At 46.4% G+C, this 144,179-nt stretch overlaps 3 protein-coding genes across 5 annotated transcripts in view; 2 read left to right on the top strand and 1 right to left on the bottom strand.

Annotated features, from left to right (window-relative positions):
* Window positions 1-30,247: 30,247 nt before the first annotated feature.
* slmo (PRELI domain containing slowmo) lies at window positions 30,248-90,497 on the top strand. Of its 3 annotated transcripts, none has more exons than XM_065433324.2 (6): window positions 30,248-30,524; window positions 35,932-36,097; window positions 37,374-37,460; window positions 52,209-52,279; window positions 78,565-78,667; window positions 87,897-90,497. In XM_065433324.2, the coding sequence occupies exons 1-6, from the start codon at window positions 30,502-30,504 to the stop codon at window positions 88,065-88,067; spliced, it is 621 nt and encodes a 206-aa protein (XP_065289396.1). In that variant the 5' UTR covers window positions 30,248-30,501; the 3' UTR covers window positions 88,068-90,497. The 3 variants fall into 3 exon arrangements, with proteins under 3 accessions (XP_065289396.1, XP_070383558.1, XP_065289395.1); XM_065433323.2 differs by having other exon boundaries at window positions 30,249-30,467; XM_070527457.1 differs by lacking the exon at window positions 52,209-52,279 and having other exon boundaries at window positions 30,248-30,467.
* LOC135903015 (uncharacterized) lies at window positions 57,622-65,455 on the bottom strand. Its single transcript, XM_070532661.1, has 2 exons — window positions 62,755-65,455; window positions 57,622-57,735 (listed from the first exon to the last, which is right to left on the bottom strand). Exons 1-2 carry the CDS (start codon window positions 64,960-64,962, stop codon window positions 57,622-57,624), a joined length of 2,322 nt encoding a protein of 773 aa, XP_070388762.1. The 5' UTR covers window positions 64,963-65,455.
* Window positions 90,498-124,534: 34,037 nt separating the features above from the next.
* Window positions 124,535-144,179, top strand: part of LOC135902997 (clotting factor C-like) — a 57,850-nt gene continuing 38,205 nt past the window's right edge. The window contains exons 1-3 of the mRNA XM_065433325.2: window positions 124,535-124,994; window positions 139,843-139,969; window positions 141,849-142,009. Coding sequence (XP_065289397.1) covers window positions 124,976-124,994; window positions 139,843-139,969; window positions 141,849-142,009 — 307 coding nt within the window. The 5' untranslated portion in view covers window positions 124,535-124,975. The remainder of the gene's footprint in view (window positions 124,995-139,842; window positions 139,970-141,848; window positions 142,010-144,179) is intronic.

Here is a 144,179-nt window from a genome sequence, read left to right as displayed (position 1 = left end):
TCGCCCAGGGAGAGCATAATTCTCGTCATTGAGCTGGATTACTCGAAGATGCGGACATTACTTGCACGATAAATCGAAATGTGTAATAGACTAATTAACAAGAAATGTTTAATTCATTCATAATTAATTGTTTACCGAACATATTGTAAATTACCAATTGTAGTGGGTAAGTGTGCGAGGTGTATCCACTTGGAACAGATTCTGTGCATGCCACCAGTTTCGATATATCTAATCCCAAAGTCTGCGACGAAATCCATGGTCTTCCTAGTTACTTTTTGTGTGCTTGAATGCACAAAACATCGGTAGATAAAAAAAGTAAGTTTAACAATAATGTGTTTCCGCACTACTATGCACGTTGAACAACGGCGCATATTTCGAAACCAGTGCCATTCTTGTGATTCGTTCCGAAAGGATATGCCTTGCAAACTCACCCGCTAAATTTGTAAATTGCTACTGTGCCGTAATGTAATTGATGAAAGAAGTGAAATGGTGAATGTATGTTAATTAGTCTATTATGCGTTTGAATTGCATTGCGAGTGACTTTGCCGCTTCGAGTTACCCAGCCCAAGGACAACAAACTCGCTGTCTGCCACAGGCGATATTTAAAAAATCTTTATGATCTTAAAAAAACACCCCCTATATCCGCGTATACTGTACAAGCGGTGCGTAAGAAAAGAAGAGTGCCGGGGACGCCTGCGCTCTGCTTCGTCGTTCTTTTTTATGGCTTATTTTGTATAAGTGGCATTCTTTAGAAGCATTTTTAAAAGACCCTTGCTGTCTGAGGGGTGGTGTTACGGTGTGTCTATGATCCAAGTGACTTCAAAACGGATTTTTTTTTTTTTTTTGATCATAGGCGGACTTCAGTGACCTTGTACTTATCCGTCTGCCAAAAAACATGGACCCTTCTCGAAGGCTGTGCAGTAAAACGGAGCGCGTCTCAAATCGCTGGCTGTCACGAGGGAATAATGCGAGAAACTGGCTCTTGACGCACGTGCCAGACGTTTCATAGGGCGGCTTTGGCACTAGAGGAGCATGCGTGCGATCGTGGGCTAATGGTTAAAAAATACGGGGTTTTACGTGCCAAAACCACTTTCTGATTATGAGGCATGCCGTTGTGGGGGGCTCCGGAAATTTCCATCGCCTGCGGCTCTTTAACGTGCACCTAAATCTAAGTACGCGGGTGTTTTCGCCCAACGAAATGCGGCCGCCGTGGCCGGGATTCGATCCCGCGACCATGTGCTCAGCAGCCCAACACCATAACCACTGAGTAACCACGGCGGGTGCAAGTGAGGTTTAAGGCTGCAGAAATATACACATCAAGCTATTAGAAGCAGTTAAACAACACATCAGATATTTCAAGATAACACGGGAATGGAGGGAGCAAGAAATATATAGTTTGTGGATTAGACAATCAATTACAATCAATTTACAGTAATTAGTAACATTATAGTTATATAAAAGCATGAGTACATCAAAACGCAGGAACTAATTACATAGGATGATTATACGTGAACAGTAATTTGCTAATAAGAGGGCAACAGAGACGCACAATTATTACTGTTTAAATGAGCTAACGTAAGTAGTTGGCAAAAACTGTTTTAGAAGCCGTCGGAAACAATATTGCGATGGGGATAATTTAATGTTCCATGGTAGAGAATTCCAAAGCGACATGACTGAGAAGGGGGCTGTCATTTTACCATATTTTGTGTTTATTTTTGGTAGTAAAACGTTGTTCTAGTGGCCTAATAATGGTTAGAGCCAGGACAGCAACCAGGCAGAGCTAGGGTTAGGGGCGGGGCTCTAACGCCCCAGAAATTATCGCTGCGGAGATAGTACTGTTTACCACTACTTACATATATGTCGAAATATATCATGTGCTCATACTATTAAATAAAAACTATAAATTATAGCCTGAGGTACGGCCCTCGTTAGAGCATTTGGCTGCTGTGCTGAAAGGGAGGTTCAATACCACCATCGGTCACGCATTCTTTATAACATTGTATTCAGATTTCACCCACTTTGGAGGTATCTAACAGGAAAGCGCGAGTTGTATTGAGCGTACGCGATCGGCGTTACAGTGTGCATGAAATCACAAAAGCGGCCCGAGGTATCGAAACATCACTGTGATAAATGAGTATGTGGCGAAACACAGGCGCCGAGACGCAAATACAATCATCACAATTCTTTAAACTGAGATGGCTCTTTCTTAGATTGCGATAATGCTGTCTTCATCGAAAAAAAGAAAACGTTCTTATGAATGAAGGTGAAAACCTGCCCGCTCACGAGACATTCATTACATTACTTGACGTTTTCATTCTAATGTTTTGTTACTTTCTATTACTTGTTTTCTACCCCCAAAAGTCGTGGGTTCGAGTGCCTTAATTAACGCTACATTAATTTACTTCGCCCTAATTAGCACAGAAGGTCGCGGGTTCCACTACCACCGAATGTCACGGTTTAGCGTGCTTTAATTAACTATATCTTAATTAACTGTGCCCCAACTAACTTCGCCTTAATTAATGCCATAGGTGGTGGGTTCAACTCCCACAAGAGGGAAAGGGTTGTCTCCCACCCAAGGTAATAGGCTCGAGTGCCTTAATTAACTCCATCTTAATTAACCGTGCCTTAATTAAATCTGCCTTACCAACAAAGGTATAGTGGGTTCGACACTCGTCTTCACGATGTCAACTGGAATCCAACTTGCAGATATGGCCGGTTCACCCATATCTCCATGTTGGGTCCTGGCTTCGAGTGCCTTAATAAACTTCATCTCAATTAAAACGAAAGAACGTGGCTTCGACCCCCAGCAAAGGTCATGGGTTCGACTCCTTACCTTCATGATGTCAATTGGAATCCAACTTGGAGATATCGCCGGTTCACCCATATTTCCAAGTGAGCTTCACTCCCACCAAAGGTCGTGGGTTCAAGTGCCTTAAAGGGAAGCTGAAGAGTCTGTCGAATTCAATAAGACGCTCATATACGGATGCGGGAACCTTATAAACCATGCAGGTAAAATTGTGGGTGGGATTTGTCACTTAGGAGCGATGAAATCGCCGGTTAAAATTGCGCTGTCGCTCCGCCCCACGTCGAGCGCCGCGCTCTGCTGCTGACGCTGACGAAGCGAGCGGAGACCGCAGTGTATAGTGACGTTAGCACTGGTGTTCCCGAGGGTTGCAATGTGGGCTTGCTGGTAATGCATCTTCAAGGGGAGTATGGTAGCGCGATTCAAAGACAGGACAAGAGAAGACACAAAGGGACACACACAGCGCTGTGTGTCCCAGCGCTGTGTGTGTCCTTTTGTGTCTTCTCTTGTCCCGTCTTTGAATCGCGCTACCATACTCCCCTTGAAACTGGTGTTCCATTCCTTCGTAGTCTCCGCGACCGTGCCTGACCGCGCTTGTTTCTGTGTGCGTGCGTGCCGTCATAATCTGCTTCGCTCGACCCTGTATTCCTTTGTTTGTATGTATGTAGAGTGGTAGTTGACGTGCGCACCATGAACTGAAGTGGTGGGCCGATCATGCCGGCGTTCTGCGCAGCCTACGGCTGCACGAACACAAGCGGCCGCGACGATGTTCCATTGCTTCCCGCAAGGCAAGAAGCTTGCAGCTAAGTTCGAGGCTGCTGTGAATCGAAAGAATTTCAGGCGCTCAAGAACAACACTGCTGTGCTCTAACCACTTCCGTGACGACGATTACTATACAGAGTTTATCAATAATGCGTGAATGAGTGCGAGTACGACTTGCTACTATAGCAGGCTTTCTAAACGCAGCGCGAAAAGGTCGGAGCAACAAACGCACAAAGGCGGGACGGGTGCGGGTGGATGGATAATAACTGGTCTTGGAAGATCTTATGAATACACGAACTCGTCCAAACCTGGATCTTGATTTGCTGCTTGCTCCTTCGTGTTAGCACGCTGAACGGAAGGTATATGTTTATCCCCTACCCTTGACGCAGGTTTCGTCACAAAGGACGTTATTTTTCTATTCGCACGTGCGTTGTGAAACAGCCTACATGCAGCTACCATAACGCAGTGCAAGTGTAAAGTTTGCATGAGTTTCAAAGCCGGCGCACGCCAGGACGCAGCGCTTCTCCTCGCGCACTGAGAGAAACCGGCTGCCTCACGTAGCCGACGGAATTCGCTGCCTTCACGGCTCCGGTTACGAGCAGCGTGCGGATGACGCGCTGATGACGGTCACTACACGTGCTTCAAGAGCCGGAAAACTTTTCCCGCATCTAAACCGTCTGTGTAGATTGCCGGCAGCTTTGGGGCAGCGCAAAAATGCCGACGATCGCATCGCTGCTTACGTTCCACGAGGAGGCATGCAGAAACATAACAGTACAGTTGTTTGCCCGGAAACGAACGGACTGGATCGCTGAATACAGCTTTGCAAAAAACATACTCGCCAAAGAAAATTTCTAACACGAGGAGATTCTAACACTTCGCTTTCGTTCGCGTCGAAAGCACTGCTTGCTGCCAGCATCTTTTGCTTCTTGGAGAGGCCGGCTACGTACATTTAGGGAGCAACGCCGAACTCCTTAGAGAAACGTAAGCTCTCGAAAGTTACAATTACCGTCTCACCAAACCACAGCGCCAAACCACCTTGCACCGTGCTTCATGTGTGGCGGTAGCGGCATAGAATAAAGAGTGGCAGTGATCGGTCCGGACGAACACCATTGTTGACGTCACGAAGCGCCCGACCAATCACAGGCGGAAACGAGGTGCGCGAGCTGCCCCGAGTCTGCTGCTGCACTTTTCGTCGAAATAAAATCAGTTTGCGCTTTCTTTCGCTCAATTTCGATGCGATATTCGAATTCGGAGGGTTGAAAACCATTACGTAGAGCTCTTCACTCATTTTTTCTGGAAAACTCTCCAGCTTCCCTTTAAAAATTAATAGACACGCGATGTGCTTCTGCTGAAAAGGTCTCATTTCGATGTCGTACGATTCTCTACAACTCCCTGACATCTTGACAATTATTGCAGTAATTAGGAAGTTAGTTAAATTCTTTGAATTCTAACTGAATATTGCGAGCAAAAATATTGCTGGCGGCTTGTCAACAAGAATTAAAGTATATATATACTTGGTCTTATTCACGTAGACTGATTCGTTTTTCTTTACAAGTTTCGGGCTTGATAGTTGGGAAACCCAGCACATGCAAAGGGAACTTGCTGCACACAAGCATAGAGATATGTGTTAGCATTTCTTATTCTTTCCAGAAGCTAGGCAAAATGCGTTATGTGCGTTCCTTCACAGTGTCGATGCCTACATTGCACTACCTTATAAGCGCTCCCATCTTGCCACCGCAAAAAATTGTCCCAGAAATAAATATCCATAGGAGATTTAGATGCATGGCAATATGCAAAAGCTGACTTTTAGATTTAGAACTTTCTGTGCGTATATTGTGTAGAGCGAGAAATTCGCAAAAACTGCAAACAGTGACTGATAAAAAATTAATATTCTGGATGTGAAAGACAATTTTTCACAATATGCACATTTTTATACACATTGGCAGATTTCTCTTGGACTAAATTTGCAAATTTTTGCACCGTAGTACTCCTATGTTCCATAAGCATTGAAGTATGAAATAGTGATAAAGAGCAAGTACTGTCATGAAATCATTTAAGCGCACCTACTGCAGCGTGAATGCTTTAGACCAGTGATTGCTTAATTAAACGTGTTTCTGATAGAGCAATTGCTAGTGAACTGGTATTTTTCATTTTCACTGACACACAAAAGCACAAGTGAGGGAGTGCAGTATATTGTGCATCGTGCATTATCAGTTATGGGAAGCCACACAACTTTCATTACTCTGACACTTACAGCAACACTGGAGCAAGAAGAAGCTGAGATGTATATTATGCAGAAGCATACTGACCAAAAGAATACCTCATTTTGACGAGACATGTGTTGTTCAAGCTTGCTACCGGGATGGGAGATTATATGTAAGGAAATCTAAAAAATTTCTCAAATTGATTTCTCGAACTTTTGCTTAATTCTCAAAGCTACAATGAAATTTCCACCTCTGAAATTTTTACCTTACTGGCATGATACTCATTGACTGGGTAATGCGTCGGAGTGACTGCACACTCTATATAGCAGCATCTCGCCCACCCACACGAGAGATGTGATGATGCTGCCAGAAACTGCTCTTCCTCGCAACAATAGAAGTGAAAAACTGAAGTGCTCCAGTGGAAGACAGTGAAAGTTATGAGGATGAAATTATGTTAATTTATTGAGATCAGCCCTTAATATGCAGCGTATGTGCTGATAAACTGTTGTCATTGGTACAAAATCCATATATTAACGCGATAGCGTTAAAGGCCCTATGTCGCAGAAAATCGAGCGATTGCGTCCAGCGTCAGACGTCGCTTCGGTAAAAATATTTTTGGACCACCCATATCCAGGCCCTCCATGTAGCGCAAGGAAGTTATTGAACTAATTATATTTCTCAAGCTACAATATGTAGAAAAATCGTAAAGTACGACTTGCACACAACCTACAGAAATGATAGCCAAATGATAGCGCTGGTGCTGTGAAGCCAGCGATCACACGCAACCCACAACCAAATTGCACAGCAAGGGTGAGAAACGGCAAAATCGGATTATTCTGCATGACGTAGGGTGCGATACATTAAACTCCAACGTGTCATATAGTGCTCTTGACAGCGGAAGACGGATTTCGCTTTTCTACGAAATCAACCATGCAAGCTGTTGTATATTTGTCGGTGTTTGGTTTGTCGCGTTCTCGTTTCATTTACTTATGATAGTACCTTTGGTTTAAAGGGCGCATGTTTGCTCCAGTAAGGCAGCTAAGAACTAGAACAGCATCATGTGGTCTTAGCGTTATGTACCAAATAGCCTAACAGCAAACACTACTAAGGGCAGGTATGTTGTAAGTTTCTTTGTTGCCCTCCCCTGTCCATATGTGTTGTGTTTCGGTTGGGAATTGGTTTGGATATTTTTGATGGGATTTAATGAATCAGCTTTGTCAAAGACATATATGTGGTGCTTTCATCACTCAACATCACTTTTAAAGAAACTTGGAAAGTTGGGCAATACCTAGGCTCATTGCAAAACCTAGGAAATTTGCTAGACATATGGCTTGAATTTACCACAAGAGCATGTATACATGCTGCATACATGAATATACTATGCAGCGTTACCATCTATCACAGACTGTGACTGACGAGAATGACAGGGACAGTGGGGCATAAAACACTCTGTAATGAAGAAAACGACTGAGTAAGACCAGAGCGCGAGCTTGGTGTCAGCGCTTGCGCCACTGCACCAAAAGTGTCACCCTATGAATAAACACCTTTAAACATGTTTATAATTAAGCAGCAAAGACACAATAATACAGAACATCCCTAGATAGCAAGCACTCCACATGCATTACTGGCACCCAAATAATACAAAATAACTATACAGTATATTCATTCTAGCGAAGGCGGGGATGCAAGATTACGCCTTGCGTGCACTTGTGCGCGGGTGTCCTGCTCGTGTGGTAATTCCTGATTGTTGGGACATCGCTGCTGACTTATCAGGGTAGCGCAAGACAGCCCCCCTAGCACACAATTTAGCCGCCTGAGTGGATGACTGCGTAGCGCAGGAGGGGCCAGGCAAATGATGATGCAAGTGTCAGACCCACGGTGTAAGATACTATGTTTAGGGGAGGACACCATGCATTTCGTGGCTGCAAGATTAAGCCCCCTATACAGTCAAGGCGCGAGCGATGACTCGTCAATCAAAGGCATGCGGCAAGCGCACTTTCTATGCTTCTCTATAGAAAAAACGTGCTGCGCTTTAAGGCGGTTTTCCGTGCGCTGTGTGTACTCAATAATTCCTCGTGTGTAGCAGCACGTTCTTTATGCATAGCGTCATTAAAAATTCTAATCTTGTGGAAACATTAGGTCGGGCCAGATTTTCGTATTCAAATATGAAGAAAATGCACAAATGCTTTGGTGAGACAACCACTGGGCCGAGTTAAATTAAATTTCTTGCATGCGAAAGAGAAAAATTAATTCTAGGAACTGTAGCAAACAGAATTCTAATTTATAACCTCTAATTTCTTACAATAGATTGCCAACACGCGCTAAGTTAAAAAAAAGAGGACGAAGTTAACAAACCCGGAACTACGCGCCAATGACAGATATGACAGTTCTGTAAACTGCATCTATTAGAGCATATCTAGCAGACAAGGATACTGTATAACTTTAAAGCATACGTGGAATAATTAAAATGTTTACAAGGGTTTCGCAAAGGTCTTACTCGCAAATTAGTGGTATATTTCAGTGCGCACAACAATTGTGTTCGCTTTAGAAGTATCAATAGGTGCAGTTTACAGAACTGTGATCTAAATTTTATTGCAAAGTTACTAACTTGATACGTAAGTTTTTCTAGCTATTCTGCAATTTCTACTTCAAGTGGCGCAAGGCGTGTGAAGAACAGCATTAAAAACGTCGGGAAAACGTTCGTTCAGCGCGATCACAAAGACGGAGTCTTGTGTCTCTGATTTTAGACGGCCCGAAAAGCAACTTGGCGTAGAGGTGCAGCGGTGCAGCGGTGGCGTAGAGGTAGAACATCCGCCTCGCATGCAAGAGGTCCGTGGTTCGAATCCCGGTGCCGCGCAATTTTCCACCGGATTAAAAAAAAATCCGCACGTTGATAAAATTGCATAAACAGGCCTGGAGTGTGCCCTGATCCCGGTGACCAGAACCGGTAACGCACCCCCTCACAGAGCAGGATTGGCCACCCTGGTGCAGTACTTCGCCACAACCTCCTATATGAACACAACAATCAAACCCCGACCCCTCAGTCCCCAGCAGCTGCGAAGCAACTCACCACGGCGGCGGTCAGACCTGCGACGCATAGAGGGTGCTAAGAATCCCTGGCTCCGCACAGGCCGCCATTGGAATATGAACCTGGCAACGTTTAACGCTAGAACATTATCTAGTGAGGCGAGTCTAGCAGTGCTATTGGAGGAATTAGAAGGCAGTAAATGGGATATAATAGAGCTCAGTGAAGTTAGGAGGACATAAGAATCATATACAGTGCTAAAAAGCGGGCACGTCTTGTGCTACCGGGGCTAAGCGGAGAGACGAGAACTAGGAGTCGGAATCCTGATTCCGAACACCATAGCCACTGAGCAACCACGGCGGGTTACGGCTAGAATAAAACTGGCAGAACTTTCAAAGTTAATCAACAAGCGTAAGACAGCTGAAATAAGGAAGTATAATATGGATAGAATTGAACATGCTCTCAGGAACGGAGGAAGCCTAAAAGCAGTGAAGAAGAAACTAGGAATTGGCAAGAATCAGATGTATGCGTTAAGAGACAAAGCCGGCAATATCATTACTAATATGGATGAGATAGTTCAAGTGGCTGAGGAGTTCTTTAGAGATTTATACAGTACCAGTGGCACCCACGACGATATTGGAAGAGAGAATAGTCTAGAGGAATTCGAAATCCCACAGGTAACGCCGGAAGAAGTAAAGAAAGCTTTGGGAGCTATGCTAAGGGGGAAGGCAGCTGAGGAGGATCAGGTAACAGCATATTCGTTCGGAATCAGGGTGTACACGAGCCGTATGTAAAAATACTGAAAGATACGATACCTAAAGCGGCTCCACAGCCACCGTAGTTCTCCATAAAGAAAGCAACAAAATCCCAATAAAGAAAGGCGTCAGGCAGGGAGATACGATCTCTCCAATGCTATTCACAGCGTGTTTACAGGAAGTATTCAGAGTCCTGGATTGGGAAGAATTGGGGAATTAAGTTAATGGAGAATACCTTCGTAACTTGCGATTCGCTGATGATATTGCCTTGCTTAGTAACTCAGGGGACCAACTGCAATGCATGCTCACTGACCTGGAGAGGCAAAGCAGAAGAGTGGGTCTAAAAATTAACCTGCAGAAAACTAAACTATTGTTTAACAGTCTCGGAAGAGAACAGCAATTTACAATAGGTAGCGAGGCACTGGAAGTGGTAAGGGAATACATCTACTTAGGGCAGGTATAGTGACGGCGGATCCGGATCATGAGACGGAAATAATCAGAAGAATAAGATTGAGCTGGGGTGCGTTTGGCAGGCATTTTCAGATCATGAACAGCAGGTTGCCATTATCCTTCAAGAGAAAAGTGTATAATAGGTGTGTCTTACCAGTACTCACCTACGGGGCAGAAACCTGGAGGCTTACGAAAAGGGTTCTACTTAAATTGAGGACGACGCAACGAGCTAAGGAAAGAATAACCATGGGTGTAACGTTAAGGGATAAAAAAAGAGCAGATTGGGTTAGGGAACAAACGCGAGGTAATGACATCCTAATTGAAATCAAGAAAAAGAAATGGGCATGGGCAGGACATGTAATGAGGAGGGAAGATAACCGATGGTCATTAAGGGTTACGGACTGGATTCCAAGGGAAGGGAAGCGTAGCAGGGGGCGGCAGAAAGTTAGGTGCGGATGAGATTAAGAAGTTTGCAAGGACGATATGGCCACAATTAGTACATGACTGGGGTTGTTGGAGAAGTATGGGAGAGGCCTTTGCCCTGCAGTGGGCGTAACCAGGCTGATGATGAAAAGCAGCTTTTGCTACAACAACGAGATATTTGGTCATGAAGTTGCGCCGCTCTGCGATATATTACAGCTGTCAGCGGAGGGCTCTCGGACGCTCGCCGATGATACATTATCTGGTCGATCGCACCTCGCTGCTGGCCGGGTGGTGTCATCACCTAAACATTATTACTGGCCCCCCAAGGCATTCATGCAATTTTGTTTTGATTTTTGTTCTTTGTTTTTATTGCGATAGCAATTATATGCATACTACAGGCGCACTTATGCCGTCGCCGTCAACATCGCGTGATGTTCCGTATAAAGTCCAAGACGATAACATCGTCGCCGCGCGCCATATGGTGTGTGTGCGAGTGAAAACGTGCGGAGGTGAGGCGACGATGCCGACTCAATCTTGTCCGCGCAAGGGATAGGAAGCACGCCGTCTTCCGTCGCGCGCAAGGCACCGGGAAGAGGAGAGGGAGGGGTGGGGGGAGTTTTACTCCGGCGGCTGGTGCGTATGGCGCGGCCGCGCGCGCCCTATTGGCGGCGAGGAGTTACGGAGTCGCCATCTATCGGAAGCGCCTCGCTGGCGTAGTATGAGGGATCACGTGGCGCGCTCCTCATTGGTTTTGCTGTCAGCGCTCACTGAAAACACCACGCGCGAGCTCTCCCGGACATTTCTGTAAGTACTTTCGAAACAAGAGAAGTTTCTTACTGTCTAAATAATAATCTTGGGCAAACTGAAAGCACACAATCGTTTACAGACGCTACCTCTTTACCGAATACGTAGTACATTGAACGCCACTGCGCGCGGCCGCAGCGATGGAGTCTCCCGAACCGGCTTCTTGCGTGAAAGGTAGATAAACGCTGAGAGCAAACTATGTGAAATATGTTCTTATAGCGTTTGTATAACTAAATGGAGCGTAAAAAAGCCTAAAGCTGCCTAAAAATTTGTTATCACAGTCGATGCTTCGCCTTTCGGCTGAAACTGACTTTTCTTTTTGCTTTAATGGCTAATGGGCAACTCAGATATTGTCACGTGGTAGTTACGGTAAAGAAAGCAAAACTGTGAATCGCGAAACAAGCGTTTTATTGAACGAATTTGTGCCCACAAAAGCAAGTTACACTCAAAGGACACCAATAGCGGCGAACATGGTCGGCGGTCGTCGAAATTTGATCTGCCGGTCAAGCGCGTCGGCGAGCTATCACGAGCACGAACACGAGCCGTCGAACGTTCCGGAGTAATCGCTGGTGCCCGTGTGTCTTCCAGAAAGTTCTACACCATTCGCGTAGCGCATACATGCAATCAGATAACACTACGTTCCCGACAACGCACCTGACAACAGACAGAACCATCGATAACATATTCCAGAAACTTCCGATACATGCAGGCGCGTCCCGCGCTGAGCCATAACCTTTGTTAGAACGACAGAAAGCTGAGCTAGTTGGTAAGGATTCATTATGCAAAATAGAAGTGAGGCGTGCAGACAGGACACAAGAGTAGAGAAGTGGATAGTCGGCGTTCGTGTTGTCCACTTCTCTACTCTTGTGTCCTGTCTGCACGCCTCACTTCTATTTTGCATAATGAACCTTTGTTAGACGGTCAAAAGCGCTCACCCGAAAAATGATAAACAAGTCCACGGGTCAATGCCCCCCTCTCAAAAAGCATCGTCCCGATGCTACAAACATAACAGAAGAGCGAAACACAAAAGGACAATTATCAGAGAAACAAAGTTCAAAGCAACACAGTCCAAGAAAGAAAACCCAAAGCTCAGCTATGCAAAGTCAAAAAAGTGCATTAGCGCCAGTGGAACGGCTTAAGTCACACAACGTAAACTATTCAGGTCGTGAGCGGTGCCGCTGTGATAGCGAAATGCCCTTTCGTACAACCTCATAGTCGAGTGCGCCAATGCATCGGATAATCTTGTAGGGTCCGAAATAGCGGCGTAAAAGCTTCTCGTTAAGTCCTCGTCGGCGTATTGGGGTCCAAACCCAAACACGGTCGCCGTACTGGTACTGGACGTATGGCGTCGTCGAAGGTTGTAGTGTCGGCTGCCGGTTTTCTGCTGCACTCTAAGTGCCCCTTCTGCCACACAACGATAATCGTCATCTGCCTTGATGCGTTTCCTTTCTTTAACGCTGCGAGCCCGGTACTTTCCAGTAACGAAAGGCACGCGCGTTGTCAACATGATAGCATTGCCGACAGGAAATGCTGTAGCTTTGTAGCTTTACGTTCTCGCGTCGAAACTTGGTAAGGGCTCTTGCGGAGTAGTCGAGTTATTATGCGATGCTTTGCGACTGGCGTTTGTCGAAACCTCGATGGCGTCGAAAAGCAGTCTTTGTATCGTCGGAGAAGACTTCTGTGCTGTCGCTGCTTATTCATGGGGTGACTTGGATTTATGTCGAAGTCTGGTTCGGGAACTATGGTCGTCGGGGTACATGCGGCAGAATCCTAGAGGGCAAACGCATTGCTGGTTTCCACAATTTCCTCGATGTACGCGATTGTCGAGCGCTTGTTGATGTGCTTGAACTACTGGCTGAAGTTTGTTAGCATCACTTCCGCTTTCCCTCCGTGCAGTCGAGCCATCCCTCTTGCGACGCAAATTTCACGGTCGAACAGTAGGCGTTGGTCGCCCTCGATGACGCCTTCTACGTCTGCGGGTGTTTCGGTGCCCACGGAAATAACAATGCTGGGGCGAGGCGGAATGCTCATTTGATCTTCGAGCACACTCAAGGCGCGGGGACTACGAGGTCTCGCCAAACGTCTGTCTTCCTCGGGTAGCTGCGCTGGGCGACGGGTGGGCGTGCTGGCGGCGGCGGCGGCGGTGGTCGACGGAATTGCGGCGTTACCCTGGCGCAGTCGCGGAGGGGGACCTTCACGGCGGGCGACGGCGGCGTAGGTCATCGCTTCCGGAGGGGGCTGCGGTGATTGTGGTTGCACCTCAGGAACTCCAAGCCATCGCTGAACCTCTTCTTTGACGATGTCGGCAATCGAGGCCACTTGAGGCTGCGACGAAGGCAAGATCTTGCACAGTTGTTCGCGCACAATCGATCTGATGGTCTTTTGAAGGTCGTTGGAACCCAGTCCTTGGATGGCGTACTGCGGCGTGAGCACCTGGCGGTTATATAAACAGTTCCCAGAGTTTTCTCAATCGTCGATGCCTCTGTAGAAAACTCAGCTATGGTCTTCGGCGGGTTGCGGATCAGTCAGGCGAAATGTTCTTGCTTGAAGCCCCGCATCAGGAAGCCCACTTTTTTTTCCTCCGAGATTTCCGGGTCGGCGTGCCGGAAAAGACAGGCCATCTCCTCCGTGAAGCTCGCGATGGTCTCGTTGGGCAGCTGCACTCGGGTTTCTAGTAGACCTAGGGCGCGCTCTTTGTGCACGACGCTTGTGAATGTCTGCAGGAAGCCGCTTCGGAACCGGTCCCACGTCGTTAAGGTGGCTTCTCGATTCTCGAACCACGTCCTGGCGGCGTCTTCCAATGCGAAATAGACATGTCGCAGCTTGTCGTCACTGTTGCATGATGATAAACGTAGCGACCCTCTCATACGTCTCCAGCCAGCTTTCCGGGTCCTCGAATGTTGAAGCGCGGAACGTCGGTGGCTCCCTTGGCTGCTGCACCAGGATCGGTGTTGGCGACAATGGGGCGGTCATTGTAGTTGCTGCCGTGGCCGTGCACTTCCTGGTCTTCTCAGACAAAAGTCAGTGCTCCGGGCGTAGTCCTTGCAGCAAGCGGCTAGCTCGCTGGTCTGTGGCGACGTCGGTATTGTTTTCGTGGCTCGGGCGTGGATCACGGCATTGCGGGGGAGTTCGGTACATGAATGTACCCAGCACCTCCACCAGATGTCACGTGGTAGTGACGGTGAAGAAAGCAAATCTGTGAAGGGCGAAAGCGTTTTATTGGGCGAACTTGTGCCCACAAAAGCAAGTTACACTCAAAGCACAGAAATAGCGGCGAACACGGTCGGCGGTCGTCGAAATCTGATCTGCCGGTCAAGCGCGTCGGCGAGCCATCACGAGCACGAACACGAACACGAGCCATCAAACGTTCCAGAATAGTCGCTGGTGCCCGCGTGTCTTCCAGAAAGTTCTACACCATTCGCGTAACGCATACATGCAATCAGATTACACAAGGTTCGGTGACAACAGACAGCGGACAGAACCATCGATAACGTATTCCAGAAACTTCCAATACATGCAGGTGCGTCCCGCGTTGAGCGATAACATTTGTTAGACGGTGAAAAGCGCTCACCCGAAAAAAGATAAACAAGTTCACGTGTCAATATCACATTAAAAAACCGCACCAGTTTGCAACAAAAGTTATCCGCTAATAATGAATGCTTAGACTTTATTGAAAAAGAACGTGAGAGAGGCAGGTAAACGGGACAGGCGCAGACCAACAACTTAATTTGAAAGTGAGGGTACATGTATTCACACGGTATATTTGCGGCTTATATGAAGCGCACAGGCAGGATAGATGGAGGAAAGCCCGTGCGGGGAAGAAGGTCGTCTTCATCGTCCTGACGTCCACCTTCTTTGTCCTTTCGCTCCGTAACAATATATTCAGAATTGTGTGCAAACGCAACATGCCGACAGCCGAATCATTCTTGATTATGTGTGTATACTTCCATAAACAAAGTCTACGCTCTAAACATGTCGACACCCTTCGGGGCGTATCTTTGTCCCACAGTAATTGTCATATGTCTTGCTTGTTTCATTTCTAGAAAACGCTGTACTCGCTACTTTCCTGTCAAGAATGCTAGGCGACGCTGATAGCGTGTGTACCGCTCGTGACCTCGAAGTACTAAATATGCACCATCAAAGAACGGGAAGGCACACATATAGATCACAATTATTGTTGTGAGACAAAGATTCACCCCAAAGGTGGTAAAATGTTTTTAGAGTGTATATATTGCATTTCACTTCCATTGAGTGATACTAACATATCACTAATGCATATTTATCATTTCGCTTGCTGAAGGAGGCTTCCAGTATCTCACATATGCTACAAAATTTTTGTCCTTTAATAAAATTTGCACTTCTCTAAACCACGATTCACATCCACACTCAGATACTTGTGCGCTTAAAGGACCACTATCCTTATTCTTCGCGGGATCGAATCCCGGCCACGGCGGCCGCATTTCGATGGGGGCGAATTGCGAAAACACCCGTGTACTTAGATTTAGGTGCACGTTAAAGAACCCCAGGTGGTCAAAATTTCCAGAGTCCTCCACTACGGCATGCCTCATAATCAGAAAGTGGTTTTGGCACGTAAAACCCCATAGTTAATTAAATCCTTATTTTTAACATTGAGGTCATGTTGCCTGGCTTGATCATACACACAGCGCCCAGTTTGTCCTAAATAGCTCTTGCCGCATGCAAAGGGGCACCTTATATTTGCTTTGGCATGCTTTTTCTGTTAGCCTAGCTGTTATGGGCTGCTCGCCACTCTTTGAAATGCCAGCACACAATGTTTCAACGGTATGTTCAGTGCAGAACATGCCATGAACACCCGTTGTTTTCTTGTGATCTTTTTTGGCTTGTGAGTTACTTTATGTAAATCAGGCTCAACTTCAGGTCACGAGTATTTACATTGACTTTCCATCTTTCTTTGTGTTGCACCCTAATTACCTTATGAAGAAAGCTTTCTGCCACTGTACTGAAGAGCGAGCAAGAAAAATGTGCCACCCTTAAATGCAGTTGCAGACTGTCAGAACTGCTCTGCATAAGATGAGAGTTAAGGGCTGACTACAAGCGAAAATGTTGTAGCGCATGCAATACTAGAAGTTTTCATTAAACACTAAGGGGAAAAGTGCATTAGCCATGCAGCAGCATCCCTGTGCAGGAGTAAAATACAGCGTTCAGGAGGCTGGACTAATGGAAGTACACATAATCGAGAATGACTTCATTGTGAGCGTGTTGCAATCGCATGCAAATATATATATATATATATATATATATATATATATATATATATATATATATATATATATATATATATATATATATATATATATATATATGTATGTATATATATCAAGGACAGCACCGGGACAATGGTTTCTAGCTCTTGATTTAATTAAAGAAATTTTAAATAAATGGAAATTAAGATGGATTGAAAAACTCCCAGGGTTACTTCTAGTAGACAGACATAAATACCCCAGGGCGTAAATGGAAAAACGGTGCCGCGGTAGCTCAATTGGTAAGAGCATCGCACGAACAAATCGAAGATGTGGTTCCGTATCCCACCTGCGGTCAGTTGTTTTTTCCAGTGAAAATTATTTTCACAACTTCGCGGCAATTTTTATTTTATTGTTCAACAATTTTTGTCGGTGGACAGACCTTCGTCAGGTGTTTGTAGAAGGCCAGTCCGCCGACCGAAACTGTCGGGTAATAACGCAGATTATCGTGAAGTTGTGAAAATGATTGTCAATTATATGTATATGAACGAGACGAAAGGGGACTGCTGGGCTCGATTTTCAATAATCATATCATAACAAGCCAACAGCCAAAGACGTCAGGGACGACATAGAGGAAAGTACTTGTACTTACTAACTGAACTGAAGAAATTATAAATTAACGGAAATGAAAGTGCATTACGCATTGCACTACGCATGCGATGCTCTTACCAACTAAGCTACCGCGGCGCCGTTTTCCCATCAACTTATTGTGGTATTTATGTTTTTACTACTATAGTACTTACCCTGGGAGTGTTAGCCAGCGCTACCACTCACAAACCCAGTAGTAAAAACATAAATACCCCAGTGGTGAAACATTTCCGAGACGTTTTTCGCTTGCAGACGAGCCAGCGCCGCGTTTGAAGACGACGCCGACGACATGCCGAAGGTCCGCTGGTTTGCTGCCCGCATTCCGCCGATCGAGACGAGGCCAGCGTGCAAGCGTCCCGCTCCGTAAACACGCTGGCCGCCCCAAGCGTTCCACACATGCGCAGTGGCGTCTCCGCTCACCCGCTGGCCCGTAAACCCGCTGAGCCATAACTCTCTATTAAGAGCTGCGCTCAAAAAGGTAAGAACGGAGATTGAGCGCTGGACAAAGAATGCATCAATTCCAACTCGATCTGCTTTCCACCTTAATGGAAAATACACAAACATGAGTCCTGACACATCTCAAACCCTCATCCTGGCCAGTTTTGCATAAAAGCTTTTCACTGTGGCAGGACATGCTAGGCACTTCCCAGGAACGTGCCTTCTAGGTATCTATATAGAAGTATTTTACAGAAATGGGGCATGTAGCCAGGGAATTATGACAGAGTTCCGCTTCGTTGCATACATGTGATAACACACTGCAGACATCGTGAATATAGTCTGATGGGTTGAGCTTGTGCAACAGTTGAGAATGTCCTCATGTCCAATTTTATGTAGCCAATGTCATGTATATGTAACTCCGAATCTATATAACACCAAACCAAATCGTCCCTTGGCCTCGTCGAATCAGAAGGGAAAGTTGGAACCCTAAATTCATGTCCAGTCTGTGCCAGGAGTCATGTCCATGGATTTGTAACTGTCCAAATGCCCCCTCCCCCCCCTGTTCTGAGAAAATTTGCAAGAATGGTGGCAACACCAAGATCGTCAAAACATACTATTCCTATATATTGTCGATGAAGGACGATTGCCTTTCTTCAAACCTGCCGATTCTGTGCTCCCTCCCGGCCACGAGCGACTTATTGCCTGCTTGTTCCCCGCCATCACCGATGGCGATGTGTTCCTCACTCCATACGGCCGTTGTCTTTCCCGTGAGATTGTCTTCGCTTCAAGACTGGTGCGTTTCAAAGATGGTAGTGCGTCCATCACCGCTGTGAATAAAACCCAAGCGACTATTCTTCTGCCTCGGGGCACCACTGTCACTTGCTGCGTGGATACTCAACCACACTCCGTTTTCCCCCTTGATGCTTCTCAAGCTCCGCCTCGGCCAGACAAATCTGCCACTCCAGCAGCCCTTGATTCCGCAATAAGCCTTGAACCTACCTCTTCGCAGACTCAGGCATTGCTAGATTTGGGGTGCTATAACCTAAAGCTATTCCAAACTTTTCTATACCAATTCTGCAATCAGCCCTCTGCGATTGGTCAAAAGCTTTTTTGAGCCACCACCACTCCGCCTGTCTGTCACGCGACGTCACGAAAACTGTGACAGCTCCACATCTGATATGACGTGTACACACTGATTATGCATGATTAGACCGAACAACAACAAAAACCATTATTTTTGATTCGACGCCATTTCGCCATTAGCCCTCTGCTATTGGTCAAAAGTTATCGGGCTGCGCCAACTTCGCCTGTCTATCACGCGACGTCACATAACCGCGAAAACTCACCGCGTCGAAGTGACGTGTACGTGTTAAAAATGTATTAATATGCCAAACAAAACCGAATTTCTATCTGAATAAGCGGAGGCTGCGCCTTTCCGAAAGGAATAGGAGATGGCTGCCCACCTGCTCAGGCACTGGCTGCTTGCACCTGCCGGGGAGCATGAGTTTATTTGCGTATAATAAAACTTTTTGTGTAGCCGTGTAACGTTATCGAGCCCTTTCGGTACGTTTACGACGTCACTCTGCCAACTCTTCTTTGCTGCCGCGATTTTCTACCAGTCACCGCAAGCTAGTCTGATCGCTGGTAGATTCATTAGCGGGTGGCGGCCATTTGGCCATGCAATGTAAGCGATGCGGGTGCGTGCCTGCGTTTGACACCACGTGTGTGCTTGGTAGGGGAGGCACAAGGTGGGGGCGCGAGATTTGTGAGGCATATCACATTGACAGGGAAGGTGATAACTGTGTCAGCACGGCTTCACTTGCCTTGTCCAAAAAAAATAAATGTACTTACAGAACAGTCTGCCACATTTTGATTAGAATGTGATTGTAGTATCAGCGCCAAATGAAAGTTGAACAGCGGAGCGCGTGGCCCAAGCATAAGTGAATATATGGTGCGCGCCGTCCAGTCATCACCATTGACAGGCGCGCGCATCCGCTTTTGGCCTCACTGCGCGATCCCCCTCTAGTGAGATAATTTCGCTTCTGTTCTGGTTCTTACATTTGAAAGGGAGAACGGCGCAAACAGGGGTGCGCGTGGTGCAGTTTGCACCATCATCGCACTGTCCCGCACGGGCGAATCTACCTTACGATGACGGTGCAAACTGCACCATGCGCACCGCTGTTCGCGCCAACAGCACTTGCATAGAGAAAGAAATTGCACTTGTGGTTTCGGCGATCTGTGCGACAAGACTCATCGTAAGCTGCAGTGTTTTAGCTTCATTTTTATTGTTCACTTTCTCCCTTTCAAATGTAAGAACCAGAACAGAAGCAAAATTATCTCACTAGAGGGGGATCGCGCAGTGCGGCCAAAAGCGGATGTGTGCGCCTGTCAATGGTGATAACTGGACGGCGCGCACTACATCTTCACTTATGCTTGGGCCACGCGCTCCGCTGTTCAACTTTCATTTGACGCTGATAGTACTGCTTTAACACTGTGTGCGCATGCACCAACGTAATGTATATATGTACCTTCGCTCGCAGTAAAAACCAGTTGATGTTTAGCGCTCGTCCTGTCGTCTTCTCTGTCTTTGTCCCTGCCATTTTGCGCTAGTCTTTTGAATAATGATGACACACCAACTAGCCCAGCTTTCTGCCTTGATCGAAAAGCGCCGTGGGAAGCGGACCAATCGCAGAGGCCGGCACCACCCTCTTTATCCGGTTATCTATTTTCAGTGCGCTGACTCGGCCCCATCGAAGTCCTGTCCACATGAGCATGCTCCTCGCCTTTTGTCAGCCAATGAGATAAGAAAAACCGCTCAATATGGGGAACCAGCGCTGGCCAGGAGGCGCTACGACATTTTTCATGCGTTACTAAAATATGCTGAAACCGTCCGATAGGGAGGCTACGAAGATGGCACGACATATTTAGCGATAAGAAACGTGCGCCTGTATCAATGTTTGTCTAGCCCGATGCGGCCAGCCAAGTTCTGTCCATGGCCATGCGCGCTGCGTAGAGCGCATGCGCTGCTACGTCCTAGCACGTCGGTTCCCTGCCGTTTGAGGAGCCGTGAAAAGTGTGACTCAAGACAATCGGTGAATTTGCTGACATGAAATCACTGCGTGTGCTACTGGAAACTGTGTCTACTGCTCGCTAGGCTGTGTGTTACGGCGCTGCTGTCGGCACGCGAAGCTTCAGCGCTGGTTGCCCATAGGCAATGTCATTTGTTTGGAAAGCGAACAAAAGCGACCTTCTTTAAACGAGGAGGAACAACGAGGGAAAGGAACCAAAAGTTGCGCAAGCTGTTCCATGTTGCTGTGCATATGATGAGGCAATGTAAGTGCTACAGGGCCATGTGTGCCACGTAGGTCGGAGATATCACTCCTGAGATAACTCAGACTCACTCTCTAAGTCACCCGTGAGTGAGCCAGGTTAAGGAGCCTGAGAGGTTGTGTTTTGATTCTGATCGAGTGAACCCAAGTAAGTCATGGAGGTGGGACTCAGAGTTTTAATCAAACGAAGTCTGTAGAGTGGGTATGAGCCCTCGTCTGAAGTGGGGAGGGAGGGTAGAGGGAGTGCAGCACAGTGTCAGAGCTTGCACAAGTCTGAGTGAGTTCAATTGCAAACCTAATTTCACATATCTGATTGCTTCAATATGTGGTACCAACTGATTGCAATTGGAATTCCCAATCGATTCCAAATAAGAATTTAGGTATTTCTCTATTTGTCTGAATACAGATGCTCCCACCAGTAGTAATAGCACTTCCAAAATTATACAGCTATAAATACTCGTAAGGTCGCTCGTGAGGTTATGTAAAATACTCATGCAGTGTATAGCTGGTTCGCTTACTGTGCAATGCATTTTTCAGTAGCCTTTGTTCCTTTATGTGCAGTGAGATCAGCTTGATTTTTCTGGCATGCCCACACATGACATTACATACAATTAGTCAAGTGAAGGTGTGTAGTGAATATGAGAGGAAAATGTGACCCTCGAATTAATTTTATTATGAAAGGACCACGAAACACATGAAAACAACGAAAGGACGAGACTGAAGCAAGTACATAAAAACAGGACACCGAGCGCAATATTGCGCTTTGTACGTGATTGTGTATTGCTCCTGTCTGGTTTTGTTGTTTTTCTAAGCAAACAATTAGCATGTACGACCAACCAGCCCATACTTGAATTTTCTTATTTCCTTTGCGTTCTTTTCCATGGATATACCTTCAAAATAACAGCTACGTAATAATAGTCGTGGAAGCAGAGTTCAGTGCTCATCATGATAATGCAGCCAGCACAGTAATTAGGTCACTACGTTTCATGTGCGTAAACATTTTTATGCTTACCCAACGAGAAAAACCGTCCGTTCGTCCCGCAGGACCATCGCGTTCGAGATAAGGACCGCAGCAGCGAGCGAATTCACCTTCGTTCTGACTCTCGCGTCTACGCGAACTCGAGAACAGAGCGCTCACGAAGTTACGAGCGCTCGCCGCACTCTCCGCCCCCATCGCAGATCGCTTTACACGTGGGGGCCCGCGCCATACGCAGCCGCTGCCGGAATACGGTTGCCCACGGTTCGTAATGGTTCGACGAGGACGCATAAGGCGCTAAAGAACGATAACGGCTTATAACGATCGGAACGTCATCAGTGCATCTGGCGCCACTACCTGCAGTAGTTTGCTTGCGTCGTTGATTCACCTTGCGCCGCCGTCCACAGCCGTTCGAGTCGCCGCAGCGCTGTCGTTTATACTGGTCGGATCAAGTTTCACAACATTCATAATGGCACCGGGCTACGTGGAGATGAACAAGGGGCACAATGCTTACTCATACTTAGACAACTTCCAAAGAAATTTTTGTCTGACTTTTTGTAGTACGTTTGTAAAAGCGAGCGTCATGCAATGGTATACTGTCTATAGTTAATAAACGTTATACTAAAGCTATCGATTGTAACCCCAGCTTCCCAAACGTTAACAGCATATGTGCCACAATATGTTCTTAATTTCTAATATATAACAATTTCTTTTACAATATAGCATAGTGTAGATGAATGGATGGCTGGCTGGCTGGCTGGATAGATGGAGGCTATGAGCGTCCCCTTTGAAATGAGGTGGTGGGTTGCATCAACAAGATCTTGTTCTTATTGTGCCTCATGTCCTACCTATCTTTTTAAAAATATACACACAAAGAATTCCCAGCATCAAACTTTCTGAACCACTATTGGGAACTTTGTTTTTGTACGCTTCCGTTGTTTGTGGTCTCCCTACATTTCTGCCACCCAATCCCCAATCGTCTTTCACTAAGCTCTATCGTGGACATGTTTACTTTCCTCCTGCTCTCGGTGAGCCTAAGAGCTTGAAGGAGGCCAGCGAAACCTGAACCGACAGCTGGGTAGGTATCTTCACATTCTAATAAAACATGTTCTATCGTTTCCCTATAGCATTACTGCAGCAAGCACTCACTTCTTCCTTGGTATACATCAATGTAGTCTAACCGCGCGTTCTAAGGCACGCTGATCTCGCCTCAAAGAGAGCTTCCCTTTGAGTTATCATAAATTCTTTATTTCCTGATTTCGTTTTTACTTATAGCAGGTTTCTTTTCCATTGCCGCAACTCAGGAGATTGTCTCAGTCTCTCTGACTTCGCGTTTGACGTTCTTTGTTGCTTACTATAGCCGTTGCATACTTGCTGGTAAGCTTTCTGGTTCTGCTCCTCCACTGCGAGTCAATGTTTTCCCGTGTTCGCGACACATTTATTTTCTTTCATATTCCTCGGTAGTCCTTCGAAATCAATTTTACTCTGAGCTTCCCTCACTTCAAAACTTGTCCAGCCTTTATCGACCAGTACGGCTTCATTTTTAGTCTTCCAGTCAGCGCCCAATGCGAGACGTCCCACTGACCTTTACTTGCCATCGAGTGCTGACTGTACCCTTCAAGCAAACAACGGCATTTCCAAGTGTAAGTCCCGGAACCATTAGACCTTTCAAGATACTCCGGAGCACCTCGTGCCTAATGTATCCCCATAGTGCCCTGTGTGTTATGGCCGCGCTTCTCTTCCCCTTTGCTATTGTTATTTTTTTCCTTTGTTTCCATATACCGGGTGTCTTCTTTAGGTTTTTCAAAATATTTATAAATTGCCTGTGGCAGATAGCACAATTTTAACCTTTATCTAAATTACTGGGTGAGGTGGCCATTAGTTCTACGAGAAATCAACATGTTTCATTAAATAAATAGCATAATTACTCTAATCAACCTTTTAATTTATTGCTTTACGGCACATATTTAAATCTACAAATTATAGCTCGTGAGTTTGCAAGGCGTATCTACTTGAAACGAATCCTCTGGACCACCAGCTTCGATATATTAATTTTCAATGTGCCCGACGAAATGCATTGGCGTTCCAGTTACTTCTTTTAAGAAAACGCTGTTTTATGCATTGAAGCACAAAAGTAACTGGAGCACCAATGCATTTTGTCGGACAATTTGAAATAAATATTTCGAAACTGCTGCAGGGTCCACAGAATTCGATCCAAGATTGCCTTGCGAACTCACCGGCTATAATTCGTAGATTTAAATATGCGCCGCAAAATAATTAAATAAGAACTTAGGTAGAGTGATTATGTTAATTATTTAAAGAGACATTTTGATTTCTCGTAGAAGTAATGGCCGCCTCATCAAGTAAAGGGTTAGAATTGGGCTGTCCTCCACAGGCAATTTTTAAAAAATGTGGCCCTCAAAAAGGCAGCTATAGTATTACCTCTGTTCATCCATACACCAAGGTATTTGTGTTCTTGTTGTGTTTCATCCAAGCCATTGGCCCTCTAATGACATGGCATGGCGACATTAGGCCAACTTGGGAAAGGTTGGCCAGCAGCATAGAGCAGGTGTTGCGCCAAACATTCTTGTCCATTTGGGGCTGATCGACATGGTCAACAGCCCTGTCATGAGTGGTACCTCCTGGGTTACACACTGTATTTAAATGTCCTAAGGGTGTCCCTAATTTGTAATCAACCGCATTAGCCATTAGCTATTATTCCGTTGGGTCACCATGCATTAGTCAGAAAATTATGTTTCGCTTGGAGTGCATGTGCGGGGCGTTTACATTAACCCGACAAATGCGAGTAGGGTTGGATTATGTAGGCTAAGAAGTAGGGCTAAGCCAGGCAAACTGCATGATTCTCCAGAGGACGTAAGCGCGTTCCAGCCTGCCTGGTTCGTGTAAATGAAGCTATACGATGACATTCCGGTGAAACAATAATTCAGAACAGCGCTCAGAAGACGAAATAATACCAGACTGTGCTGGTAAACCAACTAGCCCAACCAACTTCGCCATCGCACTCGTGAACGGTATCGCTGCATCCTTATTAAATGGCGCTCGTGCTGCTGAAAGCTTTCTTTCTTCTCCTTCTTACAAAAATATCTCATGAGACCTTTTCTGCTGTTCTGAACTGTCTGATATTCTTTTGGAAGAAATCGCACAGAAAGTGAAATAAACCAACAGCAAATTCACCAACAAAAACTTGGAGGACGCTTAAGCTTCGCCTTCAAGAGTGGAACGCGATATCGTTATCGCACCCCGTTCGCACCGCCCACTCGTTCGCTCGGCATGCTCTTGAGTCACGCAAAGACGAAATGTGCGCTTGAGCAAGCGGAACGAACCAAAGAACTCGGTGTCTCGGAGGGAGAAACGATCTACGCGAGCCAAACGTCGTTATCGGCACGGACACCTGGGCCGCGACGCGCCATGAAGGCGGACGCGATCATGGAGCTGACGCCTCGATGGGATCGTCTCTATCTCGCTTGGGAGCACCACGCAGACGCATGACTCCTCGCCAGCAGCACGGCACATATCGCAGGGGACGCTTTCCCACCAGACGCGCTACGGCGCAGCAGTCACGTCAGAGGAGTCCCGCATCGAACACTGCACCTAGAAATCGCGCTGTGAGCGCAAAGAGGATCCGCGTCGCCTAAACCAACGCCTCCTTTAAAAAGATGCCGGCCGCGTTCGCCCAAAACCTGCTGCCCTTACCTTTCCCTTTTTCCTCCTTTTTACTCGAGGCGGTAGCTAGCGATCGTTGCGGTGCTCACTTGCAACACATGCGCGCATGCGCAAATCACCGCATGGCAGTGCGGCCGGCGCGGCCGCCGCTACCGCCGCGACACCACACCGCCCTAGTCCCCTTGGCGGAGATGGGGACGTAAGTGGCGCCATCTCTTGACAACTGACCGCAACTCAAGGCGCGACGGCTACAATGGGTAAGGGAGCGACGCCGCAGGCATCTTTCTAGAGGAGGCGTTGCCTAAACACGAGGGTTCGAGTGACGCACGCTGGAAGTTGGAAGGGGAGAGAGCGAGAAAACTTATTAAACGCAAGGGTATTGGGGCATCCTCGCACCGGTTCCCGCACGGCCTCAATGCGCTCAAACGAGATGAAGGGGAAAGCGGGCAAGTGGCACGCCACCTGTCGGGGCAGCGCCGTACATTGCGAGAAAGGGGGTCTTCTGTGTTTGCCGCAAGATGGCTCTGCGTGTGCGTCAAGCGCAGAAGAAATGTAGCGGAAACGTACTTCGCTACGCGTTTAACTGCGACTTCTGTAATTTACATGCTCATAATTACCGATATACACAGCAGTATAACTTTCTGCGGCACGTTTCTAAGGCAACGCCGCATTTACTAGAGACGCTTTTGTCCCGCTTTGAAGCATCGAACCCAGCCCATCTCGCAATTTGTTTTTATTTATGAATTGCCTTCCGCCATTTTTCGCTCCCGGCCAACGCCGACGACACCGGTTTTTCTGCGAAACGAGCTCCTTAACGCTGTCGCGTTAAAACATACGCGGTGGCGCCAACATACGATGACTCATTCCATTTCCTGGTGACACGCATCCTAGCTAATGCAGTAGACGACGGCTTGTACGCAACAGACGACGGAAGCGAGAAGCGTCAACGGAATAATCATGCGCTTTGAGTTAGCTGCTTTATTTTTACTGCGGAGAAAAACTGTTTTGCTTTACCGAGAACCTTACGTTCAGTGCCTTCATTTCAGTTTCCTAAGCAAAACGTCATGTTGGCGTCACGTTACGAAAGCAAAATTGGGCCATCAGCGCCACTTTATTGGCATCGCGTCTATGGGCGCTATGCCGGACATTCCGCCATTTTCTTCGGTGCGTGACGTAGGCGCGACGCAAACAAAATGGCGCTGGTGGCCCAGTTTTGCTTACGTAACGTCACGCTAACTTGACGTTTCGCCTAAGAAACTGAAATGAAGGCACTGAATGTAGCGTTATCAGTAAAGCAAAACAGTTTTCCTCCACAGTAAAAATAAAGCAGCTATCTCAAAACATATGATTATTCGGTCGAAAACGCTTCTCGCTTCCGTCGTCTGCTGCGTACAAGACGTCGTCTGCTTCAATAGCTAGGATGCGTGTCCCTGGAAAATGGAATGAGTCATCGCATGTTGGCGCCAACTCACTTGTTTTCTTGCTTGAGACAACATACGCGACCTACCAGTGGTGATGCGCGCACATTCTAGGCCACGTTATCGCTATCTTGTGAAACGTAAGTGACTCAGCCCGACTCGGCTGGCTGAGAAACGGCTGAATTTCACCGATAGCGTTGCGCGTGCCAGCATAATTCGCGCGGCTCGTCGCAGCAAAAATTATGGCGGAAAATCTCAGCAATGGCGGCCCAGCGTAACGTCACGCATCGTCAAAATGACGCTTACGAAACAGCCTTTCCTGTGACGCACATCACGAGATATTCCTTCAGCCAATCAGCCAGCTGGCATGACGCATATCTTGAATCGCCACCACAATTTCGCGCAATTGCACATGCATTGCACTGGTTGTGCATGCTACCGCTCACATTCTTTTTGAAGCGCAAACATCGCAATATAGCTGCCAAGGACCAAAAAATGTATTAGTCCATAAAATTTGCAGCTCCACGTTACGTTTCGTCATCTTGATGAAAACTCAAAATTGCATTTTGCAATACTTCCGCTTCCCGGCACAAATTTTAAAGCACGTGACCTCTCGACAGCCAATCAGAGAGCAAACATGGCGAATAATGGCGGCCGTGCAGCCGCCATGCGTGTCCAGAATAGCACCCTATGTCACGCATCGAAAACAATATGTTGAAAACACCGCGCCCACTACTTTCCTGTCAGGAATGCTATGTCATGCTGATGACGCACATGCCGTTCGTTTTACTAGGAATTACCGGGCTCGCCGGGTTAAAGACATGAAATGCGGACAAGACGGATGACGATTATCGTTGTGTGGAAAAAGGGTGTAATTTTGCTTAAGAGTGTATTGCTTCTGCCGCTATAGACCTGTGCCTTTAAAAATATATATATATATATATATCGGGTTTCAAATGGCTGTTACTTTGATTTGTGAGCTCTTTGCTCACAAATCACAGGTGCACTTTGTGAGCTCTATGCTCACAAAGTGCACTTTCTCACGAAATGTGCACTTCGTAACTGTGCTGTGTAATGACAAATTAAATTAGAAACTTCTAGATCCCATGTATTCCTAAGGGCCGGGAAAAAGCTGGCAACGCCAATCTGCCATGGAAGGATGGATGTTATGAGCGTCCCCTTTGGAACGGGGCGGTGGGTTGCGCCACCAAACTCTTGCTGTTATACTGCTTAATGTCCTACCTAGGTTAAACAATGAAAAAAGAAAAAAAAACACTATGAACTAGCACGCCCAAATTTTCTGATCCCCTATTGCGAACTGTGCTTTTGTACGTCTCCGTCTTTTGTCGTTTCCCTACTTTTCTTCCACCAGTGCTCCAATCGCCTCTTACTAATGCATATTGCGGACATGTTTGCTTTACCACTGCTCCCGCTGAACCGAAGGGCTTCAAGGAGGCCAGTGGTGCCTAAATCGACCGCTGGGCAGACGTCTTCACTTTCTAATAAAACATGCTCCGTCGTTTCCCTAGCTTTACCGCAGCAAGCTCATGCATCTTCTTCCTTCTTATATCTCGCTTTATAGGTGCGTGTTCTAAGGTATTCCGATCTCGCTTCGAAAAGTAATGAGCTTCCCTTTAAGTTATCATAAATGGTTTCTTTCCTGATTTCGTTTTTTCCTCTTAAGTAGTTACTCATGGCAGGTTTCTTTTCCATTGCCGCCACCCATTAGATTAATTCAGCCTCTCTGACTTTCCGCTTGACCTTCTTTGTTTCTGTGTTGCCAACCCTACAGGCCACATACTTGCTGGTAAGCTTCCTAGTTCTTTTCCTCCACTGTGAATCAATGTTTTTCCTGTACAGATACTGAACACCCTCCCAGCCCATTTACTTTCTTCCATATTCCTCAGCCGTTCTTCATACTCAATTTTACTGCGAGCTTCCCTCACTTCAAAACTTGCCCAGCCCATATCACCCTGCACAGCTTCATTTGTAGTCTTCCTGTGAGCGCCCAATGCGAGGCGACCCACTGACCTTTGGTTCCCGTCGAGTCCTGATTGTACCCCTGATTTAAAGCATACAACCGCATTCCCAAAAGTAAGTCCTGGAACCATTACACCTTTCCACATACCTCGGAGGACCTCGTACCTATTGTATCCCCATAGCGCTCTGTTCTTCATTATATATGGCTGCATTTATGTTCCCCTTTACTGTTATGGTTTTTCCCTGTGTTTCCATATATCCATTGCCTTCGTTTATCTATATACCAAGGTATTTATATTCTGTTACCCGAGGTATTTCCTGGCCCTGTATCTCCACTGTCTGTTCACTGTTTTCATTGAATACCATAACACCTGATTTTCGAACAGTAAATTTCAAACCTAAATTGTTGCCTTCCTGTCCACAGATATTATACAGACGTTGCAAATCACTTTGCTTGTTAGCTAGCAACACAATGTCGTCCGCATAAAGTAAACCTGGGAGTTGCTGCTCTACTACTGTACCCGCCTGTTAGTATGTGAGATTAAATCCGATATTACTTCCTTCTAGCGCCCTCTCCATCCTCACCATGTACATCATAAACAGCAGCGGGGATAAAGGGCACCCCTGCCTCAATCCCTTGTTGATATGAACTTTCTCCTCGCTCCTCATCCCTTCCCATTCAACGCAAACGGTATTTTCTAGGTAAATCTCTCTCAAAAGGTGCAGACAATCGTTACCTAAGCCTTCCCCTTCCGGAATGTCCCACAGAATTTTGCGTTCTACGTTGTCGTAGGCTCCTGTAATGTCTAAAAAGGCCACATACTGAGCTTTCTGCTTTTGATATCTCAATACACTGAGTAAGAACAAGGAAGTTATCATCCAATAAACGCCTACCAATTCTGAAGCCATCGCTGCTGTCAACAGCGCCACCGCATGCCTACCTTTCATAACTGAGAAACGTTGGGTAGATTGCAATACTCAGTTTTAAATTTCAGCATGTCGTCGGACTGTGTTTTGTTCGTAAACTTTCATAACGTTATCGTTACGTTAGTTTTGTATTCAGCGCTACTTTCGCGAGACTGTCAGGATTTTTCTCACCGCAGTGAGAATCGGCTGTGAAGCAGAGTGGGCAGAGAAGCACACTGCAGTGTTGTGTTGACTTAAGGTCACTGCTACCTGCTACGTGATACACGTTAGCGCAACAGAATAACGCGAAATGTTCACATAGATACAGACAACGTTGTGTACAAACACAAAGAAAAAGAACGAAACCGAAACAGTTCGTAAAAACACCGGAAGTTCGTCATTGAACGTTAGCTGTTGTGACTTGGACACACTTCCTTTTTCCGCCAAGACTCGCCGGAGCCGCAAGCAGCAGACTAAAGCTGGCTACAGCTAGTCGCGATTCATTCAAAAACGACACTATTCTTGAATTTGGAGCATCTAAAAGACACCTTCGCACTTCAAAGCTTTTGTAACGGTTATTGAACGTCAGCTATTGGAAAGAAACGCTTAAAATGAAAATCTGGACGTCAGAACATACATTCAAGTAAGTGCGCGCCGTCTTCGACCTTGGGAATCTGATGCAAGTTGTTTTGCCTGACAGGTGCAGTGCTCGTTGTTCACTGTACTCTTCGCTAGTTGTGGATAACGCCGTGAACGTAAAGCAACGTTTGTAGTAATAAAACAAATGTTTACTGCTTCTGGCATGTAGTTGTCGGCACCAACCTAGCTCAAACTTGTGCAGCGACACTGTCGTTCAATCGACTTGCGGTACACTGTGTGACAGTGTGAAGACGAGTCGTTATGTAGTTAAGGTGACATTAAGTGTTGGAAAGTTTTGAGAAATACGTATGTTATTATAAAGCTAACTCGGCATCCCCGTTGTGTGGCGAAGTCACGACGATCATGCATGGCATGTAGGCCGTTGCGCTCCCCGGTCAGACAACTTCAGGGTAGCGTCGCCCAAGGGCGCCTTGTACGACGTCGTGCATTTCGTCATGCAGCAACTCTGATTTGTTATCTCAGTATTCTTTCAATATCCGACTTGTCGGAGAGCACCTCCGTAAAGTGCGGCGGGATTTCCGCCATAGCGTGACGTCACGGTCTTGTTGATAACACTGGAAATGTTCCGCTCGCTTGGTAGCGCGTCTTTGGTTAGAACTCAAAATTTAGCTCGCGTCGTGCGCATTGAGTACCATCAACAATTGTCTGAGCAACTTGAAACAGCTGTTTCCTTCGATAAAGTATTATTTTCCTTGCCTGATCCATTATCGAGAGACTTGTTCATTACTTTTGCAAAGTTACACCCGGCCCAGGAATATTTTCACGAATGAAACGCGAATTGTAAAGGAGAGTGTGGTTGATAAACAACAAACTGGTTTTTGTTTATTTTTCTTTGGTAGGGGGGAGGCGGCAAGCCATCTCTCTCTCTCTCTCTCTTTCTATATATATATATATATATATATATATATATATATATATATATATATATATATATATGTGTGTGTGTGTGTGTGTGTGTGTGTGCACACACACACCCAAAGAGAGAGAGAGAGAGTTTTGCAGATTGGATTGGATATGCAGCCTAGGATCGCTCTCCCACTGCTTTTCTGTCAACAACAGAAGTTGCACTACTGTGAACCTGTATATAGTTCCCCTTTGATTTCTGCAGTACATGCTTCTTTTTCATATGCTTTACGACAAAACCTGATACGGCTGGCTCCTGCCAAGGGGTCGGAGCGAGTTGGCGCACAACGCAGGTGTGAGCGGGGCTACGTAGATGCTGCATTAGCGGCCACAGGCTAATAAAGAATGACACATTCTTTTATTTAATTAGTTAATGGCATGTTGATTTATTGTGAGATATTCATTGGAGGTCATACAGAAGTTCATGTTCATGACTGACCGAAGCGTACGGAAGCAAGCTAGGTGGTGCGTGCTGTAAAGATCGCCATGTGGATAATTTGATTTCCATTGCAATAACAAAGACTGAAAATGCATCGGTGAAAATTATCTTTGTCATCTATAGATCTGGTTTTCACTTGAACGAGATGAACAATTAGTCTAGTGTTGCCAATATTTTCTGAAGTGTATCGCTGAAGTGAGACAAAAGATTTGGAGAATGCTTACGCCTTGTCTTTAAGATTGGAAAGTGATAGCATTCAAAGATCCCTGACTGCTTCTCGCGCTTCCTGGCAACTGCAGCTTATGTAACCGTAATGTTTACCGGGAAATTCTGGCGGTGAATGCTATGCGCGAAGGCGAGCTTTCTGGCAGAAACGCAGCCTTTCGCATGGGCCGATCTTCTGTTATTGTTTCACACTTTGAACATTTCAGTCTGAGAAGATTTAGCAGTAAAAGCCATGCGCTGTCGGTGTTTTGTTTCATGACATCTGTTTGTGGGTTGTCATTCTCAAAATTCCGAGGAATAACTTTGTAAAAAATGTAAAACAAGGTATGAGCAACTTTAGTGATAGAAGAACTTTAGTGCCGTATAGAATATATACGGCAATTTTTGCTCATGAGACGCCAAGGCTGGCTATGACACCGACGTTGGATTTTCTGTGACACGAGGCCCTTAACGGTGTCACGTTAACGCAAGCACCATAGTTTTCCTAGCATGAAAATGCACTTAATTGGCACATTATCCCTAAGTTTTTTGTTCTTCTCGACGTTCGTGACAGCAGAACTAGGTTCTGCGGAACATGCTTGGCGGCGTGTTTTTAACACGGCGATCACAATTATCCGAGCTTTTACAGGTTAAATACCACACTTTCGCTCTTGATCTACCTGAAAGCTGCCATGAAGTACTGATTGGTCCAAAAGCCGTGACAGTATGGACCCGATTTGTTGAGACACACGTGAACAAGCTCAGTCGTTCCAATATTTACGACTTTTTTTACGCAGTCGATATGTCTTATTCACCTGCTGTGCTCTAAATCTGAACACAGTTTATTCCACTTGGTTTTGGTAAATTAGCTCTCTGAAACTCTTGCGCATGTCTACCAGTCGAATGGATTTAGTGGCACCACTGATCCTGTAGCATATAAACACATTCAGATTGGTTTTATAAATAATAAACTTCATTTTTGTCAGCACTATGATGGCTATGACCACTGTGCTCTGAAGCACAATAACAATGTAGAGGCTACTAATGTGAAGGCAACCGTTCGTTCATCGTGGTCACGGAGCCTATGTGTCGTACAAAGAGTTTTGGCTGCTAACATGTACCTTTTGAATATTCAACTGTGTTCTAGAATGCCGTTTTTTCAAGCAATCTTCTAACTTAGAGTTGTTAAAATATTGCCAATAGTTCGTTCAAGTCACTAAAAAGTCGCTGATTGCTAAATAGAAAACTTTGTATAAGCAGACAAAAGAGTGACTAAACCTAGTGAGAAAGTCGTGTAAATGGCAACACTGATTAATTACTGATAATTTCTAAAAAGCAAATTTGATTTTGTGTTGTCAAAGATGGTTTCGTTAGTCAGCCCCATCAAATGCGGGATGATGCAAGGGATGGCAGATTAAACTTGTTTTGGACTGCCCAGCGACAGCTTTCTTAGCAATGCAGGCTTGCAAGGCAGGTCTCGCATTGCAATGTACGGTAACTCTTAATTGCATAGTGCGACCGGCCGAGCATCACCTGATACAGCACGTGGCGGCGATTCCCGAAACGCAATTCTAGCTGCCCAAGCAGGGGATACGTAATAAAATCTTGCTTGGCCGCAATTCTGAGAGAAAACTTGGCATCAGCTGTTGTTTTGTTGCATTTGTCACTGTGCAGCTGACAGTACCTGCTGTGTAAAAGGGGGGGGGGGGGAGGAGGTGCAAATGGCCTACTTTTCGCTTTCACTTCTAACTGTTGGGGGGAGGGGCATGCATTCTCCTTAACCGGTAGATACGCCTATGACAAGCATGGTGTCACAAACGTACAGGCAAATATAAACACATCTCACTTGATGACCATGGGCACTCAATGTGACAATGCTGGCGTGATGAAGACCGCCACAGCAAGAAGCGAGCGCTTTGGGCTATATCAGCTTCACCGTGAGAACACCTTTCACGACCAAATAAATGAAAGCAGTCTTGAAAGTACTGGGAACCTCAATAGAACTAATGAGGTTCACTTGCACTATTGACTGACCAAGTAGCCCAAATCGCCGCCTAGATCAAGACTAGAAAGACTACTGGCGATTTGCAGTGGCGGGAAATTTGCCAGCTATGACCGAGTAGACCCTGTGTGCTATATGAATACCAGTGATGATTGCTCTGAAAAACCAATGTGGCCAAGTCTCCGCATGCAGCTGGTGGAGAGGCCAGACCCCCATTATCAGGGCTTCATGTGGCTTCTGTAGGCTTGAGCAATTGTCGGGGCTCCAGGCACCAATGTTTGCTGGTATTACCGGCAATCGTGAGCTGGTATTACCAGCTCACAAAAGGGGGGGGGGGGGGCAAATGACCTACTCTCCAGGGTTGCCAGGTCCAAAATGTGAAAAGTAGCCAAGAAATACCGGAAAGTAGCCACAAAAGTAGCCAACTTTGGCCAGATACAGAAATGTAGCCAAAACATTAGCCACGTTATGGAAAAACCTTGCATTTTCATTTATTGTCGAACTCTGAAAACATTATCACAGCCAACACTTAAAGCTGCCTTTAGTAAATGTAGGAACGTACAAAAAATGTTATGAAACGTGTATAAATGACTACAGCTAACAGCGCTTTGATCAGCATGTAATATGACTAGAATATTATCACAGATCAGAGTCACAGCTGCAGTTCAGGTGTAAATGTTTGAGTTAATCTTGGCAATAATTTCTGGAGGAATGTAAAAGCTCGAGGCATCCTCGAGTGATCGCTCTCGCGATTATTTATGCGCGATTTTGTGTTTTGGCATCAGACGTGTCGCAGGCTGTTTGTTACGCTGTGCAAAGTGAGATGCCCAGTCGTGTCGCACAGAATCTCGCAAAAGTGATCGTATTCCCGAATACAGCTGTATATTTTCAAGCTCGCAACGCATAAACGTACCAACTACGTCGAGATCGCGCTGGCCACACTGGTCGCTGCCATGCTGGTAGCATGTTTACATTTATCCTGCTGCCAGCTGTCAGAGTGTTCGATTTTGCAAACTTCGGGCAGCTTCGGGTTGTCTTAAAATCCCAGCTCACGTGACTTCTTATCAGGACCGGAATTAGCTGGCTGCCGTTGGCTGCCAGAACTCCGAAAATCGAAGAAGCCCAATGTGTAGCAGGCCTGATGTGGAATGTCAATGTGAAGATGGAATACGCTGTGACGTCAGTAGTGCGGAATCCTTTGCATGAAATGGAAGCGCCCGAGTCAGATTCACGATGTGATGGACCAGCTTGAAAAGATTTGAAGTGCCGTGGTCGTGCGTTGGCCTAAATGTTTGCTAATTTTACTGCATAATATGAGCTACAGAAGTTTCTGTCCAATTTTTACAGTAGTCAAGCTGTTTCAAAAGTAGCCAAAAAAATAGCCAAGTAGCCAAGACATTTTTTTCCCACCAACAGGCTCAAAAAGTAGCCAATTTGGCACAAAGTAGCCAAATCTGGCAACCCTGCTATTCCCCCCCCCACCCCAGTTCTGAGAAGGGGGGGGGGGGCACTTGCCTCCCGGTAGATAAGCGTATGTTCACTGTAGTATCAAACAGTTGTGCTTACCATTTTGAAAGCCCTGTTTTAATGCCTTCCTATGTTATCTCGTGCACTGTCAAGCAAAAGCTAGGCAATTGATAAAGCTGCAACATGTGTCAGTGCTTCAGTGCTACTACTGTCGTTCTTTTGTTGTCATGTGGGCATTATCTCGATATTCTCAAAGTGTAGGAAGAGTCTGTAATTAACCCACTGTTACATTAGTGAGGTTACATTTTCTGTGCAGCTTTCATAAGAGGAATTTGACGCCTTTCTATGTATTGTCAGTGACTGCTTTATGAGAATGTTTGGGAAAGGCCTTGTTGTTCTGGCGCTTATTCTTTTTTCTGCCACTTTACACAGCCATCCATGGGAGACTGTTGCCCAGGCTGCATGGCGGAAATATCCCAATCCAATGAACCCTGCTGTGGTTGGCATTGATGTGGTAGACAGGCAGGTGCACAATGGTGTCCTCAAGAGTCACCGCCTTATCAGCACAGCGTGGGGATTTCCTACATGGGCACAGAGGGTAAGCTGCTTTGTTGTGTGTGTGCATTTGTTTTAGGTGTTTGTTGATGTGCGGGTATGAGGACTGTGACAAGATAGCACTGCTTGTGCATTCATGTGCTCTGTCAACGAGCTCAACTGAAACTATAATAAGAGTTCATTTTGCCCCCTTGATTTAGGCCACTATACAATCATCTTCTTTAGCCCTGTAAGGGGCTTTGGTTGCAGTTGTGTACATTTCCCGTTTGGTCCTTTTTGCACAACTAAGAACCACACATGTAAGGTAGGCAGTGTTTGGCATTTTCCTCAACCTTTGCATTGTACAACCTGTTTCAGTTTCATTGCTGTGCCTTTCATATGGTAAAATTAATGCAGTGAAAACAAGTTGTAATTGTGCAGAGAAAAGCTTGGAGCTTGAGCTGTTTTTGTTATATTTATAGACATAGAGGGGAGGGGGAGCGCAATGATAGCCTCATTTTAGCCGCCACGGGTAGCCCTGTGACATTACCCTTGACATGGAGCTGCAGTTCAGCTGCCCTACCAGTGTCGTGTGGCTCACATGATTGCGCAATACGCAGAAATCCCTCTAGCGTATGCCAGAACTGCACCAGAGTATCCTGAGCACCGCACAGAAAAAAAGAAGGAACTGAGTGCGCTATTGTATTTCAATGAAATATTTAAGGTTGTGTTCCGGCATCATACTTCTTTGATAAGCGGTAGGTAGAAATTTTGTGAAATAGCCTCACACCTTGATGTGTTTGAATATCTGCAGTTTTTGTCTATTTAAGTGTCTCCTAGCGCGACAGGACCCGAATTTAGGGAATTATGGTAGTTGAAATTATCAAGATTTCAATGTCTCTGGTGAAAGCTTGAAAGCTGAACACAGCTAGACGTTTTCTGCATGTTCTGAAGTCTATCTATGTCAGATGTAAGGCAATATTTAAACACTGAAGGTATGTTGCTTTGGTACTTAACGTTAAATACCACAGTCGAATTGTGTGTGTGTGTGTGTGTACGCGCATGTGCATGCGTACATGTGTGTAAGCCAATGGTGATCTCTGCTGGTAGTGGTTACATAGGGGAGAGTGAGATGTGTATGCGCAGCAGCGCACCTCTTGCAGTCACTATACTATCTTTTCAGCCGTTCACTGACATTGTGTTCAAGAACACTGAAAAAAAGTCACTTTCATTGCTGCATTCAATAGTACTTGAGAATATTTAGGAACAATGTAGTTTCAACTAATAGGTGTACTGAACTTGTGCAACCTAATTATAAGAAACTTATGGTATGTGTGCAGATTCTGGGAGCCGACCGAACCTGCTATGCTAGCGAACACTCTGTGGTCGATCCTGCACGGCGTACCATGACTATGCTGTCAAGAAATGTGAGTGCAGTATAATTGCTTTTTCTGTCTGAACATATGTAAATTATTGTCATTGGGTTAAGGTAAGTACAGCAGAACTCCGCTGTTACGTCCTTGACTGCTGCGTTTTCCCGGCTGTTACGTCGTTTTCATCCGGTTCCGGCATAGCTTCCATAGGATCCAATGTATAAGGAACCCCGCTGTTACGTAGTAGCTGTGAAAACGTTCCCGCATGATACGTCGCAACTTAACACCCCGAACCCACCTGGGCTAAAATAGGCAATGCGCTCCAGCCGCCATTTTGGCTTTTGACGAGTTTTGGCCGCGCTCGGCCAGGCTTGGCTATAGAACTGGCTGCAAGAAGCCGCACGCCAGTTCGAGAGGCCACCACTAAGTGTCCATTTGTGAAAAATGCTCTCACTATCATCACTGTGATTACGGTCACCACATGGTTTTTGGACGGGTCGACTCGCGGAGGAAGGAAACTCAGGAAAGGCTCTGACATCACTCTTATAGCGTCCTCGATCACCTTGCCCCGGGATTGCCCTGAAACCAAAAAGGTGCGCTTTGCACCGCGGTGGTGGCGCACTGCGGAGTGTCAACATCGAGGACAAAACTGCACCCCGTGCAGGGTGCTTGCATGCAGCGCCACTTTATTCCTGGCACGCAAAACGTGCGCGAACACATTATGTCGTTTGCAGGTGCTAAGCATTCGCGGCAAGCGCTCGAACCTTGTCAAACGGCGTGCTCTGACATACCTGGTTGCAAGCAAACACCAACGGATATTATAATTAATACTGACGACCCGTTCAACGAACCTGTCCACTTTCAGTCGCTCTTCACCACATTGTTTTTGGACGAGGTCGATCAGCATGTACGTCGTCTTCGCTGTCAGACAAACTTGAAGAAAGCTCATCCATTGCGGCAGCTACTAGCGCTTCCTTTTTCATTGCCGACCTCTCCACTAGCTAACTCCGCCAATTCCGTTGCAACCGCAGCAAGCTCTCGGGCCAGAGCGTCTGCGATTCTGCAGTAGGCAGTGCGCGCGCGCGTCGCACGTCCCACAGTGCTTGCTGGGATTGCACCCCGGCGCACCGCCGATTTTCTCGGTGCAAGACGGGGCAACGGAAAAGCGCTCCAACAGGGTGCGCTTCCGGTGATCGAGGATGGTCGGTGCGCACCGGTGCGGTTGATTGAGGATGAAAGTGCGCACCAAGGTGCCCCGGTGCGCTCCGGTGCAGGTGATCGAGGACGCTATTAGTGAAGCTAAAGTGAAGCCGGAAGTTGGCGTTGCTCATGGCGTTGCTCCGCCTATGGGGCCAGCTCTCCTCTCGTTTACCTCGCGAAGCCACGCCACGCCGCGCGCAACTGGGCTGCTCGGACACGCGCGCTCTGCAGCAATACTAAACAATCGTTAGCATGTTAGCATGATTATGCCAAAGAGGGCAAAATTTCCCGCGGATATTCCTTCGTTCGTTGCCATTGCCGTGGCACGGTGACGACGAGGAGCACGAGCCGCATGATGCCAGGGAGTTGCCAAATCCTAGCTTTGGAGAAGTCGTCGCGGCTCTGGACCTCCTCCGCAGGTACGTCGCACCTCACAGCGACGCTGACAGCAATGCGGCCTTCCAGGCTATTGAGAAACGTGATTTCTAGCGAGCGAAAGAAACGGCAAGCCACCATTCTGGACTTCTTGTAGGTCCTAAGCGCACTCCGTGGAAATAAATTGTCTATAGTTGAAGCTGCACTTTTTTCATTCATTTTCGGAGCTTTCCTCACTGTTGCGTTTTCCCGGCTGCTACGTTTTTTTTCCCCCGGTCCGGTGAAAAACGTATGAACGGGGTTCCACTGTACCAGAGCAGGCATTGATGCTTATTAGTAGAGTTGGTTGTAGCCTGTTCTGCAAGGATGACAGTAAAAAACAAAATTACAATTCGGAACGTTTAAAGGAGCAATATTTTTTGCAATGTAAGAAAAAATTCATTTATTTTTTTTATGTGTATAATGCATGGCAGTACAAATATTTGTAGATGTCTAGCTTATCTGTTCACGTCTTTATGATTGGATTTGCACTGATTCTTGCACTACCTGCCTTGATACTGTTTGAACCGCACCGATGGCACCGGCTGTTGGAATCTCAGCGCGGCCACCAGCTGTTGGAACCTCAGTGCTGACGCCCGTTATTGCAACTGGGCCGCAAGCCCCAAGGGTAGCGTTGGCCTGGCGGCCTGGGGCACACTGGAAGCATCCGAAGGTCCCAGCAAAGCATGAGGCGACTGCTAACAGAACAACTTGTTTATTCTAGCATCGCAAAGAGCGGGCGGTCAGGTCGACCGAAGTAGAGAGACGGGAGAGCACATTACTCAACAGCAGAAATCGGAGCCCCTCTCCTGGCGTCCGGGGGCAGCTGCTCTTATACTCTCGGACTTGAGAGCAAGAGGGAAGGTCACGGGACTACACCACGTGACAGCGGCGACGGACGGACTGAAAGACACGTTGGAACAAGGAGGTGACGCATCAGCCGGGCCGGCGCCGGACAGACCTCCTCGCTTCACACTGGGGGAGCTCCTCTCCCCGGCTGCCGCGCTTTGACAAGCGTGGGCACACACACACACACGCACACACAAAGACACGTGGCACTGATCATGCCGGGACGCGCTCGGCGGGGCGCGCTCGCGGCCGCTCCGAACGGGCCAAAATGTCCGCCGCTTGGAACGAAGCTCCGGCGTACGTTGCATCCGCGCTGGCTTTACCGCGCGTCGTAGGCGAAACGTAACAGACCGCCCCGCCGGGGGAGGGAGATCCCGATGGTCAGGGGACTGCATCCGCTGTCCGGAGGGATGTCGCTCGATGATGCTCATAACCGAAGTCGGTCGTCCCTCGGCGTTTCTTGAGCGCAGCGCACCGAGAAGGCCTCGTTCTCACGTTCAGGTTCACAGAGGACACTGCAAAGTGACTTCGGGAGAGTTCTCATTTTTCTCTCGTTCCCAGCAAGCGTTAGAACTACGCCGAAACTCAGCCGCTCAGTCAGCAAGCACGGCACAACCCTCACTAAGCCATGCCAGGCTCTTTCCCCTTTAATACTACTGCCTAGTTCCTTACAGTAGTCTAGCAGCACTCAGAACGCGTCCACAAATTGGAAAATTGCACTAGAAAGCACATCATCACTTTGAAACACTACACAAAAGCAATATGTTAAAAATCCTTCCTCAGGAAGAAAAACATCAATAACAAACAATTTTGAGGCTGATTCCCACGTTAGGGGCTTCGACTTAAGCCATCGGCGTTACCGTTGAGACTCCCCTTTTTGTAACGCACCTCAAAAGATTGTTGTTGCAAAGCAAGGCTCCAGTGCAGGAGGCGGCCATTTGTGAAAGAGATAGTCTGCAGCCATTGGAGAGGGCAGTGATCCGTCTCGAAGCATGCGAAGCGGAGATCGCAGCGAGCGACCGTACACTAGCTCAGCTGGCGAAAACCCCGTAGCCGTAGGCGGCGCAGTCCTCAATGCAATCACCACCCCAGGCAGAAACAGCTCCCAATCAGTTTGCTGTTCAAACCATAATGCTCTAAACACGCGCTTCATGACGGAGTGGAGCTTCTCAACGGAATTCGACTGGGGGTGGTGCACTGAGCTGTGTAGCAGCTTTACCCCGCACCTTTCGAGAAAGGCCGTCGTCAAAGCGCTAGTAAACACTGTGCCCTGATCTGATTGGATTTCCGCAGGAAAACCAACTCGCGCAAATATGGACAGTAGTGCATTGACTATCTCAACTGAGCTGAGTTCTTTAAGCGGCACTGCTTCAGGGAACTTTGTCGCTGGGCAGATCACAGTCAAAATGTGTCTGTACCCCGTGGCTGTTACCGGCAGAGGTCCCACTGTATCAATAACGAGCCGTCTAAAAGGCTCCGTAATGATAGGTACCAACTTCAACGGCGCCCTCGATTTGTCCCCTGGTTTGCCCACCCGCTGACAGGTGTCGCATGTCTTCACAAAGTGGTCTGCGTCCCGAAAACACCCTGGCCAATAGTACTCTTGCAAGAGACGGTCCTTAGTTTTCTTAACTCCTAGGTGTCCGGACCACGAACCCCCATGCGACAAGCGCAACAGATCCTGACGATAGCACTGAGGCACGATCAGCTGATTGAACTCCACTCCCCTGCGGTCTACATACTTCCGGTACAGGACCCCACCTCTTTCCACAAAGCGAGCATTTTTCTTGGCGATACCTTCCTTGACAATGCAGCGTATGTTTTCTAGGCTGCCATCCTTCTTTTGCTCGGCTATCAAAGCCGACCGGCTGACTTTTAGCAACCTATTAAGTCCGTCTGACGTAGGCGCGATGAGCAAATCTGCAGATAGCTCTTCTAACTTTCCCGCATCGGGAATTTCCTCTCCAGTATCTGGTGCCTTTAACGCTACAGGCTCAATTTTATTCAGTTCGGGCGTGCTCTGAATATCACCTTGCTGCGCCTCTGACCCTTTCTCATTGTTCGACAACGTCGGCCCCGCAACTACCGCCTTTGCAGCGAGCTCCCGAACCTTCGATCTGGTTAAGGCCTGAACGCTAGCCTCACCAAACAAAAGCCCCTTCTCGCGCAGGAGGTGATCGGACCTGTTCGAAAATAGGTACGGGTACTGGGGGGGCAGCATAGATGACACTGCCGCCTCCGTCTCAAGTGCTCCGAAAGGTCCTTCAATAAGCACTTTTGCTACGGGCAGACACACGCTGTGAGCTTCCACGGCTTGCTTGATCCATGCGCACTCGCCCGTGAACATATCGGGTTCTACGTAAGAGGGGTGAACTACATCCATCGTAGCTGCGGAATCGCGAAGCACTCGGCACTCTTTCCCGTTCACGAGGAGGTCTCGCATGTAAGGCTCTAGAAGCTTCATGTTCTCGTCAGTGCTGCATAACGACAAAAACACGACTTTTGTTTTTGTTTCTGGACACTGCGCCGAAAAATGACCCGGCTTCTGACACGTATAACAAACGCGCGCTTGCCTCGACTCGAACCGCTTTCTGCGTTCGGCTTCGGCTGCCGCCGTCTCCTTACGTTCGGTCGGAATGCTTTCACTCGCATCCGCACTACGTGTGTCCCCCTTTGCTCTCATGGGCGTGAACTTCGGCCTCTCAAACTTGGAGCCAAATTCACCCTTTTGACCGTCCTTAGCTCCGCGAGCCCGACGCGTCACAAACTCTTCGGCTAGCTCAGCGGCTCTAGCCACCGTACTAACGTCTGGCCTATCCAAGACCCAGTAGCGCACGTTCTCAGGTAACCGACTATAAAACTGTTCTAGCCCGAAACACTGCAGAACTTTCTCGTGGTCACCAAACGCTTTCTCTTCTTTGAGCCACTCCTGCATGTTTGACATTAGCCTGTAGGCAAACTCTGTATATGACTCACTTTTGCCTTTCTCATTTTCTCGAAACTTCCGACGGAACGCCTCCGCGGACAGCCTGTACTTTTTTAGCAGACTCGATTTCACTTTGTCGAAATCCTCTGCCTCCTCTCTCTCCAAGCGAGCGACTACGTCGGCCGCCTCGCCGGGTAACAAAGTGAGCAAGCGCTGTGGCCACGTTTCCCGAGAGAACCCCTGCTTCTCGCACGTTCGCTCAAAGTTAACCAGGAACAAACCAATGTCCTCTCCAAGCTTAAACGGCCGCATCAGGTCAGTCATTTTAAACAATACTCGTTCTCCTGCACCGTGTGCCTGACTTCCATTACGAGCGCGTTCCATCTCTACCTCGAGACGCTTCATTTCCAAAGCGTGGTCGCGCTGTTCTTTTTCTTTCTGCTCTTTTCGTTCGCGCTCATCTCTCTCTCTCTGTTCTTTACGTTCGCGCTCATCTCTCTCTCTCTGTTCTTTACGTTCAAGCTCATCTTTTTGCTCTTTAAGTTCGCGCTCCTGTCTTTTTGCAGTCTCCCTCTCCTCAATGGTCTCAAGGCATTCCGACAGCTCGTCATCCTCAGCTCCTAACTCAAGAATAACCCTTAGCAGTTCTGGTTTTCTGAGTTTGTCTGAGACATCCAGACCCAACTCTCTTGCAAGCTCCAACAATTTCGGTTTGCGCAACGACTTCAAATCCATGGCTGCTCTGAATGCTGCTTTCTCTACTGCCTACTATTGTCTTGCCGCAACTAACCCGGCAGCAACGACAACCACAATTACCAGCTCTGTTTCTGACACTAACAAAAGCCTGGCAAAACTCAGAAGAAGAAAGTCCCGCACTCACCAAACCTCGCAGCCAAGATTTCAGCGCAGTCGTTCCGCTGCAGGCAACCAGTCATCACACAGGGCTCGTTGCACTGCTCCCGGATGGTCGTTGTGCTGCTCAGCATACAGTCAACCGCATTTCTTCGCTGCTGGCCTCCGTTGTCGCGATCTCACCGCTGGCAACCAGATGTTTGAACCGCACCGATGGCACCGGCTGTTGGAATCTCAGCGCGGCCACCAGCTGTTGGAACCTCAGTGCTGACGCCCGTTATTGCAACTGGGCCGCAAGCCCCAAGGGTAGCGTTGGCCTGGCGGCCTGGGGCACACTGGAAGCATCCGAAGGTCCCAGCAAAGCATGAGGCGACTGCTAACAGAACAACTTGTTTATTCTAGCATCGCAAAGAGCGGGCGGTCAGGTCGACCGAAGTAGAGAGACGGGAGAGCACGTTACTCAACAGCAGAAATCGGAGCCCCTCTCCTGGCGTCCGGGGGCAGCTGCTCTTATACTCTCGGACTTGAGAGCAAGAGGGAAGGTCACGGGACTACACCACGTGACAGCGGCGACGGACGGACTGAAAGACACGTTGGAACAAGGAGGTGACGCATCAGCCGGGCCGGCGCCGGACAGACCTCCTCGCTTCACACTGGGGGAGCTCCTCTCCCCGGCTGCCGCGCTTTGACAAGCGTGGGCACACACACACACACGCACACACAAAGACACGTGGCACTGATCATGCCGGGACGCGCTCGGCGGGGCGCGCTCGCGGCCGCTCCGAACGGGCCAAAATGTCCACCGCTTGGAACGAAGCTCCGGCGTACGTTGCATCCGCGCTGGCTTTACCGCGCGTCGTAGGCGAAACGTAACAATACATATTTTGCTGGGGTGACAATGGATACAAAGTTCCAAATTTAGAAATTGCTTACCTTAACATGAGGTGCCTATAGTAGTATTCAGAGGCCTTTTTAGCTGGCTATCATTTGTTTCTGTGTATCTTTATGCTTATATTGTGTCCTTGCTTGTATTCTGGTTACAGGCTAGACTACTTCCTACTGAGCAACTTGGAACAGTTTCCTTTGATAAAGATTCACTTTCCTTACCTGTTCCATTATCAAGAGATTTATTTGTTTACTTCTGGAAAGTTGGGCAAAGATTAAACACTGTCCTTGTTTTTTAGTGTGACAGCATTTAATTGCTTGAAACCGGGTAAGCCTTGTTCGTCTGTCCATTTTTTAGCATTGACGACCATTGTTATCGTTGACATACTTTTCGCGTCGGGCCACCTTGTCATCCCCAGTTTCACCATTCTCACAGAGCGAAGAAAAATAAAACTTTGCCCTCAAACTGGGATTCGAGCCCGTGCCACTGCAGCATTGAGTATTTGGGAGTAGGACGTGCTAACTGCTGAGCTATTCAGAAACAACAGCGCTGGGCATTTACTGCAAGGTCTTGTGTTCCATACTGGCTTTCAGAGCAGTGACGTCTGTGCATGTACCGAACAAGGATGATGATAGGTGCATCACATAGAAATTTTTCTTGATGGCGGTTCGTTGGCATATAATTCTTCATTGTCATGCTTGTGAAGACAGCATTGACAGTGTGAAAGAGGTGACATAATGATGGTGATAAGCCCCAAACATGGCACACACTCAGAATAGAGGATGCTCCCAGAATCGGGCAGTTGGTGAAAAACAACAAAGAAAGCATTGATGACATCACTGCCAACAATGATGTCACAATGATTACAGTACACAGAATATTTGTTTTAGCTGCGCCAAATTTTTTAAAGATTGCCTATGGAGATAGCACAATTCTAACCCTTGATCTAAATTACTCAGTGAGGTGGCCATTACTTCTACGAGAAATCGAAATGTTTTGACTGGTGTTGCAGAAGTCGCGGGGCGCAGTAGTGCTGAACTTAGCATCACAAGTTGGCGGCTGGACGTAATTATATTTATTCAATCATGTTTTTTACTAATTGTAACAATGTGCCATTATCATTAATTGTAACGTGTCACTAGATCGGCTGTCCGCTATGGCAGACAGCCATTTCTTTATGCGAACACCCCCTGGCACGCTTCGGCCTCCGCAGCCCCAACCTACGGGCTGCCCTGCTTCCAGCTTTGATCCCCCCGCTACCCTTTGGGTGCCCTGGAGATCCTGCGCCGCCTGCTTTATTATAACCACAGGTGCTCTCCTGAGGCCTCCGTTTGCCAGTTACATGTGCCCTCCTGGAGCAGTGCTTGTAAAAAATGCAATCTGTCATCGCGACGAAAAAAAATGGCCAGGCTTAGCTTGGTTAAGCCAAGAATGCGTTGCATATTGCACGAGTTGGGGCCCAGCTTTTCCTCCGGCTGGCGTGACGTCACGTCACGTGGTTGCGCTAAAGGTCAATGGTGGCTGCCCGGCCGCACCCAAGGGCTGAACCTAGTGATTGCAATATGCAACGCATAAAAATAGAAGCAACTTAATAACAAACATAGCAAACTTAAAAGAGAATAGACCCACATATGCGACGCGCAGCAATGAACAATGGCTCATACCCTCAATGGTGGCTGCCCGGCTGCGCCCAAGGGCTGAACTGAGTGATTGCAATATGCAACGCATAAAAAGTGACCCGCGACTTATGCAACACCAATCAGAACCTTGCCACTTCAGACACAACCATCACCAGATGGGGCATCCGTGCCCACTGCCTCACCATGCGGGCACCCAGTGGCTGAGCGTAAACAAACTCGGCCGAACTCCGCAATGCCAGTACTTCTACGGGACAAGTGCCTACAATGCACGCTAAGGCACCTCCTCTGTAGTGCCTAGGCAGAGTCATATATTCAAGGAGCAAAAGCCCCAGATTTTCACTCTCGCGCCTGCTCTTACTCGCGCCTGCACACAAATGACTGGCGATACCTCAAATGAACGTCTCGTCGGGAGACGCTATCAGCCACGGAAGCGGAGTGCACACGAAAGTGTGGCTGGTTTCGTTTAATTCGTGCCACCAAGAAGATATCGTCGACGTACGTGGCATGAAACCGTATCATTTGTCGCTGCCTCCCAAATTGATCAATGAATTATTCTCTCATTGAAATTTGTTTTTTTTCGATTTCCTGATAATTTTGAAAATTCTGCGGCCCCTTTCCGTGTAAGAAAAATCGATCGGCAACGGTACTTATTTGCATAAAAGGTCGAGTTTCGGCTGAACGAAATTTCTATATAACGAAGCAAATTGCCGATTTTACCGACTTCGTTATATCAAAGTTTAACTTATTATGCATTTGTGTCTTGTGACTCCCTTCACACGCTGCTTTCCACACGGGTGCAGCTTGAACTGCTCTTGGCGTCGCCTAACTGCTCCTGTTGATCCTAACTGGATCACAGGGCTCCTGCTCCTGTTCGCCCATCAAAACATGGTTGCTCTTGAGAGAGCAGTTTGGGAACGTTTTTGAATCCTCCCGTTTGCCCTGTAGAATGCGCCACTAGTGAGGGCACTGTTTCAAGAAAACTGGGAAGTCTTGCCATCACAAGATTGTAAACTGTAGGCAACAAGATGGTACCCTGGGTCACACATGTTCGGTTAGGGCACTATGTAGTTCCATGCGGCTCTGTTCGTAACGTTCCCAAGGAAGCTTTGGATTGTGTTGAGAATGTGGACACATGCTCCTGGCAACCTGATGCTTTAAGTGATTGCTTCATGTGGAACTGAGAAAAGCTTTGTGTATGCCCACTGCCGTCATACCATGAGATGTGGGCCGAGAACTTTGTGGTGCAACTGAAGTACATCGTGTGTGCAATGATTACAGTGAGAACAAACTGGATGGGTGTGAAAAATTGTCGTGCTGTAGGTACTGTAATATTTTTCCAGTGCCGTTCTTCCCATGAGTTAGCAAAGGTTGCGTGTGAGAGAAATGGGGCAAAGGTTCCTTGCTTGGTCTGGTTTCCTAGTTTGCGTATAGGGATGACTACAGACTCAGTTTGAGGTAAAGGTGAGCGACGGCCCACCCATTATTCATTGATGAGGTGGAGCATTATCTGGAGGTGGTTTTAACAATGTTTTCCAGCTAGAAATTGAGATTCGGTAAAATATAAGGACACCTTTTACTCTTGGCCCTTGCAATTTCCAAGAATGCAGTTTGGGCTTCTTAGAATAGTTCCTGCTTGTTTCCTTCTGTGGTGCCTGAGATGTGGAGGGCTTTGGTGGTGCTTGGGAGGGGAGCAGATGTGCTGATCATTTCTTCAACCGAGTGTGTTTTCTGAGGGTGACACATGCAGTTGTGGGGAAAACACAGCATTCACTGCCTCTACTGCACCTGTAATCATTGCACGGAGGCACAGGAATCTACTGGCTCCTCCCTCAGCCTCCACTCTTCGCACCAATGGCCATCTTGTAGCTTTTATTTGAGGTTTCCATAGTCTGAGGTGCTAGTGAGTTGCATGAGCTTCGAGGAGCTGCTTTGTATTATGGCCATAGCTTTCACTGCCGACCTCAGTGTGGTTTATAACTTGTGAAAACAGTCCAATAGCTTTTTATGTCCCAAGTAGAGTGTGGCAAATTGAGGATTCCCATAATGAAGGCATTTTCCATCATTGGCCACCAGGTAAACTGCAGCATCTGAGATGAGCTGGATGCAAGGTTGGTCTTACTGTTGCTGTGGGCTGTTGTGTATGCTGACACTGTCACTTTGGTCCTATGGACTACCAGCTCGGGGTCGTGGCTACTGGTAGATCAGGGACGTTTGGCAACTCTCACAGAACACATTCATGCTGCTGGCACTGGCGTTGCTGCTCATGTGGGAAGGTTTACGTGTCCGTAATGTGCCTGCATTTTAAAGCTTGCTGTTTTAAGTGCTTTGGCGTTCTGTGGTTTCATTGCAGCGTGTTTGCCTCTCGTTTGTTTACAATGTCCCCTTCATTACCTTGAACCTTGGTGGTTGCTGTAGCTGTTTCCTTTGTTGCTAGTACTGATCAGAATTTGGGCTGAGGATGTTTATCACTTTGAAGGTAGTCATGTCTTGCAGCGTTGCTCTGGTCAGTGACCTGGTGACAACATAGGTTACCATGCTCCCACCTCCCTTGATGCTGTGTTCATGTTTCTTGGAACTGTGAACTTGGCCTGTAGATTCCGAGTTGTAGCTGTGTGAGGTGGGCATTTGAGGTCCGTTGCAATGTGCACGCCATCAGTTATTACACCACTGCATGGCTTCCACAGTGCCCAGGTCTGATTTTTTTCATGTTGGTCAGAACCACACTTCTCACAGCAGAGATGGTGCTCATTGGAGCATATGTTATCACTTGTTTGTGTGTGATACATGAGCACAGAGGAGTCTTATGCGGATGAACAGAAATGTGACACATCTCAAAGTGCATAGTTGGCAGGAGATTATGGTCTTGAAATGTCACTGCCACAGTTTACGGGTCGAGTTGATGTGATATGCATGCCAAGAATGGTATGCCAAGGTCTTGAGAGAATCTAAGTTCACAACTTTCCAGAGGAGCATTTCGAATTTGCCTCGCCCAAGGTTGTCGTCAATATCATATTTGATCTCAGGTGAACAAGGTACTCCAGTGGTCGAATTCGTGGAGCTTTTTGTGATTTACTGGCCACCTTTGCTAATAACATGTCCAATATGGTAATTGGCTGGCTTCTGTTTTTATGCATGGCTCTCTGTGAGAATATTTTTTGTAAACATTTCTTCCAAACGGTGCCACAGAAAGACATGAACACGGAATAACACCAAGAATACAAGCACAATTCTGTGTAGTGTGTTTCTGTTGCACCATTTCGAGAAAATGAATCCTTACCAACTCGCCCACCTGTCGATTATGTATATATCTTTTGTGGATATAAACCCAGTAGTTCAAGCGACTGGTTTTTGCTTATACCAGTTTGAATAGCACCCTTGAGGTCCAATTTCGAAATGCAATTTCTTGAATTTGAGTATGATTGGAAACTTCATTTGTATTGGTGCTCTCTGGGATGTAGCCTTGACACGCCTTGCTGTTTCCTTCTGGGAACCCTGGTTCATCTATCTGTGTCTTCCACCTCCTTGGCAATGTCATCGTCGTCAATGTTGTCAAAGGTCTGATCTGATGTCTCCTGTTAATTTACTTTGAAGCTTAGTTGATGACATCAACATGGCTGTCCCCATTGTCTGGTCATGTGAATGACAGTCGCAGTGACATATCTTCATTAGCAGTGGTCTTTGTTGCTGCAAGTCCAGGTCGAGTTGTCCAATGGTTTGGGAGTATTTCTGATGTTTATTTTAGCTGATGTCGAGGAGTTGTCAAAATGACTGGTACATTGAAACACTTCTCATTAGTGAAAAGTGATACCTGCAGGTGGATATTGTGGCCTCTATCACATGGTGCTCCTCTTGGATGCACCTAGACCACCATGCAAGTCTGAGGATCCCAGCCCACAGGGGGACAATCAGCTCTGCCACATGTGTTTCGTGTGCCTGAAGCTAATGCTCATTCACTGTGAGCAGGACAGCAGCGCCACGTGGAGAAGGCCTAGAGTACAAAGAAAGCATTTATAAGACTACTACCTTGGTGTTGACTAACAGCCACACCCTATCCTCATGGTGCACCTGAGCCAGTTCTCCCACAATGCAAGGGTGATACAACAGTATATTAGAAAATGCTGTAACGTGCTGCTACACGCTGCTACACAGGAGGATGACTCCCAGTAACCATGCTACCAGGCCAATGTTCCTTCAGCTCGATACAGCCTCTGAGGGTGACCCCGTACAGAATGGCCATGCACGTGAAGTCGCTTCTCTGTGGTGGTGTCTCTAGAATAGGAGCAACGAATAGGTGCGCACATGTCTCGAGTTAAAGAACTTCAGTAAGGCAGGCCAGCGAAAAGAGGTGACAGGGAGAATTGGAATTCACTACTCACCGTTTCGCCATCTGAGAGCTGTTTGCGACCCCGCTCCTGCGGTCGGGCCAGGAGAGAGGGGGCCGGGCATTCCTGCCCAAAAAGACCAGTCATTTAGCCCAAGCGGACAGCAGCAAGTGATTTACAGTCTCGCTGCTGTATGGTGCCCTCAGAGGACAGAGACGGAAAGCATTGGCATGCACGCACGAAGTTCGTAAGTGACCTCACCACGGCGCAGGCCCTATGCCCGAAATGTGCTGTGTTGTGGTGGTGCAACAAAAATGCACGTACACAATCCTCACAGTATGCAGCCACTGCTTGCTGACCACAGAAGACACAGTCGAATTCTGCTAATTCAGCCTTGATGAGAACGACAAAATTGATTGAATTATCTGGTGGGTCGAAGTAAAGAGGCAGAAGAAATAGACAGACACTGTTGCCTCATTCGGCAGTATTTTCCCGATTTTAGCATGCTCCTGAATCTAATGCATGCACAATTTTTGTGTTAAAAGTAGAAAACCAACATAGAAATGACAGAGCTCCTAAACAGAATAGAAATGTAATGCACACCTGACTTTTCAACAAGAAAAATATAGTGTGCCTCTGACTCTGGCAATTGGAGAAGGATTAAACCTGAGACGTTCACCTTCACAGAATGGAAATTTATTTAACTCAGTGTCAATTATCTGTAGTGTTAGATAACATTGTACCATCTTTATGGACCACAATATGTTATCGCCGTGATCTCCGTATGTCCATTGCATGATTGATATTACACATTTATTGCACCTTCGTCGAACAACTCTCCAACAAATGCAAACAGGATGGCAGCCTATGCCTAGACTAACCACATTGTGAGAGTCATGAATGCAATTCTTGGGAACGCTGAAAATCTGACACGAATTTGTTGCCACTACCTTAACATTTAAGTGGCATGTCAGCGCCATCATACGGGAGAACTTCGACTACCATCTTGAGGGGAAACATCGATGATGCTGGCACTGATGGTACAGATGGTAGGCTGTTGCAAAAACTGTTTCGTATCCAATTGCACTGTGCAGCAATTTTCTAATAAACTTTCTTGCGAAAAAAAAAGTTCTGTTAGGGACAGATGGTAAATATGGTACTCATTCACTTTAAGCTGCTGCTTTTGCTCAAACATTTCTCCAGAGTAGGCCAAAAATGAGCGTTTTTAGGGGGAGATTGCCATGTCTTCGACGCATTCAGCGTCCTTTAGCACCTCCAAGACAGACGTTACATTCATTAGAGTTACAATTTGTGTCATTTGCGTTTGTACCGACCTGTCAAGTTTTATTCTGGTGAGGACGAATTTCAGTGTTGAAATAAAATTTCTGGCCCATAAATGTGCATCAGCACTGGCTGGGATCTTCAATCAGGTTTGAATTTGCCGGAGTTGAATTAACAAGTCTATTCTATTTGCCTTGCCATGAAAATTATGCCATAAATTCATCCTGAAAACATTAATCAGCAGCCATATTGTGGTGATCTCATGCTGCCATTGTGAGATGGTGGGTTCAAGGAAACAGCCAGATGATACGTACATGGGCTTCCTTGTTTTGCTGTTGTATGCCTAGGAAAGGTTGTTAAGAATGCAATGAAACAAGTGTATTTAGATAAATTTTATGCTGTTTTTAATGCTCCTTTGTTTTATTCTTGCAGCTGACCTTCTGTAATGAGATTTCCATTGTAGAGAAACTTACCTACACAGAACACCCTCAGCATAAGGGCAAGTGAGTATTCATTGTGGCTTACCTGCCACTCTACAAAAGTAGGCAGTGCTTTTGTTCCTTGCAGCACCTTCTGGGGTGAAGCAGTTGGTTTGTGATTTCTTTTTTTTCCGGGAGGTGGGAGAGGATATTGTCGTTAAAGGGGCCCTGCAGCCACTTTCCTTCAAAAAGGCTGAGCATACTGGAATGTGATGCCTCACTTCCAGTTTCCAAATTGGAAACGGTTAAAATAAAAGGGAATTTCACTGATTAGAAAAGTGTTTACTATGATTTATTATGCAGCTTTCAGCCTCGTCCAGTTATCTACCTCAAGAAACTGCAGCTGTTATCTGCAAGCATTTAAGATCATGTTCATGTATCTAAAAGGCACACCTGGTGTACTGTACGTAAGCTCTAATTCCAAAAGAAAGAAAAGTGTGGTGCATTTCAAGTTAACGCGCATGTAAAAGTAGCATCAGAAAACATTTCTACATGCAACAAATTCTTATAAGCACTGGCATTTGAAATTTCTGTAGTTTGAATTACCAGGCAACAGTTGGCACTTCCCTGGTGTTTTTATCACTGCTAGCTACATCTGCATTATAAATGCTTGAATTGTGGTGCATGACATTTAGATGTGTGTGGAGTGTGGGGAAATTTTTTCAAAATGAGTCAGATTTGAAAAATACTTGCTAAAGTATATCCTTGTCTATTTAACGTAAAAGTAATAAATAAAAATTTTTAGAAAGTCAGTAATATAAAGAGGAATTGCCTCCAAAAGAAATCTCTAGAGTGTAGGTACATTGGCATTAGCTCAGGTCACTTACAATGTAGCCGCTTAAAGTGCAGCCGCACGAGACGAAATACCGGTTACAATGCGATTGCCAGAAAATCCAGCAGACAAGTGAGGCAGCAAGTGCACTTCTCACAAGGTACGCCGGCTGAGAGTAGAGCGATGAAGGCGATGTGGAGGAGAAGGAGACGTGGAGCGAGCAAGTGAACAAGGAATGGAGGGGGCAACGAAAACACGGCTGCAGCATGCTGGCTCAGCAGGCGCGCAGAACTTGCAAAGGCGATGGAGAAGCCTTTTGCTGCAGTCGCTTGTCAGTGGCGCTCTTTGGCTCTTCACTTTGCGGAAAGTAAACACATTTGTTGACTGACTTTTTTTGGACGCAGAAGGGGTTGCAAAGATGTCTGAACTATCGGCGGGCTGGAAAAATGAATTTCACCATTGAAGGCAATTAGTTGTGTTTTACTACTCCAGCACTGCAGAAAAGTCGGTCAAAGCCGTGAGTGCGTCTTGCATTTGCCCATCGCAAAGGGCAGATAATGCACATGTGGCCTTGACTCCGTGACGCTATCACTTTAAGCTGTGTATTGCAAATTCATCAGTTTGGAATGTTGGTCCACACGTGAGCTTTCGCCATTCCTACCAGTACGCACACATATAAACGTTTGCTATATATAGCTTTCGCATGACATCACAGACGCAGTTTTTCACCCTGCCAGTACTCAAACATGCCAGTCATGATGACGGCAGTCCACCATATCAGCTCCCAGTATGCCATATTGCTTTTTGACGGGGACTGCTTTTCACTAGAATATCGCTGTTTTCAAATTGTAACTTGGTGCAGGACGCTGTTGCGACACCGGTTACTCGAACCTCGACTTGCGTTACTACTGGGTAGTGTGGCATTGTCGGCAGGCTGCAGGTGTCCGGTAGACCATGGTGACCAGGCAGGGGCGAGACGATTTCTAGTGCGAAACTTGCATTGTCTATTCCATGGTTGGTGAAGGGTATAATAGACAGAAGAATAATCAAGAATACATTGCGGGGCCTTAAATAAGCCCGCTATAAATCATAGGCGGGATTTTGCTCACGTCAACGTCACGTGACATGTACTGAGTCCAGTCGGTGATGGGCAGTTGCTCCCTCTCTCCCAGGCGACGTTGCACGTGCTTGCCTCCGCTGGCGGCAACCCGTGGGTCCTGTTTGATTCATGGAAAGGAGTCTCGCCTTGAGTCGTACAGTTCGCAGAAAGCTTCCGTCTCTCCTGTCATGCACATAGTACACAAAGGGACCCTTAATCACTGCAGGGCGCCCGCCAGACAGGCAGCCACTCAAGACACCCATAGCAAATTAGGCATCCATCCTCCATTTCGATTAGGCATGGTCTTTCCATCATCCTTTTGGCACGGGGTGTTACACGCCAATCATAACAGCATTTCCGGCGAGGGAGGAAGACCCCGACGCGTAGGGGCCAGCAGCCACTGGGCGAGGGATCGGCATTTCAGCAGCAGAATTTCTCTCCGTGGTGACGAACCCTTGGTTCGTATCTTGTAGATTCCCTGGAGTCGTTCGTTAGTCCTCGTGGCGCTCTTGTATGTTTTTTCTCCCTGGCCCGGTCCGGTGAAACTGGACTTGCAAACCGGTCTCGCAACTTTTCGTCTCCTGTTTGGCCAAGCGATCACTCCAGAACAGTGCTAGACCCACAACCACAAAGCAAGCGAGCACAAGGCCACCCTCCCCCAAGACACATCAGGCTTTACAAAAAAAAAAAGGAAAACCAGCTACTGCTTTTCCATCCCTTTTGCGTGCGTCCTCTTCCCCTAAACACTAAAAACAGCCATTTCTTGAAAGTGTTAAGACGTGGTTACTAAAATCAGCTAACAATCAACTACAACTTCGCGATAAAAAAAACTTATGAAAAAAGAATACCAACATAATAATGACACGGAAACCAGAGTGAGCGTGAGGCATTCGCTACTCTAGGGGCAATGACTCAGACTGTCGGCATTGCTGTTAAGTTTACCCTTCTTATAGTGAGTATCGAAGTTGTACTGTTGAAGAGCCAAGCTCCAGCGCAAAAGATGGTCGTTTTTTGTAGACGTGGACTGCAGCCATGTGAGGGGACAGTGGTCAGTCTCTATGGTGAACCTTGAACCAGCGATACAGCAAGCTAGCTTCTGCACCGCCCATACCACGCAGGCACATTCCTTTTCTAATGCACTGTATGCTTCCTCACGAACTGAAAGCTTTCTACTGGCGTGCAGTTGGGGGGGTTCATTTTTGTCATCTCTCTTTTGACAAAGCACCACCCCCATACCCCAGTTGCTGGCATCACACTGAAGAATGAATGGCTTAGAGTAGTCGGGCGTGTTGAATACTGGCTGACTCATAAGTGCTTTCTTCAGCATACTAAAAGCCTTTTCTTTTGCATCATCCCACTTTACCATTTGCGGTTCTGTTTTTCTGAGAGCATCTGTTAAAAAACTCGCACTTTCGGAATAACGCTGACTATATCTTTGGCAATAACCTGCCAAACCAAGGAATGACCTGATGTCCCGCTTGGTGCGTGGTTGTGGGAAGTTCTCTATTGCGATCAGTTTAACCTCGGAAGGCCGACGATGACCTTGCTCTATTACACGACCTAAATAAGCTACCTCCGCGCGCCCTAATTGGCATTTGGGAGCCTTAACAGTTAAGTTGGCCTCACGTAGACGACACAGCACGGTTCGCAGGTGTTGTATATGGTCGGCCCATGATGAAGAAAAGATTTCTATGTCATCGAGATACGGAAGTGCAAAGTCCTCCATTCCCCGTGGCACCTGGTCCATAAGGCTAGAGAAACAATAAGGAACATTCTTCAATCCAAAGCTCAGGACTTTCGGCCGTAAGGTTCCCATTGGGGAAAGAAACGCCGCTAGCCTGCTTGCCCTCTCGGTCAACGGAACCTGCCAATACCCTCTTACTAAATCAAGCATAGAGATGAAATTAACACTGCTCACTCTTTCAAGCCTTTCCTCGACATGCAGTATTGGGTAAGTGTGGTCTTTCATGATTAAGTTGAGCCTGCGGTAGTCGATACACAGTCACGGCTCCTTTCGTGGGACCTCAACCAAGATAAGAGTCGAGGTTTAATCACTCTCTCCTGGCTCAATTATACCTAACTCTAACACCTTGTTTATTTCAGCGGCCATGACTTGACGTTGACGAGGTGAAACGCGATAAGCTTTCTAACGAACTGGGTTCGATGAGAGTTAACTCGATATTGTGAACGATTGCAGTGGTCCTGCCAGGTGTGTCCAAAAATATGTCATTAAATTCAAGCACGAGTTCTCTCAGTTCGCCCCTTTGATTGGAATTAAACTCCGCCTACTCTACTAGCTTGTCAATGGTCTCGTAAATCTCTTTTGGCCCCGTTACTGATGTTAACTCCGGAAAGTCGACAGGCATTTTCTCAGGTTGGTTAAGGGACATGTTCACAATGGCTTCCCTTTGCCGGTAGGGTTTAAGTAGATTGCTATGGTACGCTTGGGAGGGGGTCTTTCGTCTTCCCGGTACCGTGATTACGTAGTTTGTTTCAGATAATTTCTGAATTATGTTAACCGGTCCTTCCCGTTGAACCTCTTGTTTGTTTTTCAACAAGGGTTTCAGGATCATTACCTTTTCCTCCACTTCAAAGCGTCGCATGCGAGCCGTCCTGTCACAGTAATGCTTAGCATTGCTGTGCCTTATGCATTTCCTGCCCCGCTAATTCCTGAGAAGCGTGCAGACGGACCAACAGCTCTAGTACGTATGCCACAACCGAAGGATTGTCTGCCCGGCCTTCCCAAGCTTCTCGAACAATACGGAGAGGGGAACGAAGGCAGCGTCCATAAACGAGCTCTGAAGGTGAAAAACCTGTTGATTCATGCAGTGCAGTTCGAAGCGCGAACATTGCTGCTGGCAAGCAACTCTCTCAATCGGCTTTATGCTCATAAGAAAGGGCTCGCAAAAGCCGTTTCATGACTGAGTGGACTTTCTCTACCGCGTTTGACTGCGGGTGGTACACTGAGCTATGAATTATTTTAATACCGCACCTTTCCAGAAATGCCGAGGTCAGTGCGCTCGTAAAGACGGATCCTTGATCTGACTGGATTTCTGCGGAAAACCCTACTCACGCGAAGATAGATAAAAGCGCGTTGACGATCTCCACCGAACTTAGTTCTTTGAGAGGCACTGCCTCGGGAAATTTCGTTGCGGGGCATAGTGCAGTAAGAATATGTCGATAGCCAGACTGCGTTGCAGGCAGTGGTCGCATTCTGTCTATTATAAGCCTGCGAAATGGCTCCGTGATAATGGGAGCAAGTTTCATTGGCGCTGTAGCCTTATCTCCGGGCTTGCCTATGTGTTAACATGTGTCGCAGCTTCTCACGAATGCTTCCACTTCCCAAAAGCAGCTGGGCCAGTAAAATTCCTGTAGTAAGCGGTCCTTTCTTTTCGGAATGCCCAGGTGCCCTGTCCGAAAACCCCCATGGACCAGATGTAGGAGCTGCTCACGATAGGGATACGGCACCACGAGTTGGTCGAATGGCACTCCCTTTCAACTGGTGTACTTTCTATAGAGGACGCCTGCCCTCTTGAGGAACCTTACGTTCTGCTTGGCCACACCTTCTTTCGCGTCTGGCCTTAGGTTCCGCAGGGTGGAATCTTTTTCCTGTTCAGCAATCAGTGTGGCAGGGCTTATATTCAATAACTGTCTTCTGCATTCTGCCTCTTGAGACATTTCAAGCTTCGGCACTTTTCTGACCTCTTCATTAGCTAGTGTACTTTCCACAATATCCCCTATAGGGCTGTCCTGTTTGGTGCTGGTTGACGAATTCTCTGTCGAAGCTGTTTCCTCCACCACTGGACATTCGCACAGTGCCTTGGCCATGAGCTCCCTTGCCTTGAAACAAGTTAAGGCTTGTACTATTTCCTTGCTAAACCCGATTCCCCTGCGTTGCAGCAAATCCTCAGATTTGTTCGAAAACAAATATGGATACTGCGATGGGAGATGTGCTGACATGGCAGCTTCAGTGTCCAGTACAGTCGACTCCCGTTAATACGAAGTTCACGGGGACCGCAAAAAACTTCGAATTAAACGAACTTTCAGTTAAGCACAAAACACAAAAAAACAGCACTTTTTTTGTGGCGAAATCGAGTATTTTCTCTAAGAAAAATAGTCGGTCATCTTGCTTTGCTTCTTGCCGAATCGCGCTGCTGAAAGCAAGTTCTGCAGGCTGTAGATGTGGCGGAACGCTCCTTCCGCGTTACCTTCAGCGGCAAAGAAGCGCTCCGCGAGAGCAAGGCCCGCAGCTACATCGGCAGCCTTAGGTTGCAGCTCGCCTTCAACGTCATCGTCGCTTTCCTGGGTCGCTTCCTGGGGCCGAATAATCTCTACAATTTCGCTATCCGTCAGCACACCGCACGTTTCGAGCGCCTTGTCTCGGCGACGTAATCTTCAAAATTGACGTCCCTGAGAGCATCACCAAAATCAGTGCCGTCAAGCTCGCTTGTTGACGCTTCCTCCGCTGAAATTTCAGAGGCATCCTCCGAAGAAGCTGCCACAAAACCGCAAGCCCTGAAGCAGTTTGCGATTGTTTCTTGCTTCACACGATCCCATGCTCGCGCCAACATGTGGATGGCACTAAGCAGGCTCACCTCGTACTTTGTGGAGCTATCCATACACAAAATCACGCGCTCGAGGAGGTGCCGTCTGTACAAGACTTTAACATTCTTGATGATTCCTTGGTCCATTGGCTGCAAAACAGCCGTTGTGTTTGCAGGCAAAAATGCGAGGCGTATTGCACTCAAGGCTGGCACATTCATGTGAGCACTGCAGTGATCGACAAGGAACAACACCTTGCGGTACGAAGCAGCAAACTTGCGGTTCAATTTGCTTATCCAGCTCTTGAAGATTTCGGCTGTCATCCACGCTTTTTTGTTCGCCTCATAGTCCACAGGCAGCGCCTTCACGCCTTTAAAACATCTCGGCTTCGCGGCTTTCCCGATCACAAGTAACCGACATCGTTTCGTGCCAGTCACGACGGGTGCACCAGGTCTACTGTGGCTGCCGAGTCGCGAAGCAGCCGACACGGTTTGCCATTTACCATGAGGTCTCGAATGTACGGTTCTAGCAATTTCAGATTTTCCTCGTTACTACTTAGCGACATCAACTCTATTTGGGATTTTTGCACCCCACGGAGATATGCCCTGTTTGCTGGCAGTTGTAGCAAACTATTTATTTCTTTGCCTCAAAAGCGTTTTTCTTTTTTCTGCCCTCAGTTCGGATGACTCCTCCTCTCCCTTGCTGTTCTCGTCACTATTTTTCACCGAATCTGACCTTTCCTTTGATTTATACTGACTCGACTTTGACCATCGCTCTGGCTTGTCGGGTCTGTATTCATCTCCTTAGGAGCTTCATTGCCTTCGAACGCACAACGAGTTACGTACTCCTCAGCGAGATTGGCTGCTCTCGTGATAGTGTCCACGCCTGGCCTATCCTGAACCCAATACTTGTTTTCTGGCAGCTGGCGGAAAACTGTTCTAATGCAACGCACTGGATTGTCTTTTCAGTGTCGCCGATTGCACCCTCTTCTCTGAGCCATTCTTTCAGGTTTACCTCCAAGGTGTATGCGAAATCTGAGTATGACTCACTTTTGGTATTCTCGACTTCCCAGAATTTTCACCTGAATGCTTCTGCTGATAATCTATACTTCTTAAGTCGACTTGCCTTGACTTTATTGAAGTCCTCTGCTTCTTCTTTCCCCATGCGGGCAATGATATCAGCTACCTCACGTGGCAGCAACATAAGCAAGCGTTGTGGCCACGTGTTTCTCGCGAATTTTGCCTTCTGAAGCAGCAGAAGCTTGATGTGGGCGAGTTGGTTTTGCATACTTGAAGAAAAGAGCGCTACGAAGACGCTGACTAAAGGAGGAACACTGTAAACATCACAATTGCCGCCCGTATCTTCGTGACACCAGGTTTTTATTGCAAAGGCTGAGGGCACGTGCATTAGCTGCCCTTGTGAGGCTTAGGCTGAACGCAGGAAGACTCGCATAGTAGGGTAACGGTTTAATGCGGGTTAAGGTTACATTTAACAGACCGACTGATCACTCCAGCGGCAATGGCTTGACTGCCTCGCCCATCGCGGGCAAACAGCAAAACACAAGCGAGGCTCCCGGAAACGGAAGCAGGACAAGGTAGGTGACGATGCCGCTGCGGCTACTTGTTGCGCAGGTCATGTTGCGCCATCTGTAGCAGCTCACACCAACTGGGCCAAGCACACCATCACGTCACTCACATTCCACCCCGTCCGGATGACCAAGTCCCTTGGTCTAACTTGGCGTTCATGTAGTCACTCAAGCACGAAGTCTCGCAAGTGACGGGGAAGGTGGCGCACACGCTGTTGGCGCTGAGGCTGTGTTTGGTGTATGGCAGTTTCATCATCAGGGACTGTAGTGGCGGATGTTTCCCCTTCAAGGCTGGACGAAAGATGTGCCACAGGAGATGACGGAGGTACATACAACTTAATTTGTGAAACATGCACAGTTCTTGGCTGGTTAAGCAGGCGAGCTGTCATTCCTGACACACGCAAAGCCTTAAATGTGGATGCAGTCAACTGCTCAGTGAGACGGTAGAGCCCTCTAAAGCGCGGTGCCATTTTCTCGTGGGGCGCTGGCGCTTGACGTTTGATCCATACTAGGTCACCTACTGTGAAGCTATGAGAGCGATGGGTACTGTCATAGTGACGTTTGCGGGAGGCTTGAGCTGCTTCGGAATTGGCAGATGCCTCTGAACGTTGCGCTGTTACATCAAGGACGCGCTCAACAAGGCCGGTTTGTTGGAGCGACCGTTGTTGCTGGAGAGGAACCTTAGGCACGTAGCTGAAGAGTAACTGGAATGGCGAAAAGCCGGTGCTCGAATTCACCGAAGTGTTGACCGCAAAGGCTGCTTCATGGAGCTTCGCAGGCCAAGATAAAGGTTCCAAAGCACATATTTTCCTTAATACTGTAAGTAATGTTCCATTGCTTCGTTCAACGAGGCCATTCCCTTCAGGTCGGTAGGCTGTTGAATAGTGCAGCTCAACGTTATGTAAATGCATGAATCGCTTGAACTCTGTCGACTCAAAGGCCGACCCATGGTCTGAGAGACAGTGGTCAGGTGCACCATAGCAATAAAATACTCTATGCAAAGTCTGAATAACTTCGCGTGCCGAGGTTGACGGAACGGCTCCTGGAGCAATAAAGCGAGTTGCAAAATCAATCACGTTCAGTATGTACCGTGATGAGTTGCTGGGAGGCATAGTTATGTGGTCGATAGCAATGCTCGAGAATGGAACATCTGAAGTTGGCATTTTGCCAAGAAAACCAACACTTCTTGAGGTTGGACGGTTATACTGCTGGCAGCATTGGCAGGATGACACGTAGCTCTTGACTGCCTTTTCCATATCTGGCCACCAGTAGCGGTCTTGCACTTTGTGTAAAGTCCGCTTGACGTCGAAGTGACCTGCACCATCATGTAGTGCCTGGAGAATGGCGGGACGCAATGACGATGGCGCTACAACAGCATATGTTCCTGAAGGTGTCCGATGGTATAGCACGTTGTCGATTAGGTTGAACTCGGCCGGGGCATCTCCATTAGCAAGGCTTTGAAGAATTGCACTGCATTCGGGGTCTTTTTCTTGAGCGATAACCAGCGCTTGAGCGGAGTGTGTGACTGCACACGAAAGTCTCGACAAATGGTCAGCTACAACATTTTGCCGTCCAGGCAAATGTCTGACCGAGAAGTCAAATTCAACCAAGTCCATGAGCATGGAAGTAAATCTGCGAGATGGTTTCACACACTTCGTCAAGCAAGCAACAGTCCAGTTATCTGTAACTAGGACGAACTTGATTCCGATTAGATACTGACGAAATTTCACTGTTATTGCCCAATGTACTGCGATGCCTTCCCACACGTTACTGTGAAGCTTGCGTTCGTCTAGCGTCAGGGATCGGCTAGCATAGGCAATAACACGTTCTTTGCCATCCTGATATTGTGACAACACTGCTCCTATGGCGTCACCAGAAGCATCAGTGGTTACTGTTGTTGCTGCATATTGACTGAAATGAGCAAGTAGCGGTGGCTTTGTAAGGGCTGAGCGAATAGCTTGGAAGGCACTTTCGCATTCTGGGGACCACAGAAATGTGGACGACTTGACAAGGGCTTGAAGAGGGGCTACCACTTTAGCGAAGCCCTTGATGAATCGACGGTAAAAGCTGGCTGTCTGTATCCAGGAAAGGACTTCCTTTTGGTTTCGGGGAGTTGCGATACGGTACATGGCAGCTGCTCTTTCTGGATCCGGGCGATGGCCTTCGCTTGAAATGATGAACCCAAGAAATTTGATGCAAGCGAGACCGAAGGAACATTTCTCAAGTGAAGCCTTAAGTCCACTGGTATGCAGCAACTGGAGGGCCTCTTCCATCAAGTCTGCGAATGTGGCGAATGACTCTGCATAGATAAGGATGTCATCGAGATATACTCGTATGCCGCTTTTATCCGGGCGAGGCTGAAGGTCTTGGAATACCAGTTGCATGGCTCGCTGAAATGTGGACGGCGCATTCTTTAATCCGAATGGCATTCGGGTCCACATGTAAGTTCCGTGGTGGGTGATGAATGCGGTTTTCTCATAGTCCTGGGGTCTCAGGCTGACTTGCCAGTAGGCGCACTTAATGTCCATTGTGGCGAAGTAGGCGCAGCCAGCGATGTCCTGAATGATGTCATCCACCAGAGGTAGGGGGTGCACAACCTTGATTGTACGTTCATTAAGTGGAATGTAATTCACACACAAGCGTTTCTTTCCACTGCGAGACACCACAACGACTGGGAATGCCCACGGGCCAGATGCAGGGAGGATGATATTTTGAGCAAGAAGGTTTTTAATTTGCCTTTCGAGGAATTGCCTGTCTTCTAGCGTATATCTGTAAGGGCTGCGGCTGTACGGCACGGTATTGGGCAGCAAATCAATGCGATGCTGAGTGTCAGTAAAATGACCGATGTCATCTTCATGGCGAGAAAAGACGGCATTGTTCTTGGCCAGTATGTCAGCAATGACAGTTTGCTGTTCAGGGGAGAGCTGGCTGCCTAGGCTGGCTGGTGGAAGTTCGGGGTGGATGGTCACAGGCACCGTAGTGCAGACTTGTGTGGCAGTGCTGCTTTCCAGCGGCACTGTCTTCACCGCCAAAACTTGCCAGGGAGGCTCTTCTGGCGAAGGTAAGGGTTCTCGTTGTAGACAGTCTTGTAACGTTGCTTCTGCCGGCGCAAAAAGTTTTGAGCGGGCTAAAATGACGGCATTGGCCATTCGCGGGACCAGACGCTGAGTAGCTAGAAGCGTTACACCCGTGGCTGGATGTTGTAACTGAGTGGGCTCTGGTGGCTGGAAGATCAAGCGGGCTCGCGCTGCCAAAAACCAGTCTTCACCCAGAATAAGGGGTAGGACGTTGTTCTCTAAAACTGCTGCCTCAACCACACCAGTGATAGGGCCAATAGTTATCTTAAGGAGGGCGGACCCAACTGGTAGCGCTGTACCACCTCCAACGACGGCAAGAGGGAAATTAGTCCATGGCAAGATCATTGCGGAAGGTAGGATGGCTTTAGAAATCAATGTCACGTTCGAGCCAGAGTCCGGATATGCTTCATGTTCTCCGACTCCTGCAATAGCCGCCGTGAAAAATGGACATTGATGTTGGGAGCCTTCAAGTTTTTCAGGCATACTGTGAAAGGCCCGTGGCTGCTGGGCATCAGGGATGGTTGACGGTGGTGCCCTGTTGCTACGCGAGGGACATGCCGACGCCAAATGCCCTAACTCTTTGCACTTGTAACAAGTTGCTTGTGCGATGTCTTGGCCGCTCCGGAATGCTGGGGCCCCATACTGCGCAGAAATGGCTTCGTATCTTCGTTCCTGTTGTTCCTTAGGCAACTCGGAAATGCGCTGTCTTGGCTGTGCTGTTGTAGCTGTTGGCGGAGCTGGTGGCTGATAGTTATATTGCTGACGTCCTGAATTGCCACTTTGAAATGAACGAGGGGGTGGCTTCTGTGGAAGCAGCGGCTGTTTTACGCTTGCCCTGTCATGGGCACGTTGAGTGCACTTGTCTAGGCTTGTGCACGTGGACATGAAGTCACGCACTGTTAACGGCCTATTAGCCGCGATGGCCGCAATGACATGTGGTTCTTGAAGACCTTGTAGTAGGTAATCAATCTTCTGGGCGTCGGTAAGGGTGACGGGGCAGCTTTCAATCACACGCAGCTTTGCGTAAGCGTAGTCTTGTAGGCTCTCACCTGGGCTCTGTCTGATCTTTATGACGCGTTCCTGCCATTCGATGAGGGTCAGCTCCGATGAAAATGTTTCCTTCAGGGCGGCGCTCCATGTTTCCCAGGTTGAATGGTGATTTCCAAAAGCGAGGTGCCAATTACGAGCTGTGCCTTTCAGTTTACTTGCGGCAATGAGACGGGTGGTGGCGTCGTCCCATGCGGCAAGCTGCTGTACCCGGCGGACGTCATTGAGCCAGATATTAACATTTTGTGCTGGAGACTGATCGAAGTACGCAATCGATGACGACAGGTCTGGCAGTGTGGTAACTGTAGTCGAGGGGCGTGGCAGCTGTTGAAACAGAAGTGCCAGACTTTCGAGCGTCGCGGTATCAAGGGTCAAGCCTGAGTTGCCGGCGGTACCCGCCCTCTCCACGCTTGACCGTGGCGTTGCTTCACGACGTTGGTGAATGTCGGCTTCGAGGCGCTGAATGAGCTCTTCCTTAGAGCCGGTGCTCTCTAACTCGCGTCGGGCCAATTCATCGCGGATAAGGTCGACTCCGAGCCGCGACATGGTCGTTGAGTCAAGCTCCTCCCAAATAATTCCTGGCATGATGCACCGCAAAGCGAGGCTGGGCGCACGGGAGACTAGGCGAGTGAGCGCTAAGCCACAGGTTGTGCGCGGGATTCAAGTTAGTTCCGGGCTAGTTGTGAACTTTCACGGCACTCTTCATCTGACGGCCGTGCTTTTCTTCTGATGCGGAGTGAACACAGACGAGCGGTAAAATGGCAGAAGTATCTTCAGGCGTGAGTCTTCGGCGGCGTGAGGGCGCGACTACAATGACGAATGCGGCGCTGAAGAGGCGTACTGACCGTCGTTCTTGCGCTGCCGTGGCTGAATGGCTTGGCAGAGGTTCGGGGTCGACTGCGCCAGATGTGAGGCTTAGGCTGAACGCAGGAAGACTCGCATAGTAGGGTAACGGTTTAATGCGGGTTAAGGTTACATTTAACAGACCGACTGATCACTCCAGCGGCAATGGCTTGACTGCCTCGCCCATCGCGGGCAAACAGCAAAACACAAGCGAGGCTCCCGGAAACGGAAGCAGGACAAGGTAGGTGACGATGCCGCTGCGGCTACTTGTTGCGCAGGTCATGTTGCGCCATCTGTAGCAGCTCACACCAACTGGGCCAAGCACACCATCACGTCACTCACACCCTTCAGTGTCGCTTACCGTAAAAGAGATAGCATTTCTAATGAGATCGGGAGGTCGGGATGTCACGATGGGCCATTCTAGTTTGTATCTATTTAAAAGCCTGTTTCTTCAAAAAGCATTTAGTTGGAAGTAGCACCTTGTCCGTCGTACATGTTCCTCTTTTAGTCTGCGTCTTCGTAGCGCTCTTTTCTTCAAGTTTGCCTTCTCACACGTGCGCTCAAACTGCACCAGAAAAAGACCTATGTCCCCGCCTACTGCGTAAAATGCCATCAAGTCTGTCATTCTGCGCTCGCTTTCTCGTGCCTCTGTGCTAGGTCTTTCAGTATTTTGAGTCTTCAGAAACTCTATATCTAGGCACCTCATTTCGAGTGCATCACGTGCAACATGGTCGCGCTTTTCTTTGGCCTCACGTGCTGCCCGCTCGTGCTCTTCATTTTCTTCTAGGCACTTATGCTCTTCCTCCTTATGCGCAATGCTCTCTAGGCATTCCTTCAGTTCATCGTCGTCAGTCCTGATCGCTTCGATCGCCTCAATGATCTTCGGCTTTCTCTTCGATTCGGCAATTTGGAGGCCCAACTCTCTGGCTAAGTTAACTCCGGCTTCTTTAGTGCCTTCAAGCTCATGGCTGCCCTTAGTGCTGCTAACTCTTCACTCTATAACAACCTTGACGTACTCAAAACTTCCGTCAACGGTTAAAGAAAAATCACTGCTTTGTACTTAAAGAAAAATACGTAAAGCCAAGTGATATCTCAGTGAAGAAAAGTTGTGCACTCACCTTTGCAGTCATGAATCCTGACACCTTCCTTCCGCAGTTGTTCCCAGGACAAAGAGGAGACAATCTCTTAGATGTTATCCAAAGTTAGGGCCTCTGGGGTACGTATCCCACCGCTGCCACCAAGTTGTTGCGACGCCAATTACTCTAACCTCGACCGGCGTTACTACTGGGTAGCGTGGCGTTGTCAGCAGGCTGCAGGCATCCGGTAGACCATGGCGACCAGGCAGGGGCGATACGATTTCTAGTGTGAAACTTGCACTGCTTATTCCCTGGTTGGTGAAGGATATAAAAGAAGAGAAGAATAATCAATAATACATTGCGGGGCCACTTGAGTAGGCGCGCTAAATATCGTAAGCGGGATTTTGCTCACATCAACATCGCGTGACATGTACTGAGTATGGTCGGTGATGGGCGGCTGCTCCCTCTCTCCTAGGCAACGTTGCATGTGCTTGCCTCTGCTGGCGGCAACTCGTGGGTCCTGTTTGGTTCGCGGAAAGGAGTCTCCCCTTGAGTCTCACAGTTCGCGGAAGGCATCCCTTCCTGCTGTCACGCACACACACAAAGGGGCCCTTAATCACTGCGGGGCACCCGCCAGACCGGCAACTACTCAAGCAAATTGGGGATGCATCCTCTGTTTCGATTAGGCGTGGTCTTTCGATTATCCTTTTTGCACGGGTTGTTACACGCCAATTGTAACAATGCGCAAGTTCTTATCGTGCTGCTCCTTTTATTGTTTATGCAGCTTCTCAACCTGTTAATACCCGAAGAGGGTGACCATGATGGTGTCAATGAAAACTATGTATTAGGCGTTCACGGTAATTGCCAGTTGCCTGTATTTACCTACAAGTATGGTTGAGGTTCTCCTAGAATAATTAGGTGAACCCATTTGCTACCATTAATGGCACCAACTTGCAGCTCTCCTGTGGGACTGATTTTTTCCTACATGCATTGACAATTTTTGTCCCTTATAGAATGTATTCACCTTGTGCAATGGTGAGCTGTTTGATTCCATTTGAATTCTTTAGCTGTACACATTCATGTTAATGCTGAAGCATCATAAGAAGGAATTGCTCAGTTCTCCGGGCTGTTTCTTCCTGACATTCACACTTCACGAGTCCTGAAATTGAATGACAGTTGCTGTCCTGCAGGGAGGATTAAGAGGAAGCTTTAGCTTGGGAACTCCTACTTTAATGATAGGAACGTAGACAGCATTTTTCTCGGCAACCTCTGCACCGATTTTGATTAGGTTTGTTTTATATAAAATAAAAAGTTTGAGACACTAAAGGCAAACATTAAGTCAAGCTAAAGTGATAGATTAGTGTTTGAGAATGTCCAAGTCGTCAATATTGTCACCCAGCTATTACAACTAAAACAATTTGCCACCGACAGATTGGCAAAAAAACGTCTGCCTTTAGTGATGGCTGGTCCTCATAAAGTGCGCGCGCAACCACGAACTTCGTCGTTTTCGCCTTAAGGGTCCCGTGTCATCACGTGCAAACTTATTTCGCGTCATTGCTCCCCTCTCGAAAGCGACCGGTCCGGTTGCTTCAAGTGCAGCGGGCGCGCACTGTGGACAAGAATGCCAACATGAAAAGACAAAAAAAACCATACAGGAATGTACACAATGCTGAAGCCGTTTGTGAGGGTTGCTTATCCCTCGCGTGCGTAGTACGGCTTCATCCGTACTACATGTACAACTTCAGCACAGGGACGGCGTCGGTTCGAACCAGGATCAGAGCTTTGAGGCACCACCTGGTAGTTCACATCACTGAGGCGGCGTACAACTTCATAGGGGCCGAAATAGCGGCACAACAATTTCTCTGAGAGCCCACGGTGTCGGATAGGTGTCCACACCCACACGCGGTTGCCTGGTAAGTACTGGACATTCCATCGGGTCCGGTTGTAACGGTAGGCGTTGGTATTCTGCTTGGTACGGATGCGATTCCGAGCAAGCTGGTGAGCTTCCTCGGCTTTCTCGACGAAATCTTCAGTGGTGTCATTCCTTGTGGTTCCGTGGTCTATCGGGAGCATGGCGTCTAAGGGGGTTGTAACGCGACGTCCGTAAACAAGCTCGAATGGTGTAAACTCGGTGGTCTCCTGCACAGCGGTATTGTAAGCAAATGTAACATATGGCAAAATTTCATCCCATGCTTTGTGTTCCACATCAATGTACATGGAGAGCATGCATGTCGGCCAATGTTGTGTTTAGGCGCTCTGTTAAGCCGTTAGTTTGGGGATGATAGGCTGTGGTCTTTCACTGATCGGTGTGCGTCAGTGTGACGACTTGTTGCAATAACTCCGCTGTAAATGCTGCACCGCGCTCAGTAATGAGTACAGCGGGTGCACCGTGGCGAAGCACGATGTTGTGGACGAAGAAGCCAGCGACTTCAGCAGCAGTTCCCCGCGGCACAGCTTTTGTCTCCGCATAGCGAGTTAAATAATCAGTTGCCACGATTATCCACTTACTTTGCAAGGATGACGTGGGGAACGGCCCAAGAAGGTCCATTCCCACTTGCTGGAACGGCGCCGGAGGCGGATCCAAAAGCTGATGGAGGCCAGCAGGCTTGACGGGTGAAACTTTACGCCTCTGACAGTCACGGCACGTTCGCACATAGCGCTGAACTGACGAAAATAGGTGTGGCCAATAGTATTCTTGTCATATGCGCGCTAATGTCCTCGCAAAGCCTAAGTGGCTGGCACAGGGATCGTCGTGACACGCCTGTAAAATTTCCTTGTGCAGTGCCGTCGGAACGACGAGAAGGAACGTTTCCTGGCTGTTCTCGAAATTTTTCTTGTACAGGACATCGTTTCACAGGCAGTACGACGTCAGTTCTCGTGAAAGTGGGCGTGGGACAACAACGTCAGCTCCCTCGAGATATCGGATGACTGGAAGCAGCTCAGAGTCTGCACATTGATAGTCAGCCATGTGCACCACGTCAACGACACCAAGAAATGGCTAATCTAGCTCCAAGTCGGAGGATGTCAAAAGAATAGGAGAATGTGACAAGCAGTCAGTGTCGCTAATGCTTATGGCCGGATCTGTAGACAACAGTGATGTCGTATTCCTGGAGGCGGAGGCTCCAACGAGCGAGGCGACCTGATAGGTCTCGTAGATTGGCAAGCCAGCAGAGCGAGTGGTGATCGCTGATCGCTCGAAATGGCTGGCCGTATAAGTAGGGTCGGAACTTGCTGATGGCCCACACGACTGCTAAGCATTCTTTTTCGGTCGTTGAATAATTAGCTTCTGCTTTTGTCAGACTATGACTCGCGTACCCAATTGCACCTTCTGCGCCGTCTTGCCATTGAACCAGAATGGCCCCGAGTCCTACGTTGCTGGCGTCGGTGTTTATTTCAGTTGCCGCAGTGTCATCAAAATGCGCCAGCACTGGAGCGGATTGAAGGCGTTTACGCAATTCAATGAAGGCCTGCTCTTGGTCTTTCGTCCACGCAAAGGGCACGTCTTGTCGTGTCAGTCTTGTGAGTGGTTCAGCAATCCTTGAGAAGCCTTCAACGAAATGACAGTAGTAAGCGCAGAGGCCCAGGAACCGCTGAACAGCCTTTTTGTCTTTAGGACGAGGAAACTCGGCAATGGCAGCGAGTTTTTTTGGGTCTGGTCGTACTCCTTGGGAGCTGACCACGTGGCCTAAAAACTTGCGTTCCTGGAAGCCAAAGTAACATTTTTCAGGCTTGATGGTGAGGTTGGCCTTGCGTATTGCGGTAAGGACACTTCATAGCTGGGCGAGATGTTCATCGAACGTGCTGGAAAACACAACAACGTCGTCTAGGTACACTAGACACGTCTGCCACTTTAGTCCAACGAATACAGTGTCCATCATTCGTTGGAACATAGCAGGAGTTGAACAGAGACTGAAAGGCAGCACTTTAAATTCGTACAGCCCATCGGGAGTCACGAAGGCGGTTTTTTCACGGTCACGCTCGTCCACTTCGGTTGGCCAGTAGCCTGACTTTAGGTCTAACGAAGTAAAGAACTGAGCATGACGCAGATGGTCCAAAGCATCATCGATCCATGGCAGGGGATAAACGTCGTGTTTGGTGACTCGGTTAAGCCGTCTGTAGTCAACGCAGAAGCGGAGTGTGCTGTCTTTCTTTTTTACTAGTACGACAGGCGATGCCCACGGACTTGTCGACTGCTAGATGACATCATCATTTAGCATTTCTTGAACTTGACGCTTAATCGCCTCCCGCTCCATAGGTGACACGTGATACGGATGGTGATGAACAGGCCGTGCCGACTCCTCTGTAACGATCCAGTGTTGCATAATAACGGAAGTGTGCTGGACTTTGTATTCCATGGAAAAACAGCTGGAGAATTCTGTCAGTAGGCCCAGCAGCTGATCCTTCTGTACATCTGCTAAGTCAGCATTAATGTGGACGTGGGTATTCAGGCTGGCGTGAGTTGTTGCATCCGGTGAATTCACCTGTAACGTGCCGATGTCGGAGAAGTCGGCAATGTCGTTCAGGAATGCCACATCTGTACCTTGAGGGACATGCTGATACTCATGGTTGAAGTTTGTCTACAAAACTTGCGAGCACTTATACTGTACTCGAACAAGCCCCGGGCGATGCAGATGTGCCTTTCTAGCAGCAGTGGGATATTTGCCTCGGCAATACCCTCATAGCCATCGAATGTGTCGCAGGTGACGAGGGTCACTATGCTGCTCCTTGGCGGCACCGTGATGTTCTCGTCAACAATCCTCAAGGCGTTGACATACGTGTCATCAGTGCTGCTCCCTGCTAAGGCCTGCGCCGTCGAAAACGTTACCCGTGACTTTTGTAAATTAATCACAGCTCCATTAGCCTGCAGAAAGTCCATTCCCAGAATTAGGTCCTTCGAACAGCTTGGGAGGATAACGAAATCTCCGAGGTACGTAAACCCACGAATGCTCACTCGCGCTGTGCATCTTCCTGCCGGGGTTAGCAGATGGCCTCCTGCAGTGCGAATCTGCAACCCAGTCCACTCGGTAGAAACTTTCTTCAGCTTGCAGGCAAGGTCCATGCTCATAACTGAGGTGTCCGCTCCAGTGTCGATTAACGCCGTTATTTCTTCGTCGTCTATGGTGACGGGAATGTTCGACGTTACTACCTCTCGTAAGGTGTTTGACTCCGTCTGTATGTCTGCGTCGTTCTGTTTTCGTCGCTGTCGTCGTAGTGGAGGATCTTGTGTACGGTCGTCGTCAGCGGCCTCGCCTCCGGAGGTCTCTAAACTCAGTTTTCCCGACCCGCCGGGCTAGTCGAGCAGCGTCTCAGAGCGCCGCGAGTAAAGGCTTGGCTTAGTGATGGTGACCAGTAACGAGCAGGAGACGACGAACGGGGCTCCTGCCATCGCTGATCAACATTGCAACGATTCGCGACGAAATTCTCTATTTTCGGCGGCCGCTCACCAGGTCGTGGACGAGCTGCATTCGGCGAGAATTCACGGAGCCCCACATGAGGATAAGGACACATTCTGTAGATGTGTCCGGTTTCGCCACAATGAAAACAAAGGGGCTTGTAGTCTGTGGTGCGCCAGACGTCGCTCTTCCTAGTCCTTGCTTCGGCGATGTGCGGTGGGCTGCGAGGCGGCCTGAAGCTTACGTCCATTTGTTGAGTGGGGTGTACCATGCTGCACACACTTGAGGGTGGCGGACGGCGTACTGCTTCAGCGTAACTCATTTCGGCATGCGGTTCCTGCTGTGGTGCCTCGTACTGTCCAGGAATATGGACGGCCTGTCGGACCTCGGTGCGCACCATTTCCGCAATGGAAAGTTGTCCCACAGGGGCAGTGGTCGTCTGCATCTTCTGCAGTTCCTCCTTGACGACAGCCCGGATGAGTTCGCGCAAGGCGCCAATGTCGTTACCGAGGGTAACGGCAGAGAGCTCCCTTAAAATCATGGCGTCGCAGTTGTTTTGCCTGGCCCGCTGTTGAAGGGCCTTTTCCATAGTAGTGGCTTCATCATAGAACTCTGCAAGTGTCGTCGGCGGATTTGGAATGAGGCCAGCAAAGATTTCCTTTTTGACGCCGCGCATGAGATGGCGCACCTTTTTTGTTTCAGTCGTAGAAGGGTCTGCACGTCTGAAAAGCCGAATCATGTCTTCTACGTACGCCGTCACTCGCTCATTCGGGCCTTGAATTCTTGCCTTCAATGCTAACTCCGCCCTATCCTTCCTGTCTGCCCTGGCGAAGGCATTGAGGAACTGCCTACGATATTCTTCCCATGACGTCAGTGTCGCCTCGTGGTTCTCAAAGCATGTTTTCGCAGAATCCTCAAGAGCGAAGTACACGTAGCGTAGCTTACACTCGTGGTTCCAGTCGTTGAGGCTGGCAACCCGGTCAAAATGGTCAAGCCAGTCGTCGGTGTCTTCTGAAGCGCTTCCGTAGAACAGATTCGGCGTACGGATGTGATTGACGACAATGTGCGATGCTGCAGGAGTGGCAGGAGGTGGTTGGTTCGTCATTCTAGTTCGATTGGGTAGCAGACCGTGCTGTGGCTGGAGTCCCTGGAGACGTCGGCTGGCACGTACGTGCACAGGGGTAAGCTCAACTGAACTACTCGCCGGGCTTAGGTCTGGGGTTTGCTCCGGAGATCTTAACATTGACCGTACCCCGCATGTCCACCAGAAATGTCACCTAGCTATTACAACTAAAACACTTTACCACCGACAGATTGGCAAAAAAACGTCTGCCTTTAGCGATGGCTGGTCCTCGGAGAGCGTGCGCGCAACCACGAACTTCGTCATTCTCGCCTTAATGGTCCCGTGTGATCACGTGCAAACTTATTTCGCGTCAATATTATCGAGAACAGAGCTTCAGTAGTAGGAAAATTGAGGTAAATGCAGGACAGAATTAGACTTCCCTGGGACATTCAAGTACCAGGCCAATGTGGAAGGCACTCCTCACTGTAATTCTCTCAGTAGTACTCAACCACTCCTAATAAAAAGATCATTGTATTGTATTATAAGACAAAAGAAAATGCTGCTTGTCCATTTCTATTTGATTCTCTAAAAAAAAGGAACTCTTTGAAGTTACCCTTCACAGTGACGCAGGTGGTAAAAAGGTTTCGTTTTCTTCACTCTGCACTGCCCGCGCTTTCGCGTTTCAGTAGTTTTGTTATGGCGTACTGCTGCACTGGTTTTTCTGACTCTCAAAACTCGCACAAACTGCAAGTAGCAGAGAATTGCACGTCTGTGTGGAATCGCGGGATTCCTGAACGTTCCACGCTGCTTAACCAAGAGCAGCTGCAGCGGCGAATCCAGCACTCTATCTTGGCTTAGTATCTCCATGGCCATGTGTGTGCGTTTTGTGCAGAAAACTGTAGTGCTGTTTGTCAGGCACCGTTTTACTCACTGACCGCAGTAAAGGGCAGTGATGGCATTTGCGACATCACCACTCCCTTGTAGGGGGCGGGCAATTTTAATTGCGCTAAAGGTATGTAGACCATTCAGGTGCAGTTTTCTCTTAAACTAAGTCTTTTCTTGACAAGATGATGTAGGTACTCCTCATTATAATTCTGTCACTCGTAATAAAACTATAATTGCATTGTATTGTAAGATGGAAGAAAATGCTACTTGTACATTTCCATTCGATTAAAAAAAAAAAACTCTATGTCACTACATTTGAAAATGATGGAGGCAGTCAAAAGGTTTTGTTTTCGCGTTCCAGTAGTTTTATCACATAGTACTGCACTAGTTGCTGGCTCGCAAAACTCACACTGGCTGCAAGTAGCAGAGAATCCCACGTCCATGTGATGTCGCGGGAGATACCCGAATGGTCCACGTCACAAGACCAAGAGCAGCAGCAGTGGCAGCTCCAACGCTCTATCCTAACTCTGTTTCTCCATGACCATGTGTTTGCATTTTGCGCAAAAAATGTGGTGCCATCTGGTGGGCGCGTTTTTACTCACCGATGGTAGTAAAGAGTGTTCATGGCATATGCAACGTCACCACTTTCTGCTTGGCAGCAGGCGATTTACAATTAGGTACGCGGAGCCTACAGATGCGATTTTCTCCTAAACTAAGTATTTTGTTGACATGAAACAAGTGCTGTGAGGTTTCTGGAATGCCATTTTAACAGATCCCATTGACTTAATATTTGCCTTTAGTGACCCTTTAAATCACTTTGATGCCGTTGCAGTGCAGGCCATCTTCGCTATTGAAGAAGTGTCCATAATTAGCTCATTGAACTTTGTTTCTGTTATAGCAAGCAGTGGTAAATAGTGCAGAAAATTTTCACTTTTAAGGCCTTGTAAGAAATGGAAATCCAGTTGTGACTAATTAATGTAAATAATTGCTCGAACTATTTTAAAAATAATTCACATGCTTCTATTCAGAAACAACCTTTGAAAGAACAGAAAGGAAAGCTATATTGAGCTCAAAGGCGTTTATATTGACTAGTTATATATAAAACATTTCCTTTTACAATATTTCGAATCTAAATGTAGTTGAATTGTTTAACACTACAGCAGCACTTCAGTGGCTGTGTTAGCTTGTCAGGTTGGAGAGAATGTGATGCCGGTAGGAATCTGTGCATTGAAGATTGTTGTAGTGCAAACTTACTGTGTTTTCTTTTCTATAAGTTGCACCTTTGCGTTTGACGCATCTCTTGCTTTTCGCGACTTTCGCATAAAAAATTGGCATATAAGGTCCACCTATTCTAACTCAGTCGACTTGATGAAACGTGATTATGAACACTTGTACACTCATTGTAAAATGTAGTACTCACCCATTTCAGGCCGCTAAATTCCTCTAAACGGAAGTTTTAAGAGTTGCAAATTCTAGCAGAATAAAACTTAAACCAACACTCCTCAAAGACCCAGAAAACTTACTTTTATTGCACTTTACTCAAAGCCATCGAAGGCCTCATCCTCCAACGCATTGTCTAAATGTTCAGCCACTGCAGCCGGCAGCATCACTAGGTTAATGTTGTTGGCCTCTGAAAAACTTCTATACGACAAAAACATGTCGTTGGCGTGGAACGCTCAGGACAAGCACACAAACAATGATCACATCGTGTCTGAACATATGCATACAAAAATTTTGAGCACGCTTAGCTTCGCCTTTAAGAGTGGAATGTGATAACATTCAAGGATCCCTGACTGCTTCTGACGTTTCTCGGCAACTGGAGCGTAGTAACCATAATGTTTATCGGGAAATGTGGCCGCAAACACTATGCATGAAGGTGGGCTTTCTGGTAGAAACACGGCCTCTTGCGAGGGCCACAATGCGACGGAGGTGAGTGCCAGCTGGAGGTATTGCAAGAAACTGGGTGCGCCGCTCCATGGCCCCCGAGACACCTGCGCGCTGGTGCGCCCAATGGGCAGACACTGCGGCTGGTTTGTGAATGGTAGAAACGCTGGAAAAGGGGTTTCTTTGAGTTTTCGCGTAACAGAATTATGTTTTCTCGTTTAGTCAAATTACAATCCAAAAGCTATCATGTCTGTAGGTTGTGTGTAAGTCATAGTTTATGATTTTTGCACACATTTTAGCTTAAGAAATTCCATTAGTTCAGTAAGTTCCTTGCGTCACATGGAGGGCCTGGGTTTGCGTGGTTCAAAAATCTCTTGGGCAAAACGATGTCCGATGCTAACACCGGATTTTCTGCAACACGGGCTCCTTAATGCTATCGCGTTGAAAGCAAAATGGCTGCTGTGATCACTAGCTACTACTGGTAGACTTCTGAGACCACGGTAGCTGAGGCTTCTCGCACAGGCAACTGATGATTACCATAACGAAGTGGGGCTATTTTTGGTAAACAGATGTTAGGTGCCACAGTGTAACAATGAAAAATTGCGGTGCCTTTTTGTTATTTATTGCATAATTTCTATGGGTTTCACCTTCTTTCTTATAAAAAAAAAAAAACTAAACTGTGACAGCCTACTAGTACACATGACCTCGAATCGCAGCAGCCACAATGGTGGCCTTTACTGCAGTCGCCTCACGGCCTATATGGCCAGCTCTAGAAGGTGATATCTGTTGCCACGGTTGTTCCACTGTTAAAACAAGATTGTTTTTTGGGGGGGGAATGCCACTGTGCAGTGTCTTGCACTCTTAAAAAAAAAACAATTTGCACTGATTGCTCTATTGCACATGTTTTTATGCATGTACATAAGATGCACCATTATATAAGCTGCACCACCGAACATTTTGGAAAAGAACATGTCTTATACAGTGGAAAATATGGTATGTTGCATTCATGTGGCATGTATAAAGTGATCTGCAACAGAGTATCGTCTTGCACTGGAGGGCACCTGCTTCAAATCTGAATTTGTAACACTACCTACCTACCTACCTACCTACCTACCTACCTACCTACCTACCTACCTACCTACCTACCTACCTACCTACCTACCTCCCCTTCGTCATAGTAAGTAGGCACACTTCGGTGGTCTGCCACAGGTGTTGGCGTCCTGAAGTGCCTATGGAATGGCATTTTCATTTTTATGGATAATATGAGGCAAGCAATTAGATTTGTACCCTACCTCTTGCTCTAAGCAGCTGTGAACACCATGCCTGTGGAATGAAGTTCAAAACTTAGTTTTCTGTGTGATAAGGGAAAGAATGGTCAGTTGCCTGCTTACAACCATTACCTTTTCTGCCATCATCCAAGCCTGCCTTCTCACTGTTTGATTCTTAGGTGTGGCTTCCTGTATCATCACTAGAAGGAAAAGCAGCACAGTCAAGTCAAAGGAAGCAGTATCGATGCCTTCGTGCTGGAACCATCTGCTTCATGGAAGGTCCTAGTCATTGGCCATTGAATGAAACTTCATTTACCCTTAGATTTGCTGATTTTTGGAAAGTGGTCCAGACGGCCTGGTAGGCTAGTGCTGCATCTAAGATTCTGAAGTGACATTTCAGGCAGGCATATTCGGATTGCTTACTTTGCTCCTTCCGTGCATATTGTGTCCATTATGTAAACATGGCCTCTGCCAAGGCCGCAAAATGGAGAGAGAGAAGATGAGATTAAGAAGTGCCTTCAAATGCGTAAATATTTAGTTATGGATGAAAGAAACAGGAGAGGCAAGTGAGCATTTCACAGAAGGGGATAACAAATTATTGAACTAAAGAAGAAATTAATGCTCCATTGAAAAGTACTTTCCCAAAGGGCATGCAGCTTCCAATACTGAGAGCTAAAGTACTGAAGTAAATATAACAGCAATGAAAAGGGGCTCTCTGCTGGTGTAGTGGTAGTACAAGTATGTGACAGCATTTTGCTGCATTCTGTGCTGGTCACCAGGTCCACCTGCTTTCTTATTGTGGATGGCCACTTCTCCTGGGCCCTTGTTGCTTTTTCTTCTTCGAGTCTTTGTGGACCTTCTTTATCCTAGTCAGGATTAGTTTCCTTTTTTGTCTTAAATGCCTGCCTCTGCTTCCCCTCTTACTGTTCATGTGTCCACTCACTTGATCTTTCGTTTATAGTATGGTGCCCTGTATAATGCCATAGGATTCTAGGTGAATGTTTCTTCTTAATAGTATCAGTGCTAATTGCTTTCTGATATTGTACAGGAGCTGAAGTTGCTCCCTTAAGTTGCTGAGCTTGAGTTCTGTGACTTGGGCCCAAAGCAATTCATTTCCATTGCATAATTGTACCTCCCAATTGAATACTGTATTTTCAACCTACACGTATGGCCATGACACTTTTGTTATTCTGAAGAATGTTAAATTTAACTAGTAACTAAGTCAGCGAACATTCCTTGGTAGAATGGTAGTTGGCACCATATGGCTAAGTGCAGTTTCACATAGTGTAAATATCCAGTTATCCAGCTTGTGACTGCAAATCATGAAATGCTATACTTGTAGTGGTCTTGTTGAACTGGCTGTAGTTAATTGAATGATACTGTCATTGTCACTTGTAGAGGTTAATGCAGACTGGAGATTGCTTTGCACACTTACTAATACCTATATTGTTGCAAAGCATCATAGACTATGGTGTGGTCTTGTAGTACTGCTGCTTCTGCTCTCCTCGTCACTGCCATAATCAAGTCTAAAACATGCAATTCAAATGCTTAAGTGAAAGTTTGTGGTTGTCGCAGTACCGCAAGCATCAAACATGGTATGCCGATTGTTGTCTCAAACTAATGACAGCACAAACATAGCAAGTTATAAATCTACCATGTGTATTTTGGTAAATGGGAAGATAATTCAGAATTTTTGATAAGCTATACTTGTGACTGACAGTTGAAAGGCTATTCAGATTCCAAATGGCTCTTATTCATTTTGTGTTTTCTTCCAGTACATTGATGACACAAGAAGCAGTCATCACAATCAGGGGCGTGCCTTTGAGCAGCTACTTGGAAGACTTTGTAGCCAAGGCAATCTCTTCAAATGCGGGAAAGGTGAAAAATTCTTTCTCATACTTTTTATTTTTTATTGAGCTCTTGAATTAATTCTGCATTTCCAGCCTTTTCATGCACTTAAATATTGTCACTTAAATCATAAAAGCCCTGTAACACATTTTTGTGAAAGTGTGGAAAGCTCTGGTGCTGAAGGATGTTGCCTTGTTAATCTTTTCCAGGAAACAAGTTGTTTGTGTGTCGTGTATAAGTGGAAGTATAAGACATTGCCCATGCTGCACTTGCATGCCATGCTGCACTTGCATGGGCTGAACTTTCATTTTGTAGTCCCTTGTGTGCTGCAAGCTGTAACAACTTGTAGTTGTCTGCAATGCACCACCAGTTGTACATCATAATGCAGAGGTTTGGTGCCAATGTTGTGGTATCATTCTCTGCCAAGAAATAGCACCACCACCATATAATTCATGAGATTTCAACACTTAGTTTGCCCTATCTTCGGCTGCCAGCATATTTTGACTCTGAAGAAAGCTCACAATTACCCGCCGTGGTTGCTCAGTGGCTATGGTGTTGGGCTGCTGAGCACGAGGTCGCGGGATCGAATCCCGGCCACGGCGGCCGCATTTCGATGGGGGCGAAATGCGAAAACACCCGTGTGCTTAGATTTAGGTGCACGTTAAAGAACCCCAGGTGGTCAAAATTTCCGGAGTCCTCCACTACGGCGTGCCTCATAATCAGAAAGTGGTTTTGGCACGTAAAACCCCAAATATTATTAAAGCTCACAATTAACTGTCAATGAATGTTATAGCTGGCACTCGAAATTCTCAATTGATGGGGAAAGAGACATCTATGTGTAGACCAGAGTAATAGCACAAACATGAGGGATGGACAGAGGAGGTGAGACACACAAATGCTAACCTTTCCTTTAACAAATTTTCTTTGATGCAGGAGAGGTAATATATGCAGTCTAAGTATGATTTTTCAAAAACACTAAGAGCCGTGGCCATAGGCGCCAACTATTCCCCCATTTCCCCCAACGTGTCATTGCCAGAGTTTTGCCACCCACATCATTTGAGGTTCCTTTTGACTTACCTCGACGTTTTCACTTAAAATTTTGTTGTGGCTAATAGCTTACTGCATCACTTCTTGGCGAGGACGTGCCAGGATTTTAATTCAAGCTTTGCTTTATTTCTGCAAATCCTGACAATAGGAGAGCAAGTGTATTAGAAGTACCAGCAGTGGCTGCCTCATCCGTATTTTCTCCCTTCAACATTGTTTTAAATTTCCACTGTAAACACCATGCATGTATAAATATATACACAGCACAAAGTTTATTATATTTTTGTAGAGAAGGAGGTAGCCAATTAACAATTATTTCTAAATGTACGGATAGCTAATGCCTAGACAATGAATATGTTGCTGTATGTTCACCTCACTTCAAGATGCTTTGCATGCATATGCAAAGCATCTTGAATCTTTGCAGCATCAGCATCTTTGCATGCATCTGCAAATTGCACCCAATTAGTACGTCACTGAAAACAGCAGTTAGAAGTCATTTGGGGGTGCCTGGGGTGACTACAAATGCCTCATTGACACTTTGATAATTAGGACAGTACTTCTCGAATTAGATAATTAATTGCAGTTGTCAAATTAAATTTCAGGAATGAAATAGTTACTGGCGGCTACTCCACTGTACTGGAAACAATATGCACTAGGTTTTCTTCCAGTAATGCAACTGCTCTTTTTTTTAAGTCCTGGTGCATGATAGTTGGGGCGCCCTGTATAATTCACTCAGTAACCGAAATAAGGCCATGCCGCATTCACTCGAAATCAGAATCAACAGCAGTCATGCGCAGGAGCGCTTATACTCAGACTCACAGAAAGAAAGAAAGGTGCAAAGAGAGGCTGCAGTTTTGCCTGAAATGCGAAGCAGTATTAGTTATAGCAAAGTATACAACAATTACACAAAGGAAGATTATGCTGTCAAGAGGCGCTGGTGGTGGGAGGGACTCGGGCTGTGGAATTTAATTGTCTCCTACTATGAGGTCTTTTAAATTCTCATATAAGGCCATCACTTCAGTGAACAATTCTTCAAGGTCACACGAAGTTTCTTCAAGTGCAAAAAAATAAAATATATTTAAAATTTAAAATATGGCTGTGACAATGAGCGAAAAATTGGGCAGTCCAAAAAAATGAATGCAGGCCTTTTTCTGCCCCCAAGGGCTCAAATTACCATAGGGACATCCGAAACACCTCTGAGGGCCTGCCAGTACTCCATTAGGTGTTTCCGTGCTCATAATGTGACGGGAGAGGGTAGGGGCACGCTTGTATAATTAAGGAATACAAACTGTGTCCCGTGACAGTCACCCCTTGCTACTTTTGGTATGCTTGACCACAACACATCGCATATTTTTCACCGCCTAACACCGCTGTATTGCAACGAAGCTGACTTTTGCAAACCGTCATTATGCAACGCTTGACCCATGCCGTGCTTTCCACGCTTTGAAACCATCAACAAAGATGACAAAGGCGGAGTCGGTGCCATTGCTTAGCTGCGGTGAATTCTTACAATGAAAAACACAGCAGTAAACAACGGGAAGCTTGGTGGTAGTGAAGGTCGAAGCAGCTAGGCCTAGCATATCTGCAGTGGTGGCTACGGCTACCAATAGAATGTCATGCAAGAGCATTGGTTCAAGGCTGTGAGGTAATCAAAATCGTATCAGTGGTGGATCCAGTTAATGACGTTTCGAACATGCAGTGATGGCAAAAAGACTGATAAATCGGACGGTGAAGGGTTTCAATGTCCAAAATTTCAGGTGTTCTTATACGTTGGCTCTATGGGTTAATATAAGGTTCAGTTCAGACACCTTCATCGGGCATGTCTGAAAAATTGCGAGTCCAAAAAATCTGTCATTGACTGTCCACACGAATTCAGAGGAAGTGTGCGTGTAGCACAGCCATGGCTTTGAATACTCTGAAATTGGCCTGAGAGAATGCGAGTTGTTTTCCCGATAACCCGACAAATGATGAGCTGACGCGTCTTGTGCCCAGCCTGTCAATCATTTCACTCTCCATTACTTCTTACAAGCCTCTCTTTATTCTTGCAAACAACCGTATCTACCTGATTTTCATGAATTTAGAGTGAGAAAATATAAGTGTACTTGAATGTAACATGCTGCTGATTTATGAAAAAAATAATATAGCATGCCTCCTATGCTTGCGACAAGAAAGGAAGCATGCAGAATTTAATTTCACAGAACATAATGAAAGCGGTGTGTTATAATTGCCATTTGTGCTTCATTGGTCACAAACAGGAAGTGCACATAGGCAGTATTCATGAGCGATGATCTTTGGAGATACTACTACAGTAAAACCTTGTTGATTTGGATTTCATTAGCCCTAAGAAAATGTAAGAATTTAACTGAATGTCGAAATATCGAGGGTGTCATGAAAAGAAATAAATGCTTACTACATCACACTCCTACTGAATTAATCACAAATTGTATCTCTTTTGCACAAAAGCAGTGTAGAAGCTGCAATTCTCGTCATTCGTGACTGATTAGCACTCGCAGTAGATTAGGCCTCATGACTTCCTTCACAGCGCGGCCATGACACGCGTCTTCATCTGAGACACTCTTTTCACTACCATGCGCACACCTCAGTTGTCTTTTTGCCAGTGCACTGGTTGCCAACAGATCCTCCATCCATTGCAATGTAGAATGTGCATCATCCTCCACAGCTTTTCACCGAGTCAAAAGGAAACTGCTCTTTGCCGCAGCCGCTGCAGATGAAACCGTGGTTGCTCTTGAAGAGATCATGGACAGCGACCTTGCGGTTCTGTAGGCACGTGGCTGACGCATGCACAGAGACAAAATGAAACTACCATTTACTGCAACAACTGCAGATGAAAGCTTGGTCTCTATCAATGCAATCATAAATAGCGACTATGCAGTTTTGAAGGCTCACGGGCGACGTGTGCACCGAGTCAAAACAAAACTACTGTTTGCTGCAACTGCTGTGGAAGAAAAGCGGACGCTATCGGTGCGATCATGGACGGTGGCCTTGCAGTTCTGAAGGCACAGGCCAGACGCGTGCACTGAGTCTAAATGAAGCGGTATAGTGTGGAGAATAGCTGTGGCTATTGACGCGATCGTGGATGGTGACTGCACGGTTATGAAGCCACACAGCCAATGCTGTGTTATGTGCGGCGATAAGTGCAATAATGGCTTTACAGGTGCAAATAGACACGAAGCATTCTGGCGTTGCTGTCATTCATAGAGTTGATACAACCAGCTCTATAGGCAAAGCTACCTGCAGCACCCATGTATTAAAAGTGGAAGTGCAAGGGTGCCACCATGTTGCTATGCTGAGCAGGCACAGACGAGAAGCCATTCAGACAAAAAGTGCAATCAAAAGTGATCCTGAGCCTTCCTCAGTATAGTGACAGCTCTAGTTCAGGCGTCTGCAAACGCACCCTTTCACGCACCATAAATTTTTGCTAAAATTTTATAAATAGCCATCGAATCTTTCTAAAAAATATGTGGAATTATCTTTACGCATTGTTCATACGTACGTGCTATGTGTAAGTACTCATTTTTACATCATATCGTGATTATTTCTAGCCTTATATCATCCACATAGGTAGCAACATGGTGCTTAGCTTTTCCTCTACAGTCAGTAAAGTAACTCTATGCTTATGATGGCTAGAAGGAGCACTTTGACGGGCCAGAGCGAGGAGCTGCACCAAATGGCAATAAAACATGGCTCCCCTCTTAGGGGGCGCTGTGTGCACCAGGAGTGTGTTCAGCCAATGCAGCAGTGCATACGTATAGACATAGCTACAACTGAATGCAGGCTACTTTTTCGCCTTCTTTTTGTGAGTTTATAATTTTTGCATACATTGTGGACATACTTGCTTTTATCCATTCGCCATGCCTTGCATGTCTGTGCGAAAAGAGCGAGAAACGGTGCAATGACAGCCGGGAGCGCATGTGTTTGTCATATGTCGGTGACTGGCAGCGGAAATGCGTGACGCACAATGTGCCTTTTTTCTCTTAGTCACTGCGCACCTCGGATAGAGTTAAAGCTGAGTAGTAGATAAAATGCTGCTATTGCTGTTTTAGTTCAATCCTATACTACAATCGGGTCATCTACAACTACTGAATTTCGTAACTGAAATCTCGCAATTTGCTATGCTTTGCGACAAAAATTGTTTTGCACCACCCAGACCAACTAGTGAGCAACATAAGCATATCATATTAAAGAGCCCCTCACCAGGCCACACAGCAAACTTTGGTTATGCGCTGGAAGTTATGTGTCCTCTAAGAAGTCTTCTGCCCCAAAAATATTTCAAATTGGCTTATTAATAGCCGAGATAGAAATATTTCAGGGCCGTGAACCCATGATTTCAGAAGGTGAGCTTCGCCGCAAACATTGACGCTTTCTCCACTTGCCTCGTCTAGCCTCTGCAAGCGAAATTCCTTCCCTGAGTTCTCCTATACCAGAGCTCATGGATCGCATGATGGATACGTCACGGGCCCCACCTTCACTTTTTTTTTCTTCTCACTTTTTTGCGGTGCAGCGCATTTCCGCTGATGACGTAGCGCGCGGGCTGTTGTGATAGTTTCGTTTTGCGCAGCGCAGATTTTGCACGCTGTGCATGAGGACACCTGGCTATCGGTGTAAGTCAGTACTACACGAATACTGAGGCAGACACAAGCGGATCGCAGAGCATGATCACATGCTAAAACGAGGTAGAAAATAACAGTTTCGGTGTCTGCACAGTCAACTGCACAACGTGGGAACAAGCAGACGAAACAGAAGTACATCTCTCTTGCTGCAGTGGGAAGTAAAACAAGAACATGCAGACATTCAGTTTCTGTGTTTTATTTTTATTTTTTTTGTAAAGTTTAATCTGTCTATTCAAGCAACATATTACACAAATAACAGATGTTGCCTTGAATAATTCTCGAAGTCGCGTGTCGCCACAAGCAACGTCGCAGCACAAATAGTTGTACGTCACCCTCCTGCTTGGAGCGCAGCGGCTGCGAGGAAAAGGGCAAATATCATTCGGTTTGAAATTTCAGATCTTTTCAAGGCACGTAGCGATGTAATACTTTGCAGACACTATGGTTATCGCACATTGTATGCTCTGCGCTTGTCAGCTCAAAATGGTCAGACCTGGTGAGGGGCCCTTTAAAAAGCAAGCTGAAGTCTAAATCAGCCCTGAATAGCTCTCCCACAGAAGTATAATTATCATCCATAGATTATGCAATTAAGTGAGCTGGGTGGTTCAGTGGTTTCGTTTGACCTTCTCACATTTTTCTTGTGTGCATGTTATAGTACCCACAGTTCATTTCATTTGTCATGCACATGTACCATGTATACAATGATACTTTTTCCAGAATAAACAGTGTCGGTACATCTGCACTGTTGCTCCCTTTGCCGTGCTCTTAATTTTTGGCATGAACAGCAGCCGTGATATGGAATGTTGCAATTTAAAATAAACTGTTGTTTTACATGCCACTACCATGATCTAATTATGTCAGGCATGCCTCAGTGGGGGCTCTATATGGGCTTCTTAACTTGCACCCAGACCACATGGGCTTCTTTAATGTGCACCCAGTGCTCGGTGAAAATTTCAGTGTATGTTTAGGTACGGTCGAATCTCATTGTAACGATTCACGCAGGACTGCTGAAAATCTTTCGTTATTCTGAAAGATTGCTATAGTGAAAGCCCCAAAATTAACCATTCTGCCCGTCAACCCATCAGTTCATGAGTTGCCACCCTTTGAGCTGTCCATGAAAATGTCGCTGTTGGCTCTCGACCTGTGCTCTTGCTATTTTCCGTAGATTCTGCTGCGATGCATCACCGAAGCACCGTATAGTAAGAGTGACGAGCATGAAGTAGATGCTGACTCTGAGAAAACTACTGACAAAAAGGAAGCTCCATGTCGCTTCCAAAGCGCAATGTTTCATGTTTGTTTTTCACATTCCTTGCTGCGGACACCGCAATTGTCTCGCTCAAGGTGGCCACCTGAAATATTCTAAAGTGCAAGTGCGTGTAAACGATGTCGTCTGGAAAGTGCAAAATGCAGCCGTGTGGCTCCGCCATGAGTTCGGAGGTTACATTTTTCCACACGCATAGCTAGTACGGGCACAGAAAGAAGCTTGAAAGAAAGAGCTGTGCGTAGAAAGGGCAAAAGAAGGAAGAGATGTGCCTCTGTTGCTAAGCGACACTTGCCAGGGTGGAGCACACGCTCGCAAAACCCGATGCGTCATCGCCTCCGGAATAGATTTAAAAAATTCTCTCCTGCGTTTTTTTTCCCAACTCGTGCTCCTTGGTGTCCGCTTTCTGCATCTTGTTGTCTGCTAGCCTACTGTTTTGACTCCCTTGAAACATACACGGAAATCTAAGAACCCCAAGATTTTGGAATATTAGTTCGCAGTACTGAGGCATTGTTAACATGACAGGGAAACTGAATAATGATCGTTATTCTAAAAAGTTTGGTATTCTGAAGATTGTAGTACTGAAATACTTTTACATTGAAACCATAAGAAGTCAGCTGGGGATTTCTGAAAAGTTCGTTAATGTGGTGTTCAGGATAATGAAATTTCACTATACGTATGTGTATATGCCATGCATTGCTATATACATGCAGTATATGCAGGTTATAGTGCCACACTATTCTATCAGTAAAGTTTCTAGTACCTTGTCTTACATTCTTGACAAAGTTATTCCTCGTAATTTTGAGAATTGCATGCCACAAACGAGAGGAGAGGGGGTTAACTGAGGAGTTCGATTTTTATTAATCGTATCATAAAAAGCCAAAAAACAAGGACACCAAGGACAACATAGGGGAAATTGCTTGTACGTACTAATTCAATTAAAGAAATGATAAATTAATGGCTATGGAAGTGGATGAAAACAACTTGCCACAGGTGGGGAACGATCCCATGTCTTCGCATTATGCGTGCGATGCTCCAACCAATTGAGCTACCGTGGCACCGTTTCCCCATCCACTTTCTTGGGTATTTATCTTTTTACTACTAGAATTAACCTTGGGAGTGTTAGCCAGCCCCACCACTTACAAACCTTCACGGCGGAAGCAAAGGCCATTGGGTGTAATTGGAACCGATTTGTCGGGTTGTTTGGGTGTCGGCAACTAAAGTTACAGCTTGGTGCCAAATCGACTCATATCTATTTGCGAAGGCTGCATGACACTCGTAAAGCCCCCTAACTGTCTCGTAATGAAAGTGAGTCTAAGGTATGGTAAGTTTGTCATCCACGGCTACTATTGCCATCTTTGCAACACACCGCACGGCAGCATTTCATTCCGGATGCTGTTGGTAGATTCACATCAGTCTCTTGTCGTAGCTTCGAGCATGGTTATTGAATGCAATCCACAAAATAAGCGCATCAAAGCACATTTGGAATGCACACAAGGCATTTGCCGTTACTTCAGTATGCTTGATGGCAGAAATTGTTATAGCACAGTTGTAACTTTTTAAGTGTCTTATGCGTGGCTGCATAGCTTTGTTCTACAAAGCTTTATGTACTTCTTTACAAAAGTTTCTTGCCTATCCAAACGAAAATCTGTTTGCAACATACCTCGTGTAGTATACTAGCATCCATCTGAACACAAGCTTAATTGGCTGCTGCTGACTGTTGACCTTGTGTCTTCCTTTACTGTTGAGCAGCATTTACCAGTTCTGCAGTAATAACAAGCTGCACCAAATGGCTACTCATTACTGCTGTGCAGCACCAAATGTTCCCAAAGAGGTCTGTTTTTCTGCTCCAAAACTGCTTTTCCCTGCTCCAAATCCTAAACTTGCTGGACCACCACTGTAATTATACAAAGCCAAAAGATTGCAAATAAAAAAAACTGAAAGGTTTCTTTGCTTGTTTCATCTTTTACTGCTTTTAGCAGTAACAACAAAACTTATATTGAACTGTCATATGTGCTACTTTTCACGTCTCTTAATTACTTTGTAGCATTCCTGAGACCAAATCTTGTTAGTCTGATGAACAGAATGGGCAAACCTACAGGTTATGTTAATAGGATATTTTGTATACAAAGAATACTCATAACCTACAAACAACATCTAGGGGCTGTAAGTGCTTGCCGAAGGTACTTCATTGGCATTTCATTTTCTCATTGGTAATTAGTTTGAAAAGGAACAGTCTTGCTTTACTGTGCAATGCGTACATTGCAATTACTTTTGGCAGTGGCCTTTATGTATGTACTGGACCTGCCTCATTCTTTCTATGCAGGGACGCTTGGCTATGGAGTGGGTTATTGGTCGTATGAGTCAAGAGGTACAAGAACTGACAAGCCGAACTGTGAAGAGTGTCGATGGGATCATCACATCAGCTGCCAAGAAAAGTATGGATGACCTGAGCCACTTGACCACATCAGAGCCACACTACCACTTCAAGAACTGACACTGGGCCTTAGCTAACTGCATGTTTTTAAAAGGAAGAAGCAAGAAACCAGATTAGGAAACTTAACCAATTGAGGGCACGTGGCTACTTGTCTGAACAGCCCCTTGTGCTTGTTTGTGTCGGAGTATGGCGATGGAAGAGCTCATCTTGAAACGTGGACATTTTTAGGTCGTCAGTGTTTGTGGAGGTCTCTGACCAATTTCCATCGTGATGTGCCCACATGAAGGTTGTGCATTTGTCATACGTGTACAGTGTTCTTGATGTGTTTCGCATTCAAAGGAGCACAGTGCGCACATGGACAGCTGCGTGACATGTTGGCAGGGACTGCTTTGTCACCACTGAAATGACGAGTCAGGCTAGCCAGCTGGTATTAGTGTGTGCAGTTGAGTGCATTATTATGGCACTGTAGATTGTCTATTTATAGGAGGGGATCTGCAGCAGTGACTTTTTTATTTAAAGAAAGTCTGGAAGTGAGTGGATGTTTCTCTGGAGGAGCCTTATATTTTTTGTCGGAATTGCATTTGCTAGTACTTTTTAGCCAGTGTGTGTAAACAAATTGAGGTTTCTCTGCTACTGTAGCCAATAAATTTGCATTGTCATTTGGCTCAAAGAGGGTATTTGTTCCAGGAATGGGAATCAAAATTTTAAATAAAGATTTGTCATGAGGTTAGTGCTGCTAGAAATAACTTGTATTTGGTCTTTTCTGTGATGCCAAAGTTGCAACCTCTCAGGCAGTTTTTCTGCAGCCAGTTGGGGAGAATTATACTGGTCTTTTGCCTGTGCTGTAGTGTATGCTTTATGTATGTTATGTGTCAGCTGCATGTTATTTAATGTTTGCGAACATAGGCATTCAATTTTATTATGTAATGGAATTCATTTTTGTGACAGCACATTTCTTGATTTCCATTTAGGGAACCACGTTGTGTAGTCCAGTTGTACAATGATTATGCACTAGGAATCCTGGTATGTTTTTCTGCAATTTGCAGAAAGGCTGCTATTCATGCATATTGCATTTTTTGTAGGTGTCTTCAAATAATGCATGTTGCCACAGAATGTGGTGATACGTTCAAGCACATAGACTATGCTTCCTATGGCAGATCTTTTCATTTTTGCAGATTCAGTCAGGAGGTGTGTTAGGCTTTCTCCCATCTTGTTGCTGTTCAGAAGCTTTCTTGTATTGTAACTTCAAGATCATTAGATTACTTATTGATATAACTTGCGTAATTGGCTACAGTGAATATTAGACTTCTAAATGTACACATTTATTTTGGCTAATGTGTTTACATGCAGTTATGTATGAATGCTTTCTTCACCTTAATGCAGTGGCTTTTCATTGAGGATAACAAATGTTGACCTGGTGGATGTGTGGGAACGGTCTGAATATTGGGACTCTTTCCACATCATATGGCACCTCCTCGACCACACCTCGACCATGTTGCAGTGTGGCCTACGAGAGCCAGGTACCATGTCTGCAGCTCAATGCCTGACTTGAGACCTGCTGTAAGGAGTCCCAGAAAGCATGATGCTCATGTCGCAGGATGCATTCTATCCAACAGGTTTAGTAAAAATCCTGCGTTAAGAACAAGTAGCCAGCAACTAAAGCCAAATTTGTAACCACACACTTGTTTTGTACTACACTGAAAAAATGTGCCACAGGTGCTTTTCTTTGTTGTGTTCAAGCAGTTTGTAGAGGTGGGGGATTTTTATGAAAGCATATTTATGGTAGCGCAGAGCCTCACTTTTAATCAGAAATCCAGTGGAAGGTGTGCAGGCATAATAATTCAATTTGCTGCAATTGAAGGCACAAGTGTGACTGCCACTTTCACTAGGTCTTTCAAGTGTGATTACGCAGTGCAGCGCACAATTGCACCTGTCTTTTCTCAGCTGTTGGCTGCATACATTTCTTGTTTGTACCTGCCAATTGTCGCCTACCACTTTTACTGTTTTGCTGCTGTGAAGTTGTCAGTCTTGGAGCACAATTTCTGGTGTTGTGGTTTTATAGGTGCTGACGTGTTCAACCGTGGCCTGTATTGTTGCAGGGCTGTATCGTGCAAAGTTGCGTCCAGTGTCTTGACTTTGGTTGCTTGCGCAACCGTGAAATACAGCTTGGTGCAAGTAATGTGGGATCAGCCAGTACCTTGAAACATTCTTCCACTCTTGCTTTAGAATAGATGTTGGACTGAGTAGACGGAGAGTGTGCATACATGCATTTGCTCCGGGAACAAAAGAAACAGGCTATTTTTATAATGACCTGAACGTTTAAACATTTGGTGCGAACCACACCTTGATATGTATAAGTGAATACAGCCATGTACTCTACAGTATCTAATTCTCCGGATTAGTTTTCTCTATAACAGGCAAGCCTAAGAAAAGTAAGTTGAAGTGCTGTAAACAGTTTGGTACAAATAAAAATGGGAACATTGTGACCGACTTGCAATCTCTTCAGAAATAATATATCATCTTTGTTTGCATCAAAACTCATGTGAATAACTTGAGAAAGGTATCCATGTTTCTTAAGCTCATTAAAACATCTTTCACAAGGCAGAGCGGGCTGCAGCCATTTTTTACGTCCTCTTTCTTTTCTGCTTTGTTTCATTATTTCTTTAGTCTTTCTTCAAGGTACCACCATGATTAATGGACTCTTTTGAGCAAAATTTCTTGCTTGCTGCAAAGACACGAGAAAAGCTGAAGTCCATATCCCCCCATATTTGTAGACTTAAAATGCTTGAAAACATGGTTCCATGAAAACTGTGTGCTTTTATGATTTCGGCATGGTATGCATGTGAATTTGTCATACCGATACCTACCAATAACTATCCATTTATTAACCTCGCACATGCATCATAGAGCTATACAAGAAAAATGCGTAGCCCTTGAGAAATTCAACGAAGAATGTTTTCTGAGAACTGTTAGAAGAGGAGCCCTGAAAGATGATGTTGGTATAAAAGGTGTTCTAAACAATTAAAACATTCAAACCAAGCACCTGCTACTTATATAGCAGGGCAGGGCAAAGACACCTTGCAGATGTATCATGATGCATATACAAAATACTGAGGCGATAAGTATTTGAGATACAAGATACAAGTGGGTGGGTTGTATCCCATACAATAATTGTCGTTTGCATCTACTATCTTTGTTCATACAGGCACTTTCAACTGCCGTTCATCTGAACAGAAGTCTACTTGGAGTTGCATGGCACTTCCGTGTTCAGTTAAGCATACGTGGTCACGTGATAAGGGTGTAGAAGCATCTTTAAATGAAGAAAAAAGCATCCTTCAGTATTTTTCAAATAACTAATAATGTAGGTATTTTTTTGCCAAAAGCTTTATTCAGTTTAACTACATCTTTTTTTCTAACAAACGGGTAGTTAAATAGACAAGACAATGTGAAGCCTATCCTCTGGTTTCTGTGTTGCATGCTTTCTTCAGGTGTCCGTGCTAGTTTTTGCGATTTACATGGTACACTGTCTTTTGCATGTGAGCAGTGTGTAGGGTCATTGACTGACCTAACAAACCCCTTGGCAGGCAGAGGAGAAGCAATTTGCAATGATACGCTATCTACTCGCACCACGTGGCAGTTGATTTGTTTAAACTGGGATTGCCAATCTCAGTTGAAGTCAACTGCCGTTCACATGTCACTGGCAGTTGCAGCTGCCATGTAATACAGCTCAACTGAGATTGACTCAGTAGCAACTGAAAGTTCCCATGTAATGGCGGTAGGTACTTTGATGCATTAGTTCATCTCTCCTCATGGCTCCATTTTAGGGGCCACTGCAAGTTTACAGGTATTTACTTGTAAATTTATCCCCCGCCAGCAGATCTCCTTTAAAATTTCCTCTACAAACATGTACAACCTTTTTCGGCATTCTTGCAAAGTATTATATCGCAACTCTGCAACATTCTATGGTGCTGGCTTGAAATCAATACCATGTGCAGTTTTTTTTTTTTTCGTGCCACTTTTATGATTGGCTGTGCATCGTGGTCGCTTCATGCAGTGGGTCAGTGGCTTCTATTTCTGCATGTTCATTTGTATAGTTTTGTAATTGCCACAACAAATTAAGCTTCACTGTGCAATCTGCACATATTACACCATGAATAGGTTGCATGTGTTCTGTGGACAGCGATGTTTATAAAGAATATAGTGTGAATTATACTTTGTTTCTAAGCATCAGTACACGGCAGTAATGTAGCTTAGGGTATCCAGATTGCATTAAACTGAGTTTATTCTACAACAAGGGTGCGCGGATGACCAGGCAGAAAGCTGCCAGTAGAAGCTTGAGGGGAACCTCGCCACCTCACACACAGGCAGCTTCATAGTGGTTAAGCAAAAGCAGACATTATGCATAATTCATAACCTTCATACTAAAAGAACGAACAACCACAATTAGAGTTAATAAACAATATTATAGTGGAGACATTTCGCACACTTTTAAGAGAAATAAGGCACAGTGATAAAAGAAGAAAAAGGACATGAACTTATCACAACAGCAAAAGCTATCGCACAATTATATTGATTAGCCGTTTCAGAGGCAGAATAGATACATGTAGATCATTTTTTTAGAGCATTCAATTGAACAGTTCTGGCATACAAAACTGTAGTATTTGGTCGTTGTAGTTCTGCTCATGTCAACGTTCCAAGGTTATAGCTGACGTAATTTATGAGAAGAAATGTGCTGTTTTAACGATGGCGGTTTGTTAATGTGTCACCATTCTTATTTTATTTATTTTTTCAGTTCTTTATAAGCGAGAAAGCTTATATTTGTATGAGGATAAAATTTTTATAGCTCTGCGCTTTGAAAACAGAGGAGCGGTGTGGCAGAGGTACGGTGCCTTGGAGACAAGACGTATTGCTCTTCCACAATGAAGCTGTTAGCCTCTTGGTGGTCAGAATTTTTCATGTCTGTCCATGAACAAAAAATATCAGTAATGGCTCGCTCCCCCTAAGCGAGCAAAAAATGCAATGGTTCACACCCCTCGTAATGCAGAAGCTAAAAGCACTCAGCATAGTGAAGTGAACAGTGCATGCATTCATTTGAATTGTGCATACAATGTACAGAACAGCATACATTTCAATAAAGAACAAGCTCAATAAAAGCATCCTAACCATCACTAAAGCATTGCATGCCACCCTCAACAGTGGTAGGGGTGGTTTCCGTACTGAAGAATTCCGTACTGAACTAAAGAAGAAAATATTGAATTATATAAAACAGTATTAATAGATGTAGGAAGATAATTACAGTTGCGACGCATAGTACCTATTGCTCTAGACAATTTACTATGTGATTTACTACTTGGCAATCCCATGACATAATTTCAGATAAATATACACCGAGTGATTTGAAAAATGGTGCTATTTCCATTTTAGTACTGTTCAATGGGGGATAGTTGGAACTGTTACTGGGGATGAAACTGCGCTGCCTTTGTTTTTTCTACGTTAATCTTAAGATAATTGTTTATTGCCTACGAGCGTTTGTTTGCAAGCATTACATTGGCTCAATTTGACATTTCAGAACCTGAGTCACCATCAAAAGACATGCTGGTGTCATCTGCATAAATTACACACTTTGCAGATGCATTAGCATTGTCTATTTCTTTAATGTATAATATGAAAAGATACGGACCCAGTATGCTCTCTTTCAGGATGCCTGTTTACACAGGTTAACTCAGAATGGGCCCCGGCTATAGCTACGAACAGAGACCTGTGTTGAAAGTAGGACGTAATAAGAGAATGAGCTGTGCCTTGAATGCCATAACAATCAAGTTTTTTTAAGGAAAACATTGTGACTGCTAAGGGCGAAGGCCTTGGAAAAATCGAACAAAAATTCCAAGCACCATTTTCTTTTCCTCAAATTTCCTCACATTTTTGTAATATAAATTCCTTTTAGGTCAGCAGGGCTAATTCAGTTTACCTGTTTATACAAAAACCAAACTGTGCAGGACTTATATTAAACTGATCAGTAAATAACAAACCCTTGTTAAAATCACCTTCTCTAAGCCTATTGAAAAGCAGGCAGCACTGATACAGGGCGGTAATTTGAAAGATCATTCTTATTGCCTTCTTTTTTAATATTACTGTGACCTTTTCCATCTACATGCTATGTGGGAAAACACCTGAATATAAACACGGATTAAAAATGTACTCTAGACAAGGTGCAATTGTGTCAATAACCAATGTTACTGGCGCTACTTGAATACCAGATGCATAAGTAGCCCTGCTGTTACTTAACGGCAAGAATGAAAGAATAACTTTGCGCATTGTCGCCCTCCCTTAGGGATATTGACTATTAGGCGAGTTCATGCACGAGTTCGATATTATCTTATACCTGACCAAGGGACAGAAAGAATGCATTAAATGCGTTAGCCAAATCAACCCCTTTTAGTTCAATGCCATCTTTTAAAACTCTAGTCTTCTTTTCTACTGTGGCCCCAGTTATCGAAGCGTGTCCTCCAAATTTTATCAAGGAGTCCTGCCGATGAGTTGGAGATTAAAGGCTTAGACATACCATAAAGTTAAAATAGCTTGGTGACATGTGTCCCCAGCAAGTTTCCAAGTGGATGCTTACATCATCATCATGGCAATGGCATAGTGGATTTGCACCAATGTTCAAAGTGTAACCAAATGAAGGTTGAAATTCTTTTTTATTATTATTTCAAGTAACCCCAATGACCCCCACAATGAGGGTATTACTACAATGTAGAGTAGTGTGTGCTGCTTATAATGCTCTTGTAAGCGCGCATCTTGATTTCATGTTGTAACTGTCAAACGAAGAAACGGTAGGTCATGTAACAGCAGATAATGTTCTTCATAAGATAACATGCGAGCTGTGATTACCAGCTCTCAGCTCTTCGGTCAAAGTTTCCAGAAAATATCCTAGTAAACTGGTGCTGCAGGTCTCGGCAATGGCCCGCATTTGGCAGCAGACTTGTCTTTTGCATTCTCATGAATGGGCATTGAAAAAAATTATGGGAGACCATTATTCCACACGTGTTCTTCTTCCCACTTTGTTCTCTCATACAAAATGCTTGTCAGCTCTGATTTAGCTTTTTGTGAACAATAAGTGATCAGGAATGCGCTCTTGATACTTCTGACACAATACAATACAATCTTTGTCTGTCAAAGAGTTAAGTGGGGGTGTGTGAATATTCGATATTTCGAGTATGAATCAAATACTTTTCGCTGCTGGATTCAAAAATAAACATATTTAAATTTGGCGAATATTCACTTCTGTTCAAATATTGGGAATAATGCACATATTGGAGTCCCGAGGACGAAAGACTGGGTCAGCAAGGACTGATCCAAATGATTCTGCTGCAAGATAGCTGTGGGTGCTGCAGAGCGGCACCACTTCGTCAGCAAATGCACGGAATAGCCAACTTTTGTACAATAACTTCCTGTCATTCAATGAGGATGCCTCACCCTCAAGGAGCCTATGCACTTGTCTCGAGACTACAAAAGCACAGTTCACAATAGGGGATCAGGAAATTTGGTTGTGGGAGTTCATTGTGTTTGTTTTTTCTTTTTTTATTGTTTAACCTAGGTAGGACATTAGGCAGTATAATAGCAAGAGCTTGGTGGCGCAATCCACCGCCCCGTTCCAAAGGGGACGCTCATCACATCCATCCATCCATCCAGCCATCCACTAACAAGCAAAGTGATATACAACGTCTGGCTAATATCTGTGGGCAGGAAGGCGATAAGTTAGGTGTGAAATTTAGCGTTAAAAAATCAGGTGTTATGGTATTCAATGAAAACAGTGAACAGACAGTGAAAATATAAGGCGTAAAAGAATATAACTATCTTGGTATTGCATAAACGAAGGCAATAGATATATGGAAACACAAGAAAAAACAATAGCAGTAAAGGCGAAAAGAAATGAGGCCGTAATGAAACACGGAGCACTATGGGGATACAATAGGTACAAGGTGCTCCGAGGTATGTGGAAAGGTGTAATGGTTCCAGTACCCACATCTGGAAATGCGGTTGTTTGCTCGAAATTTGAGGCTTTGTTTTCTCTAAGCACTTTTAAGGACATTTCAAGGACAGTCGGGACTCGACGGCAACCAAAGGTCAGTGGGACATCTCGCATCGGGCTCTCGCGGGAAGACTACAAATGAAGCTGTGCAGGGTGATATGGGCTGGAAAAGTTTTGAAGTGAGGGAAGCTCACAGTAAAATTAATTATGAAGAACGACTGAGGAATAAGGAAGAAAGTAAATGGGCTGGGACAGTGTTCAGGTATATGTATAGAGGAATAACATTGATTCACAGTGGAGGAAAAGAACTAGGAAGCTTACCAGCAAGTATGCGGCCGGTATGGTGTGCAACACAGCAACAAAGAACGTCGAGCGGAAAGTCAGAGCGGCTGAGATAATCTGATGGGTGGCGTCAATGTAAAAGAAACTTGCATCGGGTAACTACTTAAGAGGAAAAAACGAAATCAGGAAAGAAACAAGTTATGATAAAGGGAAGCTCGTTACTTTTCGCAGCGAGATCGGGATGACTTAGAATATGCACTTATAAAGCGAGATATAAGAAGGAAAAAGAAGCACGTGCTTGCTGCAGTAAAGCTAGGGAAACGATGAAGCATGTTTATTAGAATGTGAAGATATCTGCCCAGCGGTCAATTTAGGAATCACTGGTCTCCTCGAATCTCTTGGATTCAGTGAGAGCAAGGGGGAAGTAAACATGTCCTCAATGGAGATTAATAAGAGGCGATAGGAAGATTTGTGGAAGAAAAGGAGGGAAACGACAAACAACGGAAGCATATGAAAAGAAAGTTCACAATAGGAGTTCAGAAACTTTGGTTATGGGAATCAGTTGCATTTTTCTTTTTTTACGTATGTAGAACATTAGGCAATAAAATAACAAGAGCTGGGTGGAGCAAGCCACCGCCCCGTTCCAAAGGGGATGCTCATAACATCCATCCATCATCCATGCGGAAAAGCAATTTTTTCTTTAGTGCAATATCAAATATGGGCGCTTTTTTACCGGTAGCATACGCCGGTACGCACCGTGCTCGCCCTGCTGGCTCTGCGGCATGCCTCCGTGCTTTGGCTGCCGCGTAGCTGCTGCGTTCTAATTGCCAGGAGACCAAAGAGCCTCTATTGATGCCCATATAAACAAGCCACAAGTGAGTGCACAGGACGTGCGACTTAATTGGCAGAAGAAGAGCAGTGCACCTTCTCCTACAAGAGCAGAAATAAAATTTACGTGTCGAGATATGCGGAAACCATTAACGCAAACTCGTAAACTGCTTACTTTCGTCATTGCACATGGCGGTCTGGTAACGAGCGAGAATCAGCAGCACAAATAGTGTCCCACCTGTTGGCACTGACAGTCGTCGTTGGAGATTGGCAACTTACATTGTCAAGCAATCGGGTGACGCAGGCTTCTGCTGATGCACCCAACAGCAACACGGACTACCCAACATTTTAACATTACCTCCTTTCCAACCTGCACGTTTATTTTTGTTCCGTCGGGGCTGCTAATGTGTCGCTCACAATTGGTGCCCCACTTTCTCTCAATGCGGACATGATCGGTTTCGTGGGTATCACCTTCGGCAGCAACTTTTGCGGGCCTTTCCACCCAGTGGCTATCAACTTCGTTCACTTCGGACCACGGGTGAAAATGTTTCATTTTTCCTGGGGAGGGGGGAGGGGGGGGCTGAGGCCCGACGAGCATTCCGAACCCTCCATATATATATATATATATATATATATATATATATATATATATATATATATATATATATATATATATATATGTTTGTCTAATAAACCGCTATTTTATGCATTCAAGCACAAAAGTAACTGGAACGCCATTGCATTACGACGGACACTGAAAATTCATATCTCGGAACTGGTACCGTCTGAGAATTCGTTCAAAGTGAATACGCCGTGCGAACTCAGCGGCTATGATTCGTAGATTGAAATATGTGGCGTAAAGTCCGTGAGCGCTGTGTTCTCGCCGCTTCGGTGATGTTGAAGCGAGAGGCAGCACGCAGCTTAATTCGCACGCTGCTGCAGGCGCTATGTTGAAAGCGATCGTCTTACGGGACGTACGGAGGGACTGTTTTAACTGTTAGAACCTCGCTGGGTTTATCTTGACGTGCGCAGCTTCGCCGAGCTGGGCGAGAGTGAAAACAGAGTATAAAAATAGCATCGCGCAGTACAGCGAAGCGGCGAGAGTAGGTGGAGCCTACCTGGGGAGAAGGAGCGGCGCGCACGCGAGCGAGGAACGCGGATCAGATCTGTGCCCACTCCTGTGGCACGCGAGACAGGGTAGGCAGGCGAGGGAGGAGGTGCGTTCTTCGGCGGCTGCCAGAGTGCCTCGATGTCCTCCTCGCCCGCCGCTCCGCACTGAGTAGAGACAACCGCGGCGTCTACTACGGCGTTGGCCACGCGAATCGCGGACGCCGTAGTAGACGCTTCAGCCGATACCGTAGGGACGCATGGCCGGCGCTCGTGTGTCTAGTGTGCGGTTTGGCACTACATTACTGGCCTTCCCCTGGTTCCGCTGGTGTCTGGGGTTTGTGATAGAAGAACCACGCATTATTTTTTCATTAAGGATAGAAATGCTGACGCATTTAAAGCAGTCAGATTTCAGTGTGCCCTTATTATCCATGAATTCGTAAGCGTCGTTGAACACCAGCTTCTGCCTAGAGGTCGGGATTTATTAGGTATCCTTCTGCAGCTACGCAGTACTGGGTGCACTTTATCACATCTTCTGTGGCTTTCTTTAGGACCAACGCTGGAATTCTACGGCAGACTTCCGTTATCCTTGCCTTGAGCTAATCTGACGTCCGTCTCGATCATGTAAATGCGATCTTTCAAATAACCGGAAAGAAAGAAATCGAGTGGAGAGAGGTCGTGTGACCTAATCGGCCAATTCGCAGGCCCGTGCCTTCCAATCCACTGCGCATGAAAGGTCGCATCCAGCCACTTTCGCGCTCGGCTGCTGCTGTCTGCTTCTGTGGCATCTTGCTGACGCCACAGAAGTGGCAGACGTGACAGCGGGACTTCGCTGAGAAACTCATCCACCACTCCTTCAAGGATTTCGTCCACGTAACGCTGTCCAGTCATTGTGTGATCGAAGAAGATGGGACAGATTATAGCACCGGCGTAACTTCCGAACCACACATTGAGCGACCACCATGGTACTGCTGCCGAGTGCGCTTTACCCAGTGTGGATTGGAGTCACTCCAGTAGTGTGCATTATGCAAATTTAGTTTCCCGTTTCTGCAAAAATTAACTTCATCTGTGCACATGATGTTGCTCAAAAAGTCCGGTGACACATCGGCTTTTTTGAGGACCCAATGCCGGAAATCTAAACGATCCTGAAGGTCTCTATCTTCCAAGCATTGGTGCAGGTTGAGGTAGTACGGGCGAAAGGCCGAGTCCTTTAGAATCCTCCAAACTCATGTCTTAGAAATTGGTACCTGGGCGGCCACGTCCCGCACGCTAGCATGAGGGTTTGAGGCCATAAATGCTAGAACATCCGTGCGTAGGCTAGGACTCAAAGATGGAGTCCTCCGCCGCCGTTTCTGGAAGCTGCTGGTTTCTCTCAGGTTTTCATAATTTCTCATGATAGTCGATGCGTTTCGTCTACCACCACACTTCCATGACTGAAATATATTTGCAGCCTTCTTCTTTTTGGCATTTGCAGCTCCCAAGACAAGGATTATGTTTTCCTTCTGCTCATAGAGAAAGACATGTGGCAACTATCGTAGACTCCAATTCAAGGCTCACTTGCTGCGCTACGGTACGCACTTCATGGCCCGTGGTAGCCGAACAGGTTGCAATCGCGCTGGCTGTGCTCCATGGTCGCAGAGAGGCAATATATAGTGATTCCAAGGCAGCCATTAAGGCCTACCAAACCGGTATGGTCTCCCCCCAGGCCCTCCGCATTCTCCAAAGCGCCAAAAGCATCTCTCCGCATTCTTTATTTTGGTTTCCCGCTCACTTGGGGTCGATTGAGGCTTCTCCCTCTAACCCTAACGAGGGCGCACACGAGGCCGCGCGAGGACTCACTGACCGCGCCGCCTCAGCAGTCCCTCAGCCCCGCGGGGAACCCTTGCTTACGTTTAATGAGATCACCACGCACTACTATCTGTCAAGACGGGTCTTCCCCCTCCCGCACCCCGCCTTATGTAAGGCGCGGGCGGTTACCCTTCGACTTTTACAAGCCCGTGCGTACCCTAACCTCGCGGTTTTTCATGCCATATACCCCGAAAGATATCCCAGTGCGGACTGCCCTGCCTGTGGACTAAGGGCAACATTGGACCATGTGTTGTGGGAGTGTGAAGCCATCGGCTCCTTCTTCAGCGAGGATAGGTGGGCTGCGCTCTTGGGCAGCCCCGAACTCAACGACCAAACCCTGGCCTTCCAGAGTGCCCGCGGCCGTCAAGCTCGGCTTGGCGGTCCCTACGTGGGACTAGCCGGGTGGCGCGGGGTCTCCCCTGCGTCCTCTCTGGACCAAAATAAAGTTACTTCACTCACTCACTCACTGGGACGAAACAAAACGCACCTTTAAACCCTTGCAGTGACATTGTCAATTTGCTTTTGTGGTGATATGAATGGTGACAAAAAAAAAAGAGAAAAGAACATCCATGCACTTTATCTATGCTAAGAGAAGCGCTAATGCACAGAACTTTGCGACTCATGCACTGGTGGACTGTATATTTTTTATTCATCCAGTGTTCTACTGAGTGCCATATTTTGTGTCGCTATTCTCTCTTTTTTCGCAAATTTGTTTCCTTTGCCAAGTGAGAAGGAGTAGCCGGTGCCACCATAAAGGCGCCAACCTCTCCTAATATTCATTTCAATAAAAAAAAAAAGAGAAGCGCTATCACAGCTTGTTTCCAACTGCATAATTATTACCCACAGCGCGCAATAAAAACACGGACGAAGAATAGAGACGAAACACGAGCGCTTTTGTTTCCAATTAACGCCAAACGCGACATGTTACTTCAGCCGGGGCGCGGCAGGTAAAGAACAAGCCCGATAACGATGTTCTTCTTTATATCCTTTTTTTTTTTTCGTTCTGGCTAACTAAGAGGGAGCTTATTCGAGGGCGCTGCTTTATGATGCGGTGGGAGCGTAGCCACGTTGTATTTTTCATATTTCGCAGGGTTTATTTATCAATAAAAAGAAATGGTACGTCACTGAAAATACCGCAATTAGATGTCCCTTGTCTATGCCTACAAGTCCCTCATTTACACTTTGATCTTAAGGAGAGTGCGTCTCGAGTTAGATAAATAATTACAATTACCTAATGATATCTCAGTAATGAAAAAAGTTACTTGCAGCTACTCCACTTTACCGGAAACAATATGCACTAGCTTTTCTTCGAGTAACGCAATTGCTCTTTTTTTTTATAATCTGGGTGCTTCATAGTTAATCGGGAGACCCTGTATATATTTATGACCTTTGCGTACAAGTGACGATGTTTCCATTCCTAATAAATGTTGTAAATTATTTGAAGAGTTTATTTTTTCATGGGTCGTTAGCATTGCTTGCTGGGAAGAGAAGCTTTCGATGGGGGCGAAATGCAAAAACTCCTGTGTACTTAGATTTAGGTGCGCGTTAAAGAACCCCAGATGGTCCAATATTTCCAGAGTCCCCCATTACGGCGTGCCTCATAATCAGATTGTGGTTTTGGCACGTAAATCCCCTTAATTTAATTTTTAATTTTTGGAAAGACAAGCAATACTCAGACTTATATCATTCACGTGTATTTCACACGCCGTTGATAAAAGACTCTGCCGAAAAGGTCACTGAAGTCTGCAGGTTTCTTTCATGGTCAAAAAGCACGCAATACAATTTAACGCGAGATGAACATACAGAAACACATCCATTTTGTAGGTATATGCTATCCATACCTTTAGAAATAATATATAATTGGCTACCTATTTCTCTTTCAAAAATATAATAAACTTTGTCCGTTGTGTATATTTAAATATCTTGTATATGTACATGGTCTCGGACCCCGTAAGAACCCCTTCCCCCCCCTCTTCGTTGTCGGCGCCTATGCTTAGGACCATGTAAGCACGTATACTGGTCTCCGTTCACACCACGTCACGGCCGATGAAGGCCACAAGTATAATTTGCCCACGGCTGCAGCAGGAAAGAACGAACGGCGAGCACCAAGGGCGGTGTGTGTAAACAGGGAGTCTATTGCGCTGTGCGAACTGCAGGAGCTTACCTCGAGAGGCTGTTTCTCAATGCAACTGACCAGGCTCTCACATCCGAGAAGCGTAACACGGTGACCACCACAACCAAGTGAGGCAGCAGGGAAACAGATTCTGCAGTCAATCACTTCAGTGTAGCTTGCACAAAAACTCAGGTTATCGAGCAAGAAGAGCAATCCTTAACGAGACTAAGAATTAAATATGGGAATGCGAAAGCTTTCATTCAAGGAGCCACTCTGCTCTGCAAGCACTGAAGGCCAAAAACATTAATAAAAGCCTAATGCTACATAGCACACGGTGCAAAGTTTAATGCAAGACACGTGCCGATGGCGCATCATCCATTTCAGGAGAGGAATTGCTCATGATAACGTGCACTAGACAATACTGCTACAGATATGTTACGCTACTAGACAGTGACAGGTATTAAGTATGAGCAAAGAATCGTTTGACCTTTATGTTTGGACGAGGAAGAAGAATGATCTATACTAAGAACGGTGAATGAAAAAGCTTGAAGTCATAAAAAAAAATTATACTTGAACTTTTGGCCGTCCAGCAGGCCGAGGATGCCGCCAGAGCCCAAGGGCTTCCGGCCGCGATCTAGGCGGGCCTGTCCCCCCACCAATCTACCGGCAACATAAATAAAAGTTATTTCGCTCTCTCTCTTTGCACAAATGCAATTTGACGAGGCCAGTAAGCTCATTAAGGAAAGGCCTGCTGACGGAACTCTTTTGGCCAGCGGCGTCCGTGCTTGTTCTGAGGTTGCAGGTGTATCTGAACAGGAATAATTTTTTTTGTTGAGGTACCTGGATGACTCGGCCAATATCCATGCTGGTGGAATGGTGGCTGAGGCTCTTCTCAGTCTTGACACAGTCCTCGGTAGGCCTGATATCTCATCCAAATACTTCTGGATCCGCTTCTTTGTTCGTGCTGTAAAAGCTTTGCGAATTCGGCTCCAGCCCCTTCCTGCTGGTGCATATGGGGACTCCTGTGATGAGGAAGAAGATGGGCTTGGTGCAGACTCTGTTGGAGCAGATAACAGCAACACACGCGATACAGCACAGATTAGCCAAACTCATGTAGTGTGTTTCTTTATTTTGAACCAATTATGCTGAACCGTAAATATGAATAAACATTCATATCATCTGCTACAAACAAATGACGTATCTCAAGACTAGCAAGCCAATACAACATATATCATCAGCACCTCGTCGCTCTCACTACGGCCTTTAACGGCCTTTGTTGCCACTAAGGCATCGTTAGCAGCTAGCCTATTCCCTTCACTTATGAATCTGCAGCCAATCTCACAGGCACTACTCTTCTCGTCGGCTTTTGGCGAAAATCTGCTAGACACTTCCTCATTCTTTCGCTCTGTACTACCTGCAGAATTCTCAGACAGCCGTTGTCTCTGTGCCATTAACTGATCACAATACTGTATCTCTTTGATCAGTGCTGCCTTCTCTCTCTCATACTTTTGCTCACGCTCACGTTCGCGTTGATTCTCACGTTCGTGATGCTCACACCTAAGAGTAAGTTCTTGAAGCTCATGCTTCCGTTCATTCTCGCGTTCTTGACGCCTACGCTCACTCTTAAGCTCACGACGCTCTCGCACACGTTCATGACGCTCACGCTCCCGTGGTTCCTGTATCACCTCCCAAGCAAGCTGAATGCTTTTGTCATCATTGCCACTATCTTGAATCGCCTTTATGATAGCTGGCGTCTTCATCCGTTCGTCCGCCTCAACTCCCAAATCATCGCACACCAACAACAAGTCTAACCTCGTCAACCATCTAAGATCCATGGCAGCTGCCCCGACAGGTGGTTAGAACTGTTTTCCTTAATTTGTGCAAACACACAATGCAACAAACTCCCGATTCCCAGAACTATCAAAATGAACACACAACATTTGAGTCTGGCGAATCAAAAGGAAAAAAAAAGCACGCGCTCACTTACGGTTGCAGCACCCTGCCATCACCCAGCACCCGGACTCCCTGGGTCGAAGGCTCGCTCTTCTTCGCTACTCCCAGTTTCTTCGGACCTCTTTCGACGAAGGCTCTCTCTTCTTCGCTCTTCCCGGTTCCTTAGGATCTCTCTCGACGAAGGTTTATCCGTAGCGCTGCCACCAGCTGATGCATTCGGAGGCGATCTCACCGCTGCCAACCAGATGTAGGGGTTGGAGGACGGACTTCGGGATGGAAACCAAACTTGGGAGGGTTTATTTTACATTATTTACAAGGAGGTGAGAGACAAGTAACATTTGTACAGTCATTACGGGCCGGCAGCAACTCGGACGCTGCGGCCCGCGGCAAGAAGTTCGAGAGAGGTGAATCAGGGAATCAGGGAATGCTCTGGTCTCTCTGGAATGCTTCTTTTAAACCCTTCGAGGACTGGAAGTCGCGTCATGTTTGGCCAATGGGAGAGTCCGCTCAGATGACGCCATTTTCAGCCAATGGTTGGCGCCCGTATCGCGTTGTCACACCCGGCGGCTCTCTGCGGTCTTGCCTCGCAGACTTGCAATGCGCTTCTTCGAAGGAGGAGAAGTGGGGGCGCTCATGTTCCATTGTCCTGGGGCTCCTCTAGTCCCGGCGGTACGGCTCCGCTGTGGTAGCAAATGCCTTCTTCAAAGGCGAAGAAGGGTGACGATTGGGCTCCATTGTCCGAGGGCCCCTTCTAATCCCGGCGGCGTACGAACTGGCGGCCGCAAACTTGTTTGCAGTTGTCTTGTGGCCTTCAACTTGTTTGCTCGGGCGCTCCTCTGGAATGTGCTTTCCTGCTTCTGCATTCCTCAATTAGCTGTGCTGCGATTCGATGTGGTCCGGGGGAACTTGAAGTAGGCGCAGAAAACAGCTCCATATCTAACAGAACCAAACGTATATGGAAATCGCGATCCTTGCTCCGTGATTTCGGTGTAAAGCTTTTTTGTGCTGGGGTTTAAGGAGGGCGGATATTTATAGGTGAGGACGAGGGCTAGGGAGGGCGGTCATATTTTTCAACGTGAGGGTGAGGACGGTACTTGCGTCGTGGGGGTAAGGGAGGAAAACAAAAGTGAGGGAACTTTCTCACCTCTGGTGGTGACATGCTTTTCATCCTCCACATTCAAGGGGAAACGACACGCGCCTCACCCCCAGCACGTTCATAACCACCGGCTGTACATAGAATGACGATGCGGATCGACAAAGCATCGACCCAAATAAATGTTTTCTTCGTGTTGTTCACTGTAATTCTCATAGTGCACCAGGCAGCGGAAAGAAATTTGTTATCATTTTCAAGTTAATATGTTGACTGGATGTCCAGTTATGAACGGCATTGCATGCGTGCATGCGTCGAATAATTTAGATAGGCCTTGTTTAATGCGCAGGAATTCTAGGGCTACTTCCCTCGGAAATCTGTACGTCTGTCTGCAACGCGTGACCCGATAAACCATAGGTATACATTGGGTCCTATATGAGGATATCTATGAGAATACCTTATGACTACGTATGACTTCTAAGATTTATTATTAGTACTATATATAGGGTGTTTTAGCGAACACTTTCAAAAAGTTTTTAAACCGCCTGTGGCAGACAGCACAATTCGAGTCTATGAGCTGGTTTACTCGAAGAGTCGGACATTACTTGCAAAAAAAAAAATTGAAATGCGTAATTGACTAAACAACAAACATTCACTAATTAGGCTTGAATTACCTTATGGCACATATTGCAAGCTTTTAAATTGGGAGTGGAGAAAGAGCTATATAAACGCTGTCTAGGAAAGAAGTTGCATCGACGAAGACAAGCACTTCTTGCTGAAACATTGGCTCAAGAGGCTTCCCTAGCCAGAATACTGTCCGCACATATACATATACAGTAAAAGCTCGTTAATTCGAACCGCAAGGGGAAGCCGCTTCAGTTCGAATTAACGAAAGTTCGAACTAACGAAAGTGAAGGAGGGCAACAGTACACTGCGATTTGGAAGCAGTAGGGCATGTCAGAAATTTGGCGTGTCAGAAAGTGATGGCGTGTGCCGCGGGCACATGCCATCCTCAAGTCGAAGCTCTGGGTCCGACTGTGCCACACCACCGATGTCCACCGAAACGAACGTTAGCCGAGGCTTAACACCATCACAATGAATCGCGACGGCCGATACCTCCTAAGCTGAAAACAGAGGTGCACAACCGATGAAGGCTGCCGAGACAAAGACGCTGAACATGTGAAGGTGGCGAAGGCCCTGAATCGTTGGTTCTTGATTGCAAGCGCAGCTGCGACGTACTTGATTCGCCGTGTTTTGGAGCTTGCCGTGCCATCTCCGCACAACATTAGCAGCTGTACAAGATTTGCAAAGCCTCCGAGATTCGCAACGGGCAAGAAGTCTCGGAGGTTACGTAGAACGGAGAGGCGGCAGCCGCGGCTGCCATCTGGCTGACCCCGCGTCGGTTAGATTTTATTCCGATTTTGCCTTCCCTCGGCGTTCTCTCCGTTTCGGAGGCAATACAGCCTTGTGTGTAGGCAGTAGGCGCGTTTCTCTGGCCGTGTGCCAGGCGAGCGTAGTTCGAATTATCCGTGAGGGAACCTTCTCGCGTTCGAATTAACGGACTTTTTTATACATAGACTTCTGTAGAGCTTGGCCGGACCAAATCGTACAGTTCGAATTATCCATAAATTCGATTTATTGAAGTTCGAATTAACGAGCTTTCACTGTACTTGTATGAGTGGTTAAGAAGCCATTTGTAGGGAGCACTACCGACCCTCGGCAAGCCTTCCCCAGGCATTTAGTAGGTTCCCCCTATGTGAGCACGGGAGCAGTACCGTTGGCATGACTATCAACCGCTATGCTTTCACTTCACAGGCGCTACTTTTCTCCTGGATTGCTTGGTTATCAACCTTAACGCATGACTTCATTGCCTCCGATGTTCATTATTTCCAACCGGTCTTGTCCGTTTGTACCTTGAATGCTGCGCCCTTCATTGACATGACTGCATCGGAGCAAATAACCCGTGGCTCCACCTTACGCTCATTGGTGACATCGCTTGCTGTCAGCTATATCAAAAGCCAGCTTGTCTCGTCCCCCTTCAGTGGGCACGGGAGCAGTACCGTTGGCATGGCTCTCAACCGCTATGCTTTCACTTCGCAGGCGCTACTTTTCTCCTGGATTGCTTGGTTATCAACCTTAACGCATGACTTCATTGCCTCCGATGTTCAGCATTTCCAATCGGTCTTGTCCGTTTGCGCCTTGAATGCTGCGCCCTTCATTGACATGACTGCATCGGAGCAAATCACCCGTGGCTCCACCTTACGCTCATCGGTGACATCGCTTGCTGTCAGCTATATCAAAAGCCAGCTTGTCTCGTCCCCCTTCAGTGGGCACGGGAGCAGTACCGTTGGCATGGCTCTCAACCGCTATGCTTTCACTTCGCAGGCGCTACTTTTCTCCTGGATTGCTTGGTTATCAACCTTAACGCATGACTTCATTGCCTCCGATGTTCAGCATTTCCAATCGGTCTTGTCCGTTTGCACCCTGGATGCTGCGCCCTTCATTGACATGACTGCATCTGAGCAAATCACCCGTGGCTCCACCTTACGCTCATCGGTGACATCGCTTGCTGTCAGCTATATCAAAAGCCAGCTTGTCTCGTCCCCCTTCAGAGGGCACGGGAGCAGTACCGTTGGCATGGCTCTCAACCGCTATGCTTTCACTTCGCAGGCGCTACTTTTCTCCTGGATTGCTTGGTTATCAACCTTAACGCATGACTTCATTGCCTCCGATGTTCAGCATTTCCAATCGGTCTTGTCCGTTTGCACCCTGGATGCTGCGCCCTTCATTGACATGACTGCATCGGAGCAAATCACCCGTGGCTCCACCTTACGCTCATCGGTGACATCGCTTGCTGTCAGCTATATCAAAAGCCAGCTTGTCTCGTCCCCCTTAAGTGGGCACGGGAGCAGTACCGTTGGCATGGCTCTCAACCGCTATGCTTTCACTTCGCAGGCGCTACTTTTCTCCTGGATTCCTTGATTATCAACCTTAACGCATGACTTCATTGCCTCCGATGTTCAGCATTTCCAATCGGTCTTGTCCGTTTGCACCTTGGATGCTGCGCCCTTCATTGACATGACGTACTGCATCGGAGCAAATCACCCGTGGCTCCACCTTACGCTCATCGGTGACATCGCTTGCTGTCAGCTATATCAAAAGCCAGCTTGTCTCGTCCCCCTTCAGTGGGCACGGGAGCAGTACCGTTGGCATGGCTCTCAACCGCTATGCTTTCACTTCGCAGGCGCTACTTTTCTCCTGGATTGCTTGGTTATCAACTTTAACACATGACTTCATTGCCTCCGATGTTCAGCATTTCCAATCGGTCTTGTCCGTTTGCACCCTGGATGCTGCGCCCTTCATTGACATGACAGCATCGGAGCAAATCACCCGTGGCTCCACCTTACGCTCATCGGTGACATCGCTTGCTGTCAGCTATATCAAAAGCCAGCTTGTCTCGTCCCCCTTCAGAGGGCACGGGAGCAGTACCGTTGGCATGGCTCTCAACCGCTATGCTTTCACTTCGCAGGCGCTACTTTTCTCCTGGATTGCTTGGTTATCAACTTTAACACATGACTTCATTGCCTCCGATGTTCAGCATTTCCAATCGGTCTTGTCCGTTTGCACCCTGGATGCTGCGCCCTTCATTGACATGACTGCATCGGAGCAAATCACCCGTGGCTCCACCTTACGCTCATCGGTGACATCGCTTGCTGTCAGCTATATCAAAAGCCAGCTTGTCTCGTCCCCCTTCAGAGGGCACGGGAGCAGTACCGTTGGCATGGCTCTCAACCGCTATGCTTTCACTTCGCAGGCGCTACTTTTCTCCTGGATTCCTTGATTATCAACCTTAACGCATGACTTCATTGCCTCCGATGTTCAGCATTTCCAATCGGTCTTGTCCGTTTGCACCTTGGATGCTGCGCCCTTCATTGACATGACTGCATCGGAGCAAATCACCCGTGGCTCCACCTTACGCTCATCGGTGACATCGCTTGCTGTCAGCTATATCAAAAGCCAGCTTGTCTCGTCCCCCTTCAGTGGGCACGGGAGCAGTACCGTTGGCATGGCTCTCAACCGCTATGCTTTCACTTCGCAGGCGCTACTTTTCTCCTGGATTGCTTGGTTATCAACTTTAACACATGACTTCATTGCCTCCGATGTTCAGCATTTCCAACCGGTCTTGTCCGTTTGCACCTTGGATGCTGCGCCCTTCATTGACATGACTGCATCGGAGCAAATCACCCCTGGCTCTACCTTACGCTCATCGGTGACATCGCTTGCTGTCGGCTATATCAAAAGCTCGTCTGTCCCGTCCGCCTTCAGTGGGCACGGGAGCAGTACCGTTGACATGTTCCTCAACCACTATGTTTTCACTTCGCAGGTTTGTGCTTCCTTTTCGTTGTACGCCAAGAAAAGCGATGACCCATGCTTGCTTCTGCTCCCGTGCCCAAGAGGTTTGTGTGAAACCGCTTGTGAGTGTTTTTCCATGGCGTTTCTTTTGTTGTGCTCGGGGGACGTTGAATTGAACCATAGTCCTAACACCCGCTCTGAATCTCCGCTTGACATTGAGTCCTTGGGATATGACCCCTCTGAGCAGATGAGCATAATCGTCAAGCTCATAAAGGACATGCATACGCGTTCCTTACAAACTGTAAAGTTCCAGGCCGAGATTACTGCTGGTGTTAGGGCCATAAGAAGTGGACAAAAATCGCTTGAATCAAAAGTTTCTGGCATTATGAAGACGCTAGACGCACTAGAAGAACAGTCGCAAAACGTTGATAATGTCAGCCTGAAAGTTTCCAGCATAACGAAAACAATTGAAGAAGTTAGCACTCGGAATAATCTTTTTGAATCTCGTTTAAATGAATTAGAAGATTGGTCGCTCTGCGACCATTTAAGTTTCCATGGTCTCCCTGATAATAATGAGACATGGCAACAAACATAATCGAATATAACCACATTAATTGGTAGTATTACCGACACACTTGCCTGCAGACGCAATCCAACGTGCGCACTGCGTAGGTGCGTATACGCCTAATGAAACCCGTCCTGTTATTGTGAAGTTCGCAAATTTCAATATCAAAGAGAAACTACTGTCTTTGGGAAGGCAATTCAAGCTTAAGAACATTAATCTAAGTGAGGAATCTGCCGTTGCTACACGAGCAGCGCGAAGAAAACTGATAGCATTCGGTAAGAGCCAAGCCTCTTCTGAGCCTCTGAAATCGCGATATGATTACTTAATCCTGAACAGAAAATCATACTTGTACAACGCCAATTCAGATCAAATTGAAGACCTTAAGGAAGGTAGCGATAATGTAGCCCGTGCATATCCTGTTCCGCCCCGTGCTTCGATCTAGGAAAGCGCGAGGGGCAGTGGTTAATTTTCTTAATTCATTCAAGTTTCAGTTTTATATTCTAACGTCAGAAGCACCTCCAACAAATACGAATCTTTAACTTCTACAATTGACACATGTTCTGCAAAAATCATTGCCTGCGCATGTCACTGACACAGAAGTGTTTCCCTGTGCTGTGCAATATTTTGTGTTTATCGCTGCGATCGTACTGCGCGCTGAAGAGGTGGCGTCCTTTTGCCAATTTCAAATGACATTCCGTCTTCTCTTGTCTGTACGAGCGACGATCTAGAGGCTGCCTGGGTTTCCGTAACTCTTGGTCACAAAAAATTCATCATAGGCATGTGCTATCGCTCACCCTCTGCACAACCTACGTTTTTCCATGGCCGGCACGACAGTATAAACCTTGTTCGCACGCGATTTCCTTCATTTTCTATCCTTCTGGGCGATTTTAATCTTCCAAACATAACCTGGAGCGATCAAACTTCTTCATTCTTTCCCTTTTCAGCACAAGCTAAGGACTTTTTAGACTTGTGCTCAGCTTTTTCATTGTCACAACTAGTAACAAAACCTAGACGTGTAGCTTCTAATGCCGCAAGCACCCTTGACTTGGCTTTGAAATCTCACTCTGATACAATCTCGGAGATTACACACCTACTTGGTATAAGCGATCAGTGCCTACTTGCATTTTCAATTAACGCTTTAATCATCAAACCAAATAAAATCAGAAAAACTATGCATATTTACGAAAACGCTGACTTTACCGCAATAAATAACGAACTAATTGCATTTTTCGATACTTTCCTACCGAATTTTGAAAATCGTTCGCTTCAGCACAATTGGGACATGTTCGCCACCAAAGATCAGGAACTAACTGAAAAGTACATTCCGTCCGGCATCATTACCTCCACTTCTGATGCTCCTTGGTACAAGACCAATCTTAAACGCCTATGTAACCGCAAAAAAAAAAGAACCGCTCATATCGCTCCGCAAAACACTCACCAATTGACACACGCTGGTCTGCTTATAAGTCCGCATTCGGCACGTACGTAACAGCACTAAAGAATGCTAAATCTAACTTTCTACACTTCCACCAATGTTAAAGACTAACGTTAAAAAGTTTTGGGGTGTAATCAATCCCTTGCATGATGAGCATCTAACTCCGGAAGACCCATTGCGCACCCTTATACCTAAGGAACAATGCGCTGACGCATTTGTGCAAAATTTTTCTGTCCCCTGCAATGACCGTTTACCTTCTACTCGCCAGGACGATTATGTAGTTATTCCTCCAGTGATCGTGGATACGGCTGGCGTTGCGAAGCTGATTACCTGAACCAACACTCATCGCCTGGTTACGACTCTATTAACTCTCAATTTCTTAAAGATACCATCGCCGTTAATTCAATTATACTAACAGAACTCTTTGAGCAATCACTGGATAAATCTACTCAACCTAGCCAATGGAAAATCGGGAAGGTGGTTCCACTGCATAAATCGGGTAACAAAAATTGAACAGCTAATTATCGCCCCATCTCACCTCAAACCCTTGCTGTAAATTGCTCGAACATATAATCTTCGAACATCTTGTTAACTTTCTGGAATCCAATGCATTTTTCACACCAGCTCATCACGGATTTAGAAAAACATTTTCCTGTGAAGCTCAGCTTGCAATCTTTGCGCACAAATTGCATCGTATTCTCGATCGTTCGTGATTTGCAGATTGCATTTCTTTAGCCTTTGATAAGGTCCGTCATAAACTTTTACTTTATAAACTAAGTCAGCTGAACGTTGACCCTAGCATCCTGAAGTGGATTGAATGCTTCCTATCCAATCGCCCTCAATTTGTAACCGCAAACGGCCATAACTCCCCACTTCGAAGCGTAACTTCCAGTGTACCACAAGGTTCAGTACTCGCGCCTCTTTTGTTTATCATTTATGTTAACGACCTCCCTTCCTCACTATCATCTAACATTCACTTATTTGCTAATTATTCTGTTATCTTTCGTGAAATAACTAATGCAGAGGATCCTAACCATCTTCAGTCTGATCTAATTAGTGTAGCTAACTGGTGCAAACATTGGCTAATGGAACTAAACGTTGGAAAATGTAAAGTGATGCGCATATCCCGAATAACTACCGCATCCATACATATCAGCTAAATAATGTTCCCTTGGAATTAGTTCACTTTTATATATACCTAGGTGTGCATCTCTCTGCTAATTTATCTTGGAATGTTCATACCGACTACGTAATTCGCAGTGCTAACCGCATCTTTGGCTACCTACGCCGTAACTTTTCAACCGCCCCTTCATCTCTGAATATGCTTCTTTATACTACCCATATACGCCCGAAACTTGAATATGCATGTGCTGTTCGGAATCCTGCCATTGTCAAATTAATTCATTAGAACTCATGCAAAATAATTCAGTTCACTTCATCTTGCGTAATTGCAACAGAACTACAAGTGTATCTGCCATCAAAACCAACCTTGCACTTACCCAACTTTTTTCTCGTCGCAAAATTGCACGTTTAGTTCTTTTTCATAAATTGTACCATCATTCAACACTCCGCAATGATTTCATTTTTCAGCCACAATGGGTATCGCCTCGAATCGACCACCGTTACAAAGTTGGTCTTGAATCATGTCACACTAAAACTTTTTGCACTACTTTTTTCTTCGGTCATCCACGGAACGGAACCATCTTCCTGGTGAAGTCGTATCGATTTACGATAACCAAAGATTTCGAGCAGCTCTAGCTAATTAACGCTGTGTAATTGAAGCATTTTGTGTCTTTTACTGTATGGTTGTAACCTAAGTGGATTTGTATTTACCGCTTTACTATCTTAGTTTGCTACCAATTTATCATGACGTTGTAAACCCTAGCTGAAACTGTATAATCGGACGCCTTTGTACTTAAACGTTCCAACTGCTTATAGTTGTTTTTTTCTCATTTGCTGTAACCAACACCCCTCTTTAAAGGGACACTAAAGGCGAATATTAAGTCAAGCCAAAATGATAGATTAGTGCTTGAGAATCTCTAAGGCGTCAATATTATTGCGAACAGGGCCTTAATAATCGAGAAACTGAGGTAAATGCAGGACATGATTAGAGACTGCCCCGGCCCGATGACGAAAGCACTCCTCAATTAAATTCTGTCACTAGTACTCAACTACTCGTTGCAAAAAAAAAAAAGAGAAAAAAACATCCTCGTATCGTATTATAAGGTGAAATAAAATGCTACTTGTCCAGTTCTATTTCATGTTTAGAAGAAAAAAAACTAATTGAAGTTATCGCTGACAACGACGCGAGCGGTCGAAAGGTTTCGTCTTCGCTCGACTCTGCGCCACCCACGCTTTCGCGTTTCAGTACTTTCCTGATCGCATAGTGCTGCGCTGGTTTTGCTGGCTCGCGAAACTCGCCCAAACTGCCAAGTAGCAGAGAATTCAACTTCCATGTGATGTCGCGAGATGCCCGAACGGTCTACGCCCCTTGACCAAAAAGCAGCTGCAGCGGCGGATCCACCGCTCTGTCTTGGCTCGGTGCCGCCGTCTTTCGGGCGCCGTTTTACTCACTGACGGGAGCAAAGGGCAGTGATGGCGTATGCAACTTCACCACTGCCCCGGTTGGGTGGCGGGAGATTTGAATTCCGTAAAGATGCAATTTTCTCGTAAACTAAGTCCTTTCTTGGCAAGAAACAAGCGTTGCGAGGTTTCCGCAATGGTATTTAAACAGTCCACGTTGTCTTATTATTTGCTTTTAGTGCCCATTTATTGCCTTTGGCCTTGAGGGTAATAATAAATAAAATAAACACAACTCTTATGTCAATGTTGCATAAATTGATTTTCATTCTGACCACTTTTGGTCACCTAAACTCTTCATCTTGTTTATATTTCTCGTCCAATGATTCTTGTGGGAATCATGAAATCCAAGAGTTGACGGAATGCCGTCTAGTAGGGAAGAGGCATGGTGTAAAAAAAAAAAAAAAGAGCGCCGAAGTTCACTAAATGTTCTTTTATTTTTGTTCTTGGTTGGCGTTCTCTCTCTTTCTCTCTCTTTTCATCTTGTAGGAATCGTAAGCTTTACAAGAAATATTGGACATGGATAAAAACGTCAAAACTCATTACAGGAGTCTCAGTGTGTGCAACTCTAATTACTTAATTTCATCTAGTTCTTGCCGAAGATAATTATAGTTATTCCGAATACGCAAATGTCCACGCTGATGTTACGCCTCTTTGCTGCATCTTCGCTGCTTTGGGTAGCATCAAAAAGGATATTCGAATAGTTTGTCACCACACTTCACACCGTCATGACCGTGAATTAAAAAGACCGGATAACCATACCCTTCGACTCATTGAATAGGCAAGCCTTCGACATGCTGCGATAAACTGCACTGGGAATTTTCAAATTTATTTTTGCCTATCTTTTGTGAAGAATATCTCACTTGAGCCATAAAGTTCGAACTGGAAAGGATTAGGTACACTTTTGAAGTGTACCTAATAACTTTTGAAGTGTACCATTATAATAAACTTCAATGAACTTCCATAAAATGAGCTTGCAATAAAATCAAGAGAATGCTTGGTTGATCACGAAGTGAAAGGGCTGCTGACCGCATCATAACTCTCTCTCTCGATGGCAACATCTGAATATTGGTCACCAATGGCCCAGTGAGAACACACATAAATGGTGGAACTGTGTAGTATAACTTGTGTACCGCATAGCATATCATTATCGTCATCGTCAGCAGCAGCAGCAGCCGCAGAAGCCTATTTTTATGTCCACTGCAGGACGAAGGCCTTTTCCTGCGATCTCCAATTACCCCTGTCTTGCGCTAGCTGATTCCAATTCGCGCCTACGAATTTCCTAATTTCATCACCTCGTCTAGTTTTCTACTCTCCTCGACTGCGCTTCCCTTCCCTTGGCACCCATTCTGTAACTCTAATGGTCCACCGGTTATCTACACTACGCATTACATAACCTGCCCAGCTCCATTTTTTTCTCTTAATGTCAACTAGAATATCGGCTATCCCTGTTTTCTCTCTGATCCACACCACTCTTTTCCTTTCTCTTAACGTAGCGCCTAATATTTTTTATTCCGTCACTTCGTGCGGTCCTTGTTCTCGAGCTTCTTTGTTAACCTCCAAGTTTCTGCACAATGTGTTAGCCGTGGTAGAATGCCATGATTGTACACTTTTCTTTTCAATTGCAGTAGTAAGCTCTGAAGCAGGATTTCGTAATGACTGCCGTATGCACTCCAACCCCATTTGTACTCTTCTGTAAATTTCATTCTCATGATCAGGGCTCGCTGTGAGTAATTGACCTAGGTAAACGTACTTTTATACAGACTCCAGAGGCTCATTCTAAAACCAGACGAATTCAACCTAGTGCTCGCAAACAAATATGCAGCTTTAGAACAGGAAGATGATAACACAGACCTAATGAATGAAACCGTAACTAGGCTGTCTTCAGAGGCAGCAATTGAAGCGGGAGGTGAGGCACTAAGGCAACCAGTAGACAAGCTCTCCCAAGTAACAAAGGACCTATTAACGAAACGACAAAGAATGAAAGTGTCCAACTCAAGAGATAAGAAATAATGCGCGGAACTGTGAAAACTGATCAACAAGGAGAAAACATGGGATAATACAAATTATAACGTTAGAAAGACTGCAGAAGCAGCAAAAAATGGACACAGCATGAAATAAATGGGAAGGAAACTTGGTATAAGACAAACCAAGATGTATGCTCTGAAAGATAAGCAGGGTAATACCATCAGCAATCTCGAAGCTATACTGAAAGCCGCCTAAGAATTCTATACTTACCTGTGCACCACTGTTATGATCGGCCAGTGAAGTGTGAGGGACATTCAGGCCTACGTTCCCATGACAAGATGAATTGCATCGTCCCAGAAAAGGCTGTTACGATAAGCCTGGACATCGACCTGTCAAGTGTGAGAAGCGTTCAAGTGGGCGTCCCCATGTCGACATAATTGCCCTCTTCTCCGAAACAGCGTCACCCCTTTTATTCCCCGAGCTGACACAAAGGGAAGGACGAAGGAAAGAAAAGCGGAAGGGCAGGAGGTCGTCGACGGCAGAACCTGACGAAAGTACTAATACTTCCACAGGCTCCCCAACAAGACAGCGACGACCACAAGACCGCAAGAGGTTATTTAAGGTCTTCCTGGCCCGCGTGTTTATCAGAACCGCTCGAGACTCGGATAAGAGTCACAACCATGCACCCATGAAGTGAATACAATATTTTCTACTTTATTTATCATCACGATGCCCGGTATTAGATTCGTCGGACGATCTCGCCGCTGCCACTATTTGTTAGAGTTGTCGGACGATCTACGAGCTGTAGGCCGATCTCACCGCTGCCATTCAGATGTAAGATTTGGCAGTCGTAGCTGTAGGACGGAGCTTGACTCTTCGTCGGCACTTAGGAGAGCAGGATTTATTTACATTATTTACATCTTAGACAAGACATATATCGACAGTCTAGCGTGACTCCCATATGGAGCCCGCAAGACTAACATACAGCAAACAGCTTACGAGCACACAGCTCACGAGTACATTTCTAGCCTGACAACGAGCACGCAGCTCACTAGTACATCTCGAGCACGACAACGAGCACACAACGAGCACACTCCAGCAGCCGACAATCGCTGCTTATATACACTTGGTTCCCCCTTGATTCCAAGCGGACGGAAACGTTCGTCCAGTCATCGTTTGACGTCACCGAAGATGACCCGCCCTTTTGGAGGTGGAGGAGGGCTCACATACACGTGCCGCACATACACACTGGTGTAAAGGTCCGGAGCCGACGTCAGAGGGGCTTCGTAGAACTCTGCTCCGTCCCGGGTAGCACATTGACTGGTGTCTCGAAAAGCTCATAGGGAGGTTCCGCCAATTACCTCCCCTCGAGAACTCCCCTGAGCTGACCCCGCGCCACGTGGCTGCCGGTTATTCGCAGTTCTCTAAAGTGCGCCCCGTCCGGTTGGATTGGAACACGTGCAGTGGGCTGAAATAGCTGGCACGTTGTCACCCCGTACGGCCATTCCTAACACCGGCTTCGTCGTCGTTTCCTGATTCTTGCGGTGAAGACCCACCTCACCCGGTCGGGATCGTATCAACTGGTGGCAGCGGTGGGATACTTCACCCTTCGTGAAAACTGATCGACAGCAAGAAAGTAAGAGATGTTCGAATTCTAGTTCATGAGCTGGTCTACTAGAAGGGGTGTACATTACTTTCACAAGAAACTGGAATGCATGATCGACTAATGAACAAAAATTCACTACTTAACGTTTTAACTAATTACCTTATGGCCCATATTGCAATTTACAAATTCTAGCCGTGGAGTTCGCAAGGCGAATCTACTTTGAACGAATTCTCAGGACGACACCAGTTTCGAGATATAAATTCCAGAACTTTGCGGAGAAGTGCATTGGCGTCTGCGCTTTGTGGAGAAAAAGAAAAGATTGCAGATCCCACAGTGCGGGGGATCGGAATTTTTTTTGGCCACTAAGCACAGACGGCACTGAGATATACGCGATCACTGATCCTCTCGTCTTATTCTTTCCCACCTGTACAAAAATTATGGGCCCTGAGGTTACGCCTAGTCACTGCGACTGTCCCTATTACTCGTCGAGCGCGTCCATATTTTCGCAAAAGAGATGCATTGCTAATGGCGCATCACACACGCACACACACGCGCAGAATGATGAGCCCCTACTGACGCTATTTTTCGCCACGCATTTTATCACGCCACAACAAGTCGCTGCCCTTGATCGCACAGTCCACCACAACCCACCGCGTTTCTTCACTTCAAAGCCAGCGTTCCGCAGGTAAAAAGCCAGGTAAAAGCCAAAGTCACGGTCGATAATGCTTCGACGCGGATTAATAAGGTACTAAAGAGCTATATAGGTTTACAATGATCGAAGCAATTCTGAAAAGGTTGAAAAGGACCGATTAGGGTTAATAAGGTCGGATTGAATCCGATAAGGTTGTTAAGGACCGGTAATAGTTGATAAGAGTCCTAGAATGTCTCATAATGATAGATAAGTGTTGATAAGGATGGGGTCGATAGCGATAAGTTGATAACGACCGATAAGGGCTGGTAAGTGTTTATACTGTACTAGTCTAATCAGGTTTGATAACATTGATAATGACACCGGGCTGCGTGGAGATGAGCAAGTGGAATAATGCTTACGTATACTTAGACAACTCCAGTGGAATTTCTGCGTGAATTTTTTCGTCACGCAGTTTGCCCGCAGAAATGTTCTCCGACACACAATACTGTTAATCTGACTGATAACATAGTTGTGGAGATTCAAGAAAAAAAAAGAAAAACGAGTTCACGTGGCGTACTCCCACACCAAGCACTGCGCGACTGCTTCCTCCCATAGCTGGCGGAGGCGGTGTTTCGCTAGCCAGAGCCACTGCACGTGTGCCGGTGACATCATGATGTGACGTCACCGGCGCTATGTGACGCACCCAAGGAGAGGTCCATTAGCAGGTACGGACACCAAGGGGCGGAAGTGATGCTGTAAGGAAGGCTTCGCTTTAATAAACAAGCGTATGGACATACGTTTCTGCAACCTACTTTCTGTACAAATTTACACCACGAGGTATAGCATCCAGCTATTAATGCAACATAATGTATGAGACTGACTTAACCTTCATGCATCTGTGAACCTCCTGCGCTAGTGAACAGACAAACACGTTAATGAATGCCTTTGAGAGAACTGCATCAGAACCGACTCCGCGTACACCCTGGCTTGGTTATTCAAGACTAGACGATGCGCTTCCCCGCTCTGTGCCTTCTGTGGTGATATCGGCGACAGCGCACATTTCTTTTGGCTATGCCCGCAGTTCGACACAGAAAACAAAAAGCGATGGCCAACAGCCGGCAAAAGAATGGTCTTTCGCACAGGTCTTTGAAGACGTCGTTTTTCTCGGAGGGCCTGCGGAAATCAGAATGAGAGAGCAACGACTGCTGATTGCCTTCATGCGAGACACGCCTCTTTGACACCTGGTGACACACCCCTGATATCAACTTACAGGAGGCTCAGGTGGAACAATTGCCGGATATGTATGCCAGGCTAACCCCTCCTGCTGCAACACCACCACTACCTCTCTCTCAACCTTTACCGGCCGGCGATATTTCACTTTCTCGTGCGTCCGTGTCGTACATGGCTCGGCACACTCACTCATGACACACTCATTTAAAAGGCGTGAGTATGAACTGGAGCAAGTGCCGGTGAGTGTGAATGGACGTGACTATAACGCGAGTGAATACCTGTGACTGTGAGTAGCCGTGAGCATGAGCGAGTGCCGGCGGGTGTAAGTAGACGTGATTATATATGAACGTGAAAAAATGCGTAGCCTGAAAGAAAAATTAAACAGAAACAAGACTGCTTACGTGTGCGAAATCACTATATTCCTTTGGTGAAATGTTTATTGCCGCGCGTTCCTTCTCCACACAAGCTCTCGCCTGAGCTTTAACTGCACGTCGGTGGATGGATGGAATGGATGGATGTTATGAGCCTCCCCTTTGGAACGGGGCGTTGGGTGGCGCCACCAAGCCCTTGTTATTTTATTGCCTAATGTCCTATCTATGTTGAAAAACTGAAAAGGAAAAAAAAAACGACCGATTCCCATAACCAAAGTTTCTGAACGCCTATTGTGAACTTTGTGTTTGCACGCCTCCGTTGTTTGTCGTTTCCCTATTTTCTTCTGTAAGGTCAAATGAGAACGCGTTAAGTGTCTCAACGCGCTCGCTTGCCCGCGAAGAGTTCATAACTCGAAGGACCGCTCAGTGGCATTCGATTGGAAATTATTACTTTTTATTTTATACACTCATTTTATAAACTCGACGATATCGTATTGCTGCGCTCTCAACCGCGCTTTGTGCGAAAGAACCGTGCGCGCGGACCGTGGCGAAGTGAGCGGCCGTGGCTCTAGGCATCGGCTTGGCAGTGAGTCAGCATCTTCGGCGGTGGCACACGGAAAGGCAGCGCCTTCAGCCGGTGATAGGCTCGAAAAGACAGTTGAGAGCGCTGTGATAGCGCATGGGCGGGGTCACGTGGTTTTATTTCATATTTCGCGGGCTTTCTATAAAAGCGGAAAAAAGAAAACGCAACGCAGCTTGTACGTTGGGACGAAAAATTGCATCGGTCGTTTCTGAACCCGCTCTACAACGTAACCAGACGTACTTGGCCCTAAAGTGAATATTAAACATTTGGAATAATTGATATTAACTAATTAGGCGGAATATAAGAAGCGTCTTTACAGGACTGCCAAACATGTGGACACACCTGTATCTTGGAGCAAACATAAGTCTAGTGATGTAGCCTACTGCAATGCCCTGCGTCAAGCCGAGCAAAAGTATTTCTCTTGCGATCTGCAATCACTACTTCAAAACAACCCCAAAAAATTTTGGAAAACAATCTCTCCCGTTAAAGATTCCGATATTTCACAAATACTTGATAGTTCTGGCTTGCCGATTGCACGAGAGCTTTCAGCATCTATCTTTGACAATTACTTCACCGCCGTATTTACAAAGGAAGACCATTCGAAAATACCTACACCCATTGAACTCGATTATCCATACATGGCCCCATCAATATAACAACCACTGGTTTTGCTGAGCTGATCAACAACCTCAAAATGTCAACTGTATCGCATGGACGGTATAAACTCAAAAATCTTAAAATATAGAGCAGTACCCTCTAGCACAGTCCTTTCTTGCTTGTTTCAACAGTCCCTTTCAACAGGGGAATTTCCGTATGACTGGAAGGTCGGTAAAGTTATACCTTTTTTTAAGTCTGGCGAGAAAATCGCTGTTAACGATTACCGCCCAATATCACTAACAAGCGTTCCCGGTAAGTTACCAGAACACATAATCTTTTCAAACGTAGCCAATCACTTGAAAACTAACAAGTTCTTCTGTAAACATCAGCATGGTTTTAGAAAAGGACTATCATGTGAAACGCAACTATTCCAATTGACTACGGATATTTCCCTAAATATGGATACGTGCCCGCAAACAGATTCCATTTTCATAGACTTCGCTAAGGCTTTCGATCGCGTTGCTCATTGCCGTCTCATAGCTAAACTTTCATGCTTAAACATCGATTCCCTAACAGTATCTTGGATAAGAAATTTTTCGCCATTCCGTAAGCAGTTCACCGTCGTCGATAACTTTATTTCCAGTATCAGCGATGTAACATCTGGTGTACAACAAAGAAGCGTACTCGGACCATTACTTTTTCTGATCTATATTAACGACCTGCCATCTGAAATAACGTCATTCATTCGCTTGTTCGCAGACGATTGTGTGATATATCGTCAAATCAGCTCACCTTCCGATCACGTCGCTCTCCAAGGAGATCTTGACCGTATTACTAACTGGTGCTCTTCTTGGCAAATGAACCGAAACACTGATAAATGCAAACTATTAACATTCACCCGCAAAAAGCCATTTCCGCTTTCGATTACTCACTGGATAAGAACCCCGCCACACGCACCAACTCATACAAGTACCTCGGAATTCTCCTTACAGCTAACCCGTCATGGTCTGCGCACATCGAAAAAATAAATGCTAAAGCCTCACGTACGCTCGGTTGTCTGCGCGATGATCCTGCCCTCACCAAACAAATCGCCTATCAGACATTCGTAAGGCCACAACTGGAATTCTTAGCCCCTATATGGTCACCTCATCAAGCAAACCTAATCGCGACTCTCGAGTAAGTCCAAAACCGCGCCGCCCGCTTCATTGTCAGAGATTATCACCGCGACTCTAGCGTGACTAGCATTAAGTCATCTTTATTCCTCTCATCTTTTGAATCACGAAGAGCCGTAGCATTGCTTTGTCTGTTTCACAAAATAGTCCATATACGCGCCCGTCCACCCTGCCGCTCACTCGTCCATCTCGTACATCTCGGCGTCTGCATAATCACCTGAGTTTCCAGCGTACCTTTGGCCGAACCAATGCTTTCAATTCTTCCGCGTTACCACGTGCCATTCAGCATTGGAATAACCTACCAAACGACATAGTTGACATTATTGACCCTGTATTCTTCAAAGCACGGTTATGCATATTGTTTCCATAATTCATCACAACTAAACCATACTGCGCGCCTAAGTAAATACTTTTAGCGATGTTGTATAGTGTTGTTTGTTTGTTTTGTTTGAATGTTTGTTTTGTATTGCGTTAACATTGTTAGAGACTTGTTCTTTCATCTTCACCAGCTACCATTTGCATATTTTCTTGGTACTCCTTTTTTTTTTGCTACTTCACACAGTCGTTTTGTTTCATTTATTGCGCTATTTATATTGTTGGATATTTGTTCTTTAATGTTTACTCACTAACAATGTATAATTTCTTAGTACTCCATTCTTTTTGCTAATTCCCTGTATCCTCCCCTCATGCAATATTCCTTCGGGAGCCTGGGAGGTTATAACAAAAAAGAGATATGTTGAGGAGCGCCACATGACGGTGAACCATATGTCGTTGGGTTCATCCAGCTTCGGTTAACCAGTTTTTTTTTAATCCTTGTATCTAATTACGTGAAATACCCTGTATAATGCTTTCGCATTATTTACGGTGAGTAAGTATGAGTGAGCGTTCGCTTGTGCTGCCGACCTATGGTATCCGCTCACAAGCGGACCATGGCCCTCGCTCCACTGGCCGACTAAAGCGTCCACCGATTAGTTTTGAAGTTATCAGTCGCACTAGCCACCACTTACGCCCCCTCTGAAACGGTACAGCTTTATAAAAAGTACACAAGCTGCTCCGCGCCTTCACCTTGTATGCCGTTCGGATGCATGATGCGGTTCGCGCAGCGCTTTGGGCACTCCACACCTCCGGATGGTGAGTACGAGATTTTTTGCATTCCCTAGGGTGTTAGAGCTTACGACACACCGCAATTACTCCCATATACAGCTTGCAATCATGTTTATTTGATCACAGCGCACAAGAAATTGACAGAGGCCTAGAGAGTAGATAGTGTTCCTGTATATGCTCCCGCAGGAACTCTACAGGAACATATACAGGAGGATGCATATACAGGAACACTAAGAGTAGACACCGCAAAGCGCCACTGTCGGTCCCTGTTATTTTTTTATGCCTAACCAACTAGCCCGCCAATTCGTCCTGAGCTTGTAATCAGCTTGGCGGTCGCAGGCAACGTAACCCGTATATTTCTGACCAAGAGTGTACATCTTTATCGGTCCCCAGCAATATTTTTGTAATTTTTATACAGGCGTACAAATATTTATGTTCTACGCTTGCTACTGTTGACGTATCTCAATATATCGCTAATGTGGCCTGAGAGAAACTCTGCGTGTTTAAAACTAATTGACTGGCACGCTAACCACACTGTGTATTGATGTTATTCCACCAAACTACGGGGAACCGTATTGGGGGAGCCCAATACAAAGGTTAACTTCGTATAGAAAGAGGCGGAGTTTCTTCCGCGATCGCGGAGCTTACACTCGTCTTTCTTACTACCATTCAATCAAGCTCAAGGTTTGGGGTTTCATCGCCTTCGAAGTAGACGGACGCGTTGAGCCCTGCTTCGTGACCTTTTAGTTAGAAAATTATGGGGTTTAGGGACCGAAACCACGATTTGATTATGATACACGCCGTAGTGGAAGAATTTGGACCACCAGGCGTTCTCTAACGTGCACCTAAATCTAAGCTCACGGGTGTTTTCGCATTTCGCCTCCTTCGAAATGCGGCCGCCGTGGACGGGGTTCTTTTAGTTAGAAGAGGTTTCTCGCCGAGCAGTTGTGATATGCGCATCCATGGCCTCGTGTCTTCGAGGAGGCGCGTCGTAATCTCTGTCTGCAGCTGAGTAGCAGACAATCAGCGAGCGCTTCCTTCTGCGAGCAGGAAATCCCCCGCTACCTTGCGCGATAGCTCGGACCCGTCAGCACGTGCCGCTGTGACGTGAGCGAATGAATCCGGTTTGCCCATGCGTTCACCCGCCGTGAGAAGTCTAGTGAGAATCTAGTGTGTCAGTAAGAAAACGAACAGTCTTTGGCACGATTGCCATCGCAGAAAAGACGAGCAAATATTGCCGGTGTCGGCCCACGTGCACCGTGTTTTGACGGTCGGGGTGAGCGATGAACCGCATCACCGAGCGGGCGCGTTGCTCGCGCGCGGCGCAATAAAGGCGGTTCTTCGGAGAAGGCAGCGAATATCTCGGAGAAGGAGGCATCGTGCTTACGTTGGGACCACTAAGGAGAGGGTCATTTCTACGGCGTCGCTGGTGCACGCCTCTTTCATTTCGAAGCGGTACTACGGCATTACTGCCAAGCTGAGAAGGGCGTCGCGCTGCGGCTCGGCTATCGCCGTTTGACATGATTTCGTCGCTAAGCTGTGAGTACCCAAATGCATGCTTTCTCTTTATCGGAACGACTGCACACGAATTCTTATTTAGCCGTAAGAGCATGTTCGTGTGCACAGCACGGAGTTCGCAAGTGATTTATGTTTCAGTAACAATGCTGACTCGCGCCCCCGATATTGCGTTTGAGGGATTTCACCTAATAAGATGAGGAAAGGATGCTGCAATTAAGATAACGTTGACGCAAATGGAACGAAAAAAAATAAATTATTGATTGGTAGGTATTTAGAAAATGCGATTACATTACACTATGTAGGTGCTTCGGTGAAGTTTGCGCAACAAAACGTAGATGGACGAAGCAACAAATGAATTTCTAAGAACGTGTGAAAGAGAGATGAGACTAGCTTGTGAAAGTAAAAGAGAAAGAGAGAAACATTAGCCGCTGTGGTGGTTCAGTGACATAAATTTCGTTGCACGTTCATTAAAGCTGCTCAACATCTAGCAATATACCAAATATGTATGCGGTATCCAAGCTACATTACATGTCTGCACGGATGGCTAATGAATCTCGCGCATGAATAATCTCGTGCAACACCGTTCACGGCGGCTAAACTATTCGCGATCCTATGTACCGTGAAATTTATAACTTCCGTAAGAAAGGCTCAAAAGGGGGTAGTTTTCAGCGACTCCCGCGTGGCACTCATAGTGCTTTGCAGCACGAGTTCTGGGGCTTTACGTGCCAAAACCACGCTATGATTATGAGACACGCCGTAGTGGGTGTGTCTCATAATCGTGGTGGTGTGACCGCATGGGTTTCTCTAACATGCACCCATTTCACGGTACACAGGTGCTTTTGCATTTCTCCCCCATAGAAATGCGACCGCCGCGACCCGAATTTGATCTCTTCTGGGCTTAGAAGCACAACGCCAAAGCCACTACGCCACTACGGTGGGTTCGGCAGCGTGAAAATGAAAACAACTAATTCTGTTATAATTGAGACTCTAAAAGAGCTCACGAAGGCAAACCAAGCGCAGCATGAAATAGTATTTCAGTGGATACCAGGACATTGTAATATTCCAAGCAACACGCTATAGCCGATGCAGCAGCATGACAAGTACATCGCAAAGATATGATTTTCTTCCAAATATCAGGTAGTGAACTTCGTTGCATTCTAAAAGCGACATCATCCAACGTATGTAGAAAAATGGGGTTTGAACAAAGCTCCGGGAGTTCCGATATATTTTGTATTGATCCATTTATTGAATACAATGTTCCGTTACCGTTAGATAGAAACAAAATTATAAAGTTATATTCATCGATTACGGCTGGGCACTGCCTACACATAGACTTCTTGCACACAATTGGCCCCACTGAAATACACCACTGGAATTTTGGATTTGTTGACCAAGACACATGTCACCTTTTTCCAGAATGCCTGCATCATGGCACACTAAGACGCCGACTTCAATCTTCGCTAATGGCATTTGACCGTAGACCACCCAATTTAAAGAAATTATTGGGGCCATGGCCAACGAGAGCAATGCAAATGTGCAGTTTAATAGCTTTAAAAAAATTTGGAGGACATCGGCATTATCGACCACTATAATAACGTATAAAAAAGAGAAAAAACATTTTAATTATAAGAGCATTCCTTATTTTTAGTGTGACTATGTATATGAGATATTATTGGGGCTCCCATCGTTGCTTCACCGTTTCTTTGTTATGTTGTTCACATTATTGCTTTAAGAGTATCTTTGTACTCGGCGTGGTGGCTTATGGATATATGGTGTTGCGCTTCTAAGCCCGAGGGCGCGGGATCAAATCCCGGCTGCTGAGGCCGCATGTCGATGGGGGCGAAATGCAAAAACGCCGGTGGTCCCTTGCATTGGGGGCACGTTAAAGATCCCCTAGTGGTCAAATTAATTCGGAGTCCCCCACTATGGCGTGCCTGATAATCAAATCGCGGTTTTGGCACGTAAAACACCTGAATTCAAATTATTCAGAGCGTCTTTGTAATGTCGTGTTGTTTTCCCTTGTATGAGCTAACGGAACTTTGTTGAACTATGCTGTATATTGTTATATATTTTCTGTTACAACTGTATATTGTATGTACTTCATATCCCAGAGTCAAGGAGTAGCCGGCGCCATATTTGTGCGCCTTACGTCTTAAAAAAAAGAAAAAAAAACCCGCCGTGGTTGCTCAGTGGCTATGGTGTTGGGCTGCTGAGCACGAGGTCGCGGGATTGAATCCCGGCCACGGCGGCCGCATTTCGATGGGGGCGAAATGCGAAAACACCCGTGTGCTTAGATTTAGGTGCACGTTAAAGAACCCCAGATGGTCAAAATTTCCGGAGTCCTCCACTACGGCGTGCCTCATAATCAGAAAGTGGTTTTGGCACGTAAAACCCCAAATATTATTATTATTATAAAAAATGGCTGTGGCTTAGGTAAGGTTAAGCCCAGGATGCGAAGCATACTAGCCTTTATTTTAGTTGTTGAACCACTGTTTAGCCTGGTGAACTGCTGTTGCTTGGCTATATTTGGTTCGGCTAGACGAAGAAACAACTCATGCATTACTGCTTCGCCTTCAAGAGTGGAACGCGACAGCGTTCCCGTCGACCCGCCAAGGGGTGTAAGACAATGGGCTACAGGGCAGCGACTACGCGCCCCGCATTGGACGCGGTGAGCGTCGAGCAAAGCAGCGTTCGGCGCGGCAACGAAATGTGCGCCTGAGCAAGAGACGCACGCCTTAGAAACAGCTAGTTTCTAAGGTAACACCGCATTCACTAGAGGCGCTTTTGTACCGCTTTGAAGCATCGTACTCGTGGCTCAGTGGTAGCGTCTCCGTCCCACACACCGGAGACCCTGGTTCGATTCCCACCCAGCCCGTCTTGCAAGAGTTGAGCCAAAGCCACTTCTCCTCTGTCGTGACGTCACGGTGTCACGTGGTTTCAAGGCGGCGCCGCCGCGCCTGAGGAGCTGGGTTGAGCTCTCGTAATACGCTTCGCATAAAAAAGAAAGAAACATTATCACTGCAGAGCACGTGGTCGCGGGCTCCTTTCTTAACCGCAGCTGCTATGTTCGGCCCGATGCGATAGAAATTTTATGCCAAAATGCCCGTGTACGGAAATTTTGCTGGTGCTTTAAGAACCGGCGGTCAAGATTAATCTGGAAGCCCCCACAGTCACTACGGCGTCGCTCATAGGCCGGGTGCAACGTTAGGACATACAATATTATAATTTAATAAATAATAAAAAATAGACTAGCGTCTATGCTGCATTCGTGCTCCAGAAGCCATCACTACAGACAGGCATATTTTTGTCGTAACGCAATACATTGTGCGCAGTTTACAGCCAAGGTGACTGATATAGTATATCCGCACAACGCGCCTCGTTCCTCGTGGCGGGCCGACTGCCGGCTGCAAACTGAGCGATAAGGTCGGTTCGGTTTCTCTTACACGATCGCGCTGAGAAGCGAAGCTTTTATCTGCCGACACGTGCCTCCACCGATGCGCGGCAAGCACGCCATTTCATAGCCCGCATTTCATAAATCCGCTGAGCTCAACTAGTAACGCGCCTTTGCTCATGGCCTGGGTTTACGTCGTAGTTTGTGCTCAAAAACGTTTTTCGTAAGAACAGGCACCGACATACCTATGGCAGCGAAAGCGCCGGCCGATGACAAATATTTCTGGAGGGCAAATAACTCTGTAAATACGGCCCATGACCTCTGGCGACCTCTAGATGACGAAGTCTAAGGCGGCGCATTTAAAAAGAAAAAGAACTTAGTTAATGTGTACACGGAGATGGTGGCGCCTTTTGAAGGCGTTGGTTATACTCCTCTGATCTGGCGTGTTCATAATTCTAGCGGGCATATATAGGGTATGCCGAATTTACAAATAACCGCACAGCGAACCAGCTTATGTGCATACTGAAGTGAGGTGGGAGATATGCATTGTGAGGTCGCATTAACGTGCTGTCTGTGAGAGAGGAAACTATCCCGTGACTGGAACTATACGGAATCTAGCATGAAGTGTCCGGACGTTCGTTGCGACGATGGCGTCAAGTTCCGCGTTGTATAAACTTGCGGTCTCTATAGTTGGGCGGGAATGCACGCATGCCTCATCGTTCGCTGGTGTTGTTCGTCCCCTTTCGTGTTTCGACATCACCTTTCTTGATCCATAAGAGTACGAAACCTGGTCAGTAAAAATTATCAATTCGTTTCCAATACCTTATTTTGTATAACCTTAGAAAGTCTTCGCAGAAACACACGGTACGAGCGGTCCAGAAACGGAGATCTAAAGCTACCTCGCGGTCTTGCTGTTTTCCAAATAGCTTCTAAACACCACTCGCTCCGATTAGGCTGTTGGTGACGGCGAACGTGATTGCGATGCAACAGTGCACAAGACAATCTGAGAAAGCGGCAAATTAAATAGAAATAAATTAAGTAAGCAAGTGTTTCATCAGTAACTCACAATGGTGTGATCTAAATATACAGCGCCAATCATCTTGTTTCGATTCAGGTGCAGCTGACAGATGGCTTATCAAGGGGGCTTGCGAGATGAAGAAATGCCAGTTTCCTTAGTTTTGGTGCATTTCAAAAACCTCTGGTTGGTCAAAACTAACCTAAAGCCTCCCATAATGGCAACACAGGTAGCCCACCGCGTTTTATTACAACTTTTCTAACGTTAAGAGGAAGGCGAATAAGTGGCTCTCGTGCGGAACCCCGTTTTGCACTGCTCTCATCTTACGAGCATTTTTGCGTGCTTTCGGGAGACGCCGCTCCCGAGACCTTCGGCGATGGAAGCGGAGTCCGCTAGACGTCCGGAGGAGACAGACGGCACAGCGTCAAGCGCTCCGAGGAAGCGCAACCACCTCATGAGCGACACCGGCAGTGATGACACCATGCTGTACTACTCTGCTTCAGACGAGGTTCTATCGGATGACGGTGATTACTTGACAGTTGTGAGGCAAAAAATTGGCTGAAGGCTTAGCTTGGTTAAGCCTGAAAGATTGCGAAAGCAATACCCGTGGCTGCGCCTTGGTTCGGCTGATGGTGTGGACATAGTTGCCCTTTGTTAAACTTATGGCTATACATCATCCGACATAGCGCAAGGAAGCGCGCCGACCACTGCGAGGAGCCTAGCTGTAGCCCCATTTATCCTTCTAGCGTGACGTCACACCAGCGAACGCCCTCTCTCGGTAGCGCCGCAGCAGCGGCGCGCAAGGCTTCGCCTCCACCATCGATGCCGCGAGCTGGGACCCCGTCTCGGTCTGGCGTGAAGTCACACCAGCGAGCGCCCTCTCTCGGTAGCACCGCAGCAGCGGCGCGCAAGGCTTCGCCTCCACCATCGATGCCGCGAGCTGGGGCCCCGTCTCTCGGTCTGGCGTGACTTCACACGGTCACGTGACGCGCAGCTGTGTAAGGAGGCGCCACGACCACCGATGGGCCGAAAGTGCGAGCAGTATTGCTTTCGCAATAAAAGGAAAGAGGAGAATCGTCACTGCTTCCTCTTCTTCAACAAGGACGACGGCGATGGCAAAGAACAACGGCACGGCTCATACCATCCTCCTCTTGCGCGAGACGCCAACCGATGACCTGAATCGGCTAAACAGGCAAGCCATATCTGTCATACTGGAGGCTTTTGTTCCGAATGAGATTACAGATGTGAGAATTAACACCCGTAAGAACATTTTCGCGGTCGATGTCAAGGACAGAGCAGCGCTGAATATCTTGATAACAGTCAAGGCACTGAGCAAGATTAAGGTTCGCACCATAATACCACAGGACAGCGATACTTCATCAGGTGTGATTTATGATGTCGATGAGTCAATCACCGACAACAATCTGCCTATTTTAGTTAAACCCGCCACAGCAGATGTCACTATTATTGAAATCCGTCGCCTAGGAGAATCACGTTGTGTGAGGATAACCTTCAAGGGAGGAAGCTTGCCGTCACACGTGAAAGTTGGATTTTTTCGTTAGCCTGCGCGACCGCTCATTCCAAGACCACTTCAGTGCCGTAATTGTTTGCATGTCAGCGACATATACGAAAATTCGACCGTGTGCCCAAAGTTCTCTGAGCAGCCCAGCGCTGATGTTTGCCGTGCGATTGATTTTAAGTGTGCGAATTGCTCTGGTCCTCATGAAGCATCGTCGAAAGACTGCCCGAGACACAAGACAGAGCTGGAAGTCCTAAAACAAATGGTGAGTGACAACTCAACGCACAGAGAGGCCGCCGCCAAAGTGCGACGGCGTCGAGACGATCTTTGTCTACTAGAAATACTGAGACCGTCGTAAGAAAAACGCTACTTCAAACAGCTGGTGCTACCAAGACGCTCACTCACACTTGCAACATGGCGCCTGGTGACGCATTGAATACGCCTTCTGAAAACGATCAAGGCAGAAAGCTGGGCTAGTTGGTGTGTCATCATTACTCAAAAGACTAGCGCAAAATAGCAGGGACAAAGACAGAGAAGACGACAGGACGAGCGCTAAACATCAACTGGTTTTTTACTGCGAGCGAATAATAATAATATATGGGGTTTTACGTGCCAAAACCACTTTCTGATTATGAGGCACGCCGTAGTGGGGGACTCCGGAAATTTTGACTACCTGGGGTTCTTTAACGTGCACCTAAATCTAAGTACACGGGTGTTTTCGCATTTCGCCCCCATCGAAATGCGGCCGCCGTGGCCGGGATTCGATCCCGCGACCTTGTGCTCAGCAGCCTAACACCATAGCCACTGAGCAACCGCGGCGGGTTGCTGCGAGCGAAGGTACATATATACATTTCTTTGGTGCATGCGCACACAGTGTTAAAACAGTACAATCTCATTCTAATCAACATGTGGCAGACTGTTCTGTAAGTACATTCTTTCTTTTTTGGACAAGGCAAGTGAAGCTGTGCTGACACAGTTATCACCTTCCCTGTCAATGTGATAGGCCTCACAAATCAGTTGATGTTTAGCGCTCGTCCTGTCGTCTTCTCTGTCTTTGTTCCTGCTATTTTGCGCTAGTCTTTTGAATAATGACTTCTGAAAACGCCTGGCCTGCACTTCCGACATTAAGTCCTCCACCAGAACAAAGATCGATGGTGAACTACCAACGCACCAATGACGGCACAAATCGCGTGCGAGGACCCCCCCCCCTCCCCCCCCCCAAGACACGCAAGTAATCGCTATAATCAAGTCTCTAATGAAAGTCATTCGCGTATTGATAAATGACATGCAGACGTCATCTGCTCGGAGTGCACTGTAAGTGCTGGACGGTCTAGATCCGGTTCTTGTGAGCCTCGAATAGCAAGCACAATGGTTCTACCGCGTCAGCCGTTCTTCAGACAAGCCAAGGAAGCGTCTATTATTCAATGGGATGCCCGTGGACTGAAATCCCGTATTGTTGATTTTCGCCATTACTTCTTGACCAATCGATTCCCCATTATTGTCGTATGTGAACCGAACCTACAGAAACCCGTCCAGAAACCCGTCAGGCAATGAACCTTATGTGCCATTGACTTGTAATGAAATCAACAAGGTAATCATATACATACGGTGTGAACTGGCTTACGTTGTTCATCCAGTGCTGCCACATGACAGCAATCAGTATGTCTGTTTGACCGTGAAAAAGCGCAAACTTTCATTCACTCTAGTGGGCGCTTACCTTTCTCCATCAAGTCGTTTCGACAGACAGAGGCTGAGTGGCATTATATATGCGACTTCTGGTCCATGGATTGTTGTTGGGGACTTTAACGCACGTCATTCATTTTGGGGAAGCGTCAAGGTAAATTCCAAAGGAAGATACCTGGTTTCCTTGGCCTGTGACCATGAGCTTTGCTGTCTAAATGATGGCAGTCCCACGTTTCTGCGCGGCCGGATGTACAGTAGTTGTTTAGACCTGGCTTTTGTCTCGCGATGCCTCGCTCGCCGCGTCCTTTGGTTCGCAGATATAAAAATCCACGGAAGCGACCACGTTCCTACCTACCTGAAAATTAAAGGCCTAACCAAATCCGTCCCATGCAATTTTAAACAAACAACAGATTGGCACGTGTTTAAATCACTTATGGAAGATGCATGCCACGAAGGCTTTTCGTTCACACTAGAAATTTAGATAGCAAAGGCTATGCAGGTGCTACGCGTTCATTTCGGCCATTAGAGAAATACACAGATTTTGATGCGGAAATACAGAGCCTCCGTGCAATCCGCTGGTAAGCGGAGCTACGGTACAGACGGGCTAAATCGGCTTGCTACCTCAGAGAGGCCAGACGCATTAAAAAAAAATTCAACGTCGTCTTGCTGTGCTGCAAAATCAACACCCGAAATCCTTTTGTGAGTCTCTCGATCCGCGTAAACATCTGTAAGTTGTCTGAAAAATATTCCGCGGACTTTGAACAGGTCCTCAACAGCGCCGGCCATTTAAATCTCTAGCCCTGCATCAAGGACGCGGAGAAGCCAACGTAGTTGAAGACTACTGCGCAAGGATCGCGGGTCCTGCGTTCACCTATTAACCTTACGCACCTATTCCCATTGTCCCCCCTTGATCCCAGATCCGCGTATGGGCGCTCTTTCCTCATCGAAGAACGGGAGGCCGCACTTGCTGGGTGCAGACGATCTTCGTCACCAGGACCCGATGACATCACATACTCTGTGCTTGCAAACCTTGGTCAAGAGGCCAGAGATGCACTTCTTGGCCTATACAACGCATCATGGCGTGACAGCCTGGTCCCTACCACGTGGAAATCCAGTTGCCTTGTTCCACTCCTCATGTCTGGCAAATCTCCACTGGAATGGTCATCTTACCGTCCGATAGCACTGGTCAGCTGTGCCGCGGCAAGGTAATGGAGAGAATGATCCTTACACGGTTAGAAGGGTACTTAGAATTTTACAACGTCTATCCAGAGGTCATGGCTGGCTTTCGACGCGGACGCTCGTCAATAGATAGCGTTATTGACCTTGTAACATACGTACAGCTCCAGAAACATCTGAAGCGAATCACTGCGACTTTATTCCTTGATGTTAAAGGTGCATACGACAATGTGGATCATCATGCGATTCTAGACGCCTTAGAAGCTATAGGGATTGGTCTACACGCATTTGGCTGGATATGCAGCTATTTGAATGGAAGATCTTTCTTTATTTTGACTGAAGACGGACCAACGCCGTCTAGCTATACCAGTTGTGGTGTACCGCAAGGCGGAATACTCAGCCCGACCCTGTTGAACCTGGTGCTCGTTGGTCTCGCCGACTCGTTGCCGCAAACCGTTCAGCTCTCCATATATGCAGACGACATTTGCATATGGGCTTAAGAAGTGACACGTGTACAAGTCCACGCACGACATCAGAAGGCTTCAACGACCGTGTCAACATACCCAAGAAGGCAAGGCCGGGAGCTTTCCCCTGAGAAATGTGCGCTCGTTGCTTTTACTCGCAAAGCGATGGCCCCGTATGCTTTGCGGATTAATGACCAAATTATACGATACAGACGAACGCACCGCTTTCTTCGCGTCATCATTGATAGGGAATTGTCTTGGAGCCCTCACGTCTCGTACATGACAAATTGTTTGACCGCCATCGTAGACCTTCTTGCATTTCTCGGCGGGAAGTCCTGGGCCGCTACAGTACCATCAATGTTGCAACTATATAAAGCACTGTTTTTGGGCTTCCTGCGGTACAACGTATTTGTACGACGAAATACTTGCACTACAAATATCCGAAATTCCAGAGTGTGCAAGCACAAGCACTCAGAACTTGTCTCGGTCTCTCCAAAACTACGTCATCGATTGCGACAGTGCTCATTGCCGAGACACTCCTTTGACAGCCTACATAGATACAGATGTCCTAAGATGTCCAACACCTGACCCGGATTCCCTCACGCCATCTTGCTTGCTTGCCAGCAAAGAGGCCATAGTCACCTTTTGCCAAAAGTGTTGTAAGACATCAGTCCTACTTGCCATCAGAATTTACGCCTGCTACACGATTATCGGACCCATTGTGGTGTCTGCACCGGCTGCAAGTGCAATTGACAATTCCAGGAATCAGAAAGAAAGCTGGAGCGTCGTTGCAAGCTTTGAAACCAGCAACTTTGGAACACATTCACAACATACACAGATTCCGGTAGCATGTCTACACAGATGGTTCAGTAAAACTGAACATCTCAGCTGCTGCAGTCATCATCCCGGCCAAATCTGAAGAAATAAAATAATAAACTTCATGTGTAACCGCATCGACGGGTGCTGAACTTGCAGCACTCCATGCTGCACTTGATTTCATTAATCAGGAACCACTACAACAATGGACAGCCTTTAGTGACTCCAAGGCAGCCCTTCAGTGCGTACAAAGCCCGATGCGCCACGGACACAATGAACTGGCCTCAGAAATTCGACACATGTATCATCGCAGCCATGACAAGGAACACAACCTAATCTTTCAATGGCTTCCAGGGCATTGCAGCATCAGCGGGAATGACCCCGCCAACGAAGCCGCCCGATCTGCACATGAAAGTGGTCAGTCAACGTGTCTTGATTCCGCTTTCGCGAACAGACGCTGCAGCTGGGTTGCGATTGAAGTCCCGTGAATGCATTTTATCTCTGTAGGCCTCGAACGCTTTCACCATGTGTCGTTTGCGTTCGTTGTCTCCGGACTTACGGACGCACCTACCGCCTGGGTTACCACGACGTGAACAAACCATGTTGTACCGTCTGTGCTTAGGCGTTACATTTACGAACTCATATGCTTTCCTTATTGGAATGGCCAACAGCCCCACGTGCGCCACATGCAACATCAATGAGACGCTCGCACATATATGTGTCTGCCCGCGATATAGCGCCCAGAGACAAGTGCTGTGCAGAGTACTGGAGCAATTGGACAATCGTCCACTATCAGAACTCAAAGCTTTAGGTCAGTACTACCACAGAATATCCTCGCTGAAGGCCTTACTCGCGTTATCAAGGTTCCTGCAGTCTGCGGGACTTCACGATAGACTTTAAGAACGCCGCCCCCTACCGCTCTGTAGTCTATAAGCGGTTTGTTCGTGTTCGCCTCTATTTCTCTCTATCTCTCCCTTCCGCTCTCCTTCTTTTTTTATCCACCTTCACCCTTCCTCCCGTGCAGGGTAGCCAACCGGAACTGGCTCTGGTTAACCTCCCTGCCTTTCTATGCATCCTTTTCTCTCTCTCACCCGCCGTAGTTGCTCAGTGGCTATGGTGTTGGGCTGCTGAGCACGAGGTCGCGGGATCGAATCCCGGCCACGGCGGCTGCATTTCCATGGGGGCGAAATGCGAAAACACCCGTGTACTTAGATTTAGGTGCACGTTAAAGATCCCCAGGTGGTCGAAATTTCCCGAGACCTCCACTGCGGCGTGCCTCGTAATCAGAAAGTGGTTTTGACACGTAAAACCAGATTAATTTTTTTCTCTCTCTTTTCTAACGTTAAAAAAACAGACATGAATTGCTCCGCCGCACAACGTCATCGTTTCTAATTTGACAATAAAAAGTGCGCGTTTATTTAAAAACTACGAGCAGGACCTATAGAGGCTGAGTTGGGCTCAGAAAGCGCCTACTCTGATGTGCTAAGAAACGACGCATTCCTCTCTTCGTCTAGATCATGATACAAACAAACGATCGTCGTCATCATCGTCGTCGTCGTCGTCGTCATCATCATCATCATTATCAATCATCATCCTATTATATGTTCACTGCAGGACGAATGACTTTCTTGGCGATCTCTATCTAATTACCCCTGTCCTGCGTCAACCGATTCCAATTAGCGCCTGCGAATTTCCTAATTTAGTCGCCCCACCTAGCCTTCTGCCGTCCTCGACTGCGCTTGCACCCGTTCTGTAACCCTAATGGTCCACCGTTTATCTAACCTACGCATTACATTACCGGCCGGCTCCATTTTTTTCTCTTAATGTCAATAAGAATAATGGCTATGCCCGTTTGCTCTCTCATCCAAACCGCTCTCTTTCTGTCTGTTAACGTTATGCCTAGCACTCTTCGTTCTATCGCTCTTTGCGCGGTCTTTAACTTGTTCTCAAGGCTCTTTGTCAGTCTCCAAGTTTCTGCCCCATATGTCAGCACCGGTAAAATGCACTGACTGCCGTATGCACTCCAACCCATTTTTATTCTTCAGTAAGTTTCCTTCTCATGATCAGTGTTCCCTGTGAGTAATTGACCTAAGTAGACGTACTCCTTCACAGACTCTGGAGGCTGACTGACGATCCCGAACTCTTGTTTTCTTGCCCGGCTACTCAAGATTATCTTTGTCTTCTGCATATTAATCATCAACTCCACTATTGCACTCTCTCTGTTAAGGTCCTCAGTCATTTGTCGTAACTCGCCTCCAGTGTTGCTCAATAGGACAATGTCTTTTGCAAACCGAAGGTTGCTGATATTCGCCGTTGATCCTTACTGCTAAGCCTTCCCAGTTTACCAGCTTAAGTACTTCTGCCAAGCATGCAGTGAATAGCATTGGAGAGATGGTGTCTTCTTATCTGACCCCTTTCTTTATAGGTAGCTTCTTACTTTTCTTGTGGAGAATTAGGGTAGCTGTGGAATCTCTGTAGATATTTTCCAAGATATTTACGTAAGGGGCCTGTGCTCATTGATTCCATAATGCCTGTATGACTGTTGGTGTCTCTACTGAATCAAATGTCCTTTCGTAATCTATGAAAGCCATATAGAAAGGCTGATTGTACTCTGCGGATTTCTCGATTACCTGATTAATGACATGGATGTGATCCATTGTAGGGTATCCCTTCCTGAAGCCAGCCTGTTTCCTTGGTTGACTAAAGTCCAGTGTTCCCATTAATCTATTGGAAATTATCTTGGTGAATATTTTATATAATACTGAGAGTAAGCTAATGGGCCTATAATTTTTCAGTTCTTTAACGTCTCCCTTTTTGTGGATTAGTATAATGTTTGCATTCTTCCAGTTTTCTGGGACCCTTGAAATCCTTAGACACTTCGTATAGAGAGCCGCTAGTTTTTCAAGCATTATGTCTCCACCATCTTTGATTAAATCGATTGTTATTCCGTCTTCTCCTGCGGATTTTGCCCATTTCATGTCTTGCATGACCCTTCTAACCTCATCGCTAGTTATAGAAGGAGTCTCTGCCACCTTTTATTACTACGAATGGAGGTATCGTGACTTCTCTGGGTACTGTACAGCTTTCAAAAGATCAAGCGTCCACAGAGACAGCACACTAATGAAGAAAGAACAATGACAGGACAAGGCGCCACTTGCAACTGTTTATTGAGGTCAAAAGCGGCTGAATATATAGCCATGGGGAGAAGGGGAAGAAAAAGAGGGAGCACTGAAGATGTTTTTTCTTCATTAGTGTGGTGTCTCTGTTAGCGCTTCCTCTATTGAAAGCTATGAACCAACTAGCCTCACAACGTGTTGTACTGTATAGGTCAGTATAGATTTCTTCCGCTGCCTTTACTATAGCTTCGATATTGCTGATGATAGTACCCTGCTTATCTTTCAGTGCATACGTCTTGGTTTGCCCTATGCCAAGTTTCTTTCTCACTGATTTCATGCTGCGTCCATTTTTTACTGCTTCCTCAGTCTTTCACACGTTCTAATTTCTAATATCCCTTATTTTCTCCTTTCTGATCAGTTTTGACAGTTCCGCGAATTCTATCTTATGTCTTGAATTGGACACTTTCATTCTTTGTCGTTTCCTTATTAGGTCCTTTGTTACTTGGGCGAGCTTTCCTACTGGTTGCCTTGGTTCCTTACTTACCACTTCAATGGCTGCCTCTGAAGCCGGCCTAGTTACGGTTTCATTCATTATACCTATGTCATCTTCATCTCTCTGGTCTAAGGCTGCATATTTGTTTGCAAGTACTAGCCTGAATTTGTCTACTTTTACCCTTACTGCCTCTACGTTGACCTGTTTCTTCTTCACCAATTTTGCTCTTTCTATATTCAAATTGAGCTGAATCCTAGCCCTCACTCCTCACCAACCTGTGATCACTACATTTTGATTTACCTAACACTTCTACATCCTGCACTATGCTGGGGTCGGCAGAAAGTATGAAATCTATTTTATTTTTTGTGTCACCATTAGGGCTTTTCCAGGCCTGCTTTCTGTTACTACGCTTCCTGAAGAAGGTGTTCATTATTGTCTGCTTATACCTTCCCTCGAATTCTACCAGCATATCTCCTCTAGCGTTCCTAGAAACGACGCCGTAGTTGCCGATGGCTTGTTCACCAGCCTGCTTTTTTCCCACTTTTTGCCTAAACCTCCACTCATAACTGCCACCAGGTGGTCGTACAAGCGGATCAATGCCGCTCTTACGGGGAGCTTTGTGTTGCGGACCGTCGTGTGTCCCTGCAGTTCTAAAATTTTGGGAACTATCATAAGAATTTCAAGAATTACTGTCGGTATTAAGTGGTGCGCGACGAAGTACGCCAATGGAGTGTGAAAGTCGTGAGCCGCTCTCTGCTTCCTGTAGCTCCCGTCCCGTGCCCAAAATCCGGCACCGTTGCAGGGTAGCAAACGTACTTCTGGCTGACGTTTTTTTACACCATTAATTTTCTCTTAATCTTTAGACAAGGCAGCATCAACTGAGCAGGGGCTAAATCTTCATGTGCGCTTAAATGAGACGGATTGTATTTATAAATAACCTATACTTGTTAGTTATATTGGTAAGTGTGCATATAGCAAAGATTTCACTGCCACAGACAAAGCTACTACTATCGTTGGGGGATTCATTTCGGTCAGGTCTCGAATAAACAACTAAATCTGTTTTCTTCCTTCTATATCTATGAGCCATTTTCTACTGCGCTTTCCTGTTTGTTCGTTTGCTGCTGTGAATTTGATGGCTGCTTGTGAAATTGCGCTATTTCAGATGTCCACCTTTGTTGGTTTGTTTTCTCTTGCAGACGCTGGAGTTTTTTCGGCATTGGTTGCTATCACTTACTCAGTTGACATCAAGGGTTTCTGCCATAATGAGGCGCACGATTGTGTTTGTGGTTCCACTGGGACAACAGTGAAAGTCAAAGTAGACGGGTGAGTTGCAGTTTTAAGTAATAAAAACAAAATGCTGTAACACGTGCATTGAGCTCCACCAAGCGAAATGCGAGATAAGGACAATATTATTTCCACATACTATCGGCACGTTGTCCTCGTCTGATTATAAATAGAGGCGTTAATACCGAAATCATGTGAGCGTATATTCAACGTGTTTCTCCTATTTTATATCATAGTTTTAAGAAAATTTAATGGTATCAGATAGAATATATTGCTCTTTACACTAGAATTACACAGGAAGGGGAGTATGAACCAACACGCAAGCAGTTTGCCCAACCTGTGAAAAAAAAAGAACAATTCAGGACTCAAGGAAAGAAAATTGGGGTGAATTAACGATATATACTCATATGCGTGCTATTTTATATACGTTATTGTGTAGGCTGCAGTATCCTGGATTGCTAAGATTGCTGAAAATGTCTTAACGTAATGCAGCACAATAGAGATAGGTGACCTTTCGCCAATATAATATCATTGGGAGTGGGACAGTTCAAGGATTAGCCAGCTCCCGTATCCAACTTTGGTGTGGGCAGTCACAATGAGGTAACTAATATTTAATATGTAACGCAGTTTAATTACCAAGACAGAACGATACATGGGCAGGTATGCTGATCGAGCGTCAGACACCAAGCGCGCGAGCTCTATCCTCGAGCGAGGCGTTGACGATGCGCCCGAAGCACACTCCTGCCTTCTTGGCTACAACTTCCCCCTGGTGAAGAAAGCGCCATCCTGGCGACTCAAGGGGAGGAGAGAACCACCGGATCGTAGTAGGGTTTGAGTCGCGGCACATGCATCGTCTCGCGTCCACGGTGCCTTAGGTCAGCGGACTGCGTGAGCTGCTCGACGAGGTGAATTGACCGGGTACGTCTGTTGCACGACGCGGTGGGACCGTGGTACTTTTTGAGTAGTGTAGAGGAAAAAATCGGGAGTAGTCGAAGGTATTCAGAACCATACTAAAGAGTCCCGGTGATATGCACAGGTGGGTTGGTCGTGATCGTGGCGGAACTTTTGCTGCCATTGGTCTTCAGTCATAAAAGGGCGGGCGAGCTGGCGGCATTCCTCGGCGTGTTTGGAAGTTTCATACAGCGGCGTGATTGGTCAGGTCGGTAAGTGAGACTCTCGTCGTGTGTACAGGAAGGTTCACGGCCGTATACGTGGAAGAATGGGGAAAAGCCCGTCGTCGTCTGTGAGGCGGTATTGTAGGCCTAGGTCACATATATGGTAAAATGAGGTCCCAGTTGCTGTGGTCGGACGCAATGTACATGCATAGCATGCCGCCTAAAGTGCGTTGAATCGCTCAGTCGTGCCGTTAGTCAGCGGGTGATAGGCGGTAGTGGAGGACACTTGTCATGGGCACTTGCCAATAGCCGGAACGTAAGTCGAGTGAGGAAAAGTACAACGCGCTTTGTAAAGAATCGAGAGCGTCGTCGATGCGCTGCAAACGGTACATGTCTCTACGCGTTTCTTATTAGGACGGTGGTAGACCACGAGAAACCGGATGGATCCATCTTTTTTTCTTTACGAGTACTACAAGGAACGCCCAGGGTCTGTTAGAAGGTTGAACAACTTCACACTGAAGCATATCGCTGACTTGGTCTTCAATAACACGGCGCTCTGTGGATGATAAGCGATAAGCTCGCTGACGCAGCGTAGCGTGGATGCCCGTCGGATACACCGTCGACGTGCGACCCAAAGTCCCTTGAATCATAATAAAATAAACACTTTATGCTGTTTTTTTCTCCACATTCACGGGAATTACAACGAATGCCTTAGATAGTCTGACACTCTGATATGATTGCTTGGTTGCTTAAGACTCACGAGTAAATGGAGTACTCTCACATACTAATAACCTTCCTTGCAGGTGCAGCTACGTCCGCCGCTTCGAATTTCGCTGCCGACCTTGCGACAGGGACTCTTTCAACAAAGTCTGCCCAAACTATGGCTATTGTCAGACGTGTGTCGAAGGTCTAAATGCATGCGAAACCTGCCCGCCCGGAAAGTACGGTGTCTGGTGCACGTCGGGTGAGTTGTCAGCGAACGCATGGCCGCAACGGACAAGTTTCCGGGGCTGCGCATTAACCAGCTGTTGGATTGCATCCACGTTGGTTGCGTGCATTATAGTTATGTGGTCTTCGATTCGGATTTTATATATCTTCTTTTTAATTGGGGGAAGAAAAATTGAGTGTTATCTTGAAAGAGAAAAACCGAGGGGAAATTGGAGTTTTTTTGCCTCTGGAAGTCCTAAATTCGGGATTTTCCGGGTGGCTTTCACAAACGATTAACATACGCAATGGCCCATTTTTGGACACAAACCTATTTAACGAAGCGAAATCACGCACGGGAACACGTACTGACAAAGAGAGCTGCTGAAGAGGCATGTGACGAAGTCATTTATGTAAGTCCTCGTTTCCTTATTTATGCTTTTAAGAGAATCCACGCAAACAACATCAACAACAACATCAACAACAACAACAACAACAACAACAACAACAACAACAACAACAAGATGCAGACGTGCTTGGCGATGTCTTGTTTACTTTGATCTCTGCACTTTAATTAACAACAACAAAAAAGAACAGTAGTGCACAAGGGCATGCTTCGCAAGAGGGGAGATGCTTTTTCTTGTCTTACAAGCCGTTGTTGACGTACATTATCATACGCATTTTGAGCATTGCTGTGTCTTTCCTATATTTCTCGGGCCTTTCGATCTTGTCTGCTCCCGCCCTGCTTTACTGCCTCGCGCCACACGCTCTTGCAGCAAAATTTGTAAAACACGAAGGCTAGTCTGCCATCTTTCTCCGAACGTAACATAGTTGGCCAAGTCTCTTTTCATGGTCGCAGCTACCGTTCGACATGCAGAGCAACGTCATTGCTGCGTTCGCTTCCAAACGCATTACTACTGTTTACATGCATGCATTGTGCGGGAAATGCGAAGCGATGGGCCATGTAAACGCGGCTACTAAAAAGGTTAATTCACTTAAAGCCAGAAGGCGCTAAATATATTATATGTGTTGATTTTTGCTTGAGTGGTTAGCGAAAAGGAAGCACTTATCCTATTACTACATATAATCGCTATGTTTGCTCGAGGTAGGCAGTGTTCATTAGTTTTGCAAGAACTGCTTTTATTATTGTGCTTTACGAAAAGGCAAACTTCGGGGATCAATTGAGTTTAGCGAGATTTTGATAAAACTTTTTCGGGCTGCAAAAATCGGGAATCGTCAGGATATACGCGAAAGTAAAGGACCCTAAAGTTAGGAGTTTCGAAGCCAAGTCACATCTTGCAAATCATGGCTGGAACTCATTTTTAGTAACATTCAGTAAAACTCAATTATGAAGCTGAAAGGACCGGTCGCGGTTGAATTCCTGTGCTTCATTAAAAAAAAAATGGCAGTGGTCTTTACAGTTCCATGACATCATAAAAACGCGCACCCCAGTGAAGCAACGGCCGCAACGTATAAAAAAAAATTTTCTGCGGGTCAAAACCGCGATCTGATTATGATGAATGTCGTAGCGGGAGGCTGCGGATTAATTTTGACCACCTGGGCTTATGTAACGTGCACCCAATGCACGGTACACGGGCGTTCTTGCATTTCGTCCACATCGAAGTGCGGTCGCCGCAGCCAGGATTTGTTCCCGCGACCTCGTGATTAGCAGCGCTACCCCCTATTCACTACGGCACCGCAATGGATGTGCTGTATTAAAAACTGCACGTCAGTGTGAATGCTCTGCGTAGATCGCAGATCCACACCAGTGCATGGCTGGAGAGGAGTGAAAGCGCTTAAACTGAGCGCACCACGACAGCGATAGAATGTGGAGATTGAGCTCAAAGCCATCGTCATATGTCAATGCACCACTTCTCATCCTTATGACCCATGCGCTGATGCCGGAGCGTGGCTCCAAAGATACGCACCCGCCTGCCCCGCCCCTTTCTCCCACCGCGAACCCCCCTCCGACTCCGAAACAAAATTCCTCGCTACACAGCTGCGCTGATGTGTGCACAAAGGAAGAAAGCGACAACATTACTTAATAATCGTGGTTCATCTAGACTTAAAGCAAGTTTGTAGCAGCTGTGCGACTAAGACTTACCACACCCGTTGAGAAGGCTTTATGCCGTTCATGGATTTTTGTCCTGTGCATTGAAAACAGTCAGTTTCTTCTCCATCAGCTACAACCCGAAACATCCACTCTTTTG

Source organism: Dermacentor albipictus, chromosome 1, assembly GCF_038994185.2.
Source record: "Dermacentor albipictus isolate Rhodes 1998 colony chromosome 1, USDA_Dalb.pri_finalv2, whole genome shotgun sequence".
In the NCBI taxonomy this organism is placed as follows: domain Eukaryota; kingdom Metazoa; phylum Arthropoda; class Arachnida; order Ixodida; family Ixodidae; genus Dermacentor; species Dermacentor albipictus.
Note: the sequence above shows the minus strand (reverse complement) of the source record. Positions and strands in the feature narration are given on the sequence as shown.

Bases quoted from the DNA above. Each gene is read 5' to 3' on its own strand.
- slmo (XM_065433323.2), top strand. From the start codon at position 30,436: ATGAAAATCTGGACGTCAGAACATACATTCAA. The intron at 30,468-35,931 runs GTAAGTGCGCGC...CACTTTACACAG, and splicing joins ACGTCAGAACATACATTCAA to CCATCCATGGGAGACTGTTG. The intron at 37,461-52,208 runs GTGAGTGCAGTA...TTATTCTTGCAG, and splicing joins TGACTATGCTGTCAAGAAAT to CTGACCTTCTGTAATGAGAT.
- LOC135903015 (XM_070532661.1), bottom strand. From the start codon at position 64,962: ATGCCAGGAATTATTTGGGAGGAGCTTGACTCAACGACCATGTCGCGG. The intron at 57,736-62,754 runs GTCAGCCTGAGA...ATTGCTGAACAG, and splicing joins TTAAGTGCGCCTACTGGCAA to GAAAAAGATTCCACCCTGCG.